The sequence below is a fragment of the Bubalus kerabau genome, chromosome 13 (genome assembly GCF_029407905.1).
Source record: "Bubalus kerabau isolate K-KA32 ecotype Philippines breed swamp buffalo chromosome 13, PCC_UOA_SB_1v2, whole genome shotgun sequence".
NCBI classification, from domain to species: domain Eukaryota; kingdom Metazoa; phylum Chordata; class Mammalia; order Artiodactyla; family Bovidae; genus Bubalus; species Bubalus kerabau.
In genome coordinates, this window is record NC_073636.1 from 42,691,792 (window position 1) to 42,835,313 (window position 143,522).

A 143,522-nucleotide genomic window follows, 5' to 3' on the forward strand; every position below is an offset into this window, starting at 1 on the left:
ATGCCTCCCATCCTCATGCATCCGATCTCCAGCCTCCATCAAAGGCTTGAGGCTATCTCCCACCTCTCGACCTTGGGCCATGTGATGACTTTGGTCAGGGAGACCTCACTATATACAATGTGAGCTTGGAAGGCTGTGTGCACTGGGCCCGAGGTGCTGGGCACCACCAGCCTGGGCCTATCACCCCAGTCTGCAGTCACCACCCCCAGACAGGTGAGGAAAGCCTGGCAGGCAGCAGACCACGGATGTCTGTGGGAGCCCAGGTGACACCATGGGAGTCAGAGGTGCCAAGCAGTTCAGCCAGCACCGCCACCCTCAGAAATGTGAGCTAATGAAGGGTTGCCATTTTCAACCACAATGTTTGGGCTGGTTTGTTTGCGGTAGCGGGTAACTGATCCACTGGACCACAGAGGTGGCTCACAATGTGTTAGCTTCTTGCCCTCCTTGATTCATTTCCAAGTGATGCAAGGAAATGGCACAGATAGACTTGCTCAATGCAGAGTTTCCTCAAACCCTCAGTTTGTAATAAAAAAAACATCTGTGAAGCACAATAAAGCTAAGCCCAATTTTTAAAAAGTGATGCAAGGGATCCAGAGGTCAGACCACAGATCTGAAAGTTGGACCTGGGTTTCACACCCCACTCAGGCCGCCTGAGGACCAGAGGGCCATACCAGGTGAGTGCCAGGAACTCCACTGACTCCCATGTTCTGGAGTTCTGGTGCATCTTTTCCTGTTTTAAACGCCCACTTCGACGTTGCCTCATAATTTTGTCTAGGTTCAGAATCTCTCTCCCTTTATTTCTGATACCAAAATCATTTTTTCTTAGAGCCTTGCCCATCATTCCTACAATACTTTGGCCACCTGATGTGAAAAGCCAACCCATTGGAAAACACACTGATACTAGGAAAAGATTGAAGGCAAAAGGAGAAGAGGGCGGCAGAGGATGAGATGGTTAGATAGCAGCACCAACTCAGTGGACACGAATTTGAGCAAACTCTGGGAGATAGTGGAGAACAGGGGAGCCTAGTGTGCTGCAATCCAGGGAGTTGCAAAGAATCAGACAGGACTTAGCAACTGAACACCTGACTGGTCATCTTTCTGTCCTTCTGAGTCCACAAGATTCTCCTGGGACAAGACATTTTCAATTCCTGGATGTCATCTATCAAGACAATTTATGTAATAACAGATTGGAGGGCTGGAACAAGATGAATGACACTGCCTTAAAATTGGGTATACCTGTTCTGTTGCTCTATCCTTAGTATTACAATCAGCACATAACAAGGCTGAGCACTTCACACGTTTGATCTAAAGGTGGTTTAAAAGGGGCCTGCTGAGCTGCAGGCACCATGCAGGGCACTTTGGAAGCTCTGCCTGGGGTCTGGATGCTTTCAGCTCAAGATGTGCTGAGGAATATCTCCTACCGAAGATCTCCAGTCTGTGCGTCCTTTCATCCTCCCGCCTGCCTCTGGGTACTAACAGCTTCTCCTGAGAGTCATGCAGAGCCTGACAGCGGCTGGCGCCTGAGCGACAGTTCACAGCACAGGAACTGGCCCCCCGACCTCTCCTAGCTCCGTAAGTTCTGTAATCACTCCTAAGAGATAAGCCTTGTCAAGAAGGTTACTTGACACCCAGGAGATCCGGTGACTTCTGCTGTGTCCCGCTGCTTGGTACGTGACAGTCCCTCTTGTGTCTTCCTATCTCAACACTCATCACAGCGTTAAGAGATGACGACATTCCAAGCAACACCTCAGGATCCAGGCTCAAGAGAAACTACCCTGTAGGTGTGGCTGCCTACCATTCCAGACCAGCCAGGTGCCCACCTGGCCCTTGGTGCCTTCCCCGAGCGGCCACATCTGCCCGGAGCAGGAGACACCCCTCTCGTCATCTGAGATTCCTGGCCCTGGCAGGTTGTTCATGCAGTGAATGCTGACACCCAATGGAAATGCAGACAGTAAAAGATGTCTGTGCACGTGTAGGGGTGGGATCTAGAAAAGAATATACTTCTAGAATCCTTGAAGCTATGTGAGTGGCACGGGAGAAATGAACAATAATAATAACTCACCACATCATGAACTTTCCCCTTTTCCTTCAAATTACCATCTTTCCTCAGAGACATCTGATTTTATCTATGCCACCCCCATCTAGTGCAGTCAATCACTATTTGTTCAGGACCTGGGATGCTCTGGGACCAAGAGCCGTATGAGAATAAAACATAGTGACCTAAGGGGCCCACCGTATTCATCCCACAATAGAAGACCATCAGACTGTTTAAATGCTAAACTGAGTGAAGTGTGTTATGAAAATGAAGCCTTAGAAAATGCTCGGAAATGCACCACACTGACCCCACGTACCCACTCTCCACACATTTCCTGGAAGAGCTTGGGGACTGAGTTCCAAAGCACTGGCATGGAATGTTCCAAAGTACCAAGGACACGACACAGAGGCGAACCACAGAACTCCACACAGAAGGCCACTGAGAAGAGGCTCCCTTCCTTGCTCTCTGCACCCCTCACTTCTGGAGGGAGCATCACGCAGGCAGTCAGCACAGCCCGGAGTCACATGTTACACCACACTCACGAGGTACCTGCCTGCTCTATCCAGAAAAGTCCAGTGGAAAAGGCATGTCGTGCTCTGGAGACACAGGCAGGTGCAGCTGCGCCCCCACGCTGGTGTTCTCTGGAGCAGAAAACAAAACAGGCCCCCGAAGCCAAGGCAAAGCGTGGACAAGTACAAGTGCAATGAGAGGTGAGAACCCGGGTCAGCTGTATTTCGGTGGCTGCAAAACCCCCAGGTGATAAACAGGAGTCATGCCTGTTCACCTCCAATGAGTCTAACAGTATCTGCTCAGCCCAGTGGTTCAGATGACAGAACGTTCTAGTCAGGAAAGGATCCAGGGTCAGTGGCAAGTTCACTAGGGTAAGATGGCATCTTCCTCCCATCCGAGCAGTTCCTCTAGTGCCCTTTCCAGAAAGTTCCAGACCACACCCCTTTCAGGGACCTGGAGGAAGAAACCTGGCTGCACTTTGCCACCTTGCAAAGATATAGAGGGGGTGGCTTTTGGGTGGATAAAGACAGAGCACAAATGGAGCCGGGTCTGCTGACCCATGCCCCCACCCCCGTGCCCACTTTGAGCCTTCTCTCTGGGCTGCCAGGCACCCAACAGGAGCCAGTCCCTCAAAGGGAACTCGAGGAGAGACCTATGTTCTGGCCCCACCTCCCATCCCAGCCATCCAGAAACTCCACCCTAGGCTCCTGGTAGAGGAAGAGATGCCTTCTTGGGGGCAAAGGGTTGGGGTGACCAGGCAGGGACAGACAGTGCACCGTGGCGGGTCTCCTGGACGAAACAGACCATGACCGCCAGCGCGTGGCCAGTGCCTGCCCGCCTGGCACCTCTGTGCCTGGGACAGAAGTGGGCTCACAGATTCTTTCCCTAAATCACACTCTTCCTGGTTATTTCTTTCGTCTTCTTTCTCTGTGAAATCCCAGTTGAAAACACCACTTCCCCCGCCTCCCTCAACCTTGGAAATGCATACTATCTTGGGAGGTGCCCTCCCTCCCTCCCTTCCTCCCCACTACCCACTCTCTTCATCAGGATTATGCCCACCCACCCCCATCTCCTTCTTCACCCGCCCTAGTTTCCTTTCAATCCCCAAGGCGCAGGCAGACGCTGGGCCGGGACCCGAGTCTGAGCCCCACGCCGGGATTCGCGAGGATGGCTGACTGGTCAAGACTCGGGCAGATCAGGCCTGTAAAGGGGGTCCTTAGAGACCTCAAAAAGAACGAACCAGAGCCTGGGGAGGCCTTTAGGACCGAGGGGAGCCATCTCTCCTCCCAGCCAGGAGGCAAATCCGCCCCACTAGTTTCCAGGGGCCTCCCCCTTCCCCCCCAGCCTCCGTCAGCCACATTCCCAGACACCGGCCCGGGCCACCAGCCAGACGCGATCCCCCGCGGAGCCCGGCCGCCCGGGGCAAAGTTGGCGGAGCCTTCACGCGGAGCCGTTCCCTCCTTGCTCCTCCTCCTCCCTGCCGCCCCCCGCGCCCGTGGCCGCCGCCTCAGGCACGCGTGTCTCTAGGCTCTGCAGCCGAACCAAGCGGCGCGCCCCAGGCGCCCCTCGCCCACCCGCCCGCCGGGCGCGCGCCGCGGGAGTCTCCCCGCACCCTCTTCTCCCGGGGACCGAGGGCCGGGCTCCGCCCCGCCGCCGCCGCTCGCTAGCTCAAGCCGCCCGGGCCGCCGCCGCTGCCCCGCGTCCCGGCGCTCCAGGACGCGCGGGGCAGCCGGGGGCGCGGGCGGCAAGCGCAGAGCAGAGCTGCACGGAGGGGACGGAGGGGAGGGCCGGGCGGCGGGGGAGGGAGCGGGAAGCAGAGGCGGGCGCAGGATCCCCGGCGCCCCGCGCGTTCGCTCGCTGTCTCCGGAGACGCGCGGGCCGCCGCCGAGCGCACTAGCGGGTCACCTTGTCCAGGAGGTAAGTCCCGACCGCCCCGGCCGCGCGGGCAGCGGAGGGGTCCGCGGCAGTGGGGCAGGGGCCGCGGGCGGGAGGCGGGGAGGCGGCCCCCGCGCGGGAGGGAGTCCTGGCTCCGCCTCGGAGCGCGCAGACCGGCGGCGGCGTGGCGCCGGGGTGAGTCCGGGCGGTGGGACCGGGGAGGCGCGGGGTCGCCAGGCGCCTGGGAGAATCGGAGCAAGCGAAGAAGATGAGAAAGAAGGGGCTGGGCGCCGGCAGCCCGGGCTGCAGCCTGGCGCCTCGCCACCCCAGGCACCCGGGCGGCGCCGAGGGGCCGCTGTGCAAAGTCGGAGGGAGCTGCTGAGATCGAGACCCGGGAGCGCGGTGGAGCAGGGCTGCCCGGGCGGTGGAGGCGCGCGGCAGGCATTGGCTCTGCGGGTCCGGGAGACCCCTTCGAGTGACTCACAGGAGACAGACGGGGGCTGGTGAGCGGGGCCGCGGCGGAGGTGGGGACCGAGGTTCATGTGGGACCGGGAAGGGAAGCGGGCTTCGCTTCACCAAGCGGAGGGAAAAGGGAAGGCAAGGGTGAGAGCGCGCTGGGGCCCGGGACCCGGGAGCCCCTCGCGGCCGCTACCGCCCGCAGCCCCGGGAGCTGCCAGCAACCGCGCGGAGAGGGCAGAGAGTGGATGCGTTTGGGGGTTCAAGTTGTGGTCACAATTTTTCTTGGTGCGATTTCTGTCTTTTCGTGCGCGCTCTCGGAGGTGAGGAGCGAGGGATTTGGGTTACAGGGAAAACTGGGCACTTTTCCTAGGGAAGGGGCTTTGATGGCGATGCGTTTGCGGCGGTTCCAGTGAAGTGGGCGCTTCGAGTCCTGCTTTGGGAAGGCTGCCAGTGGGGTCGCTCGGCTTTTCTGAAGGACTAGAGGAAGGGGTCCTCTGGTTGCCTTCGTTTCCTGGGGTGGTCCCCGTGCACGCAGAGCCTTAGGCGCCTGTCACCCAGACTTCAGGTGCGCACAGCCCTTCTGCGGCGTCAGATGCTCTGGCGCCCGCCAGGCTCCTGGCCGGACTCCTGTCTGCGCCTTCTCGGCCGCGTCCTGGGTTCAGGTTCGGTGCGGCAGACACTGGCCGAGGGTTTGGCCGATTTAGGGGCCGGGAGTAGGTGGCTCCGTGCTTTAGTTAGAATCAGGCTCAGGCTGTGGGGTGAGCCCCCGGGTCTGTGGATCTTGTTGACCCCCCTCCTGCTGGCCAGTGTGTTTGGTCAGAGCCCAAAGGGAGCGGCTGCTGCGCTGCGCAGACCTGCAGCCCGTGGGGTGAGCCTCCGGTAACAAAACCGGGAGCCGGCCAACTTTTCCTTGCTGAGGAGAGATCGCCGGGCAGTCAGACTTGGTGCTGGGATGTGGTCTTTTGAGGGGCTTTGACTCGCTAAATGCTCCGGGCAACCAGAGTGCAAAGCCAGCCGGGCGGTGGTCTGATGTCCATTCTGGCTAGGACAGGAAGTGGCTGGAGCAGGTTTGGGATGAATTATTGCATGCTCTGTGCCTGGCGGTGGTGTGGAATGTCTTTCTGGAGATCAGACCACAGGTGCTGGCCTGTGAGCCGTTTGAGGACGAGTCCTCACCTCTCTCCCTCCCTCTCTCTGCAACACCCCGGGGTCCTTCTGCTCCCAGCAGAGGTTAGTTTATCACTCATCTGCTGCCCTCTCCCACCCTGCCCCCAACTACTGCATGGAAATGGAATCCCGGTCATCAAGAAGGCCTTATCAAATACAGAAAAAACTGGGGAAATCTCTATCTGAAGTTTCTTACGATGGAGAATGTCAGTGCCCCTCCTCCAACCCTGTTGCCTTCCCTCCTGTTTACCACTCTCCTGCGAGTTGGAGGCCATGTCTGAGGAAGGGTTTGGAAATCCATTCTCGGCTCCCTTCACCGCAAAACACGGCCCCATGAATCTCCAGCCGATGACGTTTCACTTCATTTTCACTTAACTGGGGCAGAAACAACTTCTTCGAATGATTCTATGAGAAATAGGTGATGTTAAAATAGAAACAAAGATGTCCCCATGTCCATTTTGGGGTAGAAAAGAAACCTGCTAACCTCCTGGAGGCCCAAAGAGGGGAACTGAAGGAGGAGAGAGAAAAATTCAGATGCCGAGAAAAGAGATATGTGGAACAATTGCATTTGGCTCGTGCCAGTGGCCGTGCAAGGGGTAAACAGATCCCAGTTAAACCAGGATAAGCAAAAGAATACATTTTGGTAAAAAAAAAAAAAAAAACTTGAATCATTAAGGAGTTTCTCCCACATTAAAAGCGCTGCACTGACTTGGCCTCAGCTCCTCATTAGCTCTAATGCATATTTTCTCAGGAGTTATTACTATTGTAATAGAATAAAAAGCTATTTTCTTACGTAAGTTTTCTATGAGAGACACTAGTTGGTGCTATTCTGAGGTTCGTGAGAGTGCTGACATTTCATCTCTCAATTAGAGAGCATGTGCTTGTCACCTGGCCACATCTGGAAACTACTTGCTCTGATGGGTTCTGAGTGTGGGGTCTGTGGGCTGGAGAGGGCCTCCTGGGGCCAGCCTCCAGAGACCGTGGGAGAGAGCTCCCACACCTGCACACCCTTCCCACTCCCCATGCCTCTGCACCTGGCTTTATAGAAAAGCTGCCCCTAAAAATTGCCAATGCGCTTGGAGGACTGGGTGGGCTTTCGGACACCTTGATAAGGTGTGCTCTTGAACCGGATCCTCAGCCAACCTGCTGTGATGTGAATAACCAGCCCCTAGACCTGCACCTTTATTCCTCTGCCCCCAGCAGACAAAACCTCTGCCCCCAGCGCCTCGCATTGGCCTTTTCGGGACCCACGCACAATGGGGATCCTCACAGCCAAATGGGCTGGTTGAAACGCTGTGACCTGTAGTCACAGCAACATCCCCGGACTGGGCAGGCAAAGGTGAGAAGATTGAAGGATGGTGTGTTGGTTTGTCAACATCAACACAGCCTCGGGCTAATGAGAAGCAGAAACGCCTGGTCTTTCGGTGGGAAGTCACATGAGGCTGTTTGGAGGGAAAAGGCTAATCGGGGGCGACATTGGGGCCACAGCTTTGACCCAGCATCACAGAGCTGGAGGCCTTGTGCCAACACGTCAAAAATAAAAATAAAACATGAAAGGTATTCAAATATTAAATATTCCAAACATCGACCCGGTTCCTGCTCATGTCACCAGAATTGGAATAACACAGCTAGTTCCCAGTGGTTTAAACAAATGTGATTTTTCTACATTCTCTGTGCAAGATATTAGGACATTTCACATTTTTTTCAGAGAGCTTATGTTTTAAACAGGAACAGCTGTAACTCTTTCAGGCTGGACTATAGTTCAGTGCCCTCAGCCTGGCTTAGTTCAGGTCAGAGACCCTGAGGACTTAGTCTGGGAGGGAGGAGGAAGGAGGGAGGAGGAGGAAGGGGAAGGAGGAGGGGGAGAAAGCGGCGAGGAGGTGTGGTCTGCCCCAGGACACCTTCTGGAATTTCTGTGCCCAGACAGCCTCTGCTGTTTGCCCATTGACTGAGCTGAGCTCACTTAACTTTCCTGAGATTCTGTTTCTCTCCCTCCGTGTTCTTCCCAGGGTTTTGAGAACAAAATATTAAAGGCTGCTACCATTTTTTAAATGGGAACGACTCTGGTTTAGGAGCACTTCAGTTAGAGTGTTAGGGTGTCTCTCTGGGTGAAGTTCTCATCCCTGTGGATCTCAGGACATAGTGTGAGCCCCAGCCTGTCCATGCTCCGGCGCCCTCCAAATTCTTGTTGGCAGGAGGCAGGATGATGTTTGGGAGGGGGCCACTGATCCACAGGGACATGTCCTCAAGTAAGAACCTCCTGAGCTCTGTCAACATTGCTGCTGTGTGGGTTCAGAGGACGCACGTGGGAAAGGCTCATGAAAGATACCTCTAAAACAACTGTGTTTAGACTCACATCAACTTAGAAAAGTTACCTTAGAAAAGTGAAACTTGTTCTCTAGGATGAAACATTTTAAAGCAGATCATCAACCAACCACAAACATTGCTTATCATACTCGATGATTTAGTTACAAATGTTTCAGTCAAAAGTCCAAGTCATCTTCCACCATGTTATGACAGATAACCTGTTAAGTTGCATGAAATGAATAAAATCAAATACTAAAGGAAAACAAAAACAAGCCTTGGGACCCAAGAAAACCATTAGAACTAAGATTAACACAACCAGGAAACAATATGTGTGCATAGAAAATAATAAACAGAAAAGCTGCTTCTGAAAGACCAGCCCAGGGGACAACTCCACACATTGGCTTGCTTAAAAAGAACATACCACCGAGTTCAATTGACATTATCCCAGAGAGGTGGGAGTTTTGCTCTTGGGGGTCAAGTCAGCGTTCAGTGTAAAACATTTTGAGTTTTTAGCTCCCAACCGCATCTTGTGTTCATCACAGTCATTTTTAAACATTGGTCCTAACAATGCTACAGTGACATTCTGGAGCTGTGACTCTGAGGGAGAGAACGTGGGTGTTAACTGATTGCAATCTGAGTCTTTCATCAAGGGCCTGCTTAGCTTAAAGTCACATTTTTAAAACATATTACTTCTCAAACGTTTGACCTGATTGAGTAATCACTTTTCAAACCTGCCTTCCATTCCTTCCTTAATTTTTTTTGTTGGGAGACATCAGTGCCCAAAACAAAACCAAAAAGCAAACAAACATTTCAGACAATTAGAGCCACAAAGGTTTTATTCCATTGCCTCAGTTTTAAATCAAAGATACTCCTGAAAGAAAAATACCTTACCTCAAATACGTTGAGGCTTCAGCCCTGCTCAGGAAAGCAGAGAAACAAACATATGACATAAACTTAACCTTTCTGCCCTGGTACAACATGTGGTTTTTATGTGACCCTCATGATCCTGGCCTTCTCACCTTGGTGTCATGGGCTCTCAACTCTGCAGTGTTTGAAATAAAAGGGTTTGCTTTTGAGGATTCCAGTGTGATTAAGTCCTAGGTCAGAGCTGGGAAAGGCTTCCCAGGTGACGCTAGTGTTAAAGACCCCACCTGCTAATGCAAAAGACGTAAGTGATACGGGTTTGATCCCTGGGTTGGGAAGATCCCCTGGAAGAGGCCATGGCAACCCACTCCAGTGTTCTTGCCTAGAGAATCCCTTGAACAGAAGAGCCTGGAGGGCTACAGTCTAGGGTCTCAGAGTCAGACATGACTGAGGTGACTTAGCATACACACATACAGGGCTGGGAAACCCAGCACTGATGGCTGGGCTTAAGCTCCCTTTGGAGAAGGCAATGGCAGCCCACTCCAGAGCTCTTGCCTGGAGAATCCCATCAACGGAGGAGCCTGGTAGGCTGCAGTCCATGGGGTCGCGAAGTCGGACACGACTGAGCAACTTCACTTTCACTTTTCACTTTCATGCATTGGAGAAGGAAATGGCAATCCACTCCAGTGTTCTTGCCTGGAGAATCCCAGGGATGGGGGAGCCTGGTGGGCTGCCGTCTACGGGGTCACACAGAGTCAGACACGACTGAAGTGACTTAGCAGAGCAGAGCAGAAGCTCCCTTTAAAATCGGAAGGGCCACACAGATGTCCAAGTCATGCCACCAAAGATTGCTACCTGTTCTTCTCTTGTTGGCAATGTCTCAAGTTGCCTTTAAATAAAATATTCAAAGGGACTTGCCTAGTGCTCCAGCGGTTAAGATTCTGTGCTCCCAGTGCCAGGGGCATGGGTTCAATCCCTGGTTAGGAAACTAACATCCCACGTGGCAAGTGATGTAGCCAAAATAAATGTTCCCCAAAAAAGAGTGGGGCAGAAATTTTTTAAAGATGAAATAGTAAAGGTAAAGTCTTTGCATTTCTGTAGCCAGGGACAGGGGAGCCTGGTGGGCTGCCGTCTCTGGGGTCGCACAGAGTCGGACACGATTGAAGCAACTTAGCAGCAGCAGCAGCCAGTCTTAGTATCTGAAATTTCGGCCCCGGCTCTTTCCGTTGGGTTTCCTTTAGAGGGAACATTTCAGTATCAGTTCGGGTAAGGCTGCTGTGTCCTGCAGGTCAGCAGCAAAGGTGAGCTGAGGTGGGTCAACAATGTGCTTTGGGTCTGAGACACCATCTGAGCACAGGGGCTGGCCCGTGCCCACGGCTCAGCCATTGGTAGACTCAAGAGCCAGGCGTCTGCTCCAGACTGTGCCCAGCGTGCGCACAGTGGAGAGGACCCCGCACTGGGCAAGCCCACCCCTCCTAGCCCAGCCTGGAAAGGCCTTCCAAGACCCCTGGCCTGCAAACAATCCCGTCCCATCTTCTCTCTCCCACTCTCTTCCTCTCCCCTCATGTCCTCCCTGCAAGCAGCTGCAAAACGCAGGCTCCAAGCAGATGAATTAGCATGCTCACTGCCCACAGCTTTTCTTTTCTACACTGAACCCAGAGACACAGCATGCCCGGCTCAGGTCTCGGTGCAGGGCCATACCCCCAATGCCATCACTAAGAGGGATTCCTGTTAAACATTTAACTAAAGGAAAGTCATCTCTTTTGTTCTAAGTCCATTCTCTGCCTTTCACCCTTGATATTCTGTTGGCTGTGGATGGAAGGTCCCACCTGACACATGGGCACCCTCTTCCTTGCCCCCTTTGCTCAGAATGAGATCTCAGGGCTCTTGCTGGAATCAGCCCTAACATCCCCTGCACTCAGCACAACACACCTGCCCAGCGGCTCAGAACACGAGGACCACCAATGTGACCGTGTTCCAGACCCTGTCATTCCCCTTTGACCCCAGTGTTCTTGGCAGGATTGTTGATTTGAGTGTTCAGGGTACAGGGTCCTTAGCTGTGAACAGGGCCACTGAGTTTATTTGAGGCCATCACATCTGTTCTGAAGCCACGGAGGAAAATGGGCTGTGGCCGACTAATGCACTTTCCTTCTCCGTTGCTGGACTCCAGCAGTGACTTTCCAAGTCCCTTTCTGGGAAGAACACATACTTCAGGTTCTTGGGTGGTAGACATGAGTTCCTGCCCGGATTCTCATTGTCTCTGCTTGTGTGAAGGACAAACCCACCCCCCAAGGTGAGTGGCTCCAGTGCAGCTGTGACCACTTGGTTGTGCCCACTGCCCACAGGTATTTGATCCCGGTCCAAAGTAGAGAGGTTTTCATGTGTTCAAGTCCCCAGCCCCCACGGTCCATCCACCAGGAGTGTGGACGCTTTGGACACACCACTGTCCCCCCTTCCTATTCCCCTCTTTGGCCCTCGACTTAGAAGCTCTTTGGTGGGTGCAGCTCAGGGGAGCCCTGAACTCATCCCGCCCAGAGCTGCTGTGCCTCTGCCAGCTGCTCTGTGGACAGACAGCAAGACAGTGGAAGCCAACCTCCCAGATGTGTGAGCAAAGGGCTTCCCAGTGACCTTGGTGAGGGTGGGCTCCAGAGCTATGGCCCCTCTAGAGCTGCCCACACAGCGCTCCAGCTGCCCCAGGTTCCTGGGCTCCTGCCCGGATGTCCAGTCACTTTCAGATAGTCATCGCCTAATCCACTCTAGAAGTGCAGCCCCATCACACTGTGGACTGGAGAATGCTGCCCACTGGGAGTGCACCTGCCCCGTCTGCCGTCAGCTCTTCTGTTCTACTCGGGCGTTGGAACACCGTTGGCAGGGGGTGGCTGGGGGAGGAGGGGAAGGGGGCAAACAGCTGTCCCTTCACTGGAGCTGTGGTCATCCCTTCTCTGCTGTTCAGGAGGCACCACTGATCTGTCCCCAGGACCTTCCCAGGACACATCTCCCTCCCCCAGGCTCGAGGGTCCCTGCTCCATCTGTAGAATGGGAGCACCAGCTGTAGAATGGTCTCTGCTCTTACAGCAACCCCGCCTCAGAATCCATGCTCCTGGCTTGTCCAGCTGGTCCCCAGGAGAAAGTGTGTGACCTCTAGGGAACATGAACCCAGCCAGACCTGTGGATGTCTCTCCATCTTCAGGCTGAGGGCCCGGGAGCCTGTGGACACGTGTGGGGGCTGAGGGCAGTGTGGGCCTGACATAAGGCTACTCCAGGTGGGGCTGAGCTTGAGAGGAGAGCAGTGATCAAGGTGCCCGGGGCCTTCTGGACTGTGAACCCTGATCCACCCACAGGCCAGGACAGTGAGTCCCACAGCCCTGCCCTCCTGGCTGCAATGGATTCAAGACGCAGGGGAACTGGCAGCCCTTCAGTGGAAATGAGGGCTGGGGGTGGGGGTGGAGGGAGGAGGGGGGCGGGGCCCAAGGAGGCCAAGAGCCCCCGGAAGGGCCCCTCCTCCACTTCCCCTGACAGAGGCTCCCTGGGGGCAGGGTCTGGAACCACTGCAGGAACTCAGCCGTTGGCTTCCCCTCCCTGGTTGGCAGCCCTGCTTTCTGTCTTTTCTCTGGTGGAGCTGCTGTGCCCACCTGAGCTATGGTGGACTGGTTGCACTAAGGGGGCCCCATGGCCCAGTTGCCTAGTGAAGTAAATTGAGTTCACACACTTGGAGAAGAAGCATCAGCGCACGTCTGAAGGGCCAGACGGAAGCTTTCACAGCACAGCAGCTTCTTCGGGGCTTCTTCAGGGAAACCCACAGAAGCTTCTCCTGTTTGCCCCGTGTTGCTTCTCCCTCCCAGGCCAGGAAGAGAGGGTGACCATGGGAAGTGTGTGTATCACACGGATTTATCCAGATCCCCCTTCTCGCACTTGGTGGGGTGAATCCCAGGGGGTTCCCCGCCAGCTCTCTGGCCCTCCAGTTGCCAGAGGAAGGGCCCAGTGCATGGACCCTTCAGGGATCTGTTCCTTTGCTGTTTGTCTCAAGGTCACGATTGCCCACCCCCACACTCAGGTTTCTTGGTGCTGCGCTTAGTGTGAAGCTCAGGACAGTTGCCTGTCCTGTGTCATCTTGGACTGACAGACACAGACAATTCCATTTTGTGATAAAAGCCAAGTGGGACAAACATCACTGGGTCATCTGTCCCTCTGTGCTGGATGGTGGTTTCCTGGGAGGAGAGTGTCCATGCAGGTGAGCAGATAGTGATCAGGGGTGAGGGGAAGGCCAGCTGTGGACCGGCCAGGGGATGTGTGCCCACAGACGTCCAAGAGAACAGGTGTGTCCTGTACAACATATGACAGTCAGAGGGTAAACTGCTTCCTCTATTGCTGCAGGCTCCAGAGGACACAGAGAATGTCTAAAGACATAAAACAGAGCGGGAGGTCACCCGGTGAGACCTGCTTTCTGCTCTGGCACAAGGCTTTTCCCAGAAGTTAGAAATGTCCTTAGATGCTGCCCAGAAAGGCTGGTCTTCCTAGAATTTGTATTCAGATCTTCAGATGTTTCAACAATGCATTTCAGTGAGATAGGACTCTGCTTGTTGCTTCCCTTTCTCCTTAAGACCAATTTGGTCCCTTTCTTGGAGAATAAAACCAAGCTGAGCTCAGTTGTTTCCCGGGGGCACAGATCAGAGGGCCATAGACTCCGCTGGAGTTGAGCTCAGCCTTAGAGGACACCTTGGGAGCACAGTCCTGATCTACACCTCTCTTTCCTCTGAATCCTCCTTCCCCACCTTGACCTCCTTAGATTCCCTAACCAGGTCCTCTGGGCCAGGACAGGTGAGCCTGGCAGGAGCCCACTGTTTGTACCCTCCTCATACTCTGAGCAGCTGAACTGTCCTGGAAACATCACACATCTTAATTTCAAACTATACTACAAAGCTATAGTAATCAAAACAGTATTTATTGACATAAAAACAGACGCATAGATCGATGGGACAGAAGAGAGAGCCCAGAAATAAACACATGTGTATATGGTCAATCAGTGTATGACAGAGGAGACAAGAAAATGCAATGGGGAAAAGACAGTCTTTTCAATGAATGGTGTTGGGAAAATTAAATAGTCACATGCAAAAAATGAAACTGGACCACTATTTTACACCACACACAAAAAGTAACTCAGGATGGGTTGAAGATTTGAATGTAAGACCTGAAACCATAAAACTCCTAGAAGAAAATGTAGGGGCTAAGCTCCATGACATCGCTCTTAGTGATGGTTTTTTGGATTTCACACCAAAAGCAAAGGCAACAAAAGCAAAAATAAGCAAGTGGAACTCCACCAAAGTTAAAAATCTCCGCACAGCAAAGCAAACCATTCATTGACAATGAAAAGGCAACTGACCTACTGATTGGGGAAAATATTTGCAAATTATGTATCGATAATGGGTCCATATCCAAAATAAATAAATATTCTACAATTCAATAGCAAATAATAATACTAATGACCTTATTAAAAATGGGCAGAGAATCTGAGTAAAGATTTTTCCAAAGAAGACCTGCAAATGGTCAGCAAGTACCTGAAAAGGTGCTCTACTCACCAGTCATCAGAGAAATGCAAAAGCTAATAGAGTTTTACCAAGAGAATGCACTGGTCATAGAAAACACCCTCTTCCAACAACAAAAGAGAAGACTCTACACATGGACATCACCAGATGGTCAATACTGAAATCAGATTGATTATACTCTTTGCAGCCAAAGATGGAGAAGCTCTATACAGTCAGCAAAAACAACACCAGGAGCTGACTGTGGCTCAGATCATGAATTCCTTATTGCCAAATGCAGACTTAAATTGAAGAAAGTAGGGAAAACCACTAGACCATTGAGGTATGACCTAAATCAAATCCCTTACGATTATACAGTGGAAGTGACAAATAGATTCAAGGGATTAGATCTGATAGACAGAGTGCCTGAAGAACTATGGACAGAGGTTTGTGACATTGTACAGGAGGCAGTGACCAAGACCATCACCAAGAAACAGAAATGCAAAAAAGCAAAATGGCTGTCTGAAGAGGCCTTACAAATAGCTGTGAAAAGAAGAGAAGTGAAAAGCAAAAGAGAAAAGAAAGAATATACCCATTTGAATGCAGAGTTCCAAAGAATAGCAAGGAGAGATAAGAAAGCCTTTCTTCATGATCAGTGCAAAGAAATAGAGGAAAACAACAGAATGGGAAAGACTAGAGATCTCTTCAAGAAAATCAGAGATACCAAGGGAACATGTCATGCAAAGATGGGCTCAATAAAGGACAGAAATTGTATGGACCTAACAGAAGCAGAGGATATTAAGAAGAAGTGGCAAGAATACACAGAAGAACTATAGAAAGAAGATCTTCACGACCCAGATAATCACGATGGTGTGATCACTCACCTAGAGCCAGACATCCTGGAATGTGAAGTCAAGTGGGCCTTAGAAAGCATCACTGCAAACAAAGCTAGTGGAGGTGCTGGAATTCCAGTTGAGTTATTTCAAATCCTAAAAGATGATGCTGTAAAAGTGCTGCACTCAATATACCAGCGAATTTGGAAAACTCAGCAGTGGCCACAGGACTGGAAAAGGTCAGTTTTCATTCCAATCCCAAAGAATGCTCAAACTACTGCACAATTGTACTCATCTCACATGCTAGTAAAGTAATGCTCAAAATTCTCCAAGCCAGGCTTCAAGAGTACGTGAACCTTCCAGATGTTCAAGCTGAATTTAGAAAAGGCAGAGGAACCAGAGATCAAATTGCCAACATCTGCTGGATCATTGAGAAAGCAAGAGAGTTCCAGAAAAACTTCTTTGCTTTATTGACTATGCAAAAGCCTTTGACTGTGTGGAATACACAAACTGTGGAAAATTCTAAAAGAGATGGGAATACAGACCACCTGACCCAGCTCTTAAGAAATCTGTATGTGGGTCAGGAAGCAACAGTTAGAACTGCACATAGAACAACAGACTGATTCCAAATAGGAAAAGGAGTACGTCAAGGCTGTATATTGTCACCCTGCTTATTTAACTTATATGCAGAGTACATCATGAGAAATGCTGGGCTGGATGAAGCACAAGCTGGAACCAAGATTGCCAGGAGAAATATCAAGAACTTCAGATATGCAGATGACACCACCCTTATGGCAGAAAGTGAAGAACTAAAGAGCCTCTTGATGAACATGAAAGAGGAGAGTGAAAAAGTTGTCTTAAAGCTCAACATTCAGAAAGCTAAGAACATGTCATCCAGTCCCATTGCTTCACGGCAAATAGATGGGGAAACAGTAGAAACAGTGGCAGAGTTTATTTTTAGGGGCTCCAAAATCACAGCAGGTGGTGACTGCAGCCATGAATTTAAAAGACACTTGTTCCTTGAAAGAAAAGCTATGACCAACCTAGACAGCATATTAAAAAGAAGAGACATTACTTTGCCAACAAAGGTCAATATAGTCAAAGCTATGGTTTTTCCAGTAGTCATGTATGGATGTGAGAGTTGGACTATAAAGAAAGCTGAGTGCAGAAGAATTGATGCTTTTGAACTGTGGTGTTGGAGGAGACTTGAGAGTCTCTTGGACTGCAAGGAGATCCAACCAGTCCATCCTAAAGGAAATTGGTCCTGAATATTCATTGGAGGGACTGATGCTGAAGCTGAAACTCCAATACTTTGGCCACCTGATGGGAAGAACTGACTCATTTGAAAAGACCCTGATGCTGGGAAAGTTTGAAGGTGGGAGGAGAAGGGGACAACAAAGGATGAGATGGTTGGATGGCATCACTGACTCAATGGACATGAGTTTGAGTAAGCTCCGGGAGTTGGTGATAGACAGCGAGGCCTGGCGTGCTGCAGTCCATGGGGTCACAAAGAGTTGGACATGACTGAGGACTGAACTGACTGACTGATGAGGCATCACCTCACACCTATCAGAAGGGCTTTTAACAAAAAGACAACAAATCAGTTGTTGAAGAAAAGGGAACTGGTGCACTGATGGTGGAAATGTAAATTGGTACAGTTGCTATGGAAAACAGAATGGAGATTCCTAAAAACATAAAAATAGAACTACCATACAATCCAGCAATTTCACTTCTGGGTTTATCCAAAGAAAATGAACACAGTGGCTCAAAAAGATATATGCACCTCTGTATTCACTACAGCATTATCTACCATAGCCAAGATATGGAAGCAATTGATGGACGGATAAAGAAGATGTGATATATACATAGCTATATACACATATATAGCTATAAATATATACACACATATATACAATGAAATATTATTTAGCTATAAAAAGAAGGAAATCCTGCCACCTGCAGCAACTTGGGTGGAACTTGAGGGTACTGTGCTAAGTGAAATAAGACAGAGAAAGATAAATACCATAGGATCTCACTTGTACGTGGAATCTGAAAAAAAAAAAAAACAAATGAACAAACTCCAAACTCATAGGCGAGCAGTGGTGGAGGAGTGGAGAAAATGGGTGAAGAGGGTCAAAATTTACAAATTCCCATTATAAGATGAATGTCATGGGATGTGCTGTACAGCATGGTGACCGTGGTTAACAGTACTGCATTGTATATTTGAAACTTGCTAAGAGAGTAGATCTTAAAAGTTCTCATCACAAGAAAAACATTGTAAGTATGCCTGTGATGGATGTCAGTTGGACCTATTGCGATCATTTCACAATATATACAATTGGTCATATGCCACTCACTTGAAAGTGACATAATGCTATATGTCAATTATGCATCAGTAAAACAAAGGCACAACTGTGGCAAGGGTTGCTTGGCTGCTTCTTGTACTCAGGAGAACCCGTCTCTGGGCACAAGTTGGGGTGGGTACCAGATGACCCGGAAGCCCAGGGGGTGCAGGTGAGGCCACCTGACTCTACCCCTGCTTTCACAGCTGTAAAATGAAGAAGATGCTTCCCCACTTCCTTCTTGGAATTACTGTGAAAATGCAAATAAAGGATGAAGTGGAGAGAGAACTTAGGTAGGGAACTGGGGAGGTTTGGAACTGAGGACGTTCGATCCTAAAAAAAAAAAAAAATTTAAGAAGTTCTAGAGATCTGTTTGACAACAATGAGAATACCCTTAGCACTACTGAACTGTACACTTGAAAATAGTCCAGATGGTAAATTTTATGTTGTATTTTTACCACAATAAAAAAAGACTCATATTAATTGGAGCTCTAAGGTTCTAATTACTAGCAACTAATTGATGTGGACTCTTCTGATATAGCCTCAGGAGTAACTCCTGCCACATCTCATCAATTATGTGTGAGTCACAAGTCACATTGTTTCTCAAAAGTATCTTCTAGAATGTGATGCTATCTTAGGCCCATAGTCAGAAACTGGGGCAAAGATTAATAGCAGCAATTTTGCACATTATGTGGGTGCATTCATTATTATGTGATTGAATTCTTGGTCTTGGGAATTTTGTTCAATTCCATCATTCTCCAGAGATAAAAGGGACAGGTGAGAAAAACAGAAGTTTCATGTCCTCACAGGTCTAACAACTTCTCCAAATTTATGCAGAAATCAGTGGCAACGCTGATTTGGATCCGACCTTTTGCCTTTATGTGTCTTATTTTCTCCTTTTCCTTATTTGTGTGCAAAATAAAAAGACCTGTTTAAAGAATTGTGAGTCCATAGGTTAGAAATGAAGCAGCAACAATAACAGAGAACCAGGGTCATGGGAGCTGAACTATAGGGGTTATTTTTCTGCTGTGATATAAGCCAAGTGGGAGGTTGTGACTTGGCAACTCGGCGGAGTCAGGGCTAGGTCTTTCCCACTTCTTGGCTCCCAGATGGCTGCTTCAGCTCCAGACATCACATCTGAGATCAGGGCAAGAGGTGGGAAAGGTGGACACAGCCCCTCCAGAAGACATTTGCCCACAGCTGTCTTGGGCCTGAAGCTGTGTGTGTGACCACTCTCGGTTATAAGAAAGCCTGGGGTAAGGAGGAGGATTTAACTTTTCCAGCCTCCAGGTGAAGGTATGCAAAGGTGATGTCCTATGGTGGGTTCTCCATTCAGCCAGTGACTGTCATCCACCTGTCAACAAGAAGAGTGCCAAGGGGTATTCTGGGATGCAGTGGGATGGGAAGAGCAGACCGAGTGTACAGTAAGTCCCCTACACGTGAACAAGCGCCATTCCAAGAGTGCGGTTCTAAGTCCAATTTCTTCATAAGTTCAACAAACATAGCTTGGGTACCCAACTAACACAATCAGCTGTACAGTCCTGTACTGTAATAGTTTATGGTGCTTTTCACACAAATAATACATAAAAAAAGACATCAAATCATGTTAAATCTTACAGTACCTTGAAAAGTACAGCAGTACCAGCTACATCATGCTTTCATGCTTGCTTTCAGACATCCTGGACTTGAAATAAAGATATCATATTACTGTACTCTGTAACATACAGTAAAGCACACAAAAGCCCGACCACCTGTAGGGGATGCACGCACGCGACAATGTACACCAGACAGCATGAAGTAACTTATGTGACTGGACATGCGAATGCACACTTGCTTCTTTGAAAGGGAGCGTTTTGAAGGTTCATGTGTAGGAGACTTACTGTACGTGTGAACACAAGGGACCACGGTGGTTTGCTGGTGACAAGTCGTGTGTAGTGTGCAAGGGAGTGATGGCAGGCAGGTGGAGACAAGGGAGGTGACAAACCTTGGGCTTGAGCCCAGCAGACAGGACCAAGGCTGAGCAGAGCTGGCTAAGCCCAAGTGACCACATGCATCTCCTGGAGGCTGGTAAACGCAGGGTCTGGGGCAGCAGATCGGAGCAGGGGACCCTGCGTCCCCCCCAGGCACCAAGCTGATGCTGTTGCCTCCCTCTGAGTGGCCCAGGTCCAAGTGGTTCTCAGAGTTGGCGGCACAGTGGATTCACCAGGGGATGCTGAAAACTGGTTTATACACAAATAATGTACAGAATACAAATTGAGTTCAATAATGTTTAAAGGAGCAGCTGAGTCGGCTTTTCTTACCAAAACACCTGTTAAAGCCACGCTCGCCAAACTCTAATGCACACGAAACCCTCAGGGATTTGCAGATGGGCCGAGCCGGGCTCAGCAAGTCTGGGTCAGAGCCGGAAATCTGTGTTTCTAACAAGTGCGTCTGATGCTGCTGCTGCTAGTCCCAGGTCACACTTTGCAAGCAGGTGATGAAGGGCTGAGGGGGTGGGAGAGGGTGGGGGCATAGAAGAGGCGGACCATATCCCTTGTGCCTGGTGTGAGCTGAGGAAGCGTCCCAGCTGCGTAGTGGGCGAGGCCAGAATGCTGTTGACCCTTACATGTGGGCTTATTCACTGTATGTAAACTTACATGGGGCTTCCCTGGTAGCTCCATGGTAAAGAATCCGCCTGCCAAGGTAGGAGACATGGGTTTGATCCTTGGGTCGGAGAAGGAAATGACAACCCACTCCAGTATTCTTGCCTGGAAAACCCCATGGACAGAGGAGCCTGGCAGGCTGCAATCCATGGGGTCACAAGAGTCAGACAAAATTGAACAACTGAACAACAACAAACTTGCACAGCCTGGATTTAGGGTCAAGAAGTAATATATATTTAAAATGTATCTTGTGTAATATTTTTTTTAAAACCAAATGCTAGAGTTGGCAATTGCTGTGCCTCTGGGTTGACTGGGGTGAGTGTTGCAGGTTGCATGGCTATGGCCCAAGCCCAGGGGGGCTGTCCCCCCATCCTACAGTCTCTAACATCTGTGCTCTGCTCTCTCCACTTCCAAACCCGAGACCAGTGCTGTTGGTGCTAAGAACGTGATAGACTATCTCACAAAGGCTCCAGGGCACTCCTTGGCCGCAGGGGGGCTAAATAAACACAGGAATACAAGTGTGTAGACACCCACAGTGGGTATGTGTTCACGTGTGCATATGTGCACATGTGTAAATCACGCATGTCTCCTTCCTTCCATAATATCTTGACCCGAGGGAGGTACAGTAGCTTGTTTGCAGACATGGGTTACAGCTTCCCGGTCCCAGTGGAGCCCCAGTGATCACAGCCTCCTGAGTGATCCCAGGAGAGACCAGCCAAGAACCAAGGAGCCCGGCTCAGCCCACCTGGTCACCCAGAGGACTGTGAGCAAATAGAACAGCTGCCATTTTAACCTGCTAACTTTTGGGGTGTTTGTTACACAGTGAATAATGACTGATGCCCGTGGCTAGAAAAACCTGGGCTGGAAATATATCTGCATAAAAATATATGTTTGAACTGCATTCAGTACTATAGCCCTGCTCTGTTTTTTAAATTTTGGCCATGTTGCACAACTTGCAGGATCCTGGTTCCCCAACCAGGGATTGAACCCAGGCCATGGCGGTGAAAAGGCTGAGTCCTAACACTGGACTGCCAGGAAACTCCCAATACTGCATCCCTTGAGCGAACGTCAGATGGGAGTTCAGCATGCCACTTGCTACCCTGTAGAGAGGAAAGGTGGGAAGTGACATGGCCAGCACCCCTGAGCCCCTGCAGAGGACCTGCCCCACGTGAGCTGCTGCCTCCTCAGGGTGCTGGACCTAGCATCCCAGGCAGACATCACTCCTTCTTCACCCCTACAAAGTGCTCAAAACAGTGCCGTGTGGACTGACCTCCCTGTCAGTGACCTAATTGTGGCTTCACTGCCCCGGGGTGGCTTGAGAACAGGTAGACCAGATGGATGAGTACTGGAGCGAGGTGGTGATAATCATCTAGGTTCCAGACTGTCCCCTGGGCTCCAGGACCAGCTAAGGAGGGACCGGTGTCTTCTGTGGCGTAACCCAAGGATGTGGGTGCAGGGAGCCCACCCCATGCGCACACCGGCTCTGCCTAGAGAGCGGCATCCCCCCAGGTCGGCCTTCGCTGAGGACTCTGCATCCTGGGCCCACATGCCTTACCGACAAGCTGAGTGGGACCAGGTGTGAGTGTCCGCAGAACAAGAGATGAATACGGAGACACCCTCTCTGCCAGGATCCTCAGCTAGAAGCACGGCTCTGGGTCAGCCAGGACTGAGCCTGGGCTCTGCTGGCTCTGGGACAAAAGGCCTCCTGGGTTGTCATCATTTCTCCAGCGGTGACTCAGCCCTGTCCATGGTCTTGGCAAGTCTGAGCTGCCTGTGGAGGCTGAGATTCCTGCCGGCGCCCTACCTAGAACTGGACATCCAGCTCCTCGTAGAAGACAATAGGGTTGGCAGACGAAGGTCATGTTCCTTCCCTGTTCCTTTACACACACACACACTTGCATATGCACACACTGACGTATTCACACACATGTAGACACACACATAACATACCAACATAAACATGGGTACATTCACTTACAGAAACACACACACACTCACACCCTGAGCAGTAAACTCCACCCTGTGAACATCACTGCTGTACAGAGCTGTTTTGGGGGAGTGAGCCAGAGGACAGTCCTGGGGGACACAGAGACGCCTCACGGGGCTACTCGATTCCTCATCAGGCAGCCCTCTCTCCAGGGCACCAGAGCTACCGGCTCGTCCGGCTGGCAGATCTGAACGTGGCCCCCAGGGGTGGGTGCCTGCAAACAACAGCAGAGGGGTGGTAGGAGGGAGGGGGCAGTGGGAGACTGAGCGCACATGTCAGGCAAGGATGTGGGTGGATCTGGGGCCCAGGTTTTTAGGTAAATGGATTCTCTCCGTTCTCCCCCCATGATGAGCAGCTGCAGGCAGAGTCTGCAAGGGGGTCTCTTCTGTGGTGTTTGGACCTCCTGGTGGCTGGTCTGTGTCCACACGGGGTTGAGGTTGGGGTCGGGGGAAGAGTACAGTTCCCAGAGGAGTTTATGTAAGGCTTGTCTTTGCAGCTTCTTGATTTTTATAGAGAGAGTTATTGCACCCAAAATAGCAGTCATGCTTTGCTTGTGAGCTCTTGGGATGGGGCTTGCTTGGGGCGTTTGGAAACTGGAGAGAGGCTGGGCCGGAGGGGCGGTGGTGGGGAGGCGGGGGTGCACAGAGACTGTGCTGGCGGCCCTGCGGTCCACTTGCCCGGGGCTGAGCCCTGGCTTATCCCGTGCCCTTTGCAAAGGTATTCAACTTCTCTGTACCTCGGTCTTCCTATGAATGAAGAGGAGGCCCCAGTTGCCCTGCCTAGGGTTGTTACATGAGCTGAGATGAGGCAGCACTCAGTGATGTCAGCTGAAGTCAGGGCCAGCTTGAGGGGGTATGCACTGCCTCATATGGGGCCTTGACCAAGGGTGGGCTTTGCACAGGGGGCCAGGCCATTCTGGGAACCTGGACAGCCAGGGCCCAGGTGGGCACAGAGGAAGGCAGGACAGATGCCCAATCAGCAGCCACTCCAGATGCTCTGTAAACTTGAACTGTCCATGTGGGGCTGAGCCAGGGAAGAGGCGAATCCCAGGGGATCCTGACCAACTCCCAGGCCTGGTAGGGGGTGCCCAGTACAGATGGCCCTGGACTTTCTCAGAGCCTGACTGCCATGCAGGTGAGGGTGGCTGTTGTGAGCAAGTGCCAGGAGAGGGCTTCTCAGGTGGCACTAGTGGTAAAGAATCCACCTGCCAATACAGGAGACAGACCTGGGTTCGATCCCTGGGTCAGGAAGATCCCCTGGAGAAGGGCACGGCAACCCACTCCAGCATTCTTGCCTGGAAAATCCCATGGACAGAGGAGTCTGGTAGGCTACAATCCATAGGGTCACAAAAAGTCGGACAGGACTGAAGCAACTTAGCACACACACACGCCAGGAGAGGGCAGGTGGAGTCCTGTGTAACATGAGGCTATGGGAGCATAGTCCTCACAAAAGTTAGGGAAACCCTGACTATTTTGTAAATATCGTTCCCTTTCCAGTTGCTGTGAAATCAGTTTTGTTGGAAGAATTAATTACACCAGCAAACCTGACCACACAGCCTTCCTTGCTCAGAAAGTCTGTACATTCATAATTATCTGTAAACTTTGTTAAAGGTTAAATGAACTCACTTCCTAGGTCGAGTTCCCCTTGGGGCAGGAAGCCCACATGTGTACACACTTCTTGAAGGTTGGTTCCTGATTTTAGTGTATTTATTTTAGCTATATTTCCCTCCAAATCCAAACTATCCTTGAAGTGAAATGAAAGTCACTCAGTTGTGTCTGATGCTTTGCAATGCTATGGACTGTACAGTCCATGGAATTCTCCAGGCCAGAATTCTGGAGTGGGTAGCCATTCCTTCTCCAGGGGATCTTTCTCCAGGGGATCTTCCCAGCCAGAGATCGAACCCAGGTCTCCCGCATGGCAGGCTGATTCTTTACCAGCTGAGCCACATCTCCTGTATTAGTATAAGTTCTGGAGATGTTCAGATGGCCTTTCCCTAGAGTCTCCATGTGGAGCTGTGGTTGGTCTGATTTCCTCAGGCCGCTCTGCTGACCAGGGACCCAGAGCTGGCACTATTTCCTAGTCGCTGCTGAGTCCGGTATCGTGGACAGGGTTAAGCCAGAGCCTGGCAGCAGAGGTGCGTTGCCTACTCACAACCAGACCAGATCAGAGCAGGCTGAGTGTGACCAGTGCCCTCTTTCAGGCCCAGCAGTGGCTGGTCTGGTGGTGAATCATGAACAAGCAGATTCAAGCAAATTTTCGGGTGTGAATGATCATGGACGTGAAGCAGGCACGTTGGACAGTGTGGGCTGGAAGCTTCCAGAAAGACCACTTCTCTATCCTGTGGACCACTGAGTGTTTTTATGGGCCAGGCTATGATGTGAGCGACCAGAGAGTGAGGCAGGTGTCAGCCACTGGGACATGCATTCCTGGGTGGCATGGGGCTGGATAGGCTGTGTAGACTGTGGAAGACGTCTGCAGGTTCACATGACAGGTAGACAGGCCACTGTTGTTCAGTTGCAAAGTTGTGTCTGACCCTTTGTGACCCCATGGACAGCAGCACGCCAGGCTTCCCTGTCCTTCACTATCTCCCAGAGTTTGCTCAATCTCACGTCCATTGAGTCAGTGATGCCATCCAACCGTCTCATCCTCTGTTGCCCCTTTCTCCTGCTGTCCTCAATCTTTGCCAGCATCAGGGTCTTTTCCAGTGAGTCAGCTCTTCACATCATGTGGCCAAAGTATTGGAGCTTCAGCTTCAGGATCAGTCCTTCCAATGAGTATTCAAGGTTGATTGCCCTTAGGATAGACTAGTTTGATCTCCTTGCAGTCCAAGGAACTCTCAAGAGTCTTCTCCAGCACCACCGACAGGCCATTGGAATGGTATCTATGTAGTGGCCATGGATGGTATCTGTAAGAAAATGACTTTGGAGCTGAGACCCTAAGGACAAGAAGGATCTGGCCAAGACCAGACGTGTGTCGAGGGTGTGGGCACAGCAGATGAGACCGAGCAGACCTCACAGAGCTAGCCTCACTGATGGAGAGGTGGGATCACATGGCATCTCCAGGCTGAGGGGCCAGAGCCAGGCTGTGTTCTGAACCCTCATGGGCGGTTGGAGCAGGAGAGAGAGGCTCTGGTTCCTGAGTGGTCCAACTCTGACCATGAAGGGGAAGCAGGTGGGTGGGGCGGGGCCAAGGATGCCTGGTTGGGATTGGGCTGCCGGTGTCACGCAGGAAGAGGCAAGTGAAGGATGGCTCAGGTCTGGGACCACGAGACTTGGATGTCTACGAGACTTGGATGCCCTCGAGGCCAGGTTCCTGTCCTGTTTGCTCACTGCCCCGTGTCCAGGGCCCGAAATTCAGAGGATGTTCTGTGCTATGTGGAGGTGGGGGAGGAATACAGGGAAGGCGGGCTGATCCCCTGAAGTACCAGGGGGTACCCAGCTGGCTGCCAGCTCAGAGGGGACATGTTGCCTGCCAGTGTGGACACCACCAGCACCACCAGGCTCAGAGGAAGGTACTGAGCCCAAGGACTGGCTGAGCCTTCCCCGGGGGAGAGGAAAGAAAGGAAAGATGAAGGAAGGAGCTAGAGTTCTCCTGGCTTGTAGAGTCTGAATCCTGGAGACCCAGGATCAGCCCAGGAAACAGAAATCAGGAGCTGCAGAGTCCTCAGGCTTGGGCCTTCGAGATCTCAGGCCACAGGGGCCCAGACTGGGGGCTCAGTCACCCCCTTCATTTACCGAGTATTGGGGCCAGGGAGGCTGGAGAGGAACAGAGGCTTCTCCAAGAAGGTGAGGGAATTGTGCGTGTGAGTATGGTTTGTGATGGTGCATCAGAGATTACACTGTGGGGTTGGGGTGTGAGGTGATCAGACGGTGAGAGACCTCCTGTCCCTGGGTTGGAGTTCAGTGCTGGGGGCGGTGGTGGAGACTTGATGCTCTGGAGGGAGAATGCAGAGAGGGGAGGGAACCCCTTGAGAAGCCAGGGAGCTGGGTGAACCCTGAAACCACAGAATAGTGACATAAGGGGTAGTTGGTGGAGGGTGTGACATTGCCCACTTGTGAGTGGTTCCTGCAAGTGAGATGAGGGAGCGGGCAGGGCAGGGGCTGACAAGACTGGCCACAGGGAGGACCCGGGGCTCCAGTGTGGTCCCTGTTCCCTCTGCTGTGCAGAAGCCTGGAGTGATTGCCCAGCGGAGCCCCTGCGTGCTAGGGAGGGGACCCTGAGGAGGCACCACATGGTTCTGGCTCTCAGGATGCCCCTAGGGTGGGAGGCACTTAGCAGCCCTCCTCCCCCTTCAAGGTGGACCCCCAGATGCCCTCTATCCCACAGGTGGGTGTGAGGTCCCTCCCAGCACTCAGAGTGTCTCTGTAGGTGCCCCTGCTAGGAACAATTTACACTGCTCAATTCAAGGTCCCAGAAATGCCAGTTCTCATTTGTTACATAGCATCGGTCAGTTAGAAAGAATTTCTATTTATCAGAACAGTCACTCTTGTACCTACTATGATTGTGGTCATTGACACTGTACTTATTACACTTACCCTGAATAGAGTAAGGCAAGGATCTGGCCTGGCAAAGAACACATGTATCCGAGTTCCACTAAGATGGGATGTGCCAGCTCAACTCTGTGATCTGAGGCCAGGGAGAGCAGGTCTCTCTAAGCCACTGCAGGCGACAGGCCTGAAGCATCTTTCACACCCACCTGCCTGCCGCCCCACCTTACTGGAGATCGGCTACATGACCACCCTTTGGGGGGTACCCTCCACATTGCTGCCTTTTGGGGAGATACAAACACTCATCCTTTGTTGCCTTCACCCCACTTATGTCTTGAGCTTAATCCAGTTTATAATCTGAACCCATGTCATTCCATTCCCCTTGTTACCTGGTTTATGAAGGGTGATGGCAAGGAGGCTGGGGTGTCATCTGGGTTGGGACTGGAAGGCAGCTTGGGTGAGACTCACCTCATTGACAATCCTAGCCTCCGACAGTGTTGGTTAGGTTGAAATAAACACAGTGAAGAACTTTCCTTTATAACAAATCAGTGGGGTTTTACTCAGACCTGAGGTCGAATCCTAAAACTTGGCCTTCAGTTTCTTCAGACTTAAAATGGGAGCGATTCTGAGTAATCCCAAACTTTTGAGGGCATTGAACAAGATCACCTGGGGGAAGTATATGAACCCCTAGCCTAACAGTGACTGTCCGGTAGGTGGGATTGTTACTGTTTTGTGTTCGGTAGCCATCAGGCTGCCCTACATTGCAGGAGCAGCAGGAGAGGAACCCTATGTCTTGCATTTCTGTGTGCATTTTCGGGTAAGTTTGTCACTTTCCGCCCAAAACCCTGCTTCATGCTGACAGGGTTGCCCAGAATCTGCTGGCTGACCTGCGGGCCCTTCCGACCATGCAGTTTGCAGTCCGTGAACACAGAGTGTCTCTGTCTTTACTTAGTTCTGTAATTGCTTTAATGGTGTCTCGAGAGTTTTGGGTGTACACATTTCAGCTTCTTTTGTTAAATGTATTTTATCCTTGATTCTCAAAGCATGGTCTTGTGTGTGATGGTATGAGGGTAGGCTTCCAACAGACCTGGGTGTAAGCTCTGCCTCTGTTCCTGACCAGCAGCTTGAGGCAGCTTCTCTCACGTCTGCTTCCTCCTCCATAAAGTAAGAGTCAGGTCCATTAGTAGTGGGGTCAGCAAGGTGATCACCCAGGGTAATGAACGCTAGAGTGCTCAGCACCGAGCAAGTAAATTCTAGCTGTATCCTTCCTTTACTGAGTCTGCAGTAAAAATTATGATTTTTTTTTCCTACATATGACATCTTGCCCCCATACGCTAAATTAAAAGCCCCAACAGAGTCGAAGAAAAAAATATCTACTTGTACTTTAGACATTTTAAAATATTCTTTCATTTTTTTCTTTTGAGTGATATAATTTTTATCGATTTCTAAGATTTGGTTTCTCTTTATCTCCCCACTTCTGAAAAATCCCTTTGAGTTTTTTTTTTTTTTTATTTTATTTTTGCCCTTGATCCAGCTTTTATGGGCTGATTAAAGAATTTTCTCTCTTCCAAGTAGCACGAATACAATTTCCTCTGTTTACTACCTCATTGCTGGCTCACATGTTCTCAGAAGCATGGAATTTTTACAGGACGTAAAATCCAGGGCAACACTCACGTCCAGGCCCCGCAGGGCGTTGTGTTTCCCACATGGCTTCCCCATCTGACTCCGTGAGGCGCTTGGTTAAGCACAGCCTTAAAGATGCTGACACAGATCAGCGTGTCTATCTAACATCAGCGCTGCCTGGGGAGGAGCACAGGACAGCGGCTTGGAAGCCGCTGCTGGGGGAGATCCATTTCCCACAAAGCGGAATAAGCCACACCCCGGCTCTGCCATGCACAGTGGGGACCTGTGTTCAGGACCCCAGGGAGGCCCACGGGAGTGTTTTTTAATTAGTGGAGAAAATTGAAAGCAGAAGCAGATGGCTTACCAACTCTACCATACAAACACTAAAAACACGGGGAAAAAATGAGATTTCCTCAAGCTAGTAAGCATCTGGAATAATCTGGCGCAGCTTTTAAGAAAAGAAATATATCTAGGTCTCCTGATCTAGGTACTGAGGGTATTTGCATATTTCATATATTTAAGTATGTTATTTATTTTACACTTTAAATAGTAGTATCTATGCTTTGCTTTGGATATAGTTTTATAGATAATATACTAAAACTCTTGAAAATTCCTACTTAATGGTGGTACAGGCTGAGTGTTTGTATCCCTCCCAAAATTCATGTTCGAAGCCTCAACTTCAGATGTGATAGTATTGGTGGGTGGGGCCTTGGGGAGGTAATCAGGGAGAGATGAGGTCTTCCCCAGTGGGTCAGTGGGTAAAGAATCCACCTGCAATGCAGGATTGCCAAGTTGCTTCAGTCGTGTCCAACTCTGCAACCCCATGGACTATAGCCTGCCAGGCTCCTCTGTCCATGGGATTCTCCAGGGAAGAATACTGGGGTGGGTTACCATTACCCTCCTCCAGAGAAATCTTCCAGACCCAGGGATCGAACCCAGGTCACCAGCCCTGGGTGACAGCTAAGATGTCATCCAGCCTTCATATTTGTTCCAGCCCAGCCGGGTCCATGTCTGTGTCCAGCTGCCTTCCTGACATGGTAGCTGCATGGAGAAGAGGACGAAGACAGGCTCTGAGGCCACGTAGGCCATTTACAGGATGTCCAGGACAGATAGGCTGTGAGGAGCTTGCCCACTTCATCCCCCTCTTGCCACCCACCACACTTTGGCTGTACCCATGGCGGTAAAGAAGACGACCACTTGAAGTCTCGTCCAGGAGTCTCGTGTGCAGGTGCCTTTGAACCTTCAACTCTGGGAGTCCAGGCTCCTTAAAGCAAACACCTGCCACTTCCTAACTGTCCAGCAATAGAAGCCCTCAGCCTGCAGGCTCACAGGGCCAGGAAGCAAGGGCTAGAAGTGACCCTTGACCAGTGGTGGACCAGGGTCAGTGTGCAGAGGCCCCTCAGGTGGGATAACTCCACCTGCAAGTTTTGTACAATCCCTGGACTCCCTGGTGAGATGGGGTCCAGCTATCAGCGGCAGGAACAGTTTAACAATGCACACCTTCTTGCCCTCTGCCTTGCTCCCCTCTACCTGCTCCACATTTCTGGAACCTCCTCCCTGATAAACCCTTTACACGCCAGTCCTTGTTTCCAGCCTGCCCAGAAGACTTGGGCATCACTGTGGACGTGGAGTTATAGCCCTACTAAGATGGTGGTCCTGCCAAGATTGTGCTTCTCTGCTGCTCGGAAGGTGAGCTCTGTCCTGGGCCAGTGAGGGCAGGGCTGGTGTGTCACTGGAAGGCAGTGAGCCTTGGGAAGCGGCCTTGCTTGTGCACGATATTGTTGCTCTGATTCACAGAGCATCACAGCCTCTCAGGATGAATCATCTCCCAAGCACAGACGGGAGTGGATCTGGAGGAGACAGAACCTCTCCAGATCCCCACAAAGGAGCCTTCTTCTGCAGAGCCAACATGACTGTGAAACAACTATTCCCTGTCCTCTGCAGGCATTTTAGTGACTTTTAAGGGAAAGCATCAATCCATGGATGGCCCAGCCAGAATCCCTTAAGAACACGTAACTTGCATTTCCAGATCAAAACCACATCCCTACGTGCAGGACCATTTGTCCTCAGGTTAGGAAAGCATGAAGGCATGCCATGCTGTCCTCAACCATCCAAGGTGACAAAAACCAAAGGTCATAGAAGAAAGAAGAGAGTGCCAGCAACCGTGTTGCAAAGCGTCAGCTTCCAGCATGTCTGGAAAGCACCTCGGAGAGTTTTATCTGTATCTGTGTTTATTCCGCTTTCAATTCTGACTAGTTAAGGTCATCTCTGGATATTAACTCTGACAGATCCACTCTGCGCTGATTCAGAAGTCACGGCATTGAGCATGACACCCTGTGCTCCAAGTTACCCATGGAGGTAAAGAAGATTACCACTTGAAGTCTCGTCCAGGATCCATTCTTTGCCCCAGATTCATAGCTGGGGTCCCAGAAGCTCTGTGGCCTTGAAGCAAAGCTGGTCAGTGAAACACCCTCATCCCTCCTCTGAGTTGCTCCTCCCTGTGGGCCATGGAGTGGGGCTGGCTTTCCTGCTGCTGATGGCCAGGAATCCACCAGATGGGTCATGCATGTTATCAATCACCTGGGCATGACAAGGATGGTTGGCAGTTAACAAGACTGGTTAACAAACCATCCAGCTAATCCATAGGTGATACTAATGGGTAAAGAGAAAAGATTAGGGGAAAAAATGAGACAGAACCAGGAGAGAGGTCAACGCCCCACATCCTATCATGGTGTCCAGAGTGACCGAGAGCTCACAGCCACAGTGCAAGGAGGAAGACACTGTGAGCAGCATGACTCACAGTGTCCAAGTGGTAAAAATAGCCTGGGCTCATGCGAGAATCGTCTATTTCTGCTCCTGAGATGAGATGCAAAGTTGTCCTGGAAGCAACATCACACTGCGATGCACAGCATCTCCCAAACACCCCCGGGTGCCTCCCCACCCCTCTCCCAGGCCCCCTGCCCTACTCCACCCTGCCCACAGCTCACAGCCTCATCACTCAAGTCTGCCTCCCACCCTCAGGTAGAGCGTGGGTTTCACAAGAATGCGGCTTCCTCACTTGGCCCCCCATGTGGCCTTCAGCACCAAGGACAGCATCTGCCACTGTTACTGACTGACTGGATTGAAGAACTCCCCTTCCATCAGGTATGACCTTGCAAAGAAGATCCCAGGGTCTATCTGGAGCACTGTTCCCACAAACCCAGGAAGCCCTAAGCAGGATGGTCAACTGACCATGGTCCCTCATAAGAGCCCTGGCCTGAAGGGGCCGTTTAGGCATAACTAGAGAGAAGAGTCTGGGTCTCCGGAAGGCACATGTGGGCTTAAAAACAAAGGCCAGAAATGAATGAAAGAAAACCCGGTAAGAAGAGAAAGGGATAAAACAGACTACCGGACTTCCCTGATGGTCCAGTGGCTAAGACTCTGCACTCCCAATGCAGGGGGCCTGGGTTCAATCCCTGGTCGGGAAACCAGATCCCACATGCCACAACTAAAGAACTCAAGTGCCTCAATGAACATCAAAGATCCCAGATCCCACGTACTACAGCTAAGACTTGGCAGAGCCAAATAGATAAATATTTTTAAAATAAATAAATAAAATCTACCTTTTGGGGAAATTAAAAAACAACAACAACAGACTAAGGAAATGGGAAGGAGGTTAAGGGGTGACTCAATATTAACAGTGGGGAAATGGGAAGTTAGAACCAGGGATGATATTTAACTATCAGATAACTTAAAGCTCCAAGAAGAAAAAAAAAGTCAATGAGTTAAAAAAAATTGAAAATAGATGTGAAAACAAGCAAATAAAAAAAAATACAGGCACAAAACTAAGAGGAAAGCCAAAAGTTAAAGGTTAAAATTTTAAATAAAAACAAAAAACAAATGAGCAAACATATGCTAAAGCAAGAATAGAAATCGAAAGCTAAATAGATACAGTTCTTCAAAACAATAAAAATTTTTTTAAAAGGACATGATTTTTCCAGCTCCCAACCCCACCTCCCCGCACTCTGGAATGATTGTGAGAATTGAAGGGAAAAGAAAATAGAGGTAGAAATAAGGAACCTACAGATTAACTAAAGAGTACTGCTACCAGGCCAATAAGAAATAAAAACACAATTGCCAGGACACCTGGGCCTACAATAGAATGCATTCATTGTGATTTAAGAAAGTAACACAGCATAAAAAGACCATAAATAAAATATATGAAGGACAGCACAGCCTTGAGGAGTAAATCTCTCTCTGGAGTGAATATCAGTTTACTGTAAGATGTCACTGTGTCCCTGTAATTTTTGCAGAAACCCCTGGCACAGACACCAGTCACTCAGAATTTATGACCCACTGGGCTGCAGGCATGTTGTACTCAGTCCCAGAGGGATTCAAGGATTCAGCGAGTGCATGTGCGTGCACACACACAGACACACGCAACTTCAGCTCGTTGTCATTTTAAAGTAAATCTGGGTCTCTGGATTCTTGTGAACTGTTTATTCTTCCCCCCCACCTCAACTTATTTAGAAGGTATACTTTTCATCCACATTGCTAGATGTGATTCTTAAAATGTTATGTGTACTCCTTAATTAGTTAGTGCTGCCATCATCCTGCTCCTTAATGATGTAAGTGAAAGTGAAGTGGCTCAGTTGTGTCTGACTCTTTGTGACCCCATGGACTGTAGCATCCGTCCATGGCTCCTCCGTCCATGGGATTTTCAAGGCAAGAGTACTGGAGTGGGTTGCCATTTCCTTCTCCAGGGGATCTTCCCAACCCAGGGATTGAACCCGGGTCTCCCGCATTGTAGGCAGACGCTCTTACCATCTGAGCCACCAGGGAAGTCCCTTAATGATGTAAGGATCGTAGAATTCTCCTCCCATCTTGCGTGATTGTTCAGGATTTCTGTTCCCTCTCACTCCTCTCAGAATTCGTCATTACTGCCGCATGGTTGCAGTCATCTTCTGTAGTCAATGCTTATTAACGATTGACCACATTTCTCCCGTCCTTACACCTTCATTCCATTTCTTCATTCTGTGATCAGTTTTCTTTGGCTGGAGGACATGCTGCAGTAGCCCTTTCAGTGAGGGTCTGTTGGTGGTTCTCAGTGTTTGGCCAAATGCAGTATGTTCTCATTTGTGAAGAATAGTTTAGGTATTGAGTTCTAGGTCCAGTGTGTTTTCTCACTTTCTCTGACATCTTGTTGATTTTTTTTTTTTTTATGATTTCTATGACTGTTGGTGAGACATCTCCTCTTGGTTTGCCTTTTTCTTGGAGACAATCTATACATTTTCCTCTGGTTAGGATCATCTTCCTGTGTAGTTTTTCTCTAAGATGTATAGGTGTGGAATCACCTGCATTATACGCTTCTTTCACTAGTTCTGTGAAAGTGAAAGTCACTCAGTCCTGTCCGACCCTTGTGACCCCATGGACTGTACCCGCCAGGCTCCTCTTGTCCATGGGCGGGAACACTGGAGTGGGTTGCCATTTCCTTCTCCATCACTAGTTCTGAGAAAATCTCAAATCTCCTTAGACGTTGCCTCTTCCTTTCTCAGTGTTCCCTCATGCTGGAACCCCCACCTCTCCCTGCAGCGTTTCTATCAGTTGATTAAAGGACATTCTCATTTTATCTTCCTGCCTTCTCCTTGTGCCTCCCGTTTCCCACCGTATGCTGACTGCAGGCAGTGTCTGTACCGCCATGCTCCTGTGCTTTAATTCTCTCATCAGATACATTCAATTTGCTCATTAACTCATCTGTCTTATTTTAAATTCAGTGCATATTTTTACTTTAGGAAATTCCAATTTACCTCGTCTCTTTTGAAAGTGTGCTTCCCCTTCATGATTTATTAATGCTTCCTCCTTGCATGCCTTGAACATCTTGAAAGAGACTTACTGAATCACTTCTTACTGTCCCTAAGTTCTTGGGAGGCAGCTCTGTCCACTGACATAGACACATGGTGGGTGGTTTCTTGGTAAATTGTAAATGTTTATACTGTGATCCTTCTCTGTGGAACTCTGAAAATTCTAGCTGAGGATTTCCTGATGGGAAGGTGTGTCTGGCAGGTGCCCCAGGGATCCCTGACTTGAGACCATGTTGTTTTTTTAATGTGAATCTCTCAACTTGAGACATTTCCTGACCACATGCATATTAACATCTCAGACCTCAGTTCCACATGACATGAAATTTCCAGCAGAAAACATGCCCCAGTCTCAGGCCCAGAGGATCACCCCCGTTGTCCCCTTCCCTGTGCCAATGAACAGTGATTTTAGGCAACACTTTCACCCCACATGTCATCCTTTGAGAGTCCCATCTTAATGGGGGGCATCCGTTCCTACTCCTCCTGGAGGGACCACTACAACCCAAGCCTCGTTTACTGAGACTGACCTCTCCACAAAGAGGCAGTAGCCTCAGCTTGGGTGTCAGGCTCTGTATTTCGTGTCTGTCTTTAACATCTCTGCCCCGGAATGTTCCCCTTGCTGTCTCATGCGCTCAGCTCTGCCTTTGGCAGCGTCTGCTGCTACGCAACCTGGTCAGAGGCTCTATCACAGGAGGTTACACGTCGCACGCATGGTCTGTCTCAAAGCAGATTTCTCCCAAGAAAAACAGTGATCTGGTGACGCCAGGACTGAAATAGGCAGAAACAGGGTGGGGCAAGTGCCCTGGGTTCAGCCTCTGGTTTATCACTCGGAATACTTCCTGGTCTCTGTGCTGGCGTCTGTGATCCAGCCTCTTGTGGTGCCTGTTTTTCTAACTTTGAGGCTCACTGTGTCCAGGCCCGCCAGCTAAGGCCAGAAGGAGCACAGCCTGGGATCAAATGAAATTGGCCATATTCAGCCACTGCCGCAAGTCAAGGGGGCTGCATAGACGGGTGGCAGCACCCTCAGAGGAGGAGGGTCCTGAGGATTGGGGTCGGTGCTCAGTGGTTCTCAGGAGCAATTGGGGAGGGGGCAGCAATGGGTGTGACTTTGCAGAGAAGCTCGGACTGTAATTTGTGTCCAGGCAGCCGGGCTGGGTGGTGGGAGAGGGCGTCACTCAGAAGCAAAGCTTGAGGCAGGTTTTTGGTTTTTTTAGATTACATTATTATATTTTTATTGAAGTATAATTGCTTTGCAATGTTTTATTAGTTTCAGCTGTACAATGAAGTGAATCAGCTGTGTGTATACATATATCACCTCCCTCTTGGACCTCCCCCCAACGCCACCCTCTATCCCACCCCTCTAGGTCACAGAGCACTGAGCTGAGCTCCCTGTGCTATACAGCAGCTTCCCATGAGCTATACATCTTACACATGGCAGTGTATATACGTCAATCTTTTTAAAATTTATTTAACTGGAGGATATACAATATTGTGATAGTTTTTGCCATACATCAACATGAGTCAGCCATAGGCATACCTGTTTCCCCTCCTCTCTGAACTACCCCCCACACCTCCCTCCTCACCCCATCACTCCAGGTTGTCAGAAGAGCTCAGGTTCCCTGCATCATACATCAAACTCCCACGGCTGTGTTTTACATATGATAATGTATATTGTTCAATGTTGTGTCTGCAGTGGATTTCTCATGCAGAAACAAGAATTTTTGCAGGATTTCTCCCTGTCCTGGTAGAAACATTGTTACCACCAGCAGGGCTGGTTTTTCCTTTTTTCACTTCCTGGGACTTAGCTAGCCTTTCAGGGAAATGTTTTCAACAAAGAGAAACTCTTTGTTCTGAAGGAAAGCCCAGCTCTTCTGAATTCCTGGCCCTGCCTGTGTCCCTGCCTCTCGTTCTTGCTACGTTCTGTGTGTAACCCACTGGGAGCTCTGCATCTTCACTCCGTAAAGTCTCAGCCATCGAACTTTGAAGAATTCCCCTGGGAAATAGCTGGTTCTGCTCTGCTGAAAGCTAATGAGATTGACAAAGCAGCAGGTGACCTGCGATGAGGATATCCCCCCCACCGCCAGCCTCCTAAGGTCTTCACCTTCTGCCATTGGTCCAGCCCGGTCCATTACTCCAGTTGTGTTTGCCAGGTCTGTGAAGATGCCAGACTGGCAGAGAGGCTGAAAATACATGGCAGGGAAAAACCTGAGACGTCGCCTGGGAAGGCTGGGCTGAAAGGTGGCTCACTGTCTCTAAGGCAGACTCTGGCAGGTGCACGTCAGCTACAGATGAGCTGGTCAGTGCTTCCCCCATGAAGGTCCGAGGCACCTGAATGTTTACTGTGTCCATTAATTAGAAGGTGGGCCAGGGACGCAGCATGAGATGGTGCTTCTGTTTCTGAATCTTTGTAATAGTGTGTTTCTGGGTTGAAGAAGCCCTTCCTTATGAGGAAAATGTGAGGGAATATCACTTTTAGTTTTTAGGCTCTTAGTGTACTTTAGCAAATCTGAGGTTTAGGAAAACCTCGTTGTACAGGAAAAAGCAAACCCCATCTGTTTTCGTGGGTCCCTGAGATCACATGCTGTCCTATAGGTGTCTTTTAGTAGCTGGTTTACGGTGTGAAGGAGGAGCTGGCCGTGTTCTCCTTCTGGATTTATTTCTGTGAACTTGGGAAGGTAAGAAGCATGTCATCGTTGCAGCCTTCTTTTTACCCTTGTCCATGAAATGGATCCTAGCAACAGCCAATCCACAGCCCACTTCAGTGCGTCTTTTCTGTGGATATGGATGGGCTGCTGTGCTGCTGCTTTGATCCTTTGGTAATTTTATTCCTCGTGAAACTCTGGTCTGCTGGGTGCACGGTCGAGTTCTCTCTCCCTCTGTCTCTCTTTCCTGTGTGCACGCTCTTACACACACACACACACACACACACACACACACCTGCCACCCCTCAAAGCACAAGCTGTAACTCCTGCAGGTGACGCCCATTTATTAACTGGCCAGTGTGGAAGGATTTTCTGGGAAGATGTTGCAGTTTGAGGTTCTGTTTAATATTTTATTTCTTCAGTTCTAGCATGCACAGTCTTCACACTTTAATGCTTTTCTGAAATTCTGAAATAGGGATGTGTTTTACAATCCATGGCTACTGAGACTTGCTGAGTTATGACAGGGATCTTCCCTGAGCATGTCTTTATGTATGTGGGCAAATTTAAGTGAATATTGACCTCATGAAATAATAATAAAGTAATTTAGGGTTTAAAATATATGTACTTCATATAACTATATGTTTTTAAAATAATATTTTGTATATATTATATATACACTTTAAAATAATGCAATAATAGTACTAATTTGGGAGGTCATAATCAGAATTAACATGTTCTAGAGTTCTTGTACTTTCCAGAAAATGATAAAAGAAATAATTTATTTTAAACTCAAATAACTTTAAATATACCATATCTTATTGGTTAGGACGCCAAAGTCACTGCTTCTTGTTTTGAAGAAAGCAATTTTTTAAAGTTTTTTTTAATCTTCATTTATTTATTTGGGTGCATCGGATCTTCGTTTAGCACATGAACTCTGTAGTTACGGCCCGCGGACTCAGCAGTGGGAGGCGCGCGAGACCACGGGCTTCAGTGGACTCGTGGAATTGTGGCTCATGGACTCTGCAGTGCCCAGGCTCAGTAGTTGCAGGACAGGGGCTCTCTAGTTGTGGTGCACAGGCTTAGTTGCTCCACAGCTCGTGGGATCTTAGTTTCCGGACCAGAGACTGAACCCATGTGCCCCATGCTGCAAGGGGCATTGGATGACCTAACCACTGGATGACCAGGGAAGTCCCCAGAGTCATTTTTTTTTAATATGGTAAAATGCACATTACTTAAGATTTACCATTTTGACCATTTTTAGATATGCAGCTTTGTAATGTTAAGTATTTTCACATTGTTGTATAATCATCACCTCATCCATCTCCAGAACTTTCTCATCATCCTAAATTGAACTTATATCTATTAAATAATCATTCCTCGTCCTTCTCCCCTAGCCCTTGGTAACCACCACCCTACTTTCTGTCTCAACGAGTTTGACCAAAAGGTGTCTCATAGAAGTGGAATCATATGGCATTTGTCCTTTGGTGTCTGGCTTATTTCACTGGGCATGATGTTCTGAGGTCTCCTCTGTGTTATTAGAATTTCCTTCCTTTTGAAGGCTGAATAATAGTCCACTGAATGAATGTAAAACATTTTGCTGATCCTTCATCTATTGATGGGCGCATGGGTTGCTTCCCGTTCGTGCCCGTTGTGAATAATGCTCTTATGAACACAGTGTACAGATACCTCCTAGAGACCCTGCTCTCAGTTCTTCTGGGTAAATCCCACAAGTGGAACTGCTGGATCATCTGCTAGTTCTAGGTTTAATTTCTGAGGAACCACCAAACTGTTTTCCACAGTGGCTACACAATTGTACGCTGCCAGCACCCATGTACAAGGGTTCCAATTCCTCCACAATAAGTGACTTGAAAATTATTTTTGTGGTTGTTTTGACTCAGATAACAAAGATACAGCAAGATATTAAGTACTAGACAAAGATAGCGGTGAAAAATTCAGACCTCTCACCTTGAGTCCTAATGTATCAGCCATATCCCCAACCTGCTCTCCAGAGGCCACTTGTTCATCCCAATAGCCAGCACCACACCTGGACTGCTGGGTGCATCTAGTTTTTTCTTATTCCATTGGCTTTATATTCTGTCCAGTAAACCCCTTGTTTTGAAAGGGGAGAGTTTCACTTACTTATGGCTAGAATGTAGATCACTAGCATTACTGCCCATCTCCTTCCCCCAAGCTTTCTGGTGTGTAATTTTGAGTCCTTCCATCCATCACTATTGTATCGGTAAAAGGACTTGATTAAACCCCCATCTCCCATCTTCCTACCAGGCAAGAGAAGGCTGTGGGCAGCATGCTTGCCCACTCTTCCTCCCTCATACCATGTGCCTTCCCATGAGCTCAGCTATGTCCTGACTTTACACCAGAATGAATGAGTCTCACTTAATGGCTGTGAGTCAGACCCTGAAATCAGGCTTCCTGGATGTGATTCTGGCTCTGCTCCTAGGTGATGGCAGGAAGCAAGGCACTCATCCTCTTGGTCCTTGTCAGTGGAATGAAGATAATGGTAATACCTACCTCAAAAGGGTTATTTTGAAAATTAAACAGGATAATCCAGGGGACGACAGAGTATGAGATGGCTGGATGGCATCACTGACTCAATGGACATGGGTTTGGATGAACTCTGGGAGTTGGTGATGGACAGGGAGGCCTGGCGTGCTGCAGTTCATGGGGTCGCAAAGAGTTGGACACGACTGAGCGACTGAGCTGACTGACTGATTGATCCTTATAAATACCTTAGCACAGTGCCTGGTGTTTAGGAAATGCCCAGCACTTCTTGGCCAAAATGATGATGGTGAAAATGCTGATGACAACTTTGTCAGGACTGGTAACCTTTAAAATCTGTTTTTTAATTATGTAGATTCCAAATGTGGAATTATAAAAGCTATCATCATAATTCTTTAAACATCGTTGACTGTAAACCCAAGTTGTAGTGATAAAATACTGTTTCCTTTACACTAGTTGCCAGTATCAGACGCCGTGTACTGGGAGAAGAAATATTCTTAGTGTCCAGGTCAAACAGGATCTGCCTTTTTATATTCCATAGCTGCTCAAAATAATGGGAAATTGAGGGGGAGTGGATTTTTGTATTTAGACTCACAGAACTCTGGCAGTCTTTCTGGCTGTGCGTTTCTCCTGGAGTTTCTGAATGACCTTCTTTTAACATTGAAGGAAGAAACCTGTGCCTTCTTCCAGCATCACTGACGCCTTCCAGTGCTCTGTTCTCTTTCCTGTTGTTGACGGAAACAACACAACGAACACAACTTGCCTTTGTGAGACCCACAGATGTTCATTATAAATTGGACAGATTGCTGCAGGCCAGCTGCTAGACAGGGATTTCTTTTTATCATTTCTGGATAGTCACTGTTTCTTTTATCTCTGATTACCCGCTTCTTTGGTTTTCCACTCTTTTTTTTTTTTTTTCTGGAGTAAATTTGTGAGCTACTTATTTAGAGCGGGTGTGAGTGAGATAAATTTTCTGAGTGCTGAAAATATTTACTGTTGTTGTTTGGCTTCCTTTTTATTTTTGCTCACTGAGTGATCGCTTGTGAGGTGCATAACTCAAAGTTTGTCTCCCAGCTTTGAAGGCACGACCCCACTGTTCAGCGTGTGCTGTCTTAATGGAAAGTCAGATGTCAGCCTGTGTGCCTATCTCCCTGGCTGCCACTCACCTCCTCTCAGATTCCAGGCTGGGGCCATTTCATCCCTTCCAGTACTTTCCTTCTTTAGGAAAGAAGAGGAAATTTTGCTGTGGCTTTTCATCCTTTCAGTATTTGCTACTATTTTCTCTCCTACTAGGATAGATTCTTCCAGGCACTTGTATGGTACTTCCAGGCCTTACTAAGGCCTTTCTTTTTTTAAATTAAATTTTTATTGGAGTGTAGTTAGTTTACAATGTTGCATTAGTTTCTGCTGCATAGCAAAATTAGTCAGTTGTACATACACATGTATCCTTTTTTAGATTCTGTTCCCATGTAGGTCATTACAGAGTATGGACTAGAGTTCCTTGTGCTATAACAGCAGGTCCATATTAGTTATCTATTCTGTATATGTGTGTGCATATGTCAATTTCCCAGTTTATCCCTGCCTAGAAGATCTTTCTCATTCTTTCAGTAGTATTTTAATGAGGTTTTCAAGACACAGAAGACAATCAATGTGCCAAATCCTCCTCCCGGAGTCGGAAGCCCAGCTCCATCATAGCCTCTCATCCGGGCCACCAGAGGCTTGTTTTCCAAAGAACAGATGGGCTTTGCTGGTTCCCAGTGTCAAGTCTCTGCTTTCTATTTCACTATTTTTGCTCTTATCTTTGTTACTACCTGTCACATGTATCTTTTCCCTTCATTATTATTGTTTTGGCTAATTTATCAATTTGGATGTTGATTCATTTATGTTCTAACCTTTATTGTCCTAATATGTGCATGTAAAGTTGTTTTGTCTAAGTACCTCTTCACCTGCACGCCTAGGTTTTGGTATGTAGTTTGCTTTAATACGTAGTTTTTTCAACAGGATTCAGTTCTAAATAATTTTATTCTTTGGTCCAATGGTTATTAAGAAAGTGTGCTTTTTTTCTTCACTTCTAACTGAGAGTGGCTTTTGCTAAATGTATTGATTTTTTTTTTTTTTTTTTTTTTTTTTTTTTTTGCTGCACTTAGTTCCCTGACCCGGCCCCTGAGCAGTAAAAACACAGAGTCCTAACCACTGGACTACCATGCGTGCTTGTCCAACTTTTTGCAACCCCCATGGACTGTAGCCCACCAGGCTCCTCTGTCAATGGAATTTTCCAGGCAAGAATACTGGAGTGGGTTGCCATTTCCTCCTCCAGGGGAATTTTCCCGACCCAGAGATCAAACCTGCATCTCCTGTGTCTCCCGCATTGGCAGGTGGATTCTTTGCCACCAAGCCACCCGGGAAGTTTCCTAAACGTATTGACCTCTGTATCGACTGTACTGTGGTTCCAAAACACAATCTGTAAGATACAAAATGATGTGAGATGTGTTGGTGCTTCATGGCTTAGTACTTGATCCACTTTTGGAAGGGAGAGAGGAAGGGAACGGAGAGAGAGAAGGAAGGAAAGATTAGGAGAAACAGAGAAAAAGACAGCATACAAGTGCCTAGAAGAATCTATTCTATAATTGTTGGATGCAGAATTTTCTATGTGCACATTGCTTAAAATTGCTACTGTTGCTTTTTGAATATTCCACATCTTTCTTATTCTTGGTCTATTTATTTCTTAACATGGTTTAGAGAGTGTTTTCAAGTTTCTTGTCCTGCTGGTGAAGATATTCCATTATTCCTGTAATTCTACCAGTTTTGCTTTGAGACCGTGATATGAATTGATTGTGTGCGGGGAAGTCAAGCAATGAGCTGGGTGGATTGAACCCCCTACTATGTAGCATCTATGTTACTAAATGGTAGCTTTTTTACTCCTTGATGTCTACTCTGCTTTATTTATCTCTTTAAAGATTTTTTTGGACAGTGGACCATTTTTAAAGTCTTTATTGAATTTGCTACAATATTGCTTCTGTTTTACATTTTGGTTTTTTGGCCCTGAGGCATGTGAGATCTTGGCTCCCTGACTAGGGATAAACCTGTATCCTCTGCATTGGAAGGCAAAATCTTAGCCACTGAACCACCAGGGAAGCCCCTTCTACTTTGTTTTAGATTCATTAAGCTGTGCCAGCTTCATTTTCTGCCTAGGATTTTTCTTGTATACATGTTTTCCATTCTTCTGTTTTCAGTGCTTCCACTTCCTTATGCTTTAGGTATGTCTCTTATAAATAACATATGTCAGGATACTGTTTTAAACCCAGAGTGAAAATTAATTTTAACTAGCAATTTCAACTAATTAATGGCGATTGTGAGTGCTGATCTATTTTCACTTGTTACCTCAATTTTTATTTTTATTTTTGCCCTGCTCTATTTTTTTTTTCAGCCTTACTCCCTTTTTCTCTCTCCTAATTTGAAATGTGTATAGTATTTTTATTCATTTGGTAGTTATCCTTGAAATTTACCCACACGTATTTAACCTAAGCCTAAAACTGAATAATTTAACACATTTCTAGAACATTGAAAAGATGTTAGTATCACCCACCTCCTGATTTACATACTGTTGTTTTCCAGTGTTTAATTTTTTTACATGAACCTCACAGTTTAGGGGCAGGGGTCATATAGCCTTGTTATTTGTTTGGATTCATGAACAAGGTGTTGGTTTCTCTGTTCACCAGTTCTTGCCCCCTAAGCTGCCCACCAGCATCGTTTCTCTTCCTCCTTTAGAATTGTGTTTGGCCCAAGTTTCTTCATTTCTTAATCTATCTTATTTCACTTTGTTCTTGAAAGACAATTTTCTTGCATTCAGAGTTGGCAACTAGAGATATGGATGGACCTAGAGACTGTCATACAGAGTGGAGTAAGTCAGAAAGAAAAGCAAATGCTGTACATTGATGCATATATGTGGAATATGAAAATAAAAAACTGGTGTAGACAATCTTATTTACAAAGCAGAGACACAGATGTAGAGAACAAAACTATGGACACCAAGGGGGAGAGAGAGGTGGGGTGGATCGGGAGACTGGGATTGACGTGTATACACTATTGATTGATCCTGTGTTTAACATAACTAATGTTTAACATAACATAACATAACGTAACCCACTGTACAGCTTGGGGAACTCTACTCAGTGCTCTGTGGTGATCTAAATAGGAAGAAAATCCAAAAAAGGGGGAATATGTGCACACATATAAACAATTCACTTTGCCATGCAGTAGAAATGAAGGCAACACTGTAAAGCGACCATATTCCAATAAAATTTTTTTAAAGACACACAAAAAAATTAAGTCGGCAGCTACTTTCTCTCGACACATTGTCATTCTAATGTTTGTTGCTGAGTAAATTATCTGCCTTTTTCCTCTGACTACTTATAAGGTCTCCATGAAGTTTACGTTCGTCAGCTTGACTACAGCATGTCCATGAGGCATTCCTGTGTTTATCTCTCCATTCTTTCTGGAACTTTTACTAGAAATGGGTTGAACCTTCTTATTCTGTACTCCACACTCTTAACCAACCTTTTATATTTTCTGTCTCTTTTTCTTTTAATAGTGCAGTCTGGATATTTTCCTCAAAAGTATCTTCTAGTTAATTTTTTTTCTTCAGCTGTGTCTATTTTGCTATTTTTAATTCTGTTGAGTTTTTCTAACAACTGATATGTTTTCACTTTTTAAAATTCAAACTTTTTATTTTTTTCTGTTTATTTCTGATAGTCTCTTATTACTTGCTCACCTTTAAATATTTCTATTTCTTTTGTAAATATTTCACAAATTATTTCTATCATTTAACTCTGTATTTCTATAAATATTTCCATAAATATTTTATAAACAATTGTTCTATATTCCTACTATCTAATATCTGAAATCCTTGATTGTCCAAAGCTATTTTTTTCTATTGATTCTCACTCACAGGGACACGAAGTCTTTGTGTGGGAGGAACCTTAATTGTCAGCTTATTGCTTGATCTAATTTTTTTTAATATTTGTATTTTCTGGCTGTGTAGGCCTTAGTTGTGGCACACAGGATCTTTGTTGCATCATGCAGGCTCTTCTGTTGCCAGGTGACGACTTAGTTGCCCCATGAAATGTGGAATCTTGGTTCCCTGACCAGGAATCAAACCTGCGTCCCCTGCACTGCGGGGCAGTTTCTTCACCACTGGACCACCAGAGAAGTCCCTGTTTGATACTTTGTTGTTGTTGTTTAGTCACTAAGTCGTGTCCGACTTTGCAACCCCATGGCCTGCAGCACACCAGGCTTCCCTGTCCTTCACCATCTCCGTGAGTTTGCTCAAACTCATGTCCATTGAGTCAGTGATGCCATCCGACCATCTCATCCTCTGTTGCCTTCTCATCCTCTTGCCCTCAATCTTTCCCAGCATCAGGCCTTTTCCAATCCGTTGGCTCTTCACATCAGGTGGTCAAAGTATTCGAGCTTCAGCATCAGTCCTTCCAATGAATATTCTGGGTTGATTTCCTTGAGAATTGCCTGATTTAATCTCCTTGCTGTCCAAGGGACTCTCAAGAGTCTTCTCCAGCACCACAGTTCAAAAGCATTAATTCTTCAACGCTCAACCTTCTTTATGGTCCAACTCTCTGATATGCTTAAATTAGGAGAGCTTTCCATCCCAGAGCTTTGATTCTAGTTCTGCCTGGAGCCAGGGGTCATCACTTACTTGACACTATGTCAGAATCTATAGAACAGTGAGTCTTAAAGTGTGGTCCATGGATCTGCATATCCATATCCCACTGGATAAGAAACTGCTGGGGGCCTGGGAATCTGTGCTTGGCAATGCTAGTCCTTACACTGAGGCCACTTCCATCGATTCTCAGCTGAGAATTAGGGGTCGGGTATTAACTTCACCGTCTTATGTCTCTACCAAAGCTGCGTAACTCACCGTCACTATTATGGTTGGCATCCTACATCAGTGCAACTCGGCCCCTCCCAGTAGTTCTTCATGGGAAGGCAGTGGTCTTTGGTGATTTTCCTCCACAACCAGCATGTCTCCAGGTGTGTCCTAACCCTGGGTCTTATTTTGCAGTAAGAGAAACCCCTAGAGCATGTCGTCAACTTTAAAGTCAGAAGGGATGGTCTATCTGTTGAGATTTTAATTTCACAAATTAGTTTTTTTACTTTTAAGGTTCTAAGTCCTTCATTTTTAAATACAGTAAGCATGTTTATCCTGTCCCTGTGTCTGACATGTGTGGCCCCAGTTCTGCAGTGTTCGCTCACCTCTGCTGAAAGTGAAAGTGGAAGTTACTCGGTCATGTCTGACTCTGCAACGCCATGGACTATACAGTCCATGGACTTTTCCAGGCAAGAATACTGGAGTGGGTAGCCATTCCCTTCTCCAGGGGATCTTCCCAACTCAGGGATCAAACCCAGGTCTCCTGCATTGCAGGCTGATTCTTTACCAGCTGAGCCACCCAGCCCTGATGACTAGGGCTTGTTTCCTCAAGTGCTTAATCCCAGACTCAAGGTCCACAGCATGATCTGTGGACATTTTCTGAGATCTGTCTTTAGCACATTCTTCCAGAGGGGATTTTCATTTGCTCCTGCCAAGAATCAGAGCAGAGGTGAGTGGGATTTCCCAGCCCTGGACACTCCAAACTGAGTGATCCAGGCACACGAAGGGTGAGGGCTTGGGGTCCAAGTTCAGGCTTGTGGCTGCAGGTTCTCTGAGTTGAAGTCGCCCCAAGCTACAGGTCACTTGCAAGATCTAAGGGACAAGAATATTTACTTGCAAGACTGTTGTCTCTGTCACTCACTGGTGAGGAGGAAGACTCTTGCTTGAGTCTGTGTCCTCACTCACAGCCCTCTGGAGGAATTCTTTGACCGCACAGGTGGCCTCCATACCTCTGAACCACAGAGTTGTGTGGGGTGGGGTGTCATTGCTATTGATGGTGATGGTAGTGTCCACATCACTTGTGGTGATGTTAGTGGTAGCGGTGGTGGTGGTATGGGAGGGATTATGGTCAGGAATCAGTCAGCTTTTCCTGTGAAAAGCAGATAAAAGCTATTTTAGGCTTTACAGATCATATGGCCTCTTATTACAGGTGTTTAACTGCTCTTTTAGTGCAGAACAGTTAGAGGCATATGTGAATGAACGGATGTGGATGGGGTCCAATAAAACTGTATTTATGGATGCTAACAGGCTTCCCTGATGACTCAGGTGGTAAAGAATCTGCCTGCAGTGCAGGATATCTGGGTTCAATCCCTGGGTCGAGAAGATCCCCTGGAGAAGGAAATGGCTACCCACTCTAGAATACTTGCCTGGAGAATCTCATGGACAGAGTTTTTAATTTCTCAGTTTTCATGTATCATGGAATATACTTTTTATCTTCAGTCATTTAAAGATGTATAAAATCTTTCTTGCTTGTGGGTTGAATTTGTCCAATGGGGTATAGTTTGCCAATTCCTGGTGATGATAGTGGTGGTGGTAATGTGATGATGATGGTGAAAATGGTGATGATGGTGGAGATGGTGATGATGGTGATGATGGTGGTGATGGTGGAGATGGTGGTGATGGTGATGATGGTGGAGATGGTGGTGATTGTGGTGATGGTGATGATGGTGGAGATGGTGGTGATTGTGGTGATGATGTGATGGTGGAGATGGTGGTGATGGTGATGATGATGTGATGGTAGAGATGGTGGTGATGGTGATGATGGTAATGATGATGGAGATGGTGGTGATGGTGATGATGGTGGTGATGGTGATGATGGTGGTGATAGTGGAGATGGTGATGATGGTGATGATGGTGGTGATGGTGGTGATGGTGATGATGGTGGTGGTGGTAGTGATGGTGGTGATGGTGATGATGGTGATGATGATGGTGGTGGTAGTGATGGTGGTGATGGTGATGATGGTGATGATGGTGGTGATGGTGATGATGGTAATGATGGTGGAGATGGTGGTGATGGTGGTGATGGTGATGATGATGGTGGTGGTGATGATGGTGGAGATGGTGGTGATGGTGGTGATGGTGATGATGGTGGTGATGGTGGTGATGGTGGTGGTGGTGATGATGGTGATGATGGTGATGATGGTGATGATGGTGGTGATGGTGATGATGGTGGTGGTGGTAGTGATGGTGATGATGGTGGTGATGGTGGTGATGATGGTGGTGATGGTGATGATGGTGGTGGTGGTAGTGATGGTGATGATGGTGGTGGTGATGATGGTGGAGATGGTGGTGATGATGGTGATGATGGTGGAAATGGTGGTGATGGTGGTGATGGTGATGATGGTAATGATGGTGGAGATGGTGGTGATGGTGGTGATGGTGGTGGTGATGATGGTGGAGATGGTGGTGATGGTGGTGATGGTGGAGATGGTGGAGATGGTGGTGATGGTGGTGGTGGTGATGATGGTGATGATGGTGGAGATGGTGGTGATGGTGATGATGGTGGTGGTGGTAGTGATGGTGGTGATGGTGATGATGGTGGTGATGATGGTGGAGATGGTGGTGATGGTGGTGATGGTGGTGGTGGTGATGATGGTGATGATGGTGGAGATGGTGGTGATGGTGATGATGGTGGTGGTGGTAGTGATGGTGGTGATGGTGGTGATGGTGATGGTGGTGGTGATGATGGTGGAGATGGTGGTGATGGTGGTGGTGATGATGGTGGAGATGGTGGTGATGGTGGTGATGGTGGAGATGGTGGAGATGGTGGTGATGGTGGTGGTGGTGATGATGGTGATGATGGTGGAGATGGTGGTGATGGTGATGATGGTGGTGGTGGTAGTGATGGTGGTGATGGTGGTGATGGTGATGATGGTGGTGATGGTGGTGGTGGTGATGATGGTGATGATGGTGGAGATGGTGGTGATGGTGGTGATGGTGATGATGGTGGTGATGGTGATGATGGTGGTGGTGGTAGTGATGGTGGTGATGGTGATGATGATGGTGGTGGTGATGATGGTGGAGATGGTGGTGATGGTGATGATGGTGGTGGTGGTGGTGATGGTGATGATGGTGATGATGATGGAGATGGTGGAGATGGTGATGATGGTGGAGATGGTGGAGATGGTGGTGATGGTGGTGGTGGTGATGATGGTGGAGATGGTGGTGATGGTGGTGATGGTGGAGATGGTGGTGATGGTGGTGGTGGTGATGATGGTGGAGATGGTGGTGATGGTGATGATGGTAATGATGGTGGTGATGGTGGTGATGGTGATGATGGTGGAGATGGTGGAAATGGTGGTGATGGTGGTGGTGGTGATGATGGTGATGATGGTGGAGATGGTGATGATGGTGATGATGGTGATGATGGTGGTGATGGTGGTGATGGTGATGATGGTGGAGATGGTGGTGATTGTGGTGGTGGTGATGATGGTGATGATGGTGGAGATGGTGGTGATGGTGATGATGGTGATGATGGTGGTGATGGTGATGATGGTGGAGATGGTGGTGATGGTGGTGGTGGTGATGATGGTGATGATGGTGGAGATGGTGGTGATGGTGGTGATGGTAATGATGGTGGAGATGGTGGTGGTGGTGATGATAGTGGTGAGGGTGATGTTAATGATGGTATTAATGGTGATGGTGGAGATGGTGGTGATTAAAAGCTAGAGGTGGTAAAGGTAGACATGATGGTACTATTGGAAAGGAAGACTCTTCCCACAACATCTTCCTTAAGACTGAGATAGAGACCCACAGAGCTAAAGGAAGTTAGCACAACTTTCACAGACAACAGAGTCCTTGATACACAGGTTTACACACTTCTGATATCACAGCATTTCTTCTCCAGAGTCATGAATCAGGCTCAGATTCCTGTGCTCTTCCCAGAGGTGCTGTGACAGAGCCTGGCTCCCCACAGGAGTCTGAATCAGCTGTGTGAGCAGAAAGTCCCCAGCCACCCGAAGTGATGAGTTGGGTGATGCAGCATTTTGCAATCGTAATGTGCCATTTAAACATTAAATAACAATAACCGATCTGGTTCTAATGCTTCATTAACTTTCTCCACTGCCAAATCACAGGCTTTTCTGTATGTTTATGCTAAAGGCAGATTTTAATTGTTTTAATGAGGATTTGCAAGCAGATCTCTTCTCTCGACACTTGGGCATATTGGTGAGAATGCATCTATTATTTGCTTAGCAGGAGGGAAGTATTACTGTTGATATAAAAGGCGTCTGACAGTGTTGGGGTTTAGGGAAGACCTCACACCTGGTGCCCTCCTAACACTTTGCTGATTGAGCCGTGTGAGGGCAGATTGAGTGAGGAGCAGTCCAGGCCTGTCACAGGGCCCAAGTGTCATGCTAAATGAATCTGCTAATTAGTTTTGTTTTCCCCATCGACTGCCTAGTTAGTTTGCTCTGTTCTCCTTTGATTCAAAGATGCTGCTCTAAAGGTAGTTTTACGTGTTAAATGTGACTCTTGCTGCACAAAATCTGGCACAGATAAGGGTCTTAATCAACCACAGAGGCACAGACATCAAGTACTACTCTACGAAATTCCTTCCTCCCCCAGTAGACACACATTAACAGTGCAGATGCTCCTGTCTTCCAGGGGATGGGGGAGTGAGTGAGAGGAGGTGGGGAGATAGATTTTTTTTCAAAATCTAGAATTGTGTACAGGCTCAGAGAAAAAGACAACTCATAGGAAGACGGTGTAGTTCTTCACTTGTGTTTACTTCATTGCTCACCTCTGGAAATTATCACACTTACAACTCTGGCTCCCAAAACTTTCTTTAGATTTTTTTTTTCTGAGTTACGTCCTCAGAGCAAAACATTTATGAAATATTGGAAACAAGGTTGAGAGAAACACACCCTGGAATATGTAATCCCAGTTTCTCCACAGACAGGTCCATGTATAATTCTGCCATATTCATAATAAAGGGTCCTGGTGGTGTGCGTGTGTGGTGGGGCCAGATGCAGACAGAGCTCAGCATCGCTCAGACCCTGTTTCTGGTGAGGGAGATGGAGGCTGGGGTCGCAGTCCGGGCCGCCTTGTTCTGAAACCCCTGCTGCGTTGGGGTCGGAGCTTTCTGTCCAATGAGGAGGCAGGCTCAGCCCACGGTGTGCCCTCTGTCAGCAGGTCACATGGCCTGTCTGTCCACGGGCTTTCTCTGGTCCAGCTGAGATGGGGGAGACCCTGCCTCTGCTCTCCACACTCCTAGGGCATCTGTCACTCCATGTTCTGGGGCTGTACGTGAAATGCCTTTCCTGCACTCCAGAGGTGCAGACTGAGAGTTCATTTTGCTTTGTTCTGTTTTGAAGACATTTCCATTCTGACTTGGTTTCCCCTGTGGTTCAAAAGGTCAAGAATCTGCCTGCAGTGCATGTAACCCAGGTTCGATCCCTGGGTCGGGAAGATCCGCTGGAGGAGGAAATGGCAACCCACTCCAGTATTCCTGCCTGGAAAACCCCATGGACAGAGGAACCTGGCGGGCTACAGTCCATGGGGTCACAAAGAGTCAGACACGACTGAGTGACTAACGCAGTCAACTCCATTCTGACTGCGCATTTGCCAGAAAAAGAAAGCTCTATTGTATTAACAACTCAAGAGGAGAGGTGCAGTCATAATTAATCCAGTATTACATAGGATCTCAAGGAGAAAAACCGCTCCCTCCAACAAAATGCCGTGCAGCGGATGACCCCTCGGCAAGGAGGAACAAAGCGCTGACACGGACGCACCGTGCACCCTGCACACATGACACTCAGTGAGAGAAGCCCTGCGCAGAGACCACACGCATGATTCTTTTCATGTGGAACATCCAGAGTAATCAAACCCATACACGTGGCAGGCAGACTGGCAGCTGCCAGGGGCCGGGTGAGAGGGCGGTGCTTGCTGTGTAACAAGTGATGGAAATATTCTGGAATTGGATGGGAGAAAGACTGCACAGTGCTGTGAGTATGCTACAACCATGGGAACTGTACACTTTAAAAGTCAGGCGGGGCCTTCCACAGGGGTTAGGAATCCACCTTGCAATGCAGGGGGTGTGGGTTCGATCTCTGGTCAGGGAACTGGGATTCCACAAGCTGCAGAGCAACTACGCCCATGTGCCAAACTACTGAGCCCACACCCCGGAGCCTGCGCACGACAACTAGAGAGTCCGTGTACTGCGACGGAAGAGCCCGCAAGACACAGCCAAGATCCCTCGGGCTGCAACTAAGACCTCGTGCAGCCAAATAAATAAATTAATATTTAAAAATTCGTTTTAAAAATAAAAAAGTAGAAGTCAGGTGAACATTATGATGTTGGTACATGTGCACTGGGTCATGTCCAACTCTCTGCAACCCCATGGGCTCCTCTGTCCGTGGGATTTTCCCACCAAGAATACTGGGGCAGGTTGCCATTTCTTTCTCCAGGGGGTCTTCCTGACCCAGGGATCTTCCAGACCCAGGGATCAAACCTGTGTCTCTAGATTATATCCCAATAATGTTGTTATTTTTTAATGAATGAAATTACTAACTAAAACGAGAGAACAACAGAACTGGGATCTTCCTGAAACAGCACGCACCGCTCAGCTGTGAGGGCTGACGGTGAGGTCCGCAGTCCAACAAGCTTCCCCAGCTTTCCCCACGTGGGTGTCACTCCAGCTGAGCGAGGAGATGGTACACTTTGGAGTCAGACGTACCTGGTTCAAATCCCACCTGTTTCTCTTCTTGGCTGGAGCATCTTTTCTTTTTTTCTTTGCTTTTTAACACACTGTCTAGGTTTGTCATCACTTTCCTGCCAGGAAGCAATCAGTTTCTGATTTCATGGCTGCAGTCACCATCCACAGTGATTTTAGAGCCCAAGAAGAGGAAATCTGTCACTGCTTCCACCTACCCCGGCCCCCATTTGCCATGATCTTAGGTTTTTTTAATATTTAATTTTAGATCAGTCTCTTCCTTTACCCTCATCAAGAGGTTCTTTAGTTCTCTTTGCTTTCTGCCATTAGAGTGGTATTATCCACATATCTGAGGTTCTTGATATTCCTCCCAGCAATTCCCTAGAGAGCATTCCCTAAAAAGTGCAAAATAGCCCTTGTGGTGGTGTTTGTTTGGATCTGAATCGGTAGCTCCAGGTGGTCAAGACTCCACCTTCCTGACCGAATCCCAGGAGGTGCTAACGCTGCAGGTTCTCAGTCAACTCTGGGTGGTGGAGATGTAAGCTGTGCCTGCCTTCAAATGCCACAATTTCAACCGATTTCAGGATTGGTGCAAGGCAAGGAGATCGCTAAGTAGCGTTAGTCCAATCCTGTAACCCTTCAGACTGTTACTCTTGACAGACATTCACTGAACACCGGCTGTATACCAGGGTGAGAACAGGGAGGAAACTGGTCCTTGTGTTTCAGACTCGGCAGGGCAGGGCTGAGGCGGCGATGTTGAGTAGCTGTCACGTTGGCAGAGAAGGATAAACCAGGAGCTGTAGGAGAAACTGGAGCCCAGAGCCAGGAGCGCACCAGAAAAGGGAGGGTCACACTGGCTGGGCTGGAACAAGGGACTCCATCCAAGAAGAGGAATTTAAACAAATGCAACCACAGGTCATTTGTAAGATACTCACTGCAGATCCTGGCAGAAGGAGCTGAGTCTGAGAAGCGGATCTGAGCTTCAGGAAGGTTTTTCTGGGCTTGGTGGTACATCCAGCCCTGCACAAGGGGCCCATCAGCTTCTCTGTGGAAGGATGAAGATCAGAGAGGCTGGATGTTTGGACCAGAAACACCTGGAGGAGCTGGGAAGGTGACCAGGTGTGGAGGTGACGCTCACACGCGGGATGTGCTTCACAGGCGCTCGGGATTCCTGGTTTTGGCTCTTGGTTGTTCCGGGCCCCGGGGCTGAGGGCTTAGAGGCCCAGGAGCAGAGCTGGCACTGTGTTCTGACCTCTTTTACATGCGTCACGGTGTCAAGCTGGTGACACCCACCCCTCTCAGTGCATACCCTGCCCTCGACCAGTCTCTGTCGACGTGATTAAACTGCTATTTTCCCATTAATCGCAAGGATGTCTTCTTTCTCTCCTCTGCTCGGTGTGAAATTTTAGATTCCTGTGTGTGTACATGCTCAGTCACTTCAGTTGTATCGGACTCCTTGTGACCCTATGGACTGTAGCCCCTCAGGCTCCTCTGTCCATGGGATTCTCCAGGCAAGAATACTGGAGCGGGTTGCCATTCCCTTCTCCAGGGGATCTTCCCGACCCAGGGATTGAACCCGAGTCTCTTATGTTTCCTGCATTGGCAGGCAGGTTCTTTACCACTAGTGCCACCTTAGATTCCTGTAGCTACCTCCAAACAAAGCAGTTATAATGTAACACAATTCTTAAATCTCCTAGAAAGCCAGAAGGGCAAAAAGCCTCAAGATGGAATGTTGCTACATAATAGTTATTAACTTGCAAAGAGGAAAAGCAGTCTCCCCAAAATTGTAAACTTTGGTGTCTTCTTCTTAACATTTGAAACTCTAGAAAGGAACTAGGGGGAAATAGTTTAGAAGAATGCTTAATTGTATCCCAGGTACACAGGTGTTTCTCTAAGCCAAGCACACTTGAGGCAGGAAAATTTTTAGTCCACTTCCTGGGACCCTGCTGAAGGTTAGTGTGAATGTCAGACTAATTCTAACATGTGTGTAGAACATACTAAAATGTGCATGTAAGATTTTCTCAGCTGGGGAGCTTAGTCCATGTACAGCACTAACATGTAGGTCTTCTTATCACTTCTAAATCTGTGTGGGGCATTTTTATTTTTTGTTTTTATCATACAAAGGCATTTTATGATAAGTTATAAGCAAAAGCAACTTAGTTCTTCAGAAAAAAGAAAAGATAAAATAGATCAATATTTAAGATATACTAGACAAAACATCTGAAAATATAAAGATAAAAATACATTACTCAAAAAGTTTGAATTTATTAGTATATAAAGCTTTTAAATCCCTCTAGTCAAAATTTCATTCACAAGAGGTTGTAGGTTGGTTACTTGTTGAAAATCTATTTGAAAAGATCAAAAGCCAAAATAATCCTTTATTCCTTTGTTCCATCAGTACTAAGTCACAAGATCTTTGTAAGTCAACCCTCGCTTCCTTGGTGCGAGTTTTTCTGCTGGGATGAGGAGCCTGGGAGAGTTCAATGAATGGCCCCACTTGCCCCGTGGTCGAGGCTGGTATGGGTGGGCTTGCCTGTGGATTTCAGAAGTCAGCTGAAATCCTGGGGTTCTCTGGGGTGACAGTGGTCCTAATTCCTGCACAGCCTCCTTCATTGGGAAGCAGAGTCTGTCCAAAGATGTTCAGGGTCTATCTCTGCCTCCCTCTGGCCACTGTCCCCACCGAGCCTGTCTAAACCATCAGGGTAAATGGGCTCAGATCAGTGACTGTTCACCCCAGCGACCAGGACACACTGGGACAACCAGAGTCTGACTGATGAGCTTTTCAGGTGTGATTTCCTTGTCTCATCTCTGTTTCTTCCTCCTCCAGGAGAAATGGGCCCTGTGAGGCAAGTGTGACCCTCGAGTCCAGCCCGCCAGCCCGACGACCAGCCGGGAGGACAGCACCATGGCTGGAGTCGTACAGCAGAAGAGCGGGCTGGTGCGCGACAAGCTCGGCGAGGCCGGCAAGAGGAATGGCCTCATCAACACAAGGAGCCTGGTGGCCGAGAGCCGGGATGGTCTGGTGTCCGTGTACCCCGCTCCCCAGTACCAGAGCTGCCGAGTGGTGGGCAGCGTGGCATCGGCCAGCCCAGACGGCACCAGGAATGAACCACTCCAACAGCTGTTGGACCCCAGCACGCTCCAGCAGTCAGTGGAGTCCCGCTACCGACCCAACCTCATCCTATACTCGGAGAGTGTGCTGCGCCCCTGGGGGGATGGCGTGGCAGCTGATTGCTGTGAGACCACCTTCATCGAGGACCGCTCACCCACCAAGGAGAGCCTGGAGTACCCCGACGGCAAGTTCATTGACCTCTCGCCTGAAGACATCAAGATCCACACGCTATCCTATGACGTGGAGGAGGAGGAGGAGTTCCAGGAGCTGGAGGTCAGAGCATATGTTTGTCACGAGCAATCGGGAGTGGGATGTGGGGCTCTGGGGGGACGAGAGCCAGGCAGGCGCAAGTCAGGACATGAAGCCAGTGAGAAAAAATGCTAGGAAACCGCAGCCTCCTGGGTGCCCTTCACTCAGAATCTGTGTAAGAGATACAGGGATGGAGAAGGAGGTGAGGTCTGGGACCTAGGGCTTCAGCGGGGATTCTGCTTAGGGGACACAGGTCAAAGCCATCAGGATGGGACTAAGACACATTTAAGGGCTGACCGTGCTGGCAGCTCAGGGGGATGGGGGTTTCTGCTGACTGCCCGGCCACAGGGGAGAGTGCTGTGCTGTGCTAAGTGGCTTAGTTGTGTACAATTCTATGGATGGTAAGCTCCTCTGTCCAAGGGATTCTCCGGGAAAGAATACTGGAGTGGGTTGCCATGCCCTCATCCAGGGACTCTTCCTGACCCAGGGAACAGTGGCCACTGACCAGAGCCCCCAGGGGAAGGAGGTTCCTCAAGAGCCTGGAAGTGCACACTTGGGGACAATTGGGGATGTTTTGGCTGCCACATGTGGTTTCCTTAATTTGACATTCTGGAGTGTTTACTAAGGATTGTTGGAACAGCTGAAACCTAAAACCGGCTGGAAGAAATAGTTGAAATTAATAGCATAAGGGGCAGACAAGCTGAATTACTGTAGAGTCCCGTCTCCCGTAGGGCGGGCACGGGCGTCAGATCCCACTCTTAGAAACATGCATGTTGGCCATGGTGTGCCGCACTGTTGCCCCCATGGTGGGGTGAGGGCAACACCACAGGGGTCTGAGCCCAGGAGACCAGCACCGAGGCTGGGGGGCAGTCATTTCATGGCTGTAGGGATTGCTGGAAGAAGGCTGCCCCACTGGGCTTGCCAGGTTCCCCTACTGGTCTGAGCCTGAGAATGCCGGCTGGCCACTGGCCCCGGAGACAGGACCACACACCTGTCATCATGTGGCGGCCACATGAGTCCAGCAAGCCAGAGCTCTCCAAGCCTGTGTGTGGAGCATACGTTACATCTGACCATCCCAAACAAGTCATGTGGCCAAGACCAAAGTTGGTGTGCAAGGGGCTGCTCAGGGTGACGGGACAGGAACATCTCAACTGGGGGCCAGGACGGCAGCAGCCCCCAGCGAGAAAGGGTGCAGACTGCTCACCATCACTCTTTAATCATCAAACTGAATGGAACAAAAAACTCGGTCCACACTGACCTGAGGCTCTTCCCAGAAAGCAGCTATACTTCGGACAAGAGAGAAAACGTGGTTTTGCATCCTTGGGGAGTGCCATAGCATCACTCGGTCTACAGCAGAGCGATTCTGTTTCCAGGAAATTGCAGTTTGCAGAGAGCTTTGCCCAGGTAGGAGCAGGGTCTGTCACAGGATCTTCCCCTCTGCTCTCATCTCCTGCTTGATCGGGCTCGTCCTGCACTTGCAGCAGAGCGGTCCTAGTGCAGATAGGTCTGCTTGCCAGGCACGCATCTGCTGAAGCTCGTGTGGCTGCGTCCTCTGGGGTCTGGGGTTGGTGGTGTTAGCAAGCAGATCTGTAGCTGATTATAAGCATCTCGCAGAGGGCCCTCAGCCACAGCATCTGCCCTGCACTGTTTCACAGCAGAGAGTCGTCCTGGGGGTTCTGGAGGCGCACAAGGATGGAGGTGGCCAAGCAGGCCACTGTGGGGGCCCTGGGGATTCTCCAGGTGCATGATCACCAGGCTGGGGCCCTGCAGCCCTGGGGCCTCCTCCTGGTTCCCAGACACAACAGCTAAACCTCATCTCCAGGACCCCAACTGCTGGAAATCACATTTCCTTGTCACACAGACAAATTTAAACTGAGAGACTCAGGCACACCTAATAAAGCAGTTCTGCAAAATGTCAAATTCGGGTTTAAAGCTGTGAAAAGAAGTGGCTGCAGGTCAGGACTGGAGGGCCTCGCCACGTGTTGAAAGGCTGATTGCCGCCCCTTTGTGACAAAGCCAAGTCTGTGCATCCATCAGAGAGCCTGTGGAATGTCATCACTGGGAACCAGTGACGCAAGAGCAAAGGAGAAGAAGATGCACATTTTTGGAGCATCTTCCCTCCCTCCTCTCACCATCGCGTCTGACCCCAGAGCCTGAAGGCGGCAGGCTCTGTCCCTGCCACTGCATGTGGGAGGCAGAAGCTTGGAGGGCTCCCAGGTGCCTCTGCTGGCTCCAGACGCCTGTGTCCTGACGGCGATGCTGTGTGGTCCCCAAACGGCTGTTTTGGATACAGCCACCTCCTCACGTCTGAGCCCTCAGCTGGACCTCTCTCCCGTGAAAAACCACAAGTCCCGGAAACCTGTTGGGAGAGATAGGATTTCACACTACAGGTAGCACCTGCAGAGGCTTCTTCACACACAGGAGAAGAGCTGGGAGGACGCACAAACGCTGGCCGAGAACCCCAAAGTGAGAATGAGAAAGAACAACAAAAATAGAAGAGGGGACCCAGAGGAAACAGAAATCTCTCAGAAAAAAAGCAGGCAGTGTTTTAAACACAATCTGATGTCTCGTGAGGCTGGGAGAGGCTGATCTGGGGTGGAGCGAGGAAGCAGGATGCAGTTTGGTTGGTTTGCCTGGCTGCCCCGGGCTGGACCCTCACACACAGTGATGGCAGAGGTGGTGAATGGGGGTCCTCCCTTCACTCCTGGTTCAGGGGCAGTGCTCAGACTCTCAAATGAATGAGCAAGCTCTTCAGGCTCTTTATCAGATATAGAAAGTGGCCTTTGTCAAGATGTGGTTGAACAGAGTTTTTTAATATAAAAAACAGGTGTTTAACTTTGCCAGATGTCCATTTAGATCATCATGTGTGTTGGGGGGTTGTCTTTATCCTATTGATATGACCTATTACATTAATTGATTTTCACATGTTGAACTATCCTTTCATATACTAAGCTATCCTTTACATTTGGGGATAAATTGGCCATGGTGTTTGCGCCTCTTTAAATATTGCTGGATTCAACATGCTAACAACTTGGTAAGGATTTTTATTTCTGTGTCCATGAGGACCCTTGGTCCTTGACAACTGCAGCTTTCTTTTCTTGTGTCTTTCTCTGGTTTTGGTCTCAGGGTGACACTGGCCACAAAGGATGAGTTGGGAAGTGTTCCTTCTTCTTCTGTCTGAAAGATGCTGCTCTGCGCTGGGACTTTTTCTTCTCAGATAGTCATTCACAGTGAAGCCACCTGGGCCCAGGCTCTTCTTTGTGGGAAGATTTTTTTTTTTTTTTTTTTTACTACTGATCAGACCTCATTTCCTTATGATTTGAAAGAAAATCTTTAGGTTTTCCTTTCATATTGACTCAGCTTTAGTAATTTGTGCCACTCTAGGGATTTTCCCCTTTTATCTTAGTTACCTAACTTGTCAGTATAAGGTTGTCCATAATAGTGCACTTAAATCTTCTTGCTTTCTGCACAGTTGGTGATGTTTCCTCTTTTTCCTGCCTAATTTGGTGATTTTTCCATTTTTTCCTTGCTCAGCCTAGCCAAAGGTTTATAAATTCTGATGATCTTTTCAAATATCTGTCATCTGGTTCCACTGATTTGTCCTTCATTTCAGTTTTCCATTTCAGTGATTTTCACTCAGATATTTATGATATTTTCCCCTCTGTTTTCTATAGTCTAAATTTGCTCTTCTTTATCTAACTTCTTTAAGCTGGAGCTTAGTTATCACTTTGAGATTTTACTTCCTGTATAATATATGTATTTAAAGCTATAACTTTCAAACACTATTTCAACTGCCTCCTATAAACTGTGATATGTTGTGTTTTCATTTCCTGTTTAGTTCAAACTAGGATGTGAGGAGAGCTTCCCAGGCACTGTGGTCCTCTCCCTTCCAGGAGCTCCTTGTTAAATTCCTGGGTCATCCAGCTTTCTGCCACTTGGCCCAAACAGATTAGAGCCATAAGCTGGGAGAACTGCAAGGTTTCCCATTTGTGGCTGGGAATGGAGCTTCCACCCTGTGCTCCCCAGTCAACTCAGCTCCATCTAGCAGCAGAGAATCTGGTCTCCAAGAGGAGCCCCTCCCTAGCAGAAATACTTCATGGCCAAGCGGGTGATGGGTCTGGATGAGCTCAGGGCAAGATCAACCAGACTCACACTATTCTTTTTTTTTTTTGTACTCCATGATTTTGTATATAATATTCTTTTTTAAATTATTTATTTTAATTGGAGGCTAATTACTTTACAATATTGTAGTGGTTTTAGCCATACGTTGACATGAATCAGCCATGGGAGTACATGTGTCCCCCATCCCAAACCCTCCTCCAACCCCCCTCCCCATCCCATCCCTCAGGGTTGTCCCAGTGCACCGGCTTTGAGTGCCCTGTTTCGTGTATCGAACTTGGACTGGTCATCTATTTCATATATGGTAATATACATGTTTCAATGCTATTCTCTCAAATCATCTCACCCTTGCCTTCTCCCAGAGTCCATGTTCTTTATATCTGTGTCTCCTTTGCTGTCTTGCATACATTTACAGACTCACACTACTCTGGCTCAGGATTCAGCAGTGGTTGTAAGCAAACACCCCTCCATTTATCACTGACCCGGGGTCATTGCTGAGCCCTCCAAGAAGGCTGTTTTGAAAATTCTCTTCAGTCATTTCTCAGGGACAGGATTTGCCTGCCTCCTGGCTCTGTCATATCAGAAAATATGATAATACAGGATATTATCTGAAGTGCTGCGTGCATTTTCCAGCAGGCACTAGATGTGGACAAAGAATATGTCCACAGATGGCTTGTGCTTAGGTTAAGAATATTAATCAAGTTAATTATCTTTAAATAATCTGACATGTATCCACTTAAAGCATTAGGAAATTTAATTACTCATTTTCTTCCCTTGAGACAGTATGTTCAGTTCAGTTCAGTCACTCAGTTGTGTCCGACTCTTTGCAACCCCATGGACTGCAGGACGCCAGGCCTCCTTGTCCATCACCAACTCCTAGAGTTCACTCAAACTCATGTCCATTGAGTCAGTGATGCCATCCAGCCATCTCATCCTCTGTCGTCCCCTTTTCCATCTGCCTTCAATCTTTCCGTAAATAAAAAAAATAAATTTGGACATCCCAGTTTCATATGGCTCTAAATGCAGATCATTCACCCTTAGATGAATGATCTGAAAATCATTCAAAATGATCAGGAGATCTGTCTTAACTCTCCTTATAGTCACATCTGATCTAGTGCTATCCAACCTGCAGCAAACTCCTCTTTCTGTAAACAGGCCTATGTGAATAACTTCCTATCTGGAAATTAAATTTACCTTTATGGAATAAATATTTTGAGGGCATCCTACATACAGACAATTTCCAAAGACGAATTCAAAAATATCATGTGCAATGTAAGCATGATCGGAATAGTAGTGTGCCATTTACCGTTTTCATTTTCTGTGTCAAGGGAAACTCTCATTTAAATGTGGGACTCAGCATGTTTCTTAAAAAGTAAAAATCAATATCTTTATATTCTCATCTTACATTTGCCAGTAAAAGGCACTGGAGTGTGTAATTATAGCCGTTTGATGAGGGGAGAATCTCTGAGATAATAAATCCATCTGTCATAAGAACACAAGGGGATCGTTCATCATGTTCCTCTGAAATACTTTACGATAAGCAGAAGGATTGGGGCATCAGATTGAATTTGTATGCCAAGGAAATAAAACCTTTTTACTTTTTCAAGCTCACACTGATCAGATCTCTCATCCATGGCTTCTGAGCCCCTGCTCAGAATCACAGTTGGGAGAAAACTGTTTATCTGTTTTGACAAAAGGAGAATGTTTCATCATTATAAGACTACAGTTATTCTGGGACTTCCCTGGTGGTCCAGTGACTAAGGCTTCACACTCGCAATGCAGGGGGCCTGGGTTTCATTCCTGGTCAGGGAATTAGATCCCGCATGCCGCATCGAAGTTCAAAGATCCCACATGCTGCAATTAAGACCTAGATCAGCCAAATAAAAATTTTTTAAAAAGACTACAGCTATTCTAAGATTGCCAGGAGTAATATCAACAACTTCAGATATGCAGATGATACCACTCTAATGGCAGAAAGTGAAGAAGAACTAAAGAACCTCTTGATGAAGGTGAAACAAGGGAGTGAAAAACTGGCTTAAAACTCAACATTCAAAAAACTAAGATAATAGCATCCAGTCCCATCACTTCCTGGAAAATAGAAGGGGAAAAAGTAGCAGAGACAAATTTTACTTTCTTGGGCTCCAAAATCACTGTGGATGGTGACTGCAGCCATGAAATTAAAAGACACTAGCTCATTGGAAGGAAAGCTGTGACAAACTTAGCATGTTAAAAAGCAAAGACATGACTTTGCTGACAAAGGTCCATATAGTCAAAGCTACAGTTTTTCCAGTAGTCACTTATGAATATGAGAGTTGGATGACAAAGACACCTGAGCACCAAAAAAGTGATGCTTTCTAATTGTGGTGTTCAATAAGATTCCTGAGGATCCCTTGGACAGCAAGATCAAACCAGTCAATCCTAAAGGAAATCAACCATGAATATTCATTGGAAGGACTGATGCTGAAGGTGAAACTCCAAAATTTTGGCTACTTGATGCAAAGAGCCAGCCTATTGGAAAAGACCCTGATGCTGGGAAAAATTGAAGGCAGGTGGAGAAGAGGGTGACAGAGGATGAGATGGTTAGATGGCATCACCAATTCAATGGACATGCATTTGAGCAAATCCCGGGATATGGTGAAGACAGGGAAACCTGGTGTGCTGCAGTCCATGTGGTCGCAAAGAGTCAGACACGACATAGTGACTAAACAATTCTAATGAAATCAGCTTTCATAAGATTACAGATAGCTGTGAGTCAAACACTAACACAATATATGTGATTTGAATGACAGTGAAAGGAGAGTCCATGACTTTGGTGAATCTCTTTCATACTCAGTTTGAACAAACACCAGTAAAATTTGATTCTAAACCACACTGGAGTTTAATAAAATTTCTCCAAGCTTAACCAAAGGTCCACCTATTTTAAGCAATATTCATGTAACAAAACCCAGTACCAAGAGCATCCTTTGGGGTCCCTGAGAGACAGATTTGCTCAATGCTTCATGAAACGTCTCTCCTCAATGCGTGCCCCTAACACCCATGTTCAGTGACCACCATGCATGCAGAAAACACTCGTCACAGCCTGGAGCCCTGGGGAGGCCATTTAACCTTGGCCCATGTTGATAAAAACCTCATCTTCCACTTACTACAGTATAATGTTATCAGAAGAGGAAAGTGATCATAAGCAGTCAATCATGTTAGAAGAAGCGCATCCTTTGAATTTAAAGTTTTGGTGATAGCGTGCCCCGCCCTTTTTTGGCTGGATTGTGAGGCATGCAGAACTTCCCAGAGATCAAACCCATGCCTCCTGCAGTGGAAGCTCAGAGTCTTAAACCTGGACCACCAGGGAAGTCTGACAATGCCCTTTTTAAGGGAATGATGTGAAGCATCACCCCTATATCATGGTCTGTTCAGCTGTTTGTCCACCGTGCTTCTGCGGAACAATGGGAGAATAACCAGAGAAATCAAGCATGAGCCCAGCTTCACAATTGCCAATATTTTTTTTTTTTCCCTTGGCAAGCCATTTCACAGCATTTCCTAAAAAGATAAGGAAAAGCTCACAGGGCTAACATGCAGATGGTTGTTCACAGACATACTATGAATTCTGAGATGCAAAAAGAAACCAACACAGGGGAAATAGGGCAGGTGGCTGGCCCTCATGTGCTGGAGTTATGCTAGATTTCTATAAGAAGAGGCATTTGGCCAGTGCCAGGATCATCAGATCATTCAGACTATTAGCAGGTTCGAGAGACTCCATCCTTATGGACAAAGAGCCTGCATGTTGTCCTTGTGGTCCCAGGCATTGGGTCCGTGGTGCTCATACTCACCAGGAGGAAACAGACATAGAGAAGGCAAGAGAGAAGCCTCACTGTGCAAAGTGCTGAGGGTTCCTGTCTGGCTGGTCTCCAGGGAGGGTGCTGTCCCCATTCGGAGTTGGGATGGTCCCACCTTGGCTGTCCTGGATGTCAGCTGAGGGTCCCGGAAGGAAGGATCTTTTCTCCTTGATAATGAAAACCACACCACATATTATGCCCCTGTCACCAGAGAAATGCGAAACTGAGTTAGGAAAACAGCCTCTGTTCAGTTAAAAAAAAAAATCCACACAGCAACAGGTGCATGCTGCTGATGGCGTGTAGGTAGGAAAACATAGGAAAATGTCCCCTTTGCATGGTTCACCCAAGGTGCCCATAAATATCCACCTGATATCTGTCAGCAAAACATCCGCCTGCTTGCAGTGGTGCTGAGCAGACGAGTCATCAGAAACCCCAAGCCTGGAAAAGTGAGAACCACCAGGGGGTCTGGGGGATGGCCAGTGTCCTCCTCAAACAGGTAGAACCTGAGAAGTTGGAGGACACTCCTCAGAGTGGAGAGAAGTATATTTAGAAACAGAACATGTTGCTTGGAACAATAACCTTACATAAGATGCTGCCCATGGAGGTCTACACCATGAAATACAAATTCAAAAAGGATTTAGCAGAGAAAGCAGTGGTGTTTTGGGGAGGCTTGGTGGAGGAGGGTCAGGTTGTGAAGGGGGAGCAGCTGTAACTTGAGGTCAGATCCCAGAAGACAGTGGTCTTTCCAGCACACCATCCAGTGCTCTGCTGGCCCAGGCTGGGTGAAGTCTACACATGTTTCAGCATGGCATTGGGTGGATTTTCCTCCTGTGTTTCTTCTAGGAAATAGGAGGAAGATCTAGGTTTCAATAGGTTAGCCAATTCCTGAGTCTCCTCTTCTAGTCCTTTTGCTTTTATCCCTTTTGAAATGTCAGTAAGCAGCAGATCACCCAAACTGAGTTAAATAAAGTGCCGACACTTGAGGGTCCTGTGAGCAGTCCCCTCCCCCGTCACCTCACCTCTCATTCATTCCCGCAACCCCCAGACTCCTGATCCCCTCAACTTCCCAGCCCCCCACATGGCTTTGCAGCCCCTCCTGCACCCAGAATATTCTCTCCTCCCCTTCACTGAGCTAGTTTCTCATCAGCATCCAGGTTACAGTGTTCATGCCTCTGCTGACAAAGTCTCTATGTTTTGGCTTGTTTATTTTCTGTCACACTGGACACCGCCGAGCCACCTTAGGTTGAGTTTCCCAGAAGCGATCAGTGATGTGAGGACTGACGAGCGCCTGATTTACTGGGAAATGCGCCCTGAAGACCAGCCGGTCAGCAGGGGGAGTTAGATGGGAGGCATCCAGGAGGGATGGGCTTCAAAGCACAGAGGCACCCGGCCTGGCCACAGGACCGGGGATGCAGGTGGGGTCCCCATGGACACCGTGGACGGAGCAGGCCATGGGTGATTCGAGTGTAGCCTCCAAGGTGAGGACCGGAGGCAAAGTTCCTGGATACATCCCCAACTCAGCACTGAGTAGGCGCCTGATGACCCATTGTGCTGATCTGTCTATCAATGAATAAATGACTCTGTCTGAGGGCCTCCAGGTCAGTGTCAGCTTTTTTTATAATCAAAATGCAGCCAGACTCTCCCTGTGTGAGCACCCAGGCTCCTTGAGCATTTATGCCTCTGGTGAGCATTTATGTGACCTGGACTTTGTTTAATGGGATGCTTTAAAAAGTCTCCAAAGTCAAGTCCATGGGGCAGATGCGGGAATAGCGCTCCACAGGGCCTGTGGTGGCCCCAGGGCCTCCTGGCAGTGATTGGCTTGGTGCTGAGACACAGGAACAGACTGTTTCCCGTGAACCACAAAAACGGAGACAGGCTCCAAACAAGGAATAGGAGAAAGCAGAACATGAAGACTGTTATTGGCATTTCATTAGAGAAGAGAGAAATCCCAAGGTCATTCTAGCTAATAGACCTTCCCCATGACTGCAGAGAAAAGAGGAGAGAGTAGGGGGGCCCCACCAACTCCACTCAGCCCCCTGCCCATCCTTAGAGTGTCCATGGGATTGAGTAAGATCGAAGCTCCCAGGGACAGCCTTGTGGTCCCTCTGGAGGATGGAGTCAGAGGTGCGTGTGGACAAGCTCGGCATGGCCACCAGGCCGCTGTCCCCTGCAGAAGTTTGTCCATCTTGGAACAAGATGAAGAGCCTCGTGGAAGCTGAAGAACCCAGGAGAATTGAGGACAGAGAACAGAATGAGTGACTGTGGGCTTGTCATTGTTGTCGTTGCTGCCTATTTGCTGAAGTAGACGTTGGTCCGGAGGTAGGTATCAGGGCAGACAACTTGGGACAGTCCTGACATGTGATGGAAGAGAGACACCCCCAAGACAGAATCCCCATGACTCCCCATCCAAACACCTCTCTTGAGCCCAGCAGCCTCTGTGTAGGTAGGTCCCAGCTGTCTAGGGTGGGGCCTGGGCATCTACATTTCTGACAATTTCCAGCAAGGCCGATGCTGCCGCCCCTGGACCGCACTGTGAGCAGTGAGGGCAGAGAGCATCACTGTTCGGTGGTCCAGGCAGCTTCTAAGCCACTTCATGGAGAAGATACAAGAAGGTTTCTCTCGCTAAAGAGGGGCTGCCCCCAATGCCCCCTTGGGATGCCTGAGGACCCCATCTCCTTCTTCTAAGGAGGGCCATTAACCCTTAGAGCGACAAGGCTCACCCCTTGAGCTCCCTGCCCCAGGACCCTGTTCCCAGTAAGGCATCACTTGACCCTCCTCATCATCCTGGTCGCTCTGGATCCTTCTTGAGATGAGGTGAGAAGTAGATCACCCAGAGGGATCTGTGCAGTGTGGGGCAGACTGGAGCTCCTGCCCCTCCTTCTAGAACCTCCCTCCCCGAGGTCTGCTGGTGCTGCCAGGCCTTTGGCGTCCGGGTGGCACCGGCCTCACTCGCTGCCTCTGCCCAGGCACTTCCTCCCCAGGCTCTTTCCATGAGTCCTTGCTGCCCACACTTAGCCTCAGGGGGCATTGAGGATAGCTAAGAATCCTCTCCATATGTCTTCTAGAAATGTAGCAACGACTGGTGCAGCCTCACAGAGGAAGCAGGTGAGCTCCTTGCTGGGCGGATGCTGGTGGCTCGGGCAGGGTCCTGGCATCAGATAGTGTCCACTGGAGGTCAGTGTGTTCCTAAGGGGCTCGCAGCTCTGTCCTCTGTTCCAGCTGGAACTGCCCACCACCCTCCACATAACCTCCCACGTCCCGTTTGCTGTCCTTAGCATGGGCTGGGGGTCAGGTGTGAGAATGTCAGACTCCTGGCAGACAGGAGAATGTCAGACAGGAGGCTGACCTCTAATCCACCAGCTCTGAGTCCCTTCGCACAACACCCGGGGTCCACCTGGCAGGCAGGATGTCTGCATTTGGGAGGCAAAAGCTAAGGGAAGGATGCCAGGGACTTGGAGGAGAGTGTGGAAGGAGCCAGCTGCCACATCAAAGAGAGAACAGATGCCTCCCCAAATAAGAGATACAAATGGCAAATAAGCACGCAGAGATGTCCACATCACCACCTTGGGAGAAGTGCAAACTAAAGCCAGCACAAGTGAGCCCTGCACAGAGCGTCGCAGGGCAGGCCGCCGGGAACTGACGACTACCAAGCACCGTGAGGATGCAGAAGCCAGTCGGCTTCCCCGGAAGACAGCTGATCGTTTTCCTGCAAAGTTAAACACCGTGTGACCCAGCAACCCCATTCCTGGTATTTAAAGACACGAATTCTATGTTCAAGCAGAAACTTGCATGAGTGCATCACAGCCTTTATTAGTAAGAATGAAAAACTGAAAATAAAAAGCCTTCGGTGGACGAACGGATGGACACACAGTGGCACTTCCTTATCATGGAAAATTACTCGGGAATAAAACGGAGTGAACTGCTGACACCCCTGGCAGCCTGGGTGACCTTTGGGGCCTGGTGCTGAGGGGGCTGGTCAGGGGTCTTGCCCCGCGCAGAGCTGTATCCTAGTTTAGGCTCTGGGCCACGCTTATGTAAGAGGTGCGGTCACGGATGTGGGGATGCATTCTATCTTTGCAGTCCCTACAGGAACTCTGTTCTAGTTTCGACACTTTTATGTGAGTCTGAAATTGTTTCAAAGGGTGTGTGTGTATGTCTGTTTGTGTGTGTATACACATATACATCTCTGTGACCTAGACTTAGTTGAAGAGTTTTTAGATGTGACCTCACACACAGACACAGTGAGTGAAATAATTTATTCATATACATACATACACATACTGTACAAGGCCATCTTTAATGAATTTTAATACTCTATAATCTTCAAACTAACTAAAATACAATTTAAATACATGCATTCCTTTCAATAAAATGAAGTATTTCAGAACAGTAAAGAAACTTGGGAAATGAGTGATTTTTTTTTTATTTTTTAATTGAAGGATAATAGCTTTACAGAATTTTGTTGGTTTCTGCAAAACATCAACATGAATCAGCCATTGTTGTTTTTCAGTCACTCAGTCATGTCCGACTCTTTGCAACCCTGTGAACTGCAGCACACCAGGCTTCCCTGTCCTTCACCATTTCCCAGAGCTTACTCTAACTCATGTCCATTGAGTAGGTGATGCCATCCAGCCATCTCGTGCTGTCATCCCCTTCTCCTCCTGCCTTCAGTCTTTCCCAGCATCAGGGTCTGGGGAAGTATACATATGTCCCCTCCCTCTTGAACCTCCCTCTGGTAACTGATGACTTTGAACAGCCCAGCCAGTGACTTGATAAATGGCCATAGGTTTACTGTGATGGGATCTTGCACAGAGGCATCCCTTGGTTTAGAAAATGCTCTCATTTTACAAACTAGGGAACCCAGCTCTGCCACAGGTGCACGCAGACATGTGGGGCAGTGGCCACGCTCAGTGGCAAGGGGTTGAGGTACACCAGGTAGGCAGGCCCTGGGGTCCCTGCTCCTAGACAGACGGCTTTCTTGTTGCTGCAGAGGTGGGGCATGGAGCTCTGAGGACCTCACCCTGCACAGGGGCTGGCATCCTTGGCCAGTCCCTGATGCTACGAGAGGATGAAGGAGGCATTGAACAGGCAGGAGGTCCACAGTCAGCCTGCTCCAGAGCATGACAGCCGTGGCCCCCACTCCAGCCAGAGAGGCTTCTGGAGCCTGGCCAGGTGGGGGGCCCAGGAGGGAGGGGATGGCTGGCCTCTCAGAGGAAGGCCCTGTGGTTCTCACTGGCCCCTCCTGAGGCACGAGTAGCTTCTGCACTTCCTCAGGGTGCAGATCCTCTGTGGTGGGTGGGCAGACGGGTGAGGACGGTTGGAAGGGTGCTGTGTCCCCAGTGCTCTTTCCCAGGAGGTGTGCGCCCCCCCTCTCTGGCAGACAGACGGGTGAGGATGACTGGATGGATGCGTGTCCCCATAGCTCGTTCCCAGGAGGTGAACGCTCCACCAGGGCCCCCGCTCCCTGCCCGCCCTCCTCGCCTCTTGGTCGAGGGTAGTGTCATCCTCGCAGGCCCAGGTGAGCTGTCCGCCCCCAGGTTCACCTGGGAGCCCTTTGTCACTGGCCGCGGGGGTGGACATGCAGCCACCCGTCGGCTCGGTGGCCGGGCTTTGTTCCAAGAGCCGCCTTGGGCCCCACGCGTCTCCGAGCTCCTGAGAGAGCAAGTGTGTGACACTGACACTAAGTGGCTTCTCTGCAGAAACACGAAAAGGACAAACGATGAAACGCCAAATCACAGCGCAAAATGAATTATTCATGTGTCATAAAAAGAGTGAATTCAATATTTTTTTCATTTCCCGCCTATAACTCTCACAGTGTTTCCATTAAAGTGTAATGAAAAAAGAGGGAAAAGTGAATGCAATGCCTAATCCCCAAAAGAAAGAATTCAATTTAAAGTATAATTTTTTTCCTCCTAAAATGGCACGTGTGAGGGATTTTTTGACTTTTTATTTCCGAAATAATTTCAGACAGAAGAATTGCAAAAATGGTGTGAAGAATCCCTATATGCTTGTCACCCGGTTTCCTTTGGTCTTAACCGTTTACCGTTGGGTACGTTACCGTTCTCTCAATGTGCATATGTTTTCCTGAGTTCTTTGCAAGAAAGTATCAGACAAGATGGCCTTTTACCCCTAAATGGGCGAGGTATGTTTTCTAAAAACAAGTGCAATTGTAAAAGTCAGGAAATTAAAGTCATTCCAGTACTGTCATCTCATCTATAGACCTTATGTACATTTTTCCAGTTCTTTCAATATTGTTCTTATAGCAAAAGGGGAAAACAATCAGACCCAGTTCAGGACCCAATCTTGCATTTTCTTGCTCTTCTCTTTTTGTTGTTGTTGTTTAGTTGCTAAGTCGTGTCTGACTCTGCAATGCCATGGACTGGCTCCTCTCTCCATGGGATTCTCCAGGCAAGAATACTGAGTGTGTTGCCATTCCCTTCTCCAGGGCATCTTCCCAACCCAGGGATCCAACCCACGTCTCCTCCTTGGCAGGCGGGTTCTTCACCACTGAGCCACCAGGGAGCCCTGAGGCTGTTCTCTGATCATAGCCCTCTATAATCTGGAACCGTTCTTCTGCCATCACCTTCATGTTCTTGACATGTTTCGAGAGTTCAGGTCGGTTGTTTCTCAGGGGAGCCCTCCTTCTGGGTCATCTGGTGATTCCTGCTGGTTGGATTCAGGTGATGATGCTGTGGGCAGGGCCCCCACGAGGAGACATCTGCCTCCATGTGTCCTGTTACCAGCGTGGCATGTCTGTGGGACACCTGACAAGCGGTGATTCCATCCCCTTTTGCAAGTGGCATCTGCCAGGTGTCTCCCAGCCAAGCAGCATTTCTCTGGAATTAATAAGCATCTTGTGAGGAGGTGCTATGTGAGGATGGAGCACCCCACTTAGCGCTAGCTGTTCACTTAGTTATGTTAGTTTTAACATTCTTTATAAGCTCCTAACCTCATGGCTCCTTCCGTATCCATTAGCTGGGCATTCATCCATGGGGTAGAGTTTTCCCTTCCCCCATATTTTTTTATTTACACATTCATTGCTTCATACAGGCTGGACCATTGATTGTTAGTTTATAGGTTCCTGTCCATCCTTACAGTGTTCATGGTGTGTTTATTCTCTTTGTTACAGATTAGACAGCAGGTGCCCCTTCTGGTTGGCTCTGTGTCCTTTTGACACAATTCATCATCTCTTACCCATTTTATCATCATTTCCTGTGCAGCAAGCTGTCCCAGCTCTGTTTTGGATTTGGCAGCCCTGACCCTGAAATCGGTCATTTCTTCAAAGTGCCCTGGTTCCACATATTGGAGAACCGTGTTTAGAAACCGATGTCTAGGCACTGGGTCTGCTCATCACCTGGGAGTGGTGTGTTGTCCCAGGCCCTCTCCACAGACTGAGCTGGAAGAAACTTGCAGCACATACATACATAAACACATCTGTGTAACCGTGTGTACACGGACATACTTATTTTTTTGATCTATTTATAGATAGATGGAAACTAACATCCTCAGTCTAATCCAGTCTGCTCACATCAGTACCACACACTCTTTTTTCAGCCACTCTTTATCCCATGGGCTGGACGCCTCACTGTTTATGTAACCACTGTCCTTCGAATGAGCGTTTAGGTCATTCCCAATATTTTGCAATTACATAAAAGGCTGCAATGAATAACCTTGAACATGTGTATTTTTCTATTACCGGAGGTGAATCTTTAGGATAAATAACCTAGAAGTGAGATTATTGGGCCAAAATTCAGCACGTATTTAATTGTGTTGCACATTAACAGATCTGCTTCCTAAGGTGGCACCAATTTGCATTCAGCCAGCCTGTGTCCCCACAGCCTAACAGGCAGGATGGCTGGTTTAGGTAGAACACGGTATCTTCATGCGGTTTGGCTTCTCCTTTCTTCAAGCGAGGATGGACATCATTCCACATGGATGAGACGAGACCATCAGAGCACCCAGGCCAGGAATTTCAGATGCTGGCTCTGCACTCATGTGACTCTGAGAGTCAAGTCCTAGTTCAAACCAATCCCAACCCATGGTGCCAAAGCTACCTTGGACTTTCCACCTGCAAAGAGTAGGGAACCCAGTGGGTAACATATTATATCTCTCTGACAGGTGTAACATAAAGAGGAAGAATAAGATCTAAAAGGGATGAGCATTGCTTTATGCAATTACATGAAGCTCTTACGTGCAGAAAGTCACACATGAAGAAAATCACACTGGGCAGGAAGCTATGACAAACCTAGAGAGCATATTGTTTTTTACTTACAAAAGTTATATTTATACATCTAGTAGGTAAAGCAAATTACACCCATTTCAAAATACATATTTAAACACACATCTGAGTACCTTTCAAAAGGCAAGAAGTTTTTAAGAGAACTTCAGTTTAACAAACAAAGCTAAATGGGGAGAATTTAAGTTTGCACTTGACATGGTATTTAAACAAAACCAAATGGCTAAAACTCAGTATTTAGACAAAGAATGCAGTTCACTAGTCACTAGGCAAAGAAAATGGCCCATAGCAGATGGCACACAGAATGTCGTCCAAAGAGATATCACTTTGCCAACAAAGGTCCATCTAGTCAAAGCTATGGTTTTTCCAGTAGTCATGTATGGATGTGAGAGTTGGATCATAAAGAAGGCTGAGTGCTGAAGAATTGATGGTTTTGAACTGTGGGCTGGAGAACTCTTGAGAGTCCCTTGGACTGCAAGGAGATCAAACTGGTCAATCCTAAAGGAAATTAGTCCTGAATATTCATTGGAAGGACTGATGCTGAAGCTGAAACTCCAATACTTTGGCCACCTGATCTGACTCATTGGAAGAGACCCTGATGCTGGGAAAGATTGAAGTCAGGAAAAAGGGGACAACAGAGGATGAGATGGTTGGATGGCATCACCGACTCGATGGACATGAGTTTGAGCAAGCTCCGGGAGATGGTGAAGGACAGAGAAATCTAGCATGCTTCAGTCCATGGGGTCGCAAAGAGTCAGACACAACTGAGTGACTGAATAACAGCAATAGTAGACCCGTGGGGCAGTGGTGCCATGCTGATCAGTGCAGACATGGGCACCGTGGCGGTCTTAACCCTCCGTGGCCTGGTGGGTCAGACCTGCGTCTCAAGGAGTTCCAGTTCTGTGCTGAGTTCTGATCTGCTCCACTGGCTGCTCCTTGGGCCCCCGATGCAGTGTCTCCAGGTGGACCGTATCCCACGTGCTCCATGTGAGGATGAAGGACGGGGGAGCCCCACCTGTCAGCAGGTCTGCTCCTTTGTAAGTTTCATCACCAATAACCTTGCTTCTTGTAGGAAAAACTAGAAATGCAAAAAGAAAGAAAAAAAACCACTGATGTGCCCCCTCATCTGGAAGCAGCTTAATTTCTGACATTTTGGAGGAAATATGACTTGTTCCACGTTCTACCTCTTTCTTTCCCTTGGTTATTACAAGCGTCTTTCCAGGGCAGTGAATAAGTACCTACATCACCATTTTCCATGACTGTGTAGAAAAGTCCACATGGAGTCCTCTGTGATTTTGCTGTTTTGAAGCAGTGCTGTCGGGAGCACCATGCAGGCTTCACAGGAATTCCCGATCCCCAGTGTCTCCTGGCCTCTGCCTCCCAACCCAGGCCATGCAGAGATGCTCCCCCCAGCAGAGATGCTTCTCCCCAGCAGAGAAGGCCAGGGGATGAGGGGGCAGTGGGGGCCCAGGGAGCTACTGTGGGAGTGAGGCCTTGAGAGAGATGAGTGACAAGGGGTGCAGCCCCCTGCACCCTTGCACCCTCGTGTCCACGCTCACAGGGCTGATACGTGTCCAGCTGGGCTCTGTGATTATCCTATGAAATCTTCCCAAGGAAGAAACCTCAGGGGCGGAGAACCAGCTCTCTGCATGGAGGTCACGGCTGAAGGCGGACTGCCTGGCCACGGGGAGGGGGTCCAGACCTGCTCTGCCCACCTGAAACATCTGTTCCTCCAACCACATGCACGGTGAACACCTTTGGATGCTTGCATCCTGCCTTGCTGATATTCTAATGTAATGACCCGTGAAGAGGATTTTCAGAAACAGTTGCTGTGTGTGGCTCGTGTCTTGGTGGTGGCATTTGTGTGTTTTCTCTTCTTGGTTTGTGGGTGTCCCTGTCACCCCTCAGACCCCCACCCCCGTCTTACGGCACAATGCCCAGGACCAGTTGTATCTACAGCACTGCCGCTGATAGGAGGGAGAAGGTACAGAGAGCTGGGCTGTTTTTGTCTGCCCTGTAATTTATCTGAGTTTTTAAAAATCAATTCAAATCAAAATTGACTAGCTGTTTTGATGACATGTAGCCACAACTTTGTAGTTTACAGAAGTGGCTCCCTTATACTCTAAATAAACCTCTGGGAAGATTTTGAGGGGTGACCCTATACATGGTTGTGTCATCAGAAGCTGTTTCCAGAGAGGGGAGTCGAGGCCCAGGCATCTCTCTGGGGTCTGTGGTCACAGCTCGCACTGCACTGCTCTTGGATTGGAGGACTTCCCACTAACCCCTCTGGCTGCCAGCCTCCCCATCACCACCGTGAAACTGAGCAGTCAAGAAGTGGTCATCAGAATCCCAGGACAGAAGTTGTGGAGAAGACACCCCAGCTTCAGACAAGAAGCCACTGAGGCCAGTAGGGTTGGCAGATGACCAGACACTGGTGTTCAGACAGTGGGGAGCACAGAGGTCCAGGGTGACCTGGCCAGCTGGCCAGTTCTGTTGTTTAGGGACATTGTAACCTCCCAGAGGCCAGGGTGTCTTTTGCCGAATAGAAATAACCAGAAAAATAGCCACAGATGCTATTTCCAGAGCTGCTGTGAGAATCCAGCCAGCCCACATATTTAAACTCATAGTAAACTAAAACAAAACCTAAAACCTCCAGGAAAGCCCGAAGCCTGAACAAGTACCCACAATCAGAGATGTCATGCAGGCACCAGGATTCCCACCTGCATAGACTGACCTGTCACATGACGCGCATCCTCTCTGGATCTGTCCTTCGGCCCCATCCTCTGTGTCTCTCCTTGGCCCTCAGGTCCTGCCGACTGTGGGGTCCCTTCCCCAGACCCCATGCAGAGGCCCATCAGGGGCAGTTTGGCAGTTCCAGCCCAGTGCTGAGGTTCCTGGAGACCCTACCTGGCCTCCCCATCCCGGATGGAGGGTTCTGGCCTCCCTGCAGGGGGGCACATGTGCGTCTGCCCACAGCCCTCAGTCCCAGACCCCGCCACGTGTGACGCCTCCCTGGGGCTGCTGGTTCCACCTCTGCAGGAGTGAGGATGGGTGTCCCCACTTCCCTTTATTCTTTGGGAGGCGATGCTACAGAGGAAAGACAAGAGCTCTGCAAACCTGGCCCAGCAGAGGGGAAAGGGAGGGGTGCTGGGGACCTGAGGTGTGTGTGTGTGTGTGCATCTGGATGTGTGTCTGGGTGTGTGTGTGTATGTATGCATGTGTCTGTGTGTATCTGTATGTGTCTGCGTGTGTTTGTGTGTCTGTAACCGTGCGTATGTGTTCGTGTGTGTGTGCATGTATCTGTGTGTGTGTTTGCATGTGCATGTGTCTGTGTCTGTATGTGTCTGCGTGTGTGTCTATGTGTGTGTGTGTAACTGTGTGTGTCTCTGTGTGTTCAGATGTGTGTGTGTGTGCATGTGTCTGTGTGTGTCTGTGTGTGTAACTGTGTGTGTCTGTGTGTGTGCGTGTGTCTGTGTCTGTCTGTGTCTGTCTGTGTCTTTGTGTGTTCAGATGTGTGTGTACATGTGTCTGTGTATGTCTGTATGTATGTTTGTGTGTCTGTGTATGTAACTGTGTGCATGTGTTTGTGTTTGTTTGGATGTGTGTTTGTGTGTGTGCTTGTGTCTGTGTGTATCTGTATGTGTCTGTGTGTAACTGTATGTGTAACTGTGTGTGTTTCTGTGTGTGCATGTGTCTTTGTATATCTTTATGTGTCTGTGTGTGTGTAACTGTGTGTGTGTGTGCATGTGTCTGTGTGTGTCTGTGTGTCTGTGTGTCTGTGTGTGAACTGTGTGCATGTGTTTGTGTGTGTTTGGATGTGTGTTTGTGTGTGTGCTTGTGTCTGTGTATATCTGTGTGTGTGTTTGTGTCTATGTGTGTGTTTGTGTCTATGTGTGTGTTTGTGTCTATGTGTGTTTGTATGTCTGTGTATGTGTCTGTGTGTGCACATGTGTCTGTATGCGTGGAGGGCAGCTGGGTGCTGTGTGGACAATGTGTTACCCGCTCCCACCCCGGGGGCCTGGGAGAAGGTCAGTCCTTGCCATCGGGGTGAACCCCTCCCTGTGTGCCTGTTTCTCCCCCAGACAAGACACAAACAGTGCAGCAGGAAGCTTCCTACACAGGCGCAGTGGAGGCTCCGATTTGCAGTTTTATGTGCGTTTGATTAACCAAAACAGGAGGGACACCGGGGCTGAAGACCAGGCCCACGATGTCCTTATTTAGGTCACAGTCTAAGGAAAGAAGGGATTCAAGACAGTGTCCTGGCCCCAACACCAGTCCTGCCTCGTCCTGAAACCAGGTTGACGTCCTAGAACAGGGAGTGGACTCCACACCCCGCCTGTGTGCTCCCCCCAGCCCGTCCCCAGTGGACACTCCGCTGTCCACACCCCATCCCAGAGGTCCACTGGGCTGTGGGGTTAATCTCCCTGGAACAGCCCAGAGCCCATCCTTGGGTCTTTCTCTTCCTACGGGGACGGCACTTGCCAGGCAGGCTTGGGGGGCCTGACCCCCATGTCAGTGATGGTGGGAGACCCCTGCTGACGCTCGTCCTCCCGTCCGCCTCTCCCGGCAGAGTGACTACTCCAGCGACACGGAGAGTGAGGACGACTTCCTCGTGATGCCCCCGCGGGACCACCTGGGCCTCAGCGTCTTCTCCATGCTCTGCTGCTTCTGGCCGCTGGGCATCGCCGCCTTCTACCTGTCCCACGAGGTAAGGCCTCCCGTCGGCCACACGTATGCGGCCGGTGCGCCCAGGCTGGCGAGGATGGGGTGGGGGTGCTGCGGGGGGAACCTGGTCTCGGGGGCCCAGCCTCACCCCAGCAGACCCAGGCGCATCCTCAGAGGGCGGCCGTGGGGAAAGCGGCAGGTTGGGATCCGGGCCTCCGAGGAGACACTTGTGGGGTGCCAGCAGGACAGACCCTGTGTTGGGAGAGTCCGTTGGGGGTGCTGGAACAGAAGTTAAGCGGGTTCTGTTTTCTTTGTGAAAGGCTCACACATATAGAGTCCCGTGGCATGGAGCCTATGCACACATCCCAAACAGCCTGTCTCGGCCAATAACTGGGCCCTCTGTCCAGTGGCAAGGCTCTAAGAGAGTCGGTTCCTGGCCCTTTTTCATGGCCAACCTCCTCCTTGTGCCTTCATGGAGCCCAGGTTTTAAATACTTCCTCTGTGTTCCTGTCACTCAGAAACTATCTCTATTCCCATTATTATTAATCAAAGGAAGACATGTACTTGTCCATTAAAGAGGGAGTTTCAGCCTCACCCGTTATCCCCACCAGATGGGAAGAAAGGCAGCCCCTTCTGTTGCTCCAGAGCCCACAGCATCCTCAGGGTACCTGGGGCTCCCTCTCCAGTGTCTGGGGCTCTGGGGCCGTCCGCCCAGGCCTTGTGCTGGAAACGTTCATTCCTCCTGCTTTGAGAAGGACCCTGGCCTCTCACTGCTTCTTGCCGTTGTCTGTCCCAATTCAGTGTGTTGGGTGAGAGTGCCTTTGTGTGCTCCTGTGTCCCCTGCCCCCCTTCCCTGATCCTACAAGGAGTGAGGAGGGAGGGGAGAATCCACTAGTGGCCCCCAAGGGCAGCCCCTCTTTGCAAGGAAACCAAGAGGCCCCAGAGGCCCTTCCAGGGGGGTGTGGTGCGGCCGCTGCTCTGGGATCTTGGTCGCAGAGGATGGACAGGTGTGGGGAGGGGTGATGGAGCCGTCCTACTTGGCCAGAGTTGTGCCCAGTGGTTGTTCCACATCCAGCTTTGGCCTGGAGGGTCTGAGCATCTCCTTGGTGAGTTGGTTCTACACAAGCCAGAGGCCCCTACTCTGGGGTGCACAAACCCAAGCTGTAGAACTAGACTCCAGGCCATCAGGGGTCTGGGGGTGGTGAGTGGAGCAAGTCTGGGAGCTCCTGAGCCCAAGCAGTGGCCATGGGTGCTGCGTGCGCCCAGGATTGGGACGCACAGTGGGACCTGGACAAAGACACGTGGACAGATGGGGCCCCCAGAAGACCTCAGGCTCAGAGCCCACCGCTCCGTGTCAGTAGCACCCTGATCCTGTGTTCCTGGGATGCAAAGAGGCAAGAGGGTTCCACCAGGTGAAGGAAGGTCCAGGAGGGTGGAGCCAAGGGAAGCCGGGTGTGACGTCAGCACCCCCTGCATCCAGTCCTGACACATCCAGGCCAGCCTCCTGTCCTGGCCTGCTGACTCACCCTATCCCCCGCAGAGGGTGCCCTCCACACTAGAGCTGTGTTTTAATTGCCAAATTGTAGAACAGGACCAATATTTTTACTCTGCAAGTGGACATTGGTGTCACCTGCCAGCAGGGGCTGAGTGAGCCCTGGGTAAGCAGAGGTAGGGTCCAGGACAGATCACCTACAGACCAGGTCGTTCCTGATCTCGGCTCCTCCCTAACACTGGGGGAGGCCCGTCTCTGGAGCAGGACAAGGCAGGCATAGCATCTTTGTCTGAAAGATGGTAAATACAACAAAAATCCAGCCACAATTGTGGAGACTGGCAATAGATCCTCCTTCTCAGGTTGGGAAGATCTCCTGGAGAATGAAATGGCAACCCACTCTAGTACTCTTGCCTGGAGAATCACATGGACGGAGGAGCCTAGTAGGCTATAGTCCATGGGGTCGCAAAGAGTCAGACACGACTGAGCGGCTTCACTTTCACTTTCTCAGAGAGTAATGTTATCCTTCATACCTTAAGAACCTCCTAGACTCGGGCCTGACCAGTCAGGATGTTTAATACCTTCGATGGAAAGGATTCTGATCATTTATTAACAGCAAATGTGCTGCCCACATTCTTGGAGTGAAAAGCAAGTGTTTGGAGGCCTGAGGGATTGTCTTCACTCTTGGAATAAGAGGAGGGGCTCCGAGGTCCTCCGTTCTCAGCCCTTCTTCTCTTTGTGCTGTGAGCATGGATTGCCCCTCAAGGAACATGGTTCTATTGGAGCTTGTGGCTGAGACCCGGGCACTGCAGGCCCTGGAGGCGGGCAGCCCCAGGCACCCAGCGCTCCAGCCCAGCCCTGAGGCCCCCGGGCCTTCAGTCCCTGACTCTAAAGCCCGACTGCAGACACTGGAAATGGGAATTGTCAGCACACACCTGAGTCCCCAGGTGAAGGGGCAGCTGGACAGAGACGTGGGGTCTTTTCTCCAACAGATTTTATGATTCAAAAAAGGCCTTACGTAGCAGTAACAGCAGTCAAAGTATCAGTGAGGTGGGCAGTGTCTGCACCTGCCAGGTCCTGGTCCAGGTTAAACACCCTACACCTGCCTTCTCGGGCAGTCCTGGCCAACAGCGTCAACAGCCTCAGCGGGGTTAGAAAGTCATGTTGTCTGGCCCCACAGACCTGCTCCATCAGAGCCACCAGCATGGGGCGTGGAGCCTGCATTTGAACAAGCCTTCCCTCGCTCCTGATGCTGTTATAGTCTGAGCTGTTGCACACACATGTTCTCTCAGGAAGTCCATGACAGGGCACTGCCCTCACATCACTTGGTGGCTATGGGATCAGGGAGGGTGATGGCATCCCAAGGCCAGACATAGCTGGCAGTGGGCCTGGCCCAGAGCTACCCCCGGAACTGACAGTGCGGAGGACTCGGCGTGGAGGCCCAAGTGTAGTATCTGTCCACAACTTCATTTGCTCCAGTGCTAATCATCTGATCCAGCCCCCAGTGTAGGCACGTTTTATACACCAAGGAGAGAGGAGAGTGTTATGTGTAGTTTTGGTGGGTCCACCAAGGAACCGATGCTCGGAGTGATGTTGAGGGTGGAGAGGAACCCAAATTCGCTGAGCGATGCTTGGACCTAGTTGATGTTCTCACTTTATCTTATTTAATCTTTGCAATGAGTCTGAAAGCTGGGAATTTATTATCCCCATTTTATAGATGAAAAAACTGAAGTTTCAAGGGATTAAATAATTTCTTGAAATCAGAGATGTAGCAAGTATGGTACATGATGCGTATATCAATATTTCTAACCCTCAAAATCAAATTTCCTGCAATATAACTTTTTTAAGACTTATTTTATTTTATTTTTTGGCCACAAGGCATGCGGGTTACCCAGCCAGGGATGAAACCCACACCCCTGAAGTAGAAGCGCAGAGTCTTAACCACTGGACCACCAGGGAAGTCCCCTCCTTCCCCTCCTGCAGTATAACTTTGACTTTTATCTGCAAACAAAAAATAGAAGCACAGTTCTCATGTCTAAATCCACTGTCCCCACTTGCTTAGAGTGTGTTACAGTGAGGAAAAGAACCCTTCTAGAAGGGACTGGGCTTTTACCTAGGCGCCTTCACCTGTGTGGCAGGTTCGAGCTTGAGACTGGAGCTGGAAGACCCTTCCGTCCCCCCACCACCAAGAGGCCCTGAGTCTGGAGCCAAGGGAAGCCTGAGGGCTCTGTGCACTGTGTCTGCCTCAGGCATTGTCTACACTGAGCATCTATCATGTCCTGATTTCATTTCATTTCACAAAATGTTTCTTTCCTTTATTAACTGCACTATTATAACAATAATTAAATGAGAAAAGGGAATTAAGAGCCAGATTATGAATTTTATGAATAGCATCAGTGCTTAAAAGTATTATTTAATATTTCATAAAGAATCTGTAGCTGTCTTCGGCAGAAGACTTGTTGCGTCAGCAGAAGCAGAAATCTGTATTTCTCTCTTCCCTTAATTACTTATGCAGAGAATGTGTTCCTCTTACAACAGGAATATTTTTAATTAGCAAACTGAAGGCTTGATCGAGGAACTTAGATTATCTGTCACCTGAGTTCCCATTCCTTCCGGCACCAACTGGAACTCGCCCTGGCTCTTCCGGCGAGTGGTCAAGTGCACTGGGACATACAGAACAAAGCCCATCAGAGCCTCATTCAGACTCAGAGAAGTGGCACCGCCGTGTGAATAACCAGTGGAAAGCCCCAGGCCCGGCCCTTCAAGGGGCTCGCATGTGTGTCTGATGCAAACACCTGCACACCCATTTTCTGTTTGGTCGTTTCCTAAAGATGAACCACGTGGCTTACAAACGTGGTGTCTCCTGAGGCTGTCCAGACACAACCAGGAGGAGTTGCCATGACAAAGATCAAGTCAAGCCACCAAATCCTCTGGGCACACGCCCTACTCAGGTCTGTGGGAGCCAACACGAACCCCCCACCTCGGGCCCCCTGGAGGCAGTGCCATCCTCTGAGCTGCCCACAAGGAGAGGCTTCCATCAGTCGTAGACTGAGGGCGCCCCACTGGAGGAAGCCACAAAGACAGAGGTGATTTGAGGGACCCAGGAGGGCAGGGCAGGGCCCAAGAGCCCTGAACACACACTGCAGTTGGTCTGTTAACTGAGGGTTTTAAACCAAAGGATAAGGATGGGAAATAAAACAGGTGTCAGAGGGCACCACCCAGAAGCAAAATGCTCTGGAATAGTCAACTCAGAGCAGAAAATCCTTCCACAAGAAAGCGAGCAGATGTGTCAGGCACTGTGGGGCCTCTGTGGGTTTCTGCTTTGCACCCTGGGGGTCGCTGGAGACAGATGGAGGGAGACGGGGCCTTTCACCTCCCTCCGCCCCCGTGTCAGCCAGGACCTTGGTTCCAGCAGAGTCTTGACTGGCAGATGCCGCAGGCGTTTTGAGGAGCTGTCACCTGTCCATCTCTAGCCATTCATCTCACCAGAGGGACCCACACTCTCCCAGCTAAACCCCGTCACAAACAAGGACAGGTTTTTGAAATGCTCTTGTTTGTTCAAAGCTGTGTGCTTGGAACAGGTGCATCACATAAAACTGGACCCTTGTGTCCTCCCTGCACTGAGTGCTGTGGTTTATAATCATCCACAGGTCTGGAGTTAATGCTTTATGTATGGCACCATGTCCCTTTTTTTGTCCTCAAGTTCGTTATTCCCAAATGCCTTCTGATTTATAGGAAGTTGAGTACCGCCGGTGACTGCATTGGTAAGTTCTAGCAGACTCGGAATTAGCGCAAGACCCGGTTTCATATATTAGAGTCCCAGGTCCTCTAACAGAGCTACCATCTGGTTCAGCAAGGCAACAAAGCACTGGTAACTAAATACTAAAGCCATGAACCCTCTGGAGTCACAGAAAAGGACCTGGCAAGACCCCCTTCCAGTCTCAGCAGGTGTAGAGAAGCAGGAGTGACCAGACCACCTGGGAAGGAAGGCAGAAGGGGTGGGAAGGATTTGGACAGACCAACCTCTTCCCCTCAACCACCAAGGTTATGGTAAAGGAACTACTGGGGCTGCAAGAGTCCCACCAGGCCCGGGAATGGTGTTGACTTTGCAGAAGTGGAGTGAAAACATGACTAGAAAGATAGCCTAATATATCAGACGGATATATTTTAACCTGTATCTCCCCCTCCACCCCTTCCCCATCCACCCCTCCGCCCCTTTCTCTCTCTTCCTCTCTCCCTCCCTCTCTTCCTCCCTCCTTCCCGAGTTCTCCTCCTTTGTCGCTATCTCCATCTCTGTATGCATATTTAATATGCTGATTGTAGCTTCCGAGAGCTGTTTTGCAACTTCTGGATCTAAACAATTCTTTATAAATATTAATGATCCGGTGCAGCCAAGACAAACCAGATTTCTGATCTATTTTTCTTCCTCCGGGATGCATGCTGGAGTTGAGTCACTGATCTCAGCTTGTTTTGGTGGATAAATGAACAAACGCTCTTGTCTGTTCCGTTCCCTGGAGTGGGTTAGCTGAATTTTTTTTTTCAGTTATAGGATATGTATTGTCTCAGTAATTAGTGTCCTGATTTTGTGCTTATTTGTTCGGAGCAGAGAACCCCGTGTGTTGATTGTCCAAGGGCAGAGCGCATGCAGTGCCCGGCAACCTGGAGTGAAGTACACAGCGGGTGTTACATTCTTCCCTCTGGCCTCATGCTCACCTCCGATTACATTGCAGAATGCGTGATCTTTTTGCTTTGGGACTCTGGGATGGTGTGTCGAAAGCTCTGAGGACATAGCCTCTAAAAAGGCTGGTCTTTTCTTTCACCTCTCTTCTGAGATTGAGGCTCTGCATGGGTCCTGTGACAACTTGAGAAATAAACAAACCAAACAGCTGTGGTCTCTGGAGGTCTCGCCTCTGTGCAGTGGCCCGTGACCTCCATGGCCCAGCTTGTGAAGGCTGAGTCCAGTCCGGCCACATTCAGCCAAGAGGGCCCTGGTCTGTGACAGACGCCAGTCTCAGCACAGGCATCTCTGGGCCCGGCCACAGGGGCGGCTAGGCCACTGAGCCATCTCACTGTCCGTAGCACGAATGGGCTGAACAGTACCTCCTGTGTCTGGACTCACGATACAGTGACGTCAGCAGGACATAGAAATCTGGGGGCCATTGTGATGACTCAGTGCTCGGTGAAGTCCGCCGAGTGGACTCTAGTGGGAATCAGGGCCATTGTTGGTACATCTCTGACGCTGTGATGTTGGCATTAGTGGAATTTAGCCTTTTGCACTGAGAGACCCGTCACTGGGCTGCCTCACCCAGGAGGCCAGCTGTATGTAGATGTTAAAGGTCCTGATGACGTTACATGGGTACCTCGGGCATAGGAATTGGTGCAGCAAGAGGACAGGACCTCGGCCCCTGACTCAGGGTTGGGGTGGGGCTACTGCTCTCAGCAGGGCTCCTCTTTTCTTGCTTCCTTGATGAGCTTTGGCATTTTCTGGTGCTTGAGAGTTGCATGAATCCCAGACACAGAGCTTTAGAGGATGCTGAATTTAGAGCTGGAAAATTACCTTGAGCACAGCACGTACCGTGACCTGCAGAGCATGTGTGGAGCACTCCTCGTTCTTATTTTTCATTCTCTCCTTTTAGATGGGGGATTCTTCATCCTTAACCTTTAATTTTATTTAAATTACAAATAAATAGGAAGGAGTCCTTGAACAAAACTGCAGCCTGTGTTTACATGGATCTAAGCTTTTTGCCTCACAGTCATGTCCATGCACATAAAAGGGCGGGGTCGAAGGAGCCCTGTGTGCCCAGCCCAAGCTGGTCGGGGAGAGCCGTGGGGCCAGCTGCCTTAAAAGTAAAGGAAAGATAAAGAAGCAGGGAGTTCTTAGGTGATGTGATGCAGATGGCTTAGGGGGTGCAAGACGCAGCAAGACATGTAGGTGCAGAGTGTCCTTTAGAACTGGCCCTGCACTGGGGGCAGAGAAATGCAGGTGGTGAATGTGGCCCTGGGCCCCTCCCATCCCCCCTCTGGCACAGCTGGGGTTCTCCAGGCAGCTCCATGGTCTGGGGCCACTTTGGCCCATCTCAGTCCCAGGTGGATAGTATCAAATCCCCAGCAACTGCCCTCTTCATCCAAACTGAGTGAGGTGTTGAAAGCCAGCCTGAACCCCAAAGCTTCCCCACTACCCACATTCTGCCCTCACCCCACCCCCTCCTGCCACTCCCTCCACAACCTCTGCCCCCATCCCAGGCCTGCACTGCCCACCACCAGACCGGGTCTCTGGTGGTCCCCTTTTGGTCACTAAGAGCCTCAGAAGCTTCCAGGGTAGGTTTACGGGCACACAATACTGAGAACAGGGACTTCCCTGATGGTCCAGTGGCTAAGACTCTGTGCTCCCAATGCAGGGAACCCAGGTTCCATCCCTGGTTTGATCCCACACGACACAGCTAAGACTCAGTGCAGCGAAACAAATAAAAATAAATAGATAAATATTTTTAAAGGGAAGAAAGTACTGAGAACAGACTGGCAGTACTTTGTGGTAATCCCAGGAATCTAAGCACAGTGAAGTCATGTTAAGTCCATCCTGAGACCCTCCCCCTGGAACTCAGTTCTAAAATCAGTCTCTGCCTTCCTGAGATGACTGCATCATCTTGCCTGGTCCTTAGAAGTGTATGAAGTGCCTTGCATTCCTCTGGAAATGACAGGCAGCCTTTCAGAACCACAGTGGAGCTTATAAGCAACGAATGTTCATCCAGCGCCCTCCGTGTCCATGTAAGGCTTCCTGGGCCTCGCCCGTCGGGGGCACTGGGAGCGCATTTGTGCCCGTCACGTCGCACAGGGAATGCGTGCTGATCCAACTCAAAGAATACACCTGATTGCTCTGACCCTTAAGCTGGTTTTCAGATAACTGACAGGTATCTCACAAGGACCGCTCACTGTGAAAGTCAGTTTATTATGCATGAATTTCAGATCAGGAGATGGGGTGCCAGAATTTGGCTGACCCTCTGGAGTCTGAAGGAGGCTGGAGCCCCAAGGGCGACAGGTCCTCTCAGGGTGTGTGGCCTCTCTTCCCAAAGCTGTCCTGGGGCTTCCCTGGGGAGGCAGATGCCCTGGGTGCAGGGAAGCGCCGTCCACAGCCTGGCCTTCTGGAGGCACGTGTGTTCGTCTGCGGCGGCAGGTGCAGGAGCAGGCGGCTTGGTTCCGTGGTCCGAGGGCTGTCTCTGCCCCAGCACCTCCCAGGAGGCCTCTCTTGGCCCAGAGGACCCCTCAGTGTTCACAGCTCTGTGCAGGCACGCTGTGACCCTGATATGCAAGGGGGACCATCAGGGAAACGTGCTGGGCATTTCTGGCTGTTTTGTTCTGTGGCTCCCACCCCACTGGTGTGGGGACTGGCTCTGAATGCAGGATTCACAGGGAATCAGGGCAGACCCGCACTTCGCCAGCATCGGAAGAAATACAGTCCAGGAAGAGAGGACTGTAACTCAGGAGTTCTGGGCTATAATCAGATGTACCCGTGGGTCCCCCTGCTTTGTCTGTCACATCTGTGCTGACAGCTGCAAGGCCGCTTGGTATCAGTAACAAGGAAATACTGCCCCGTGGATATTACATCTGTTTATCATCAAACTGATAAGCACCTGATTGTTTAAATGCAGACAAGTTCCACTTGCCTCCATTCTTGGCATAAGAGCCTTTCATGAGAAAGGCCAGTTCTTTCTGAAATTTCCCTGTTATATCATCACCCTGAGACCAGGGAGACCCAGAGTGACTGGGTTCATTTCCCTAGATAGCAACCCTTCCCCAGCAGACAGGAGCTGTCTGGCTCCAGCCAAGAGACTAGGGAGGGCTGCCTTTCTCAGGAGAGAGGACTTAGCCCTTTGGTGCCAGGACAGGATCGGGTGTGCCCTAAACACCCCGGCCATCTAATCGGGAAGACTTCGACCCCCACCGGAGCCCATCTGCTGCCCTTGTCTCCCAGCAGAGAAATGGGACATCCCAGGCACAACGCGGGTGCCCCACAAGCCATAAAACTGAAGAACGGCCCGGGCGGCAGAACGTAAAAGTGCTCTTGGCACAACCATTATGAACCTGCAAGATGATTAACTTTATTTCCCAGGAACTTAACAGAATTCAAAAGCCAGGGGAAGGCTTCAAGCAGAATCGGGCTTAGCTATATTTCTAAATTTATCTAAACTCAGAGCTCTTCCCCCTTAGCTCCCAGGATAGAATTATAATGATAGTCTGTCGTCAGAAATCGTGGCGGAAGGGTTTCAGCTCACGATGGGCTGTGGACGGATGGGGGGCTGCCTTGCTGTCCAGTCAGCTGCATCTCCAGGGTGTGGTATTTGTGGTCTGTGGCCTAAACAGGAGTCTCGTAAACACACTCCAGTTGTCTGCCTGGTTGGTGTGAAGACAGAAACAGGGGAGCAGGTCCAGGAACAAAGGGCCTGAATGAGAGAGCTCTTCCCCAAGTCGCCCGCTCTTCTTAGCTGAAATGAGTTCCTGAGCTGAGGCAATGCCCTGATGGGGACAGTGAGTTCACTGAGACCTTGGAAAACGGGATGAGAAGGGGCCACTGGCCTTCAGAAAACAGTCAGGCTTCCTCAGTCCTTCTTGGAGGCAGTCCGTGAACAGATAAGACAGACACACAGTTAAAGTCCTCACTGACAAGCTGTTGTCAAGGAGGAGTCCTGCTCACCCATTTAAATGCTCGCAATAGAGTTATTTATTACAGGCAGATGAGTGTAGCCCAACAGGCGTGTCCGGGAAAGAAATGAACAGAAGGTAACGATACCTTAGGAGAAAAGTCCTAGAAAGCATGGATGCTCAGGCATTTCCACTGCGGCAGTACTGCCCCCAATGACTTCTTCTGTCCCATAGAAGTCAGTGGCTTATTTTTTGAAGGAGTTCTTTCAGTGGCCTCTTTATCGAATTGTTAATGACATTAGTACTTTAAGTAGGTGAGCAGCGTCCTTGTGATATTTTAACATTCGTTTAGTCAGCCCCCCTGGTTCTGTCCATCGTGCTTCCCCACAGTCACGTGACACTCCTTTAAACACCAACACCCTAACACCAAGGGACGTAGCCTGAGGGGACACTCCCATGGAGGCCGAGCACCGGGACCCCCCTGAGCCCGCTTGTCCCGTTCACAGACCTGCAGATCGAGGTCCTCCGCTCCAGGGCCTCCCCTCATAGGTGGCTTTGCTGGGGACACAGGACGCTGTCATCCCCACACACCATCCCTGAGGTAGCACCCACTTTTGTCCCCACCATCTCCTCTCCCCAGAGTCCTGGACATCCTCTTTCAGCTCAGGAAGTATGGACAGCTGGGTGGTCTTCCCCTCCCCACCCTCTTCCTCTAGTGGAAGCGTGCGCATGTATGCGTACACGCTATGTCACTTCTGTTGTGTCTGACTCTTTGTGACCTCATGGACTGTAGCCCTCCAGACTCCTCTGTCCATGGGATTTTTCAAGCAGGACTACTCGAGTGAGTTGCCATGCCCTCCTCCAGGGGATCTTCCTGACCCAGGAATCGAACCCATGTCCCTGTCATCTCCTGCATTGAATGGCGAGCTCTTTACCAGTAGTGTCACCTGGCAGGGGCAGGGGTTGGGGGCTGGCAGGCCCTAGATCCCACCAGGGCAGGCAGACAGGCCAGCAGGGTCATCCATGGGCTTGTGGGAAATGAGTTCCTAGTGATGTTCACCAACTTCCAACTGAAAGTTGGCATTTCTCCCCATTGTGAAAATGGCCCCCAGCCCCAGGGGAGCCAGAGGGATGGTCCTGGTGGAGCCCTGAAGGGGCTCCCAGAGGGGCCAGAAAGGTGGTCCTGCAGCATGGCTGCAGGTCAGAACCAGGACGACAGAACCGAGGGCTGAGCCTGAATGTCCTTTTCTTGCCAGGGTCACTTCTGGTCCACATAGTATGCTCCTTCCAGCCTGTTATTCTGCCAGCCCACAAAGCCCCAAGGAGAGAAAGACATCATCCCATTATCTTCATATTTCGCTCTCATCTTTGAAGCTGGCAAAAGATGCTCTGTATGAAAATGTCCCTTCCCGCCGTGCGTAATGCTGTCTTCCACATAATAAAGCTAATGGAATATGTTACCCGCTGGAAATAGCTGCAGTGACCTTTCTTCTTTGTGGAAGACGCTCTTACTTCTTTCCCTCTCTCTCCTTCCCCTCTTCCTTTGCTTCCACCCCGTACCCCCACCAGCACCCAACCTTTGCATGTCAGCTTTCAGGAGCATCTTCCAGAAACAACAGCAAAGAGAGTCATCAAATGACATGGAGGAAGCACTCCTTTCCTCCATTTACGGCCTCTGCAAAGTCCCAGATTCTTCCAGGAGGAGAAGCAGACCTTGGGGGCATAGCTGGAGGTGCAGGTCACACCTGAGCCCTGGGGCCCTTGTTTGAAGCCCCTGTAACTTAGAACTGCCAGAGGGTCTAGAGGGAGGCTGTGGTCTTAGGTTTATCACTTTTTCCAGCTTTATTGAGGTATAACTGACAAAAATTTAAGGTGTATAATATATCACTTACACTGCAAAAGTGGAAAAGTGTGTGTTTAGAGCAGGCATCTGAATTGTTGGAACCCTTAGCTGAACTTGACCATTCCTGGTGGCTGGGAAGGGCCTGGACTGGCCGGGCCTCTCTGAGCTGGCACCCCGGGCCCCCCAGGGTCCACGGTCCCTCGTCAGGGTTCAGGCTGTCCTCTTGATGCAGCTGTCGTTAAGTGAACGGAAGGTGGCAGGTCCCTGCATGCACGCCATTCATCGGTGTCCTTTCCTCCTCAGCTTCTAGGAGGTGATGAGAAAAGCAAGACAGAGGTCAGCCGGTCTGTACCTGACCCAAAGGTGGGACCCAGCAAAAGGAATTGTCTGGAAGAGGTGGGCAACAGGGAAGAGCGACATTCAGACTAGTCTGTTGTTTCTGATTTCCCATCCAGAAAGGCACTTTCCTCTGAAAGATTTTGCTTATTTCTTACAATGGAGAGTGGAGAAGAGGGTGGCAAGACTCTTGAAAAAGACTGCTTCCAAAAGGGGCAGACACACCAACGAAAGGAAAAGCAGAGGGACTTCCCTGGCAGTCCAGTGGTCAAGACTCTGCCTTCCAATGAAGAGGATGCAGGTCTGATCCCTGGTCAGGGAGCTAAGATCCTACATGCCTTGGGGCCAAAAAAACAAAACAAAAAGCAGAAGCAATATGTAACAAATTCAATAAAGACTTAAAAAGAAATAAAGCGAAAATATTTAAAAAAAAAAAAAAAAGGATGAACAGAGAGAAAGTCTGTGGGCCCAAGACAGCTCTCCCCTCTCTCCTCTATCTGCCCTTCCTGTGCTCGTGTCCACCGACAGTCTCACAGGAACTGGCCTTTACGTGGCATAAATGGGGCCATACATGTGCACACACACACATGAGTTTAAGGACCTTACCCATAGACTGTGCTTGCAAGGTTTGTAAAGTCAGAGAGATATCATATTGTCACTGTGTAATAGCCTAGCCCTTGTTGTTGTGTTGTTATTTAGCCGTGTCCGACTCTTGTGCGACACCATGGACTGTAACCCGTGTCTCCTGCATTGGCAGGAGGATTCTTTACGACTGACCCACCAGGGAAGCCCCAGTCTAGCCCTTACTGGCTAACTTTTCTTATTTTAATGAGCTTATCTGACTACAAAGCTCCAGAGATAAAAGGACCATATCCTGAGCAGTGACCAGAACATGCCTGACCCCGAATCCCCGCGGTGTGACCCAGCTGCATTTTCTTGTCTAAACTCACAGAGGGTGGAGTTTCCAGCGCTGGGGCAGAGGAGACATGACCCTGAGCCTTCTGCAGGGTTTCAGACCCTGCAGGGACCACAGAACACTGGCAAGTTGAGGCCCCCAAGTCTAAGTGGACTCATTAGACGTGCACCAAGAAATACAAGGTACAAACCCCGGCCTCCCCAGAGAAATGCCCCAAGACTTCTACAGAAGGGGTGAGTCCTGCTGTCTCAGGGAGGCTGGTGTGGTCTCCTCAAACACTCGCAGTCTCCATGCCCCCTGCCTGGTTCTGAAGTGAAAGTGTTTGACACACCACACCTGCCCCTGGTTTTCTGAGAAGCCTCTGCCCTTTATTTTGGGTGCCAATCCAGTCATTTCTGCAAAGCCAACCACCCTGCGCCTCTAGGCATAAAACAACCTTATTTTTTGGGGCTCCAAAATCACTGCAGATGGTGACTGCAACCATGAAATTAAAAGATGCTTACTCCTTGGAAGGAAAGTTATGACCAACCTAGATAGCATATTCAAAAGCAGAGACATTACTTTGGCAACAAAGGTTCGTCTAGTCAAGGCTATGGTTTTTCCTGTGGTCATGAATGGATGTGAGAGTTGGACTGTGAAGAAGGCTGAGTGCCTAAGAATTGATGCTTTTGAAGTGTGGTGTTGGAGAAGACTCTTGAGAGTCCCTTGGACTGCAAGAAGATCCAACCAGTCCGTTCTGAAGGAGATCAGCCCTGGGATTTCTTTGGAAGGAATGATGCTGAAGCTGAAACTCCAGTACTTTGGCCACCTCATGCAAAGAGTTGACTCATTGGAAAAGACTCTGATGCTGGGAGGGATTGGGGGCAGGAGGAGAAGGGGACGACAGAGGATGAGATGGCTGGATGGCATCACTGACTCTATGGACATGAGTCTGGGTGAACTCCGGGAGTTGGTGATGGACAGGGAGGCCTGGCGTGCTGCGATTCATGGGGTCACAAAGAGTCGGATATGGCTGAGCGACTGAACTGAACTGAACATCATGCTCATGGTTGGGATCCAGGACACACTGTGGGAAGGCCTGTCTCTGCTCATTGTGTCTGGGGTCTCTCAAGGCCGGGACATCTGTGGCTTTGTCACGCCCACGTCTGGGCACTGATGCTAGCTGTTGGCTGGGACTTCACATCTGTCCACAGGAGCACCCAGTACATGGCCTTTCCATGTGTCCCTCCATGTTGGCTGATCTGACCTTCCTCATGGCGTGGCAGCTGGACTCCCAAAGTGAGTGTCCCACGATACCAGGACAGAGCAGGACACCTTGGTAAGACCCAGTCTCTGAAGCCATGCCGCATCACCGCCACTAGACGCTGCCGGCCGAGGCCTTGGTAATGGTCCACCCAGACTGCTGGGAGGGAACATAAAAGTCAAAGCTCTAGAAGATCGTGAGGAATGGAAAACATCGCAGCTACCACCCTGGGGAAAATACAGTCTGTCATAGCTGCACTGACAGGGATGAAAGAAAATAGATACATAACACTGTGATACTCTTAGGTTCATAGGAAAATGAAAAAGGACAGAACAGCTTTCTTTCCTAAATACTATATTCAGAAAGAACACATGAAATTAGCAAACCCTCTGAAACCTAAAATGCCTTCTAGTTTATGAGGTCATGGCATTATTACAGTAAAAAGTAAAGGGTATTTTTACTCCAGCACAATTATACTTATCAAATGCAAGTTGGCACGCATGACACTGATGATAAACACTTTGCCTAGTGAAGACAGAAGGGCTGAGAATCTTGTGAATTTTCAATTAGCAAACAGCACTATGCTGGTAAGGCTAAATGACAGTATTAAATATGCTAAATGATTTCTTCTGGCTGTGCTGGGTCTTCACCGCTGCTTGCAGCGAGCAGGGGCTACTCTCGAGTTGTGGAGCATGGGCTTCTCGGGGTGGTGGCTTCTCTTGTGTGAAGCACGGGCTCTAGAAGGCAGGCTCAGTAGTTGTGATACAGGGGCTTAATTGCTCCGTGGCACGTGAAATCTTCCCAGACCAGGAGTTGAATTCACATCCCCTGCATTGCCAGGTAGATTTTTAACCACTGGACCACCAGGGAAGTCTCTACGTGATTTTTAAAGTAAGTTAACATATTTCTTCAGATATCTACAGCCTTCCAGTATGTGTGTGTAGGGAAAGAAATAGAAACTGTCTCATCAAAAGACACTCATGTTAAAGCGTTTATTTATCTTCAACATGCATCTCATTTGTGATTCTAAAAGCAGAGTACTAGGAAAGCTTGTTATATTTACTTTTGCACTTAAGTAAAGAATTTATTACATCATAAGTGTCTTGTGCTTCAAAGGTTTGAGCTTGGCTGAGCACACCAGTAACACCGATTTGGTTCCTTTATGCTGTTAAGTGGCCATTTACAAGATGTATCCTCTCAGATTTACTCAAATACTGCATTTCTAAGTCAGCATCCTGCTTATTCATATTTTGAAATAACTCTTTTGTGATTTGGCTTCATTTCCCTTTGTTGGTGGGTCTGCTGGGATCTCATTACTTCCTTTGTAGTCATAGCTGATGCTGGGTGGTCTGTGGCAGGCTTTTGATGTGGGGAGCAATCTTACTCTGGAGGAGGGACAGAAAGATCATGGAATTCATTCTTCTTAGTGGAATACACCCTGACCAACTGCGTGCTCTAGTTACAAGACGAGTTCATCCCTCTTTGTGGAGTACACCCCTGACCAACTGCGTGCTCCAGTTACAAGACTTAGTAGATCAGAGAGCTTTCCCTCCCCCACACCTTTCCATCTTGTGGATTTAAGCTTCCAGTATGATAACCATCGGAGAAGGCAATGGCACCCCACTCCAGTACTCTTGCCTGGAAAATCCCATGGATGGAAGAACCTGGTAGGCCGCAGTCCATGGGGTCGCGAAGAGTCAGACATGACTGCGCGACTTCACTTTCATTTTTCACTTTCATGCATCGGAGAGGGAAATGGCAACCCACTCCAGTGTTCTTGCCTGGAGAGTCCCAGGGATGGGGGAGTCTGGTGGGCTGCTGTCTCTGGGGTCGCACAGAGTCGGACACGACTGACGCGACTTAGCAGCAGCAGCATGATAACCGTGGATGTGAGTGGGGGACATGAGACATATACTCTGTTTAAGGAGCAGGACAGAGGGAAGTCCCAAAGCCAAGAGGAAAGACAAAAATAAGAACATTAGGGTTTCCCTGGTTGTCCAGTAGCCAAGACACTGAGCTGCCAATGCAGGGGGCCTGGGTTTCATCCCTGTTTGGGGAACTAGATCTCACATGCTGCAACTAAGACCTGATATGGTCAAACAAGTTAATCAAAAAATAAATAAATAATTTTAATAAGGACATTAGAAGACTGTGAAGTTTTTGGTACAACAAAATTCTGAGCTATGACAAACATCAAACACGCTCCACGTCTGGCCAGATTAACATAAACACTCACTCAAAAGGCCTGTTTGCTTTAATATCTACTTCCCTATAAAGATGTCTATCAACAGAAGATCACAAGGCATACTGGGTGTCCAGAAAAGTCTGAAGAGACAAAGCAATCATTAGAATCAAATTGATATGGCTCAGATGTTCAAATTATCAAACAGAGGATTTGAAATAACTGTGTCCAATATGTTAAAGGGTCTAAAAGAAAAGGTAGACGAGGCGTGAATATCTGGGTAATGTCAGCAGAGAGATAAAAGCTAAAAGAAGTGCTAGAAGTGAAAACCAGTAACAGAAATGAAAATGTTTTGTTGGTAGACTTGATGCAGTTGAGAAAAGAATCAGTGAATTTGAAGATGGGCCAAAAGAAATTACCCAAACTGAAACATACAGTGAAAAAAGAACATCCAAGAACTGTGGGCTGTGAGACCACAGGAAATGGTGTAACACGTGTAATTGGAATACCAAAAGAAGAAGAAGTATTTGAAGAAATAATACCAAGAGTTTTCCAATGTTAGTGACAGATACCAAATCACTATTCCAAGAGGCAGAGAGAGAGCATCAAGCAGAATTAAACAAACAAGCAAAAATCAACAACAACAAAACCTACATGTATTATATTTAAAGTGTAAGAAATTGAAAACAAGGGGAAATTTTTGAAGATTCCCCAAAAGGAGAATAAAACACCTTACCTACCAAGAAACAAGGATTAAAAATTGTGGCCAAAGGACTTCCCTAGTGGTCTAGTGGTTAAGACTCTGCAGTCTCAGTGCAGGGGGCCCATGTTCAATCCTTGCTCAGGGAACTAGATCTCATAGCCCTCAACTAAGAGTTCTCCTGCTGCAACTAAAAATCCTGCATGCTGCAATGAAAATTGAAGATCCTGCCTGCCACAGCTAAGACCTGGCACAGCCATATAAATAAATAAGTATAAATTGAAAAAATAAAATCCCTCCTTTAGAAAAAAAAAATTTGTGGCTGACATCTCTTCAGAATCTGCATAACTAGGAATATGAACTCAATCTTGAAAGTGTTGAGAGAACAAAACAAATAAACAAAAACCTGCCAACCTGGGTGTATATCCAGGGAGAATATCCTTCAAAAGTCAAGGATAAATAAAAATGATTTCAAATAAACAACTGGGGGAATTCACTGCCAGCAGACCTGAGGTCTAGAAAAATAATCAAGTTCTTCAGACATCAGGAAAACAACATGGGTCAGAAAACTGGATCTACATTGATTTAAAAAAGAACAGCAGAAAGTGATAAATAAAAGTGAGATATAATTTTTATTTTTATTTTTCTTAATTTATCTAAAAGAGTGCTGCCTGTTTAAAGCAAGAATAGGAAAAAACGCAGTAATAGTAACCATGCTCTGGCAATTAGGGAACATGTAAAAGTTAAAAAGTGACAATGGTTTTGAGAGAGTGAGAGGAATGATTTGGGGAATATTCCATCATAAGTTACCAGCACTACACTTGCAACAACATGGTGCTGTGTTTCAAATACTAGGCTTAGCAGATGAGATATAAATTTTAAAAGGAAGTATAAATGATAAGGCAATAGAGGAGGTAAAATGGAATCACAAAATGCTCAGTTAAAACCAGACAGGACTGAAAAGAATGAAAAAAGAAATAAAGCAATGTAAGAATATACAAAGATGATAAATTAATTCAATTATATTGTGTGTGTGTGTGTGTGTGTGTGTGTGTGTGTATGCATATGCACTAAGTCACTTCAGTCATGTCCAACTCTTTGCAACCCTATGGACCGTAGCCCACCAGGCTCTTCTGTCCACGGGATTTTCCAGGCAAGAATACTGGAGTGGCGGCCATGCCCTCCTCCAGGGGATCTTCCCAACCCAGGGACCGAACCCATGTCACCCGTGGCTCTTGCATTGAGGCAGATTCTTTACCGCTGAGCCACTGAGGAAGTCCTCGATTATATTAATAATCATTTATATGTTAAATGATTTGTCTAGTCTAAACACACCAGTTAAAACACAGAGATTATCAGACTGGTTTTAAAAAAATGAGATCCAACTATATGCTGTCTACTTGCAAACTATATGCAGTCTACATTTAAAGAAACTTTTATATAAAGCCTAGACAGATTGAAAATACTAAAAGCAATGATATGGGAAAAGGTATATACTATGCTAACACAAATCAAGATAAATCTGGAGTATCTTATGTTAATGTCATACAAAGTTGACCTTAGAACAAGGCAGATTATTGAGAATAAACAGGTTATGTCACATAATGATACAGGGATTGATTCTCCAAGAAGAAATAACAATTGTAAACTAAAGTGAATGTACTAACCACAGAGTTGAGATATGAGGCAAAACTACAGAACTGAGAGAAGAAATAGATACAATTATAGTTGGAGACTTCAGTCCCCTCTGCCAGTACTTGATGGATCAAGTAGACAGAAAATCAGTAAAGATATAGACAACCTGAACAGTTCTGTCAGTCAGCCAGCAACGCCAAACCCATATGCTTCTGAAGAGCATATGGGGCATTCACCAGGGTAAGCTGTACCCTGGACCAAAAAAACAGTCCTTAAACATTGTTAAATATATATTAACACATACATATGGAGTCTAGAAAAATAATTTAGATGATCTTATTTGCAAAGCAGAAGTAGAGACACAGATGTAGAGAACAAATGTATGGATTCCAAGGGGGAAAGGAAGGGAGGAGTGGGAGGAATTGGGAGATTGGAATTGACACATATACACTACTGTGCATAAAACAGAAAACTAATGAGAACCTCCTGTATAGCACAGGAAACTCTACTCAGAGCTCTGTCATGACCTAAATGGGAAGGAAATCCAGAAAAGAGAGGTTATATGTATACATACAGCTGATTCACTTTTCCGTACAGTAGAAACTAACATAAAATTGTAAAGCAACTATTCTCTGATTAAAATTGATTTTTTAAAAACTTTAAAGAAAAAAATATAAAGTTCATTCTAGAACACACAGGAATTAAAATAGAAGTCAATAACAGAAAGGTAGCTGGGATTTCCTGAATACTTGGCACTTTAAAACTATGCTTCTCAATAACCCATGGGTCAAAGATATCTCATGGGAAATTTAAAGATAATCTGAACTAAATGAAAATAAAACATTTAAATGTGTGGGATGTAGTTAAAACAGTACGTAGAGAGAAATTTGCAGCATTAAATGCATATATTAGAAAAAGAGAAAGATCTAAAATCTATAACCTAAGGGGCCACCTTAAGAAGTTACAGAAATAAGAGTAAATTAAAGCAAACAGAATGAAGGAAATGGCTACAATTAGAGGAGAAATCAATTAACACTAAAAATGGAAAACAGGGAAAATCAACAAAATCAAAACGCAGCTCTTTGAAAGAAATCAAAAAGGAAAAATATCAATGCAATTTGAAAAGGTCAATAAAATTCATAAATTGCTAACCAGGCTAACCAATAGAGAAAGAACGAAATTACCTGTACCAGGAAAGAAAGGGTCGTCACTACTGATGCCCTGGACTTTAAGAGAAGAATAAGAGATTTCAACAGATTGAAGAGTTCTCTGCCCATAAATTCAGTAACCCAGATGAAATGGACCAATTCCTTGAAAGCAAGGAGACTTGACTCCCCTTGAATTGCCATCTCTCTGTGCAAACAATGGTTCCCTCCTTGGCTGTATATTGGAATCACCTGGAAACCTTGACTAGCTCTCAGCGTCTGGGCCCGTCTTAGACATTTTTATGTAATTGGGATGGGGTCTACATGCGGCCAGGACACTCAGGCATCTCCATATCCTGAAGTCCTTTGAGCAAGATGGCGTTTCCCTGCTCTTAGAAAGTCTTTCTCTTGGTCGGTCTTCCAACAGCTAAAAAGTGTGATGTCTCTCTGATCCCAGTGCCTGGAGCTGACACTGGTTTTCACCTTCATCCTTAGACATGGGAAAACTTTCAATTCTCAACAGCAAGATACTTTGCTCCCAAAGTGGAAGGGACCTTTGTGAGCTTGTGTTTGATGTCCAGGTGAAGGAATCGTAAGGAGGGGGCCCCTCAGGACTCCAGATCTTCCCCAGGAGCGGGACCCCCATTCGACAGTATACATGCTCACAGAGGATAAAGTGCTCACATCACTGGGCACGGAGATCCTTCAGGCTCAGAGCAGAGATGGAGAGAAAAAAATGGAAGAACAGCGCTCTCCGCTGTGGTGTATCTTTAGATCTTTTATTCATGTCCTGGGTGTACAATGTGGATATTAAACCATTTTCGATCATTTGTACTTAACACGCTCTGGTGAGAGGGGAGAGGTCCCCACTGGGAACCAGGGAACTGAGTGAAGGCGGTGGATGTGGGCGAATCGTGGACACAGCTTCCCTGTTCCAGCTCCTGAGCCGTCCTTAGCTTCTCAGCCCCCTTCCGATGGAAAAAAATCCCTTGTGGGGGAAAAAGGAGAGGAATTTGCCCCAGCCACCAGAGCTTGTGGGAAGCTTTTGGGGGTGGCCAGGGCTCTTCCGAAGCAAACACCAGCTGTGAACCTAGAGTCTGGGTGGGTTGGAGCATCTTCCCTGTGGAGCCCCACATGGCCCTTCTTCCCAGCCTGTGTGTTGATGAGGGCCATGAGTGGGGATCATCCCCCTTGTTCTGAGCCTTCCGGACCAGTTTTGAGCACCACCTACTCCTAGAACCACTCCTAGCACCCCTTGTTTCTAGAACCCCCAAGCTGTGGAATCTCCTGACCAGAAGGTAGGTGGTTCCAAAGCAATCAGCTGCAGTGATTGTACTACTACACACACCGAATTCAAGGGAAAAGCCATAAAGAGCAAAAAAGAATAAGACTCCACAGAGATAGAGGACAGCAAGATGGAGCAGCGAGTGAGATCTGGCAGAGTAATGACTGAGGCTCCTGATGAGTGGGGAGAAGGTTTACTGGGGAATGTCACAGTCACCCCCATGTCATCCACGGGGGTGAGGCTGAGAATTAAAGGCTGGCCTGGGGTCCTGTGTATGTGAAGTCAAGGAAGGCTGGAAACCCAGGAAGAGATGTAGTGGGCAATGGACTCAGCCTCTCTGTCATGTCCGACTCTGCAACCCCTTGGACTGTAGCCTTCCAAGCTCCTCTGTCTGTGGATTCTCCAGGCAAGAATACTGGAGTGGGTTGCCATTTCCTCCTCCAGGGAATCTTCCCAACCCAGGGATTGAACTCGAGTCTCCTGCTTTGGCAGGCGGATTCCTTACCACTAAGCCACCTGGGAAGCCCTTGAGATGTAGTGTGGGTAGCTTCAAACTGACATTTGGAGTGACCCGGGAAGAGCGGCGGGACGTTGCCCTTTCCTTCAGATAGTTCATGAGTGTTTGGGGGAAAGAAGGCAGCAAACAGCAGCGCCTCCAGGAGGAAGCAGGTCTCCTGCAGCCGAGAGAGGACGAGAGTCTGGGAGAGATGAGCCGGCTTCCAGAGACAAGGACTCACGACCACCTCCCCCCTTCTGGAATAAATCCATGAGAAGCCATGGCATGTTGGAAGGTCCTGGAGTGTACACTGTGGCTCTTGTGAAGTTTCCTGTTTTCTTCTTGGTCAGTAAAGTTGCCATTGGCATCCACAGCTCAGAACAATCTTTCCCATCGTTTCTGGTGGTTCTTCGTATTTCTGCTCTGGTCCTCGTCCCCCAGGAAATCAGGAGTGAGGGATGGGCCAAGGTTAATGTGAACATGGTGTGCTCGGGGGCCTGCAGCAAGCTCCTTGCCATTGTAAATATTCACCAAGAAGGCGGGCCTGGAAATGGTCTGCCTGGTGAGCTCACCTCCAGACAGACCCAGCACACCTTTCCTTCGGTCTGGACAGATGTTACAGCCCTACATACAAACCAGGGAAGCCCGTGATACCAGTTAAATATAAGGCAACATAAAACCCCTTCTGCCCAGAGCAGGGTTTTCCTGGAGTCCCCCCACGCTCCCTTCCTTTCACTCGAACAATCTCTCCCCTGAGACAAGCAACAATGCTGGCGAGATGGGTAAGGTGAGCCTGCCCATTGAGAGAGGTCTGTCCTCGGGATCCCATCTGGCCCTTGGATCCTCTTCGTGAACCCTCTTACTGACCTAGAAAACTCCACCATGATGTGGGCTCCGGCCATGGGGTGAGTCTTCTCCAATGCTTACCTCCTAGATGTGGTACCAACCAAGTCACTAAGTTTCAAATCAAGGGAACGAGAAGCAGGTGTTCCAGAAACAAAACAAACCGGCAAAAAACAGAGCACATGTCCCCCCGGCAGGCACTGTCCAGAGATCCAGCAACCAGCAGGGCAGGACTCACTAGCTGATCACCTCCAGGACAGGCCAAGAGGGACAGGTTGTGACAGAGGCCGGGATGCAGTGGGACAAGCCAGCCATCCCATAGGAGGGGAAGGGGCTGCGAGCCCTGCTACAGGCAGATGGGGAAGGCTGCGGACTGGGCGGAGAGGTGGACACGGGTCACTATGAAAAAACTCGGCCAAAGAGCTGGACGTGGAACCAGACTCCCAGTGCGACCACTCACTGGGAAGAGGGGACTTCAGGGGAGTTGGCTTCCTGAGTGAGAAGACAGAACCTGCCCTCCCTTCCCCTTCCGTGACCAGGAAGTGGAAGCCATTGCCAGCGTTCATCAAAGGGCTGAGAAACAGACCCTCCTGACCTGCCTTGGGAACATAGGCTCTACAAGGGAACAGTGATCCCAGTGGGACTGCAGAACTGCCCTGCCGCCCAAGGCCGAGGACTTTGCCCCCAGGGCCTCAGGACCCTGCTGGTAGCCCTCACCTCCGGCTGCAGATGCAAAAGTGGATTGTTTAAAGGAAGGACAATCACTGATAAAAACGTGCAGCTATGTTTAAAGCAGCAATATGGTGGAAGGTAAAAACAGAAGTGTATGTTTTTCTAATTCGCCGCTGGATGAAAATCTGTGAAAGTGATAGCTGCTGAAAACAAACCAACCAACAGACCAGCCAGGGGAGCTGGAGGGCCAAGGGCAGCGTCAAGATAAACAGTGGGGTAAGTGTGAATCCAGAACTCCTGGCTCTGATGGTTTTGTTCTGAAGAATTTTTCTTGTCCCCAAGGGGTAGTTAAAGAGAAAGGTCTGATTTTCCCCTCTTGGGTTTTAAAGATCTTTAATCTCCTCCAACCTGCCTACCCCCAGGAGACCATGCTCCCAGGGTCTGGCACTGGACTGAATTTCCCACAAGCTTTGGCCAAAGGAGGGGCTTTCTATGGCGTCTGATGGCCCCTGTCAGCAAGGTCATTTTGTAGGGAACACAACAAGAACATCAGCAGGAGCAACGGCCCCTGTGCCGTCTTGTGTGGACGCCTGAGTGGCCTTGTCTCCATCCTCCATCCTTCAGCTGAGCTTTTCCCTTTTCTGTGTGTTTGAACATCTTCATAATTCATTGTTGTATTAAAGGTATATTCATGGAAACCAATATTAACAACAGTCATTCTCTGTGGTGTCAGGAAGGAGGAAGTGAGACCAGGCAAGTAAATTGTCTGTGTGGCGCTTACCGCAGAGCAGTAAGTCGGGTTGTCCTGTGCTGACATCATCACATACCCACTAGACAGGTGTTATAACTCTGCTTTAGGGAAGAAAGTAGAACCACTCAGAGAAATGGTAACTAGTTCAAGGGCTGAGCAAGATCCCACCAGGGCTGGATTTGAGCAGCTGGATTTGTCCCAAGCTCTCCCTGCCTCCCCAGGCTCTCAAGGATGGAGCCCAGGGAACGTGCACCTGTCAGGCCTCTCACCTGCCCCATCCATACCCTGCCTTTTAAATGAATGGCTTATCTTAGGCCAGTTTAGCTCTGCAGGAAATGGACGGAGGTGATGCAGAACTGACGGCTTCCTCATCAGCATCTCATGTGGGGCTCGTCTGTCCCAGGTGATGACCGGTGTTACCACATCATCGTACTCTAAGCGCCCTGTCCAGATCGCCTTAGCAGCTGCCTGGTTCCCTGTTTCTGCCCCAGGGTCCCATCCAGGATCCACCCAGCACTGGGTGGTCAGACCTCCTTGCGTTCCTCTGGGCTGTGACCATGTCTTAGGTGTCCCTTGTTTCTGATGACTGACAGCTGCGAGGAGCCCTGGTTGGGTACAGCGTGGGATGCTGTTGGATGCACTCCTCCTGCTTAGACTGGGGTTACGGGTTTGGAGAGAAGCACAGAGGTGAAGGTCAGGGCTGTACTCCATCAACATGACCTGTCGCTGAAGATGCTGACCTTGGTCACCTGGTCGGGGTTGTGATTGTTGGGTTTCTCCACCTCGAGGTCACTCTTCCTCCCCTCTCTGTTTCATCCTCAGCCCTAGGAAGTCACTGTGCCATCCTCTGTCCACGGGTGGGGCTTGTGCTTTACTTCCCTGAAGGTAGAGGAACTACCTAGATGATTTGGAATTTGTCTGTATGGAAGATTTGTCTCTTCTCTCCAGTGAACTGATCCATCCGATCATTTATTTATCAGTATGGATCAACCATCCATACCAAATATCAGTATGGATGTTTATTTTACACTTTGACTTATAACCCAATACTACATTATTGGGTTGGCCTAAAAGTTCATTTGGGTTTTCCATACTACCTTACAGAAAAACCCAAGTTAACTTTTCAGCCCACCCAATGTTTTGTCCCTTGGCCATTAGGAGAATTTCCTATGTCCCCCTGACATGCCCCTCTCCTTTTGATCTTGGAGTATTTCTCCTTTTCTAAAATGCCGCCCCGGGCTCATCTCATATATTTCCTGCCCAAGTTGTAAAATCAGCCACTTCCCCATGGAGGTCTAGTCCCTTCTCTTGGAAAAATGGTTTTAGAAACCGCAATCTAGGCACTGGGTGTGCTTGTTGCTACTGGCGTGTCATTGGTTCTGGATTTTCTTGGTAACAGAGCTAGGAAATAGGAAATACACTTGTGTATACTCACATGTTATTAGTTCTATATGTAGAAATACATGTGTCTACCCCTGGAGAAGGAAATGGCAACCCACTCCATTATTCTTGCCTGAGAAATCCCATGGACAGAGGAGCCTGGCAGGCTGCAGTCTATGGGGTCACAAAAGAGTTGGACACAACTTATTGAGTGAACAGCGACAACATCTTTGTATATAGAAATAGTCCATTTGTAAAATTATTTTTGTATGTATCCATCTGTGCCTATATTAAGCTAAGCACGAGTCCAAGGCAGGCTTCTGTCCGGCATGGCCCGGTGACCAGCACGGGGAGAGGCCTGTGGGAGGGAGGAGCAGCACAGGGAGGGGGTGCCTCTCAGGAGCCATGAGGTCTGGGACTCCTCTAAGCTCAGCTGAAGGATGGAGGATGGAGACAAGGCCACTCAGGCGTCCACATAAGACGGCACAGGGGCCATTGCTCATGATGATGTTTTTGTTGTGTTCCCTACAAAACGACCTTCCTGACAGGGGCCCTCAGATGCCACCATAGGCAGCCCCTCCTTTGGCCAAAGCTTGTGGGAAATTCAGTCCAGTGCCAGACCCTGGAAGCATCGTCTCCCAGGGGTAGGGGGGTCGGGGGAGGTATCCCCCAGCAGGAATGGAGCTCTGGGCTTTGCCACAAGTCACTGAGATGTGGAGCCCAGCATCAGCCCCTGAGAGATCCCATCTGTGAGCAAGGCCAGTGGGCCCCGGTCAGTATGCCCACTCCACGCCCTGGTCCTAAGGCCTGGGTTCCATCTGTGACCCAAGCTAAGGCCAGATTGGGGGGCGGCCTTGTTGGGGGCAGGGGGGCTGTGCTCCCATTAGGTTTCATTCACTCATGGGGGATACATTTGTTTCATAACTGATCTATCTGCCATTCAGACCTAACTAATAAGGTTTATTTTTCTTAATGGGTTAAAATAGAAAAGTTGCTTTATATGGATATATGGAGAAAGTAACATGGAAACAGACATTACCCTATGTAAAATAGATAGCCCATGGGAATCTGATATATGACTCAGGGAGTTCAAACCCGAGCTCTGTGGCAATCTAGAGGGGTGGGATGGGGAGGGAGGTGGGAGAGAGGTTCAAGAGGGAGGGGACATGTGTCTACCTATGGCTGATTCAGGTTGGTGAATGCAGACACCAACACAATACTGTAAAGCAATTATCCTTTAATTTAAAATAAATAAAATTTTAAAAATAAATAAATAAAAGCAGGAGAGAGGGGTCATAGCAATGCACGTGGAACTGAACACATATAAGAAATGCGTGTGTGAGGCTGAGTGAGACACGGCCGCAGAGGGTCTCCCTCCCCGAAGGAGCCTGTTAAACCGCCACACAATCACCTCTTCCCCCCACGCAGCTCCAAGTGCCCATTGGCGCACAGCGAGCAGGAGACAATAATAAATAAGGGAAATCAGCTTTGCGATAATGCAAAGAAATGTAGTCCAGCCAGACAGATATTGGTGCTAGAGGAAAAATGAGCCATAAAGTACCCAGCGTGCTCTAAATTTCCAGAGAGATGGCTGGGAGGCAGAGAGTGCGTCCCTCACGCTCCTTGAAGGTGGGAGTCTGGCACCAGCCTTGTGTCCTGCCCAGTCTGTCCCAGCTGTGCCTGGACCCGGCCCCTCAACCCAAGCAGAGAGCCACGTGGATGTGGACTCATCCAACCTTAGCAGTTCTTGCCCCTAAAATAAGAGACCATAGAAATAACATTAACAATAAAAATACAAAATACCATAAGATAAACAAAGCAATGGGAACTTCTTTGTGGTCCAGCGCTTAGGACTCCATGCTTTCATTTCCAGGGCCCAGGTTTGATCCCTGGTCGGGGAGCTAAGATCCCCCAACCCATGTGATCAAAAAAAGAAAACAAGAAAATCAAAGCAGGGATATATTGCAGAGAAAGTCATGTTTTTCCTGAACCTCAAACAACAGTAGGTATTTTTTAGCCAAAGGAAATGAGGACTTGGGCAAAAGCTTATGGGAAAATCAATCCAGTGCCAGACCCTGGGAGCATCATCTCCCAGGGGTAGGGGGCTCAGGGGAGGTATCCCCCAGCAGAGATGGAGCTCTGGGCTTTGCCACATGTCACTGAGACCTGGAGACCAGCATCAGCCCCTGAGAGATTCCATCTGGGAGCAAGGCCAGTGGGCTCCGGACGGGATGCTCACTCCACACCCCGGTCCTAAGGCCCCCATCATCTGGAGATTTCATGGGCCTTCCCACCTTACAGGGTCACCCCAGCCTCCTTTATCTTGCCTCTGTTTCATTATCTCCGCCTGACACTGAGCCACCAAACCAAATTCACAGGTAAATGCAGAGGCAGATGTGTATGTGGAATAGTTTCTGGTTGCAGGACACCCCGCCCCTGCAGCTCCCCAGCACTGATGCCTGAACCAACCCTCTGGGGTTTCCACCTCCTTTGGGTTCATCCTGCCCCCTTCCTTTGGGCTTCCTCTCCTCCCTGCTCCCTGTGGGACCCTCTGCTCATTTCTTCTGGGTGTCTGCTACCCAACATGGTGGCCTCTAACGTTTGGCTATTTACATTTTAATTAATTTAAATCAGATGATATTAAAAACTCACAGTCACAGTCACCACAACCCCACTGCTCTGTAGCCGCAGGTGGCTCGTGGCCACCAGGCTGGGTGGCACAGACTTAACCACCTCCATCACTGTGGCCACCAGCCTGGGTGGCACAGACTTAAGCTCCTCCATCACAACAGAGCTCTCTCTCCCCTGCCTTGGCAGGCAGATTTTTTACCACTGAGCCACCTGGGAAGCCCACTGCAGCAGGTACCATTGCTATCTATTCTTCTGCTGTGATTGGATGTTGGCATGACTTCCAGGTCAGGGCTACATGGTCGGTATGGCTACAGACATTCTTTTTTTTTTTTTTTTTTTATTTTATTTTTAAGCTTTACATAATTGTATTAGTTTTGCCAAATATCAAAATGAATCCGCCACAGGTATACATGTGTTCCCCATCCTGAACCTTCCTCCCTCCTCCCTCCCCATACCATCCCTCTGGGTCGTCCCAGTGCACCAGCCCCAAGCATCCAGTATCGTGCATCGAACCTGGACTGGCAACTCGTTTCATACATGATATTTTACATGTTTCAATGCCATTCTCCCAAATCTTCCCACCCTCTCCCTCTCCCACAGAGTCCATAAGACTGTTCTATACATCAGTGTCTCTTTTGCTGTCTCGTACACAAGGTTATTGCTACCATCTTTCTAAATGCCATATATATGCGTTAGTATACTGTATTGGTGTTTTTCTTTCTGGCTTACTTCACTCTGTATAATAGGCTCCAGTTTCATCCACCTCATTAGAACTGATTCAAATGTATTATTTTTAATGGCTGAGTAATACTCCATTGTGTATATGTACCATAGCTTTCTTATCCATTCATCTGCTGATGGACATCTAGGTTGCTTCCATGTCCTGGCTATTATAAACAGTGCTGCGATGAACATTGGGGTACACGTGTCTCTTTCCCTTCTGGTTTCCTCAGTGTGTATGCCCAGCAGTAGGATTGCTGGATCATAAGGCAGTTCTATTTCCAGTTTTTTAAGGAATCTCCACACTGTTCTCCATAGTGGCTGTACTAGTTTGCATTCCCACCAACAGTGTAAGAGGGTTCCCTTTTCTCCACACCCTCTCCAGCATTTATTACTTGTAGACTTTTGGATCGCAGCCATTCTGACTAGTGTGAAATGGTACCTCATAGTGGTTTTGATTTGCATTTCTCTGATAATGAGTGATGTTGAGCATCTTTTCATGTGTTTGTTAGCCATCTGTATGTCTTCTACATTCTTGAAGGTGTCTTTGGTGCACAAACGCATCGTTTCCCTTGAGCGCCTGATGGGGAGGGCGGAGGAGGGGGTAACACTGTGTCGTGTGTGTGTCTATACATCCAGCTATAACAAGTGCTCCGTTTCCCAAGTAGTCTAATCAGCCCACAAGCCTACTCCTCCTTAATCAATTTAATGACAATAGCCTCAACTTCTCGTCTGTTTTCTTCTCCATCTATAGGAATTCACACTTTCAACAGGATCAAATGAGAGTGTGGGTTTCCGCTGTGTCTCTTTCCCTTGGAGCCATTCTAGGGGTGGCATGTAGCTCTGTTCTTTTATGATGTACTCTGTGGGGCAAACCTGAGCCATTCCTGGGACAGTGGTCTGTCCCCACCCCCGGCCTGCCCCCGTGGGGTCTGCCCCTGTGGGGTGAGGCATGCCAGCAGGGATGGCTCGCCACCAAGAGTCCCAAGAGGGTCACTCTTGTCCTGGGAGCTTCCCGCCGTGTTTCCTTCGCTCCACTTCATCAAAGATCATCCACAGGGAGTCCCCAGGCTCGCTTCCAAGACCCCAGATTGAGAAAGAAGACATAAAAACTCAAGATTCAGAAGTTAGAGAAAAAAGGAGTCCCTTCTCCAGCTAACATCTCATTGAGTGGGTGTGGGAGGACCACAGAGGACAGAAAGCCATTTCCTAGTGACCTCTGAGTCTGCCCTCTGATCACATCAAGTTTACTGTTTGAGTAAACAGTATGCCACCTCCCATCCTGCCCACAAAATGTAGATGTACACGCAACACACACGGAAGTGTGATCTGGTGAGAGGCTGGTCTCTGGAGATGGGTCCTGAGGGAGTCAAGATGTCCCACCTGAGGAGCAGGCTCCACCTTTGCCTTGACAAGGACACCCCGCCCCCTGCCTTGGTCAGCCCTCCTGGCCATCCCCTGGGGCTCCAGGGGCACCTGCCCTGGGGGGCCTCCACCCTCACCTGCCATCACTCAGGGGGCTGGCCCTCCATGATGTCACAGCTGAATCACGTATGGTCCCCACAGCCCAGTGCCTCCCTGGTCAAGGGGACAAGGAGGATGGGGCTGGCGGTGGGGAGGTGGCACCCCACAAAGCGCCAAATCCAACACAACACCCAAAGCCTCCATGCTCCCCTCCAACTCATGGCCCCGCAGAACGTGAATCTAGTGAAACCAACGTGTTGTTGTGCAACTGGGTGACCAGAAATAGAGGTGTCGGTCTCACCCAGAGTCATTTTCCTGGTGGAAGGGGGTGCCACCCCCTCCATGGCAGAAAGGGGGCTTGGGGTACCCAGATCCCCAGCCACTGGCTGAGGAGTGGACTGGACAATCTTAGATGGCAGGTTCCTCTCCAAGTATAAGAACTACAGTTTCCTTCCCTGTGGGCCCCTATGCTATAAGGACCAGAGGACGTGAGTGTGAACACACTATAGAACTATCATTCGAGTGTCTACCAGGCAGAAGGAGGCACCAACTTGTAACGTCCCCACCCTCCATCCTGGTGCCTGAGACCCACGATTCCAGTGGCTGGTGCTCAGCTGACCATTGCCGGCCTGGGCATCCCTGGGGCTTCGCTTTCTTTCTTTTAAGCTTTGCCTGCCTTTCAGGGCAGGGGCGGGGTGTGGGGGGGCGGGGGTGGAACAATGGTGAGTGACAGCACCTCTGCCTCCCCTCCCATAGGCTGGGAGCACGGAGGCCTCCCATTGGCCAGTCCGCTCTCTGTTTCCCTCGCTCATCTGGGCTCCCTTTCTCTTCTCCCTCCTCCCTCTGCAGACGAACAAAGCCGTAGCCAAAGGGGACTTCCACCAGGCCAGCACCAGCTCCCGGCGGGCCCTCTTCCTGGCCGTGCTCTCCATCACCATCGGGACCGGCATCTACGTGGGCGTGGCCGTGGCCCTCATCGCCTACCTCTCCAAGAGCAACCACCTATGAGCTTCCCTGGGCGCACAAGGAGCCTGGGCCAGTCGTGTGCCGGTGCAGAGGAGCAGGGCTGGCCAGGGTGGACACACAGGCTGTTACAGTGTAAGTCATCGCCAATGACGCCACGAAGCCCTGCGATTTATGGATTCCCTTTGTTTTCACCCTTTCATATCGTTTTCACAGCACTGTGTAGAGCTTGGGACAGATGGGGCACCGCTGACCCATTCCCAGTGGATGCTCCGAAGATCCTGACCCTCAAGGCTGTCTCCGCATGGATCCTGGTGGATTAATGGCCAGTGCCCAGGATGCCAGAGCATTAGCAACAGACAAACAGGAACATGTGTTCATTTATTTATTTATTTATTTTGGAATATGGTGCAACAGGAAGAGGGCAGGGGACACATGCTCTTCTGCCGTTGGCCCTGCCTGAATCCACTGGCAGCACCGCCCCCTCCATCCACGCACCTTCCCTGCGGGAAGGAAATAGGCCAGGTAGGGGGAGAGACAGAGAAGCTGCTGGAAGGACTCCCAGCTGTCACGGGTCTTCAGACGAGTCCAGCCCTGAGAATGCAAAACCAGGATCGCCCCCAGGCCCAGAACGTCGCTCCCTCCACGCTGTCCCCGGCCGAGGAATGTCAGGCCTCCTCTGGAACACGTCCCACCTCCGCAGCCACCATGCAGCAATATGCAGTCCTGGGGTCCTCGTTGATCTGGGGCCAGGGGTAGGCCGGCCCCTCCCCAGACTTCTCCCTGGAGGACCCAGGTTTGCTCCAGGAACTCCAGGCCCAGGAGCCGCGGACACCCCGGGGTACGCTTCTCCCCACCTGCTGACACCTTGGTGACGACGGCGACACTAGTGATCTTACTGAGGACACGACCAAATGATAGCTATTTTCTTGTCATTTTTTTAAGTGCAACTATTGCTTCCTGCTGCTTCAGTTATCAGATGAATGCTGAGAAATAAGTAATCACAGACATTTTAATACCATTTCATGGCTGTTTCATGAGTGTTCATTATTTAACAAAAGTTATCTTCTAGGTTGTTTTTTTTTTTTTGCTTAGACCTTTTCTTTCTGATTAATTTCAATCCTTGGGTTTCACCAAAGCTTTTTCCTTGTTGTTAAAGTGACTGCAGAGCCACCAGGAGCAGCAGTGGGGCGTCCTGGGGGTACCAGGGGGGTCACAGCATCCCCAGGCACGGAGGCTCCCACGTGAACATGTCCGTAAATATTTTTATCCTGAGACCTCAGCGCATGCGGAGGCCATCGCTCCAGGGCAGTGGTTCCACCCACGGTGCTTAGGACGGCCCTGCTTCCTGGGTCCCAGCCCCAGAAATCTTGTGTGATTGATCAGGGGTGCAGCTTGGTGATTTCAGGGTGCAGTGGAAATTAAGAATCACGGTCCTGGGATAAGGGATCAGGTTTGATCCCCTCACCTGCTGCTCTTCTCGTTGACCTTAAACACTTCCTGGTGGCTCAATGGTAAAGAATCTGCCAGCAATGCAGGAGACACAGGTTCGATCCCTGGGTCAGGAAGATGCCCTGGAGAAGGAAATGGCAACCCACTCTAGTTATTCTTGCCTGGGAAATCCCATGGACAGCAAGCCAGGCAGGCTACAGTCCATAGCGTCGCAAAGAGTCGGACATGACTAAAGCAACTTAGCATGCACCCAGTCTGAAAATTATTAGCACTGCCTTCCTCGGTCAAAACTGAGCTCCATCAGGCATTTGAATCTATGGATGCTCCAAACACACACCCTAGGGACTTCCCTGGTGGTCCACCAACCAGCGTGGACCAACACAGGGGGCACAAGTTCAATCCCTGGTCGAGGAACTAAGATTCCACATGCCACACGGCGTGGCCAAAATAAATAAAAACCAACAGCAAACCAACCACACTCAAAACAGGATATATGGAAGAAGCCCAGAGATTTCTGGAAGAGTTGGAGTAGCCTGATGAGAGAGGCTGGATTTGGGACCAAACCAACCCAGGTTTCAGCTGTGATCCTGGGCAGGTGGGCACACTTCTTGGTCCGCATCTCTCAGGGAGGGTGATGAGAGAGGATACTGGTGAACGCAGGCTGGAGGCCAGGTTCACCCGCTGGGTGCAGAGATGGGTGGTCATAGGCCCCGTGGACCAGTCCCCAGGCTCAGTGCCACCCTCCCATCCTTTCAACTTAGCCTCTCCAGTTCATTCATCGTGAGCCATTGTGTGAAGTGCTCTTCTTTGTATTTGTCCTAAAATGCCCGTTTTTCACTCAAGCAGTGCCCAAAGTTGCTTATCTTTGGATTTATGTCCCTCCCACCACCCGCCCTGCCACCACTGGGGGCTCTATTTCACTCAGGGCTGCTGCCGCACCTCCATCCTCTCTCCCCTCAGCCTCCATCTAAAATGCTTAGCCCTCCCCATGCCCTCAGCTCCTCCAGGCCTTCCCAGGGCCAGCACCATGACCACACACAGTGCCTTGTAGCCTTGAGGGTGTGGGGGTCAGGGCCAAACCGTCAGGACAACTGATGACCGGCCGCGTATGGCCTGAAGCTCACTTAAGGGTGGCCCCCGTGGCCCCCTCGGCCTTGCTGGGGAGGGGACTGTGTCAGTCGCTGCTGCCTGCATGCCATCTTCTAAAAGTGTGAGGCCGCCACACCTCCCTAGACCCAAGCTGACCTGCAGTCGTGGTGGCCTCCATAGAAGACCCCTGAGCAGGCCTCGCCCCAGCCCTTGGGTGCTTTCCCCATGGAGTTCCAAGAGCACCAGAGAGTGGGAGTCAGAGCTGAGGGTCAGAGAAGGTGATGCGCCCGGCACCACCTACGTGGCAGCTGTAGAGCGGGGGCAGGCCCACCCCAGCTGCCCCTGCAGGCCACAAAGTGCCCAGTGGAAGCCACCTCCTCAGTCTCCCTGAGGGCACAGCCTCCCCTTGGCCAGCTCACTCCATTCTTGTCAAAACCCTTTCTGCAAAGGAAACCTGCGCCTGTAATCTCCCCAAAGTTACACTCCCCGGAAAGAGCAAAATCAGGCTGCCCCCGAACAGCCAAATCCTAATCTGTCACCCCTCTTATGGCACGTGGCCTCAGCCGTGGTTTTCAAAGAGTGAAATCACATCTGGGCCCAGATGTTAGTGGGTCAGGACTCTTAGGGATCCAAAAAGACTTTGGTTTATGTTCTCAGCATGTCTCTGGCAGTGGTGGTGGGGTGAGTGGGGCAGGGCAGGCAGGAGCCTAGGTGACCTCCATGGGAATGTGATCTTCACATGAGTGAAGCCCTCCCACATCCTTGCAGACGCCTGTGTCCTGCTGGTCTCCTGCTGCCCCAGGCCCCTCTCTCCCCTGCTTCCCTGGGCATCCTGAGTCACCAGGTACCCCCACCTCACCAGGTGCCCCCACCTCACCAGGCTTCCCCGCTTGCCCAGTTATTCCAACTCTCTCCAGGGAACGAGCCTGGGTCCCAAGGAGAGCCCTATGGGGGAAGCCACGCTCCTCTGTTACTGTGCCGTTAGCACTTGCCAGAGACGCCACAGTGGGGCCACACAGCTGCCTGGGAACAGGGCCCACTGACACCAAGAGCTGGGCAGGTCATCCCTCAACCCTGCCAGTCATCCTGCACCTCTCCAGATACCAGAGGCCACCTCTCATCTGGGGCAGACTCTGGGTTTAAAATCATCCAAGGGCCACCTTCTCGTCGACCAACAGACGCTGTCCCTTCCAGGCATGAATGTCCAGTGGCCACTGCACTAAGCTGCCTTTCCGGGGCCCCTGAGACTTTGTAGGAGCCTTCAGGGGCCCTGCAGACTAGCTTCAGCACCAGCCCTGAGGACAGTTTTGTTTCATCCCCTCAAAGTCCACCTGCCTTTGTTGCCATGGATATTGACATCTGTTGACCCACTTTGTCAATAAACTATTAAGTGTGGATTCAGACCCTGAGCTAAGGCTGACCTCTCCAAAAGGCAGCTGTCCCGTCTCTGACCAACTAGAGACCACGCTCACATCGGTGCTCTGCTGTCGATGACTTTAGCGCCAGAAGTGGCATGAGGCCTGGGCTGTGATGACTCCCCCTGACCTTTTGAGAACCCCTCCCTGGTCTTCAGGATCAGCTGAGCTTCCCCCCAGGGGTCAGGGGTCTCACGCCCTGGGATTCTCACCCCCTGAAGATTCTGCTTCTGGTAGCAAAGCAAAGGCAGATGCCAAACCCACAGACACCTGGGCCTGCAGACAGCTGGCTCCCCACTAGACACGGGTGCAACTTAAGTAAAGAATTTGTCATCTCACTGACCCACGGGAAGGGGCCGGAGTTCCACATGGGTGAGGATGCACAGGACATTTGAGGAACGACAGGTGGGGTCTGCCTGCCGCAGCTCAACACAGGCTCCAAGGTGGATGACAAGGGCAAGTACAGATGCCCCACACAGCAGGATGTGGTGACCTCTGGGAGTGGGGCTCCCTGCGGGTGTCTTGAGTGAGTCACAGGGCAGGGAAGCCCCTCAGGCTCTAAAGATTTGACCGAATCTGCTGGATGGAGAAGATAACACGGGAATCAGGAAGTGTGGTTGGGGTGACAGGAGCAGAATGTGGGGACCTCCAAGGAGAAGACCCAGGTGGACACCCCCAGAAGTGGGGGCAGGGGGTGGCCCGGGCTCTCCAGGGGGCAGGTATACTGATCTGATATGGCTCTGGCTTCCCACCCCCTCCCAATCCAGCAGCAAGCAGCCTCCAGATTGCTCCTGCCTTGGGCCGCGATTCCTCTTTGCCTCTACACCAGCCCCTGGCCACCAAGATGACTGTCCCTTTAACTGAGCACAGCCCAGCATCCTCGTCACCCAGGGGTGAACTTCCTGCCAGCAGCCAGCTATGGGGGCTGCAAGTCCCTGCCAGAGAGAGAGAGGTTCATGCGTCTGAATTCCGCCTCCGCCAGGCACTCTACTGACCAGCAGAGACTGATTGAATTCAAGGTTCTCAATGGGGACCATGGAAATGCCAGAGAGGGTATTCACTGCCCCATGGCCTCTAGGGGACCTGAGTTTTCACTGGAGTCAGGTCATCTGGGGCCAATTTAACGACAGGTAGATAGACGATACATAAAATACCTGCAAGTCTTTGGTGGGGGGGTCCCACAAAACCCTAGCATGACACGCGGCTCTCCATCCCCTCAGGCCTTCAGTTGTGACTCCTCAGGTCACCAAAGTCCAGCTCATAACTCAGCTGAACAGCGAGCGTACAGTGACCGGGCTGCTGTCGGTCTACCGCCACCAGAGAATCCGTATTTGGGCTCCAGCTCCTCGCAGGTGGGACAAGCTGGGGAAGACTGAGCACCTTCTCAGTCACCTAGTGCGACGTTTTTGTTCCCTGGATGTGGCCGCAGCACTTTCTATAAGGTGTGTGTTTTCTGGCCTTGGGAGCAGAGTTTCCTAGTGGATGGAGCTCTTGCCCCAGGAAAAGATGAGTGAAGGCTATAAAACCTCCCAGCTCAGCCACATTTTCTCACTCATAGGGGCCTGTGAAAGAGGAGCTGGAAATGATCAGTGTCCAACAACAGTGTCAGATTTAGAAACAGATTCAGGCCACTTCAGCCTCCCTAGCCCTCACATTGGCCCATACGGGAGAAACGTTAGGACCCCACGGCGGAGCTCCCCAGGCCCAAGGAGAAGCCCAGCTGGTCCCGTTCCCAAAGCAGCCCTCCATCTGGCATTTTGGGGGCTCTCAGATCCCAGGTCTTTTAAAAATCACACGAGCCTTACATTTGAAGAGGGCATGGCAAGTAGACTCAACTTTGTACCCACAGCAGTCCTGTGCCAGGCCCGTCAGATCCACAGTTTCAGACGGAAATGGAGATCATGGAGGCTGTTGGCCTCAATGTCACCTGTGGGGAGGGGACAGACCTGGCCTCGGACTCAGGCAGGTGGCCTGGGGCCACACGCCTCCACCCCTAGCTCATAGCTGGGATGTCAGATCCCACGACCAGCGCTGGCCCTGGTGGAGTGCCATCCCTTCCCCACTCCAGGAAGAGTGGGGAGGGGTTTGAAAACCAGGTTGGACGCGGGTCAGCAGGTCAGCACAGGACGTATCTATTCTGGGTCCTTCCACGTCGCTTCAGCACCGAACCCGAGGTGCAGCATCTCAGGGCTGCCGGACAGGAGTTTGTTGAGCACCTACCACATACAAGGAAGGCGAGGGGCCCTCAGGGGACCAAGAAAGAAGGAGGTCAGATCTAGGGATATGCTTGGTCTAGCTGGATCAGGCCCACTGCAGTTTTTGTCCATCTGTATCTGGTGGACATGCATCCTGGAAAGGTCTTAGATGGGAAAAGGCCGAGGACCTGGACACGACCCAGGCCAAGCAGACAGCCGGACGAGCCCCACCTAGAAATGCTGTGATCCAGCAACGCGGAGCTCACTGGGAGGCGTGGGCATGGGCAGTTTAGCCCTTACTCCGGGCTGAGGCCTCCTCTGAGGATGAGAGGTGGGGGCAGCCGTGTGCTCAGGGACTGATTCCGGCCTCGGCCCCAGGAGGCCCATCCCTGCCCCTGCCCTGCTGATACCCCAGCATTCCGCACCCCATCTGGGCAGGGCCCCGGCTTCCACACCCCCCGGCTCCACCCACACAGGCACTCAGCTGAGACAGGCACGCCCTCCGGGGTCCAGGCAGTGCAGCTGTTGCCAAGCCTGGCCTTCGGGCTCCCGCGGGCTCCCAACTCTCTCCTCCTCGGCTGGGCACACGGGGTATTTGCCTTCACAGCCCCTGCCTGCATTCAGCAGCGTTGACTGCACCCACCACCATCTGTCCTGCCCCAGAGGGGACGTTAACTAACTGAGTCTCAATATGGCGGAGAACAGAAACACACGTCCCAAAAGATGCCTGTTGACATCCATTTAGACCTGGTTCAAAGGAAGAAAAGCCAACCGGTAGTGACGCTTCCTTAGGTGATAAAGAAGATGGGAAGCAAGTGGGGTGGTGGGGGGGCTGTGGTTCTCAAACTGTTATACTGGTCACTGTGCATCTAGTTTGTTTCATGGTTAAAAAAAGCTCAGAGGTTGAGCTTGTGCCAGGTACTCTGCTGGGCTTGAGGCACCAGGAGGTTCAAAAGACATAGCCCCTGTGCCCAGGGGTCACCGTCTCCACTCCCAACAGGACGGGCTGGGTTCTCCACTTTGTGGGCATGTGATGGACCCTCATCATTTGGGGGCAGGGTGGTCACAGGCCAGCAAGGGCACAGTCTGCTATGGAGACAGGGGTTCCGGGACCGTGGTTGCCATGGGGACAACCATGATCACTAATTCAGCCCTGCATCCTGCTCGCTGACATGTGTGTGCCTTCCTCTGCGTTTTCCATTTCTTCTGAGAACAACATCTCATTTAATGCACGCATGTATTCCCTCAGCACCAGTCATTTGGGAAGCAGTTTAAATGTTGTATTAATACACAGCTTGTTGAACCTGATTAAATTTGATCCTCTTGAGAAAGCCCTGTGATGCAGTTGCAGGGGGATTAGTTCTTGGTTTCACAAACAGGGAAACTGAGGTTCAGAGGCTGAATGGAGCTCCTCTCAGCAGACAAAGCACTTCCTCTTCCTACAAGGGACACAGGACGGCCACTGAACCAAGATGTGGGTTTTCTCTGCATCTGAGAACCCACCCACCCACTTAAAAAGAAACATTCAAGGTGTTCTGTAAGGGAGGCCCTAGTCATTCCCCTACCCTCGCCCCTGTGTGCTCTGGCCCTCCAGCATCCTCTGAGAGCCCAGAGCTGCAGCTTGGGGGAAAAGGTGCCCTTAAAATTAGAGAGAGAAACCTTGGTGGAGCCATTCAGTTTGTGGCGCCGAGCTGAGAGGTTCCGCCTGGAATCTTCGAGAAGGAGAAAGAAGTATGCTCCTGGTGCTGCTGCAGGAAGGAGTGGCAGTCATCGCAGTGCCCGTTCTCAGGGCAGCGTGTGGGCGCGACTGTCTTAGCAGCAAGGACACAGGGGCAGCCAGACAGGGTGCTCGGCTGTGGTCTGACAGGTTCTGTGCCAAGAGCCCTAGATGCCACAGAGTGGTCACCTCTGGAGACAGCAGGCTGGGCAAGTGGCGGCATCTGCTCTCTCCCCGCAGATGTTGATAACGCAAAACAAAGCAATTAGCAGCTTGTGCCTCCCGACGGGGACATCACATCTCCCAACTCCTGTCTCCCAAGGCGGGCATGTCCTCTCCACTCTGCCCCAGGGCCCTCGTAGATCCTGTGGGAGCCGGGCAGGGAGTGAACCCACGGCGCTGCCTCCACATGGGCCATGGATGCCTCTCCTTGGACCTGGGGCAGAACCGGGGCCAAGCGTAGGGGCTGGGACCGCTGGACCTGCGGGACTTGTTACCTGCAGGCGTCCAGGTCCTACCTTGGGCCTGTGAAGCAGCACAGTGGGGCCTGGGGCCAGGCGTCCGTGTCTCCAGAGAACCATGGCGATTCTGATGCACAACCAGCTTGGAAATGGCCAGACATCTGGGGAGATGGCCAAGTCTGGGACGAGCTCCTGGTGGGTCACAAAGAAGGAGAACATGCAAGGAAGGTGCTGAGGACAGGCCTGTCCCGGGCCCCGGGAGCCCCCCCTCTTCACTCACACCTGCTCCCGAGGCCCCTCGAGGCTGTGTCCCCTCTTCCTCCCTGAGCCCAGAGCACCGCCTACCACCTCCCTGCAGGTGGCAGTGACGGCTGCGTCCTCACCCCAGAGACGTGGGCCAGCGAGGCCAGCCAGCACCTGGTCCAGGATATGGGAAGTGGCTGTACCTTCCCCATGCTCCTCACCACCTGCAACTGGATCCAGGGACAGATCACGAGGCCCGGGGCGAAGGACACAGAGAACGCGCTCCCAGGAGGAGCCTCCCGATGGAGGCAGCCACCTGCCAACCTGCTCAGTGAATGAGCACCGACGTCCGTGCTTTAGAGTCTGGACGTTGGTCTTTCTGCTGCAGCAGACCGCAGCCCCCCACAGAGACAGACCTGGGTTACCTGCAGAGTGTCTCACGGAGAAAGTTGTCGCGAGACCCGCCCGTGTGAGCAAAGTCAGGTGTTCAAAAGAGGAGAGAGGATTGCACACCTACGACCAGGTTGAGTCCAGGAAGGCACACGCCTGGGGTGAGAGAAGCAGCCCTCCAGGGCGCTGGGGCCTCCTTAAGTCTTGTGGGTTAGGAGCCTCCACAACATGGAAAAGGGGGAGAGGTGACAGTCTCACGCTCTGAAGACCCAGCTTCCCAGAACAAACATCTGACCACGCATGACCCATGATCATCTACCGTGACGAGGACTAACAGCCCTGCCTCTGCTCAGCTGGGTGAAAAACAGTCCGGAAAAGCTGCAGGGGATGCACATGACCACGTCTCGCTCTAATTAGGAGACCAGGAACAGCAGGGCAGGCTGCATTCAGGACATTCATGACGAGGACAGGGACCCAGCTGTCAGCACCCCTCTGGAGGGCATCAGGAGCTCGCTGCCCCACCCACTGCGTGCCCTTGGCATGTCCGCAGCTGGCATGGGATGCGTCACATATCTGGCCTGGCCCCCAGACCATCGTGTGTGCTGGCAGGAGCCAGGAAGAATCAGCCCCCTTTGAAGGAGACTGTGGGAGCTGCTGGGCTGAGGCTGGGGACAGTCCCCATGGGACACTGAACTCTGAAACCCACCCTGGGTTGCAGGTGCCATGCATGGAGCACCCCATCACCCCCACTTTCCCCACCTCATGCCATGGTGCCATGGCCCTCGGGGCCACCGCAGGGCCAGTGGAGGGGGCAGAAGGGATAACTTCCATGCTCCAGGAAGACCCAGGAACCACAGCAAACCCTGGGCCCTGACTCTGCTACCAAGAGCAGGCACTGGCAGCCCCAGAAGCCCACCTTGCCCTCTCACTTGCTCCGTGACCTGGGGCAAGTTACTCAGCCTCTCCGAGCCGCTCACCTCACCTACAAAGCAGGGATGGCTACCTGCACTTACTTCACAGGCTGCTGGTATTCAGGCCACGAGCCCTCACCTGATGCCACGTAACTGTCCTCACGTCCTCACCCGGCACAGGGCGTGGACAGTCATCACTGGGCTTGGGTACGTCACTGGTCCTCTGTGAACCTGTTTCCTCTTCCACCGCCCCCGGTGGTACTACTGGGAGGGCCCAGAGGACACACCACGTGGTAGCCTGTGGTGATGTGTTCCTACCAGGAGCACCCAGGGACCTCGGGTGCCACAGAAGGAGGAGCTGCCAGGAGCTCCTGGAGGTGCTCAAGGCTCAGAGCAGAGCTGCCTGAGCTCCACATGGGCGAGGTGACTGATGTAAAAGTGTGGAGGGCCCTTTACTCACCAGAGCCCTGTGGCCATGGCAACCCTCATCAGGAGCTCCATCCAAGGATGATTAAGGAACATTCACACTAATTAAGAGTCCAAACATCCCCGAGCCATGTCCAGAGAGGGCTGGGGCTCACACAGGCTCCTTTCCAGCCTCTTGGGCTCAGCTCGGGGCTTGGGTGCTAGGTGGAGGCTAACCCTGAGGGTGGAGTTCTGACTCTGCTCCCAGCCTCCTGAGCGCTAGGGGCGTGGGGTGCACTCAGAAGCCCTCTTGTATTAACATGGCCCCATCTTCCTCCCCCTCCCACCAGCATCCTTGCCCCTACCTCAGCCTCCAAACTGCCGCCTCAAGGTCATGCTGGTGCCCCCATCTCTCCATCATGAACAAGAGTCACCTTCTGTTTGAACAAAACCTGCTCCAAGACAGAGTCCCTTTTAGTCACCTGAGGATGTGACAAGTGGAAAGAGAAGCCAAGCCCCAGAAAACCCCCTCAAACAATGGCAGTGAGCCTGGGCATGTGGGCCTTCAGGAGGAGGAGACCAGAATCACAGGGTGATGCTGAGGATGCAGGTGGGGCTTCCAGGGGGTCACCTGGACCCCAGACTCCAACTGGGAAGCCAAAGCCATGCCCATGGCCCCAGCAGGGCAGCTCTTTGTGGGGACAGTGGGTGCGAGGGCAAGAGCCAGGCAGGTTGGCACCCTTGTAAGTAGCAGCAACTGGCCCAGGAATGGGGCTCCCCCAGGAGGAGACAGCCCAGCCATTCCTCCGAACCCGGGCCGCAGTTTCTCCCCACCAGGGTCCGCCCTGCTCAGGTTATAAGTTATGTAATCCTCCTTCCCACACGCTGGGGTAACAACCCCCAAGCCTGCAGCCCCATTGCCCCGGGGTGGACGTGGATGAGCGCGTTCCTGCCCACAGGACCAGAGCCAGGGGCCGAGGGCTCAGATGGGCTCCCGATACATGCCATTACCCCTTCCCTTCCGGTGTGCAGGACACAACACCCTTCATGCCCAGCACCCCGCCCCCTGTATGGTAACCACGGTCTTGCGCTCTCCACCCAGCAAGGCCTGCGAGGGGGTCTGGGCTCCGCTGTGGACCAGACAGCACTTAGTGCCTGGAGGACCCGACCACACACTCACCTTGAAACAGTGGGTGCTCAGGGCAGAGGCTGGAACCCTGTTTGCAGGAAGTCATGGAGGGCTTCCTGAAGGAAGGGAAAAATGGCAGGGGAGGCGGGGAATGGAAATCCTGGGATGTTTTTATCCCAGCTCAGGGCAAACCACTGAACCCTGGCTTTGGGAGCCACATCTGAGTGGGGCAGATTGTAGTCTCATGAGCCCTGCCTCCACCCAACTTTCATCTGAGAGATGACCATCTCCTTGGACACCAGACAAGTAGGCGAGCCTCAGCCTTCCCCACCCAACAGGGCTACTAGAGGCCCCAGTCTGTCCTCCCAGCAGAAAGGCCTCAGGCTCGCTGTTGAATGGCTCTTGGTGTGGGGAGGCTCCCTGGGCTAAGAGATGGGGTTGATGGAAACTTTGCCTCTTGCCTGCGTCCAGCTACAAAGTTTGGCTGCAATCTTGGTGGCGTGGTTCCCTCCCTACCCACTCCCTTTCTTCATCCTCTGCCACTGGCTGGCCTCCTGGTCAGAAGGAAGTGATGATCCGCAAGCAACAGGGGGCCCTTCATCACCAAGATCCACTTCCTCCCCTGCCTGGAGCCTCCAGTCATCCCCCTCCACCTGGGGTATCTCCAGGGCCTGGGTGGGCCGAGGCCTCTCCAAGACACCCTGGGTCCTCCCTTTGCACAGTCCCTGGCCCCAGCCTGTTCCATCCCAGCCCAGCAGTGTGGTCCCTGAGTGTCCAGTTTGCACAGCTGCTGGGGTCACCTCTGTTCCTGGACAATGAATTTCTAAAGGCAGCTGTGAAATGCGTCCGACCTCAGTGCCCCTCACAGGAGACGATGCTGATGTCCAAGGCTAAGCCGCCTCTCTCTCCTGGGGCATGGCCTCCACGTGGGGGCCAGCCCCCTCCACCTCGGAGCTGGAGACCATGTGGAGAGCTCTGTGTTTGTCCACATTCCTGACTCACATGCTCAAGGTCAACAAACACTGTTGTTTAAAACTGCTGAGGCCTGGGCTGGTTTGTTGTGAAGCCATAGCAACGGAAACAACAGATGTGTCTCCAAGGATGACTTTGCTTGAGCTCAAAGCCTGTGGAGACACACTGGGTGAGGCAGGCATTACAGGCCAGGGGCAGCAGCTCATCCTTCAGCCTCTGCTGGCCCCCCTTATGTCACATCTCTTGGTCCAAACATCACAGGGGCTTTTCTCAGGTGGCTTTAGAGTCCCTGATGGCCAACAACAGCCAAACAGCCAATGTGCCAAAAGGAACAAAAGGCAGGGCAGAGCGCCCCTTTCAGGGCAGGTAACAGGGTACAGAGCGTTCCTTGCAATGCTATGGACTGCAGCCTGCCAGGCTCCTCTGTCCACGGAATTTCCCAGGCAGGAATACTGCAGTGGAGTGCCATTTCCCTTCTCCAGGAGATCTTCCTGACCCAGGGATTGAACCCACATCTCCCGTGTGTCCTCCATCGCAGGCAGATTCTTTTCCACTGAGCCACTGGGAAACCTTATATAATATATGAATATGCTGCATGTTAATATTATAATAAATATATATATGGGAATTGGGGATTTGGAGAAGATATTAAAAGGTTTGTAGAAAGCAAAACTTTCCTGTTTTGGTCACTTTTCTAACCCTGGGCTCTCGGGATGATCAGGGCTGTTGCTGCCCGGCTCTTGGAGTTCATCCTGCCTGAGGCGGGTCAGGCTGCAGGACAGGGTGCTCAGGCCCAGATGTCCAGCCAGGGCAAGGACACTGGACCCTACGCCCCACATCACCACTGGGGAGAGGGGAGGCAGCACAGGGGCACAAGCGGGGACCAGGACTGGGTTCAATTTCTGTCCCTGTAAAGCAGAGCCTGGGACAACAGCCTCACTCTGATACATTCCCCAGAAATGCGCCTGTAGGACACAGCAGTGAGGCAGTGGGGCCCGAGGCTGGGCAGGGGGCATAGGCCTCCTGGGACTTATTTGGGACCCTCTCCCGCTGCTCCGAGCTCACCCAGGACACGCCCAAGTGGTACCATCTGGATCCCAGATGCACCCGGACATGGGGACCCTGCCACCAGGTGGCGCTAGAGCTCTGGGAAAAGATGTGCCAGGGACCTTCCCTAGGCCAGCGGCCACCGGGGCCCCGGGCTCCATCCCAGACACCCATCCCCGGCCTGGGTGGGAGTTTAGCCTAGGTTGCCTTCATCCCATCTGCCCGGCAGCTGTGGTCAGGAGGGGCAGGGGTTGGGCCAGCCCCCCGACACCCCTCAACCCCCACCAACCCCCACCCCTCTGTGAGCATCCAACCGAGGTTCCCAGGCTCCTCCAGGCTAGGTTTAGGGAGCTGGTGGTTAAGCTGTTGGCGGCTTGGAGTCTGTGCTGGTCAGAGTGTCCACATGGCAGACATCAGGGGACACTGCTCGGCAGCGGGGTTGTGGGTTGCTTCCATCTCGCCTTGCCGGTTCACAGCACACTCCTTCTTACTGCTCAGGTTAAATTAGGAAGGATGGTCCCGGAACTGCCTGTCAAGATTGCAGGCCCAGTCTCGGGTCCACCCCAGCCCCTGGTGCAGGGGCAGGGCCTGGCCTCTGGGTTCTGACCAGCTATGAGACTTCCAGGGGCCACTGGGCCAGCCTTTCCATTGCATGACCAGCGGCTCAGAGACGTGGAACCCTCGCCATCTACCCCCCTCTCCAAGGCCCCTCACAGGCCATTACCTTCCCGGCCGACACAGTGCCTCTGCACTGGCAGTGAACAAAGCCCCCTCTTACTGATCTTTTCTGAGGATGGCCACATGACCTAGAAACGTGTGCTTCTGGTTGGGAACGTGAAGGCTGATTATTTGGGGGGTGTGTGGGGGGGTGGTGTTGTGAGACCTTCAGTGGATGAATCACTCCTTCGCAAAGGTCTCCAGGGAGATGGACATCTTGAAATCCATCTGCATGCAGATGGTCATGACCTGCTCACTGCCGAGAGTGTGGCAACCCCAGGGCTCACAACCCAGAACCCAGGCCTCTGAGACATGAACCTCCTCGTGGAGTGCCTAGACATTACATGGAGAGCTAGGTTTCTGGGGCAGGGCCCCAGGTCTGGGGTTTTCTAAGAAATGAACAAGCTCCCAGAGCACATCAGCGCTACGGTGTGGGGACCACACTTGAGTCACATGGATCTTGGCTACGCTGTCACCCAGAGAGTCCTTGCGAAGCAGTCAGAGTTCTGACCACCTTATGATAACAGATTATCACTCTTGGTGCATTTCCTGCACCTGCTCCCTTTCCTCCAGGTGCATCTCACCTCGGACCCGCAGCCCTTGCCTAAGCTGCACAAGATGCTTCAAAACTTAGCAGCTTGAGCAACAGTAAAAATTTGAACCTGGGCTCAGCTGGGCAGTCCTTCCCTCCAACTAACACACTTGGGCTGTGAGACTTCGGCCAGACCAGCTGACCCAGCCGAGAGCTGATGGCACAGAGCTCTTTCCGTGTGACCTTCCACGGGGCAACTTGGGCTTCCTGACAGCAGGTGGCCTCAGGCCACTGGCCTTGGCACATGGCAGGTGACTTCCACAAAACAGTGTCCCAGGAACACAGACCCTAACACAATGGCACTTAGCAAGCTCACGGTTGTTAATACCTCACCCTGAACAACCACATGGGCAACCTCCAGATCAACAGGGAGTAAGGTCACCATGGGGGCCACAGATATAGCAGCCTGCCACAGTATCTGATTTTTTCACTTGTGTTCATTGTCTCCAGACCAATTCCCTTGGACAGTATCTCACCAAACAGCTCCTTTAGGGGAGTCTTGTTGTTTTTCATTGTTCAGTTGCCAAGTCGTGTCTGACTCATTGCAACCCCATGGACTGCAGCACAATAAGCTTCCCTGTCCCTCGCCATCTCCTGGAATTTGCCCAAATTCATGACCATTGAATCGGCAATGCCATCCAACTGGGGAGTCTTGGATCTTAGAAATTATTATCAGAGAACCAAATTCAGCTCGAACACTTTAAACAGTTCATTAGAAGTTCAGAAACCCTCATTGTTATGCAAGATCTGCTTGCTTAAGTCATTACATTGAAAATGAATTAATTCTTTTTGTCATACTTTTAATGGAGGATGGATTTAATTCTGTATATAATATGACAAATTTCTGCTAAAGACTGACAGCTGTGGGCATTCATCACCGTTCTCATTTCAGAAACCATTCTGCCAACCCAATTTTATCATTTCACCGTGAAGGGATGGGTTAGAACTGCTACTGGCCAAGAGACCTTGGCCACAAGCCCAGAGTGTTCCCAATGCCAACAGAGTACTTGGCCAGTGAGACACATCGGTCATTACAGGAGACCAACATCTACACTCCAGTCAGGACACTCTGCACCCTCAGCTGATGTCCCAAGCTCCCCTGAGGCTTGTATCTGAGGGTGTTTATCAGAAAAAGGTATGGAGAGATCTCTTTGGCATTGTTCCATGGAACTTCCCCCCACCCCTTTTTTTTTTTTTTTTTTGCATTAGTAAATGATAAAAAGTGGTAAAAATCAGCCAGCTGGACCAAAAGGATGTGCAGTGGAAATCACTTTCTTCCCACCTGCACGCGTGAGTGCCCCAGCTCAATACGCCAGGCTTGCTCCCTGGGTGCCCAGAAAACAATGGTGCCCAGCGTGCCCGTGTACTCAGGCTACAGGCGTGGCCGCACACACTACACGTGGGCATTCCCCAGTGTGCCATGTTACCGCAGCTCACAGGGCACCTTGGAGATGTGTCCTGGCCATGGTCACCCCTCTCACAGCCCCTCTATTGAAGGTCATCTGAAGGACCACTCAGCTTCAGACGTGGCCACTAACGCTTTAGTTTCCTGGGTCTTTTGGCATCAGTCATCTAATCCACAGAGTGAAGCAAAGTATCCTTTTCCATTTGAATCTGACTTTTTTCTGCATCTGTGGTTTCTTACACTTTCTCATCTTGAACTGTCCTTTGAGGCTGAGTTTACCGAGCGTCTGTACGTGTACATATGTGTGTGTGGCAGACACAGAGTTTGTGAGTGCCACACGCGTGTATCTTCAACTTAAGATTATTTTTCACTTCTCATTTTCTATTTTCAGATTCACCAGTTCCTCCTTTTATTGTTCTTAATTTCCTGTCTTGCTTGGTGTTTTTCCCCCTCTTTGCCTAAAATAAATGCTCACTCTGTTTATTTTCCTTCAGACTTGTCAACAATTCACCAGGAAAGCCATCTGGTTCTGGGGTTTGTGTGTGTGAAGCTTTTCTATTACCAGTTCAATCTCCAGTTATAAATTGACTGATTTTCTGTCTCTCCTCGAGTCAGTTGTGGCTGTCTGTGTCTTTCTAGGAATGTGTCCATTTCCTATAAATCACCTAATGTGTTGTCACACAGATATTCACAGTGTCCCCTTACAGTCCTTTTTATTCTCTGGGGCACGTAACAACGTCCCTTTTCATTCCTGATCTAGTATATGAATCTCTCTTCCTTCCTTGATCAGTCCAGCTACACAGGTTTGTCAATTTTGTTCTTCTTTACAAAGAACCGATTTGAGGGTTTGTGTGTCATTTTCTCTATTGTTTTCCCATCCTCTATTTCCTGTGTTTCCGTCTGCTTTATTTACTTCCTTCTGCGGCTCTGCTTATTCTAGTTTCTTAAGATGAATGGTGAGGTTATTGACTTCAGATATTTCTTTTTTAAAGTAAGCATTTACGGGTATAATTTTTGTTCTGACACTACTTTCAGCATACCCATAAATTCTGGTATGTTGTGTTTTCATTTTCATTCATCTCCAAATATTTGCCAGTTCCTTGTAGTTCTTCTTGAGCTATTGATTATTTAGAAGTATACTGTTTATTTTCCACATTTTTGTGAAATTCTCAAATTTCCTTCTCATATCGATTCCTAATTTCATTCTATTGTGATCAGAGAACATACTTTGTAAGACTTTAGTCCTTTTAAACGCACAAAGACTTGTTCTGTGGCCTGATAAATTGTCTATCTGGGGAATGTGCTTGGAAAGAATGTGTCTTCTACGATTGTTGGGTGGGGTGTTGTACAGACAATTGTGAGGAGTCATTGCTTCCTGATGTTGGAAGTCTATTTGCTAATGTCTGTATAGCTATTCTATACATTATTGATAATGAGCTATTGAAGTCTCCAGCTATTATTTTGAATTGCCGATTTCTTCTTTACATCTGCCTGTTTGGCTTCATATATCTGGGACTCTGTTGTTATCATCGCTATGTCATTTTGATGGATTTTCTATTTCATTATAAAATTTTTTAATTTTCTCTAGCAACAATTGTTGCCTTAAACTCTTTTTTGTCTGCTCTTAGTACAGTTACTCCAGCTTTCTTTGGGTGGCTGTTTCCAGGGAATCTCTTTTCTCATCCTTTCCCATTCAATTGATTTGTGTCTTGAAATCTCCAGTGTGTCTTTTCTTAGTTATCATATCACTGGATCATGGTTTTTGTCCTGTTTTTCCGATCTCAGCCTTTTAATTGGAACGTTTGGCCCATTTACAAATCTGTCTCCAACTGGAGATATGGGAAGAGGGGCCTTACTTTACCTTCTGCCCATGAAGCATAAACGATTGCCTGTTCTACTCCTTTGCCAAGGCATCTTCAAGAAAACTGCCACCCACCTAGTTGGTCATCTTGCCCATCACGTTACCCTCCGGCTCAGCTCCTTCCTTTGTAAAATAAGAAGTTGGGATGGATGTTTGCTATTCTTTTGACAAGCCCACCTGCAAATGAGACCTGCATGCCTGCCCAGGCAGGGACCTGTCCAGCCCTCTCCTCCCGCTTCCATCACTGAGAGTAGAGTTCAGAGACCAAAAGGAACATTCGTATACATTCAGCAAAATGCTGGTGGCTGTGATGAGACCTCATGCTTCTTTAGGCCCAGGAGAGCTGGAGGCGTCACCTGAGGACTCCGGCTGTGCTACCACCCCCGCACCACTTGTGCCCAGAGATGAGTCACGAGCCTGAGGCTGCACCCGCCCCACCCACACCTCTTCCTTGTGGGTCACAAGCACCTGTGAGTTCTGCCTGCCAGTCTTGCGTGCTGCCACCTCCCTCCTGCTGCTGCCGCCCCGGCCTGGGTCCTCCCGCCCCCCTCAGGCCCTGGGGTCTGATCCGCCGTCCTCCACACACGCGGTCGGTCACTGCCTGCCATGGCCTCCACCATCACTAGCCTGCCACCCAGACACTCCCGCGGCTCCTCACTGAGGACTTAGAGACCCACGCCCCCCCCAGGGCTCCCCATTCCCCTCCTCACCAGGACACCCCGCTGTCTACACCCAGGCCATGCTGCAGCTTCCACAATGATAGTGCATCTGCCGCTGCGCTGGCTCCTCAACTGTTTTAACAAAACTGTGATGCTCCCCTCATATACATTTAAGATTACATGTGCCTTTTCACCCTAGTGTATAAGTATATTTATATTTTATATTTGTAAATATAAAATAAAATAGATTATAATTATAAATATTTAAATAAAACATACAAATATATTATAGGAATATTAAATATAAACAAAATTTATAATATATTATAAATTATTTCCATGTAAAGCTCTCAAATCTCTTTAGAATGTACATCATAGAAAACAAGTTTCACATCAATGTAAGACCCACCACGATTGATAAAACATAAATGAGGACTTCTCTGGATAAGAATCCACCTGCCAGTGCAGGGGACACAGGTTCGATCCCTGGTCTGGGAGGATTCCGCATGCCAAGGAGCAACTAAGCCCATGCACCATAACGACTGAAGCCGGTGCTCCGGAGCGCACAAGTCACGACTCCTAAGCCCTCGAGCCTGGAGCCTGTGCTCTGCAGCAAGAGAAGCAACTGCAATGAGAAGCTTCACAACAAAAGAGTAGCCCCCACTCGCCATAACTAGAGAAAGCCCCCGCACAGCAACCAAGACCCAAAAAATCAGTTCAGTTCAGGCACTCAGTCGTGTCCAACTCTTTTTGATCCCATGGACTGCAGCACGCCAGGCCTCCCTGTCCATCACCAACTCCCTTAGCTTGCTCAAACTCATGTCTATCAAGTCAGTAACGCCAAAAAATAAAACAAAATAAAAGATAAAGCATACATGAGCAGGATTTCCCAGGTGGTCTGGTGGCTACAACTCTGCCCTGTTGATACAGGGGGCTCCAGTTCAATCCCTGGTCTGCAAACTAAGATCCCACATGGCCAAAATATAAAAGTAAATAAAATAACAGTGAGAATAATTAAATAATTTTTAAAAAGAAGATTATACTTAAGAATAAATACACTAAGTATTAAAAAACATACATGAGAAAAATACTACTACACAGGCAAATTCTACTCCAGGAGTTAGAATTTTTACCCCTTCCTCTTGTCTCTTTAAATATAGTTTCATTACATTCCCCTCACAGAATTTTATCCTAATATTATAGAATTTTATGCCTGAACATGCTTTATTATCATTCTCATAAAATCCTGCAACAGAAACACATGTATAAATGGAAATTATTTTGGTTTCTTATCATCAAAATGGTCCAGGTGTTTTAAATGTTTTCCTTGAGTTTTATTATGATTATTATTGATATTACTGAGCAAGTCAAGACAGTAGAGATTTTGATAAGTGATTACACGGAGAAAGTGAGGCTGTGCTGGGAAAACATCTCTAAACGAGATGGTGGTTCTGTAGTTGCTGCTTTGTTTCCGGAGGCGGTGCCCACTGTACCCGCTGTGATGAGGCCAGGAGTGGCAGCAGGATGTGTACAGAAGCCCCTCGAGCATCTTCTCCTGTGTCTCATGTCAATGCAAATCCACTTTCCTGGGGGTCCTGTCGTCGTCTTTCCAGCTGAGGCCTCACTATAGGCGGATATTGCTTCATTCTGGAATCAGCAGGGCAGGCTTGGCATTCCCTTTATCCTCACCTTTTGTTTTCAGGGTTTGATGTTACACCTGTAAGCACCAAGGAACTGTACTCATGCCTCCTTCTCCCGTCAGCATCACCCAGCTTGGAACCCCTTCTGAGTTACAGCAGTTCAGTCTCCTTTTGACTTTGTTGGAAGCTGAGAATTAGAAAGCACCTGCCTTAGAGAGGGATTTGTTAGCCTGACAGTGAAATCATTCTTACACCTTCTCTGGAAAGTCTGCCCCAAAGCCCCATTATAAGACTCCCAGGGGGCCATCAGTTCTGCTCACTTGGTCCAAGCCACCGAGAAAGAGTTAGACTTTGTTTTATCATAGGCTTAAATCTCTCAGCCAACCCAAATACGGGTATGCCACCCACAGGTGCTTAGAAAGCCAGCCGCTGTGGCTTCAAACAGCTCAAGGAACTGCCAGCAGGATTTCTCCCAGTGATGGCGTAAGACATTTCTCAACTCAAACGAGCGTGTGAATGTGTGTTTCAAGAAACAGTATGAAAATCATTGAGAAATAAATTGTGAAATGTATCTTACAAAAAAGATTACTAACAACCGTCAAGATGAAAATGATAATATCTGATAAGGGATTAATATCTGAAATATAGAGAGAACTAAAACTCAACAACAACAAAAACCCTGATTCAAAAATGGGAAAATGGGCAAAGGACTTGAATAGACATTTCTCCAAAGAAGCTATATTAATGTCCAATAAGCATGTAAAAAAATGCTCAACATCACTGATCATTCAGTTCAGTCGCTCAGTCGTGTCCGACTCTTTGTGATCCCATGAATCGCAGCACGCCAGGCCTCCCTGTCCATCACCAACTCCCGGAGTTCACTCAGACTCACGTCCATCGAGTCAGTGATGCCATCCAGCCATCTCATCCTCTGTCGTCCCCTTCTCCTGCCCCCAATCCCTCCCAGCATCAGAGTCTTTTCCAATGAGTCAACTCTTCACATGAGGTGGCCAAAGTACTGGCGTTTCAGCTTTAGCATCATTCCTTCCAAAGAAATCCCAGGGCTGATCTCCTTCAGAATGGACTGGTTGGATCTCCTTGCAGTCCAAGGGACTCTCAAGAGTCTTCTCCAACACCACACTTCAAAAGCATCAATTCTTCGGCGCTCAGCCTTCTTCACAGTCCAAATCTCACATCCATACATGACCACAGGAAAAACCATAGCCTTGACTAGACGGACCTTTATTGGCAAAGTAATGTCTCTGCTTTTGAATATGCTATCTAGGTTGCTCGTAACTTTCCTTCCAAGGAGTAAGCGTCTTTTCATTTCAGGGCTGCAGTCACCATCTGCAGTGATTTTGGAGCCCAAAAAAATAAAGTCTGACACTGTTTCCACTGTTTCCCCATCTATTTGCCATGAAGTGATGGGACCGGATGCCATGATCTTCGTTTTCTGAATGTTGAGCTTTAAGCCACCTTTTTCACTTTCCACTTTCACTTTCATCAAGAGGCTTTTTAGTTCCTCTTCACATTCTGCCATAAGGGTGGTGTCATCTGCATATCTGAGGTTATTGATATTTCTCCCGGCAATCTTGATTCCAGCTTGTGTTTCTTCCAGTCCAGCGTTTCTCATGATGTACTCTGCATAGAAGTTAAATAAGCAGGGTGACAATATACAGCCTTGACGTACTCCTTTTCCTATTTGGAACCAGTCTATTGTTCCATGTCCAGTTCTAACTGTTGCTTCCTGACCTGCATACAGATTTCTCAAGAGGCAGGTCAGGTGGTCTGGTATTCCTATCTCTTTCAGAATTTTCCACAGTTGATTGTGATCCACACAGTCAAAGGCTTTGGCATAGTCAATAAAGCAGAAATAGATGTTTTCCTGGAACTCTCTTGCTTTTTCCATGATTCAGCGGATGTTGGGAATTTGATCTCTGGTTCCTCTGCCTTTTCTAAAACCAGCTTGAACATCAGGAAGTTCACGGTTCACGTATTGCTGAAGCCTGGCTTGGAGAATTTTGAGCATTACTTTACTAGCATGTGTTGTTGCTAAGTCGCTTCAGTGATGTCCAACTCTGTGTGACCCCATAGACGGCAGCCCACCAGGCTCCCCCATCCCTGGGATTCTCCAGGAAAGTGTGAGATGAGTGCAATTGTGTGGTAGTTTGAGCATTCTTTGGCATTGCCTTTCTTTGGGATTGGAATGAAAACTGACCTTTCCAGTTCTGTGGCCACTGCTGAGTTTTCCAAATTTGCTGGCATATTGAGTGCAGCACTTTCACAGCATCATCTTTCAGGATTTGGAATAGCTCAACTGGAATTCCATCACCTCCACTAGCTTTGTTCGTAGTGATGCTTTCTAAGGTCCACTTGACTTCACATTCCAGGATGTCTGGCTCTAGGCCAGTGATCATACCATCGTGATTATCTGGATCACGAAGATCTATTTTGTACAGTTCTTCTATGTATTCTTGCCACCTCTTCTTAATATCTTCTGCTTCTGTTAGGTCCATACCATTTCTGTCCTTTATCGAGTCCATCTTTGCATGAAATGTTCCCTTGGTATCTCTAATTTCCTTGAAGAGATCTCTAGTCTTTGATCATTAGGGAAATGCAAATCAAAACTGTGATTAGAATGGCTAGTATTGGAGGGGTGGAAACAGAAAAAAGCAAGTATTGACAGGGATGTGAAGAAACTGAAATCTGTGTGCACATTGGTTGGACTGTGAAATATACAATTGTTGTGGGAAACAGTATAGAGGTTCCTCAAAAAATTAAAAACAGCACCATCATACAATTTAGCAATTCTGCTTCTGGGTCTATACCAAAAAGAATTGAAATATCTTAGAACCTCTAGAAATATTAGTACATCCAAGTTCATAACAGCATGAGTCATAAGAGCAAAACCATGGAAGCAACCTAAGAGTCCATCGATGGGTAAATAGAGAAGCAAAATGCGGTCCATACATACAGTGACTTATGCAGCCTTATAAAAAAGGAGAGTCTGCCATCTGCTCTAACATGGGTGAATCCTGAGGACGTTGCACTAAGTGAAATGAGTAAGCCACAAAAAGGCAGGTAGTATGACTCACCACACTAAGTGCCCATAGTCGAAATCACTTACACTTTCTATTTCTAGAACGGGAAATGGTGGTTGCCAAAGCCTGGAGATCAGGGGCTGGGGAGACAGTTTAATGGGTGCAAAGTTTCAGGTTTACAAGATGGAAAAAATTCTGGAAACGGATGCTGGTGATGCAGCACAATGTGAGTGTCACTGTGCCCTGAACTGTGCGCTGAACAAGGGTTAAGACGGCAAACTTTATGTTACATTTGTTTCACCATGATACACAAATAATGCATGTTTTAAGTATAATTTATAATATTTTGAAAGTATATTTAAAAACAATGCAAAAACTAATACAATTAATTCATATTATGATAGATTGTGAAAATAAGTCTAAAGGCTGTTTCTCATAAGTAGATTTGTCATATGCAATGTCATAATGTCAGATGTAGGAAAAATTACTATTTATGAAATAAAATATATTATAAAATCCTTGAGAATAATTTAGCATAATCTTTAAAATCATAAATAGCCTTATCTACCTTATGCGACATAGTAACCAAAGTTTCTTTTTATATTTAAGAAAAAGAGAAGGTGAAAATGATAAAAATCTAAGGGTCTGTTGGTTGCTTGCAATTTTTTTTTTTTGATGAAAATAGGAATTTATAAATTTAGTAAATATTTATTTTGATAAAGATGAGGATTGACTATAATTCAAATAAATATTTCATTCTATGATTTGAAAAAATGGATTTTAGCTTCCTTTGGAATAATGCACACAAAATTTTAATCAGCAAATTTCAGCCTGTGTTTATATTGAAAACCAAACTCAAAATACATTTAAAACCATAATCTTATTAAGCTATAAGCATCCCTGCTCCACTGCTCAAAGATACTTGTCTTTCAGCCAAATGACATATCCAGATGACAAGCACTGACAAAGTCAGGGAGAAAGCTGATATTTTTAAACTCATGAAAGAAGCTGATTTCAGTGTTTCTCACCTGTTATCTCTCTGCCTCACTCCCACGTGACTGTCCCCCGAAAGTGATGCTGACTTTGGCTATACGTGCAGAGCCCCGCTGCTCCACTGCCTGCATCTCTGGGTGCAGACCCTTCCAGCACTTCTCCCGACAGAGCAAGTTTCATGTGGGAAGGGTCCCCACACTCACCTGCCATCTTCCAGCAGCCCTGAGTTCCAGAACAGGAGAGATGAGGTATCAGTGGGCATCGTGAGTGGGGAATGGGACAGGGGCCCTGCGTGCCCCCCAGTCAACTTAAGAGGCCAGCATGTGGACGCGAAGGATCTGGGAATGTCTCCTCTGTGTCTATGTGCCCCAGGGTGCAAGTGCCCAGGTGAGAATTCACATCTGCTGCTTATCCCCAAATTAACATTGAGTCCACATTGCCCTCTGGCCATGACTTTCTCAGTATCTTATTCAAGGCCCAGCCAGCATCCAGGGACTGTGTGCAGAGTCACTGAGTATTAAAAACAAGCCCCACTTGCTAAGAGGCCAGAAAGCCCTGCCCACCCCCGGGGAGATCTGGGCCTGGGACCAGGGCACCCCAGATCTATCTAAGAGAGAGACACACACACCCGGCCTGGCAGGGCAAGCTCTGAGCCCACAAACAGCCTGGGTCTCCAGGCCTCAAATCTCCGTCTCCGGGGAGGCCAGGTGAGCACCCTTCCCTCCCCTGAAGGCCACTCAGAGCCCCAGAAATCCTCTCTCTTGGCCGCTAAGCAGCTCATAGCCTGTCAAACTGGAATTATCTTGTTAATCATTCACAAACTTTCACCTCCACTGGTATTTGCTATTCGTTAATTGAATAATTAGGTATAATTAATAACCTCACGTATTAGCATCATCACAACATTATGGGTGTCAGGAGGATAGAAGTTAATTAGAGGTTAATGGTGTTGGCTCCAAATCAGATGCTTAAGCTGTGTGTTAGGCTCCTGCCAGCTGGGGAAACATGAACTGTGCCCCTTTAATTAATTTTTCAGTGTTTCTAGGGTCTAGAAAAGCCGATTTTAAAAAATATACTGATGTCTTTGGACATCAGTATATTTAAGAGAAGTTCCCAGAAAATCACACCAACATTGTATATCAATACTTTCACCAAAAACCTGCCTTTTAGGGGACTACATGTAACCATGGGGAACACAGAAATCAGTCAGATGAAGACCCCAATGCAATGCCTGCAGCCAGGAAGGTAAAATCAGCCGGCACACGGGTCCCTTCAGGGGGATGTAGAGAGAGCCGATGACTGTGGCCGAGGGGTGCTAAGCTGATCTGGGTTTGCGGTGTGTGCACTCAGGGAACAGTGGTTCTTTCAGAAAGGTGACTTTTTAATAAACCACTAATTTCCTGTAATGAAACATTCAGGTCAGGAAAAGAAACTCTGTGTCAAAGCATCGATCATGATTTCAGACTTAGAAAATCCGGCTTTTCAAGGGATATATGACAGACATAGGCTGTGGGAATTGTAGGGAAGATGAGGTTGTCTCTGCTTGAACATATTAGAACTCTTGGTTGTAAGTGAAGGGACTCCAGGTCAAGTTGGCTATATCACCTGGGCTCCGCAGGGTGTCGCTAGTGGTAAAGAACCCACCTGCCAAAGCAGGAGATGGAAGAGATGAGGGTTCCATCCCTGGGTCGGGAAGATCCCCTGGAGAAGGGAATGGCAACCCACTCCAGGATTCTTGCCTGGAGAATTCCATGGACAGAGGAGCCTGGTGGGCTATAGTCCATGGGGTCACAAAGAGTCAGACATGACTCAGTGACTTAGCACACAGGCAGTGGCCCACAGCACTGAAAACTCCAGGAGTGGATATCAGGCATGGCTGCCTCTGGGAACTCAGGAAGTATCATCAGGAAGCTCCTTTTGTCTTTTCATTTTTTGGATGGGTGAGGCTTATGAGGAGGCTTCCCTCGTGGCTCAGATGGTAAAGAATCTACCTGCAACGTGGGAGACCTGTGTTCAATCCCTAGATCAGGAAGATACCCTGGAGAAGGGAATGGCAAGCCACTCTAGTATTCTTGCCTGGAGAATTCCGTGTCCATCTGTGTTGGCATTTTCTCAGCCAGGCTCTCCTCTCCTGTGGCAAAATGCCCAGGTTTAACTCTCTGCCCCCTCAGTTACTCCAGAAACAGCGATGGTAACAGTGATACGGAAACAGCTGGCACTTATTTTCCACTGTGCTGTGAAACGCAGCACCCAGGGGGTTTATGTGGACCGATTCCTTTAATCTTCGACTCTTGGAAGGAAAGAGGTCACGTAATGGGATGATAAAATCTGGGTTTAGAGCCATACACTTGGGTTAAATTCCAGGTCTTCCTCTCACATCTGGTTGAACTTGAACCATGACTTCACATCCAAGCCTCAGCTTCATCACCTACACAGTAAACGCCTCATTCAGATGAGGCCACTTCAGCCAGGCCTGTGACCCAGGCTGGCTTGTGTGTACTCAACAAACACTGGCTATTTGCTTTACCAATTATTTGTAGCAATGATGACAGGGGTCATGTGTACATAGCAGCAGTCAGCTCGGACTTTTAAAAATAGGCCCCGTGTCAAATCTTCCATTTTCCCAGAAATTTTAACCAATATTTTGAAGTCCAAACAGCATCCTTCAGACAGACCTTTGAACTGGGGAAACCATACAAACTCCTTTATAAGACATGTTCCAGGCTGCGGTCAGGACCCCAACAGAAGAGTCACATTCCTTGGGGCCACCGCCACCGTAGCTGACCACCTGCTGTACAGTAGGTACCGGACAAGCCACGTGGCAAGGGCAGCAGCGTCTCTGAGCAGGTGAGGAAGAAGCCTGGCCCGAGGTCCCTGCAGGCAAGGACGCTGAGCCAATGCTGAGCCCGCGTCCTGATGCTGTGAGGTCAGCCTTGGTGGCACCTCTTGAAGGCTCCAGCAACCGTGCTTGTCCCCCAGCAGCAGCCTCCCTGTGGCTCCCCAGCCTCATCTCGCTAGTGATGAGTGAGCGTGATGCCGCCTATTTTCTCTGCTGGTTTTCCTGGGAGAGTGCTTGCTTGCCACAAAATGGCCATCTAATGGCCACATCTAAAGGACAGAGGCACCATCAGAGCCAGATACGGGCGGGTCATGGGGCTTCCTGCAGATTCCACCTGGCTTTGCAAAGTAATCACCTCGTAATGTGCAGGCTGGGGTCTACAAAGACCGGAATGTTGCTGTCGCAGGAAGAGAGGTGCTGATAAAACGTGTCTGGCTGCATGTGGAAGCAAGCGCCTGCGTCCACATTAGCGCCCTGAAATGTACACCTGCCAGGACAGTGACCTGGGCTCTGTCTAGACCACCCTCCCCAGATAGTCCCTGCCTGGGCCGGCAGCCGGCTACTCCAAAAGGCTGCCGAGCCACAGGCAGACAGTCCTTAGGCCCCGTCTCGAAAGATAATTGGACATTTGCTTAATGGCCTCAATTTCTATTTCTGGCTCATGGATGCTTTTTCTGGCTTTTCCTTGGCTAAGAGACAACAAGAGCTCCCCTAAGAGACAGCAGCCCAGGCTCCTGACAGCCACACAGATGCCAGCCACCTGGAGCACTGCTGCAAAGGGACCCCAGGCCACCTGGGGCAGCAAGAAAATAGAGTGAAAAATTAGCAGCCTCTGGGCTGGGGCCTGGAAAGGTTGGGGGGAGGCCCTCTCCTCCAGCCCGGGGCCAGAGGGTGACTTCACCCAGCTCTAGTCTAGCATCGGAGGCCCTGCTCAGCCCCAGACTTCTCCCAGTGCAGCCTCTGCCAATCAGTTCAGCAGTAAACCTGGACCCTCTAAGGACCACCACTCGGGGGTTCCTGCAGCCTCCTTAGGGGGCTAGTCCACAGAGAGCACCCCACCCTTTCTCCCCTCGGCCCCTGAGTCCCTGGAAAAATGTCGTGCCCTTGGCTGATTAAATAAGGACCCTGACCCGAGCCTTCCATGAGCACAGGTACGGGGGTGAGCCTCCTGTGTGCAGAGCATTCTCCCTGACTGGGACGCAGCCTCAGCCGTGCTTTCCCGAGATGAAGGGAACACAGGGCCTTGCCCACCCCCGGCCCCGCCCCATGGCTCCACGTGCAGGCTCACAGCATCCATGTCAACCCCACCTGTGGGTCACGCCGGGAGATGCTGATTCACAGGAGTTCCTTCCATCCTAAGGGTTGGCCTTTTCTTTTTTTTTTTTTTGAAGTTCATTTCATTTTTTATTTATTTTTTTATTATTTTATTTAATTTTTTTAACTTTACAATGGGTTGACCTTTTCTTAACAAGTCCTTCTAAGGTCGCGTATCAGCAGCCTCGCGCCCCTGGACTGTGTGCTTCTGGCCAGGGGGACCTGGACCAGCCCCCTAGGCTGCCACAGGACCTCTGTTCCTCCTTGGCCGGAGCTCTGGGGCAGCACTGGCACCCACACCTGCCCCCTCTCCAGCTGCCAGGCGAGGAGGCTCGGGGTTGGAGATGCGGGGTGGCTAGAGTAAAGGGTATTGATTCCCAGGCTCACAAGGCTCCCTGAAGACACAGAATGGTAACTGGACCCATGGGCAGTGGGAAATGGGGTACACACCCCTCCCCGCAGTTTCTAAGGCCTCTCTGAAGGTGTCCACCCACCCAGTGGTCCATTTACTTGCTCCCCACCTTCCCTCCTCACCCCCACTGCCTCACTCCTCCAGGATCACACTCCCCAGCCCCCCACTCTACCCCTCCTTAATCCCCTCCCTGTAAAAGGGGAACACAGGCTCTGTGTGTCTCAGGCTCTGCTTTCTAGGGAGCCGAGGCCAGGATGGGCACCACTGAGAAGTGACCCCGTACTGGGAGTCACTTCCTGCCAGGAACAGGGCTATGACTGTCCCCCGCCCCCCATCCCCTGCTTCCTCCTGTGTCCCCCTGCTGGACACAAAGGCCAGGCCAGTACAAAGGCAAATCACTCCAGTCAGGATAACCCACAGACAGCCCCCCACCCCAGTTCTCCGGAGCCTGTGGTTCCCCCTCCCCAGAAATTCCAGCCCATATCAATTCAGAGTCCAGCAGAGAAGCCACCCCAAAACCCCTGGAAAGAGGGGACAGGTTTGAAAAGCAGTTGATGAAATGGAATTTAAATCATTCATTTGAATGTTAAATCATGAAATTGGTTATTTTTATCACATACCTTGGGAGCTGAATATTTTGACATATTAATCAGTTCTCCAAAATGGCATTTACATCAAAATTCTGGCTGCTTTTGCTGAGCTTCTGTCCTGGCTGTTATAGTTTCTCTCCGCCCTGGCTGGGTGAGAGGTGGATGCCAGTGGTGACTTGAAACCCATCCCTCAGCTTCCTAGGACATCTCCACCCCATGAACAGGGGGAAGTGGTCCATTCCCTGGAGTTCCCTGGAGAAGTTTCCCAAACTTCTGTTCAGAGCTGGGGGAGTGGATGGGGGCGGGGCGCGCCTGCATCCCTGCTGCATGGCCTGGACCGCACCCTTCACCCTTGTCCCTCCCCCATCTGCCCTCCCCCCATCATCAGGTCTCATCTCCTTCCTCATTCTCCTTTCTAGAACTCACCAGCTCCCAACAACCTGTGCCATGTTCTTGTCTGTCTTGTCCACAGCCTTCCTCTTTTCTCACTGGGATGAAACTCTGAATGGACAAGCAATTTTGTCCCTTTGTCTCACCACTTTCTCCCCAGGCACCCAGAAAATTTCCTAGCCCCTAGGAACTACCCAATATATATTTGCACGAATGGATAAACTAGGTACCAACAAAAGAAGGTAGCTGACTTTGCACATTATCAAAGGCCCTTCAGCCCAGAGGAGGAGACTTTAAGGATGTGAGTCCACGCCAGTTTCAACCCAGTGAGGGCTTGTCATGTCCCAGCTTCTGAGCATCTCTTGGCTCACAGTTCAGGATGAACAAGCCCTTGTTCAGAAACACCTGAAACCTCAGTCCCCAGCCGTGTGCTGGGGCCAGCCCCTCACCTCTGTGCTCCAGCTGCCACCCTCATCTACAAGGGAGTCGGACAGAGCCTTCTTTCCCAAACTGCTTCCAGGGGCCCAGGGGCGATGACACTGCCTCTGCAGGGAGTGTCTGGAAATCACGCCCCCATCATCACTGAAGGAGCAGAAAGGGAACCACCAGTAGGGACGGCCACATCCATCACCCACACTGTGCACTGGAGGACTTGTCACTCAGTGGAAGCCCCATAGCAACCCTGTGGCTTGGGGACAATTATTAACCCACTTGTTCACGAGAACCTAGGTCGTAAGAGTCTTTCTCAACAGCATAAATGCACAGAGAGCTGGCACTGCATTTACTCCCGTGGATGCCTTGGGGTGGCTTCTGAGCCCCAGTCTAGCCTGGCCACTTCCCACCAGGGGCTTCCACTCAGTCCCATGCCCCCTTGGCCTTGGCTCATCCTGGGGTGAATCAGGGGTGCCCTCCATGCTCCCAGCTCCCATCCCTCTGCCCTCGTTCCAGTAGCCAATGCAGCCCAGCAGTCAGCCTGAAATTAATGGTGGGAAGCACCACTCCATCATGCTTCACTCCATTAATTTCAGGATGGCCTCTGTGGTGCCTTAGTACCGGACTTCAGAAAGGGCACCGCAGGGCTGGCTGTCTCTGCCCTACATCATCTGGGGCGCCTCGATCGGGGCGACCGAGAGATGCAGATGCTAGCCATGGAGTCTGGCTGGCATGAGCTGCAGGGGTAAGGACAGGCCCCCAACAGCTTCTGGCACAACATGAGTCCTCAAAACTAAGTCACATACGGTGCATACTTTGTTGACTGAGATGTGAGGAGGAGGGAAGGGCCTTTAACTCAGGGCATGAGTTAAAGAGCAGCTGGTGGAAGGTAAGTGTATCAGCTAGAATGCTGTGCTCATAAGAACTGCTCCAACCCAGAGAATTCACCAGAACGTATAGGAAGCCCATAGGTCCAGGGGCAAGACTGGGGACAGGTCCCCCAGAGACCAGGAGAGAAGTGAAAACTCACTGCAGTGGGCAGTCTCTCCCGGAAGCCACTGTTGGCACGAGATGCCAACACCATAGTGGGAATACCTGGTGGTTTGGCCTGAACTGTCTGCTACGCCAGCCCTTTGGAGAAAACGTAGTTCCTGAAAAGGAAACCAGGCTGCAGAAATGACGGAAAGAGGGACACGAGTGCACACAGTGATATAAGACGGAAAGAATTCTCACTGGATTCCAGCTCTGTTCTTTTCCTCCAGGCATGCGCCGGACCAAGAACTGCCTCTCAGTGGAGAGATCTAAGGTTTCCCCCACCCACAACAACTTGTGGGCAAACACCTGAATACCAAACAGTGCTGCGTGTCTCTCCTCTGAAACAAACAAACAGTTCCTTGCAATTTTTGTGCCTACAAAGTGCTGCACAGTCTGTTTACTGCGGCATTTAAAGATAGCTGATTTCCTCCAAGCTCCTAATAGTGTGAATTCTTTTACCACTTTAAATAGAGTTTATAATGTATTATTTTCGATTTTCAGCAACCATATTTATTTAGCAATTAAGGGTATTAGTGCTGCTAAGTGATTTTGAAAAATGAACGTGATGGCTGGAATAATGCACTACGAAAGCTTGTTCTGTTAAATGGGAATCCAGATCACACAGCTTTATCCCAGTCCTCTAGTCCCTGAGTCCCCCAGTTAACTAGAAGCACAGGCAATACACTTCTTCCCATCCTAAATAGATTCTCCTCTCTATTAATTCCAAAAAGTTTTACGCTGGTTACCATATTCCCAAACTGTCCAATGCAAACCATGGTACCTTGGGCGCCCTGGCCACAGACCCCAGCTCTCAGGGCTCCTGGCATATCCACAGAGTCCCCTGTGTGGCCCAGAGACTCTGCCTAAGGGCTTTCCTGTTGTGGGGTCCAGCAGGAAGGGACAGAGGGTGGATTCCCAGAAGCAGACCTTAGCCAACAAGAAATGGGGGTTGGGGGAGATAGCCCGATTTCCCTGCCCCTCCGCCCCTCGGCTGGGACGGCGCTGGCAGAAGGGAAGATGTTCTGAATCAGGAAGCCAGTGGCTCCCATGGGATTCCACAGATAAATCTTAGCCTGGGTCTTAGGTATTTCCCAGGGAGATCTAAAGGTTAGAGGGTACAGGAAAGAGCTGCCAGTCCCATCAGACATGAGGAGTGAGTACCTGCAGGCCCCTCCCTCACTTTCCACCCTTCCATCCCCCACCCCCCTTCAAGTGGTCCGGGTGACAGGACCTACCACCCTCCCCTGGCCTTTGTTTTGAGGCTCCATGAAGGGAAAAAAAAAAGCAAATTCCGTTCAATCACCATTACCTGTCCTTGCAGAAGCATAAAAGTAACTGATGGCTTATTTTAAACACCTAACCTATCTATTGCAGCAGCAACTCAGAAAATCTGATAAGGTGCTAATGGAAAATGTGTCATGCATGAATATCCATTTTAAAAACACACTTATGTCACATTTCACATATAAGTCAAAATTAATGTTATGTTGGAAGCATTTTTCAAAGTACAATTATCTGGACTCGTGAAGTGAACCAAATTCCTGTTTGGTTTACCGTCTTGGATTTCAGCCACACACATTTCACCGGAAGGGCCTCGCCTTCAGAGTGTAGGCTGAGTTGCTGTGCTACTCAGGGTCCCCCAGCCTCTGTCCAGATCCCTGCTTAGCCACCTCACCCTCCATGAGAAGCAAGCACCCTTCCTCTGCCTGGCCAGATGTATCCCCTCCCACTGGTGTCATCAACTCTGAAGCCCCTGACCTGGGAGCCACCAGCCTCACATCCTGCAGCAGCAAGGAGCCCCTGTGGCATCCCAGGCACACAGACGAGCGCTCAGCTGCTGACGGGCGTCCAGCTGGAGGACTGTCTTCCAGAGACAGATGAGACTCGCTTCCCCCTGAAACAGTGTTGCCGCGTTACCTGGTGTATACAAAGGGGGAGCTGGTGAAGAAAGCAAGAGCTGTTTTACCCTCTCTGATTTCTAAAATTCAAGTAAAACAGACAGGCAATGAGGCCAAAAGCATAAGAAACTATAGATACCCATCCTGAGAGATGAGTTCCCCCCGGGGACCTTCCTGAGCAAGGTAAGTGGAATAGAAAAGACGGCAGGACACCCCAGGGCCTCAAATTTGGTGGTTAAATGTGGGTGGGTACCCACACAGGCAACCCAGGGATTCTGATGATCAGATGCCCTCACCATGCCCCTGACTTCGGCATCCAGACCCTTGGGTGCATCCAGACCCTTGGGCTCAGGACCTCTGTCCTCTGCTGCCCCCTGGTGTCTGGAAGGTTGCCCACATGGAAGAGACACACCAGAGATAACTTGCTGAATTTAGAGCCAACAGGAATAGCCAACCCTATAGGAGCGAGCTTTCCACCCGCCGTGGATCAAGCAGGGGGCAATTCCAGGGCACATGCCCACCCCCTCCACCCCAGCAGCCCCCACCACTGACAGGTGGAGAAAAGTTAGACAAGTCACCTTGGATTCCACCTCTCTCCGTTGAGGCCCTAACAACCTGCATCATGGAGCTGGTTTTAACCCCAGCAGGGGTCATCCCTGCAAGAGCCATTCCAAACCCTAAGGTGTTGTGCAAACGAGCTGGTGATGATGATGGAAAAGACACAGCAGGTGTTTCAAGTTCATTTCAAACAAATAAAGGCTAAAGTCCAAAAAGACAGGACAGATTTCTATTTATGGGAGGTTCAGAGGACAGAACAGACCCTGTTGTCAAAAACGGCGGGCCTCCAGGCCAGCCCTGACCCTAACACCCCTTCTGAACAGTCTGTCTTTGGGGGGTCAATGTCCCATTTCAAGTGAGCATGCCAAGTTTTAATCAGACAATCAATTGGCGGAGTAACAGCCAGACTGGCATGGATGAGGTTGATGTCTGTCGCCGTCTCTCGGGCCGGCCGGCCAGTGATATGCTTAGCTGAGCCTCTTCTGCCTCTGGTTCCTTGGTGTGAAGGGAGAGGAGGACATGACCTCAGTGCTTTTCTACTGTTACAGCTGCAGAACTATGTTTTCAAGCAGAGCCCTGCACACACTGAAGTCAACGTGGCTCATCCACGGCAGGCGCCACGTAAATGTTGTAAATGGACGCCTCTGCTACAGTGCATGCCTTCCCCCACCCGCCCCAGCCCGTCCCCTTTGGTGTCACCCTGAACACGTCTGAAACGCCCGAGCAACACGACCCCTGGCACTGCTGTCCCGCTGCAGAAAGTCTGGGCACACAGACCCCAACCAGCAGGTTTCCATCTGCCAGTCTGTCCTCCCCACCAGACATAGGCCTCAATTTCTTTAGAAATGTGTCTTACCGCCTTTGTTTGAACGAGATGGCCTGAATGTATGTGCAAAATCAAAAGATCATTAAAAAAAAAAACCTCTCCAGAAACTGCTTGAACAGCCACGAGCCCCAGCTCCCACGACCACAGAGATGCTTGTTGGATTTTCCTTTTGAAATCACACCTGGTGCAGCCACAGGAGTCCAGAGCCAGCCACCTCCCAGCTCGGAAACCATTCCAACCATCTGCTGATGCCACCTGGCCACGGGACTTCCAGAACCATGTGCTCTGGGTCGTGACCAACATGCGGTAAAGTCCTGCTCCTGTTGAGAAGATCCCCTGGAGAAGGGAAAGGCTACCCCCTCCAGTATTCTGTCCTGGAGAACTCCATGGACTGTATAGTCCATGGGGTCACAAAGAGTCAGACACAACTGAGAGACTTTCACTTTCTGCACAAACGCCCACCAGTGGTTGTAGAGCAGGTGAGTGTGTCAGTTTGGGGCACCTTAGAGGGAGATGAAGGACCCCTGCTCTTTCATGTTATTATTAAGGTGGCTCAGACAGTAAGTAATGGCAACCCAGTCCAGTACTCTTGCCTGGAAAATCCCATAGACGGAGGAGCCTGGTAGGCTGCAGTCCATGGGGTCGAGAAGAGTCGGACACGACTGAGCGACTTCACTTTCACTTTTCACTTTCCTGCATTGGAGAAGGAAATGGCAACCCACTCCACTGTTCTTGCCTGGAGAATCCCAGGGATGGCGGAGCCTGGTGGGCTGCTGTCTATGGGGTCATTAAGAGTCAGACACGACTGAAGCAACTTAGCAGCAGCAGACAGTAAAGAATCTGCTGGCCATGCAGGAGACCCAGGTTTGATCCCTGGGCCAGAAAGATCCCCTGGAGGAGGGCATGGCTACCCACTCCAGTATTCTTGCCTGGAGAATCCCATGGACAGAGGAGCCTGGTGGGCTATAGTGCATGATGTCACAAAGAGTCAGATACGACTGAGAGACTAATGCTAAGGTGCCATCCTCCTAAGTCTTTGTGCCTGCTCTTGGTTGATCTTCCCCAAGAATCAAGCATGAGCATCAGTCAACTTAGGGCCATCCTCACAGTTGT

At 49.5% G+C, this 143,522-nt stretch overlaps 1 protein-coding gene and 2 non-coding genes across 5 annotated transcripts; 2 read left to right on the forward strand and 1 right to left on the reverse strand.

Moving 5' to 3' along the window:
- Positions 1–4,581: 4,581 nt before the first annotated feature.
- On the forward strand, positions 4,582–108,782 carry SYNDIG1 (synapse differentiation inducing 1). Of its 3 annotated transcripts, none has more exons than XM_055544126.1 (4): positions 4,582–4,615; positions 55,067–55,624; positions 76,356–76,493; positions 107,668–108,782. In XM_055544126.1, the coding sequence occupies exons 2-4, from the start codon at positions 55,145–55,147 to the stop codon at positions 107,824–107,826; spliced, it is 777 nt and encodes a 258-aa protein (XP_055400101.1). In that variant the 5' UTR covers positions 4,582–4,615; positions 55,067–55,144; the 3' UTR covers positions 107,827–108,782. The 3 variants fall into 3 exon arrangements, with proteins under 3 accessions (XP_055400101.1, XP_055400103.1, XP_055400102.1); XM_055544128.1 differs by lacking the exon at positions 107,668–108,782 and adding an exon at positions 80,078–80,270; XM_055544127.1 differs by lacking the exon at positions 4,582–4,615 and having other exon boundaries at positions 55,005–55,624.
- Positions 32,045–32,117, forward strand: TRNAG-CCC (transfer RNA glycine (anticodon CCC)). Its single transcript has one exon. It is a non-coding gene; the product is annotated as a tRNA-Gly (tRNA).
- On the reverse strand, positions 33,399–33,471 carry TRNAC-ACA (transfer RNA cysteine (anticodon ACA)). The gene has a single exon. It is a non-coding gene; the product is annotated as a tRNA-Cys (tRNA).
- Positions 108,783–143,522: the final 34,740 nt, after the last annotated feature.

Bases quoted from the DNA above. Each gene is read 5' to 3' on its own strand.
- SYNDIG1 (XM_055544126.1), top strand. From the start codon at position 55,145: ATGGCTGGAGTCGTACAGCAGAAGAGCGGGCTGGTGCGCGACAAGCTC. The intron at 55,625-76,355 runs GTCAGAGCATAT...CTCTCCCGGCAG, and splicing joins AGGAGTTCCAGGAGCTGGAG to AGTGACTACTCCAGCGACAC. The intron at 76,494-107,667 runs GTAAGGCCTCCC...CTCCCTCTGCAG, and splicing joins CCTTCTACCTGTCCCACGAG to ACGAACAAAGCCGTAGCCAA.